This window comes from Ornithorhynchus anatinus, chromosome 1, assembly GCF_004115215.2.
Source record: "Ornithorhynchus anatinus isolate Pmale09 chromosome 1, mOrnAna1.pri.v4, whole genome shotgun sequence".
NCBI classification, from domain to species: domain Eukaryota; kingdom Metazoa; phylum Chordata; class Mammalia; order Monotremata; family Ornithorhynchidae; genus Ornithorhynchus; species Ornithorhynchus anatinus.
Window position 1 is genome coordinate 131993527 of NC_041728.1, and position 115705 is coordinate 132109231.

General features: G+C 51.6%; 2 protein-coding genes and 1 non-coding gene across 5 annotated transcripts; all 3 read right to left on the reverse strand.

Moving 5' to 3' along the window:
* Positions 1-14389: 14389 nt before the first annotated feature.
* CAPN10 (calpain 10) lies at positions 14390-54647 on the reverse strand. 3 transcript variants are annotated; one of them, XM_029070236.2, is made up of 13 exons: positions 54504-54646; positions 48108-48308; positions 38264-38395; positions 33978-34174; positions 31887-32104; positions 29542-29683; positions 28466-28632; positions 25569-25846; positions 23867-24069; positions 22395-22647; positions 20002-20204; positions 18124-18169; positions 14390-15138 (listed from the first exon to the last, which is right to left on the reverse strand). In XM_029070236.2, the coding sequence occupies exons 2-13, from the start codon at positions 48258-48260 to the stop codon at positions 15109-15111; spliced, it is 2022 nt and encodes a 673-aa protein (XP_028926069.1). In that variant the 5' UTR covers positions 48261-48308; positions 54504-54646; the 3' UTR covers positions 14390-15108. The 3 variants fall into 3 exon arrangements, with proteins under 3 accessions (XP_028926069.1, XP_028926073.1, XP_028926075.1); XM_029070240.1 differs by lacking the exon at positions 54504-54646 and adding an exon at positions 52634-52655; XM_029070242.2 differs by lacking the exon at positions 14390-15138 and having other exon boundaries at positions 25569-25694; positions 54504-54647.
* Positions 54648-67171: 12524 nt separating this feature from the next.
* Positions 67172-103956, reverse strand: RNPEPL1 (arginyl aminopeptidase like 1). The gene is made up of 12 exons (XM_029067126.2): positions 103506-103956; positions 103267-103456; positions 81286-81426; positions 78607-78758; positions 78136-78252; positions 76523-76758; positions 74969-75082; positions 74670-74782; positions 73034-73142; positions 71934-72164; positions 71701-71843; positions 67172-69049 (listed from the first exon to the last, which is right to left on the reverse strand). The coding sequence occupies exons 1-12, from the start codon at positions 103883-103885 to the stop codon at positions 68768-68770; spliced, it is 2208 nt and encodes a 735-aa protein (XP_028922959.1). The 5' UTR covers positions 103886-103956; the 3' UTR covers positions 67172-68767.
* On the reverse strand, positions 82638-82721 carry MIR1355 (microRNA mir-1355). The gene has a single exon (NR_034714.1). It is a non-coding gene; the product is annotated as a microRNA mir-1355 (primary transcript).
* Positions 103957-115705: the final 11749 nt, after the last annotated feature.

The window sequence follows — 115705 nt, forward strand, 5'->3', positions numbered from 1 at the left end:
TCTAGTTTAGGTTCTGCCCTTACCCTCTGTGTAACTTTGGGCAAGTCTCTTAACTTCTCTGTGACTCAGTTTCTTCCTTGGTAAAATGGGGGTGAAATATCTGTTCCCCATGCCCCCTGCCACCCCATTGTACTTAGAATGTGAACCTCACATGAGGCAAGGACTATGTACTATCTATTTTGTATAAACCTCTCTGTACTTAGCACAGGGCTTGGCACATAGTAAATGATTTACAAATACCATTATTAGGAAAAAACATAAGAAATGCCCAACTCCCAGCCATTCAGCTAAACTCTTTCTTGATCAATAGCATCAAAGAACTTTGGAAGAAGAGTTAGATGGCCACCCTCCTTGACATCCACTCTCATGTTCAATCGATCAATAAACCAATCGTATGACCTTCATGAGCTTCTTTCTGATAACCCATGATGGGCCTTTAACAGTAATAATAATGATGATGATGATATAATAATAATCACTGCAGTACTTATTAAGCTCTTACATTGTGCCAGGCTCAGTACTAAGCGCTGAGGTAGATACAAATAAATTGGGTTGGACCCAGTCCCCGTCCCACGTGGGGCTCAAAGTCTTAATCCCCATTTTCCAGACGAAGGAGCTGAGGCACAGAGAAGCTGAGTGACTGGCCTAAGGTCACACACCTGTCTTCCATAAATCTATGTAAATCCATCTTCAAACTTCAACATCTCCAACGTTTTCTTTAATAATCCATTTTGGATCTATCTCTGAATTTATCTCAATCCTCCTTAACTTTAAAGCCATCAAATTTGAGCCAACAATGAATCATTCCCTCCAAGCTGGTTTTAGGGACTGGTGGTGAAATTTGATGGCGTATGTGAAGTTTAGCCCTAAAGCCAGTTCCGACATGAGTGCTGGTCCAGAGTTGTCCGACGCTAACAGAGTTGCCAATTTTGGTGGCCCTGGGCAAGCTGAGATTTTGCAGGTCTACGTTTGGTGGTGGGGGAAAGTTTAGGGGGGGTTGGACCTCTGAACCAACAGCTCTCGGACTCAACTGGAGGAGGAAGCAGGTCAAGAAGGAGAGCTGCTGGCGGAGCAAGACGTCCCTCTCGCGTGGCCTACTGGATAGACCACCAGCCTGGGAGTCAGAAGGTCATGGGTTCCAATCCTTGCTCTGCCACATGTCTTCTGGGTGACCTTAGGAAAGTCACTTCTCTTCTCTGGGCCTCAGTTATCTCTGTAAAATAGGGATTAAGAGCGTGAGGCTTATGTAGGACGGCGACTGTGTCCAACCTAATTTGTATCTACCCCAGCGTTTAGAACAGTGCTTGGCACATAGTAAGCACTTGACAAGTACCATCATTATAGTTATTATTATTATTAGAAGGACCTGAGTTCTCTGTGCCTCACTTCTCTGGGCTTCAATTCCCTCATCCATAAAATGGGGATTAAGACTATGGGACAGAGACTCTGTCCAATTTGATAATCTTGGATCCAACCCAGTGCTTAGAACATTCATTCAGTCATTCAGTAGTATTTATTGAGCGTTTACTATGTGCAGAGCACTGTACTAAGTGCTTAGAATGTACAATTCGGCAACAGCTGGAGACAATCCCTGTCCAGTGATGGGCTTACAGTCTAAAGGTGCTTGGCACATAATAAGCACTTAACAAATGCCACAATTATTATCATTAAAGTCTCTCCCCTTAGCCCAGAGTAGAGCTGCAAAATGTTAGTTTTTCCAGGGCCACTGAAAAGTTAGCACTAGCCCTGTGAATATAGAAGCATAATTGACAAAGGTCTATTGCTTTCTTAATGTTGATGGAAAGTCTGAAGCCTATTACTACTCAAGCGAAACAATCCACACAGACTGAGCAGCTTCGATGGGGTGGGCAACCTATGCACGTTCGCCAACATGTAGTAAATCACAGGAGAGGAGGTTGACAACTTTGCTTTCCAAATGCAGTTGCTGCAAATTGAAGGTGCCACTGTCCGTATAACATGGAATATAAATACCTCTATGCTTGCGTCTGAACACATCTATCAGTATTGCCGCATAACATATGTTAAAACAACAGCTGAGTGAGAACCTAGCCTTGCTAAGGGTGTTGGTGGTAAATAATCCTGTCGCTTCCCCAGCATCAGAAACCCCACAGAAAACACCATCATAAAATAACTGGATAATATGGACAGATTACTATGTGCCTGGAACATAGTAAGTGCTTAACAAATACCAATAAAAAATAAAATTAAAAAAATTTGCTTGTCCTTAAATTAACTATTCCCTCTCAGAGTCACACCATTATAATAATAATAATAATAATAATAATAATAATGGCATTTGTTAAGCGCTTACTATGTGCAAAGCACTGTTCTAAGCGCTGGGGAGGATACATGGTGATGAGGTTGCCCCACGTGGGGCTCACTGTCTTCCTCCCCATTTTACAGATGGGGGAACTGAGGCACAGAGAAGTGAAGTGAAGCCCAAAGCCACACAGCTGACAAGCGGCTGAGCGGGGATTTGAACCCATGACCTCTGACTCCCAAGCCCATGTTCTTTCCACTGAGCATTATGGCACAGAGGGTAGAGCACGAGCCTAGGAGTCAGAAGGTCAAGGGTTCTAATCCCGGCTTCTGCCACTCATCTGCTGTGTGGCCTTGGGCAAGTCACTTAACTTCTCTGTGCCTCAGTTACCTCATCTGTAAAATCAGAATGAAGACTGTGAGCCCCACGTGGGACAACCTCATTACCTTGTATCTACCCCGGTGCTTAGAATAGTGCTCGGCACATATACCAACATTATTATCACTCTACCAGTCTCAACTTCGGGAGGGAGAGTCAAGCAGAGACCTGTCCATTCCATTCCTAGCTTGGCCAGTGGCTGGCGAGTGGCAGGCAAATCTGCTACCAGTCAAAACTCAGCCGTGCTGGGCAGCGGCGGTGTGGGAGAGAGTCGAAGGTGGAGACTTGAGTTTACTGTGTGGAAGGAGGCAATGGTCAACCGCTTCTGTATTTTGAACAAGAAAAGTCTATGGATCCACTGCCAGAATGATTGCAGGTGGAGGTGGAGTTTTCTGGGAGAGATGCGTCCATGGCATCGCTATGGGTCGGAGACGACTTGACGATGTAAGACAAGACAAAAACTTAACGATGGCTGACAGTTCATCACAAAGAACCCCATCAGAAGCCTTCAGCATTTCATAAATCGGGAAATGACCATCACGATTTTGCTCCTGTCATGTTTCTAGGATACGGTGAGAAGCAGCATGACCGTAGAAGATAGAAACCGGGCCTGAGAGTCATGAGGTCGTGGGTTCTACTTCTGACTCTGCCACTTGTCTGCTGTGTGACCTTGGGCAAGACACTTCTCTTCTCTGTGCCTCAGTTATCTCATCTGTAAAATGGGGATTCAGACTGTGAGCCCCACGTGGGACAGGGACTGTGTCCAACCCTATTTGCTTGTATCCACTCCAGCGCTTAGTACTGTGCCTGGCACAAAGTAAGTACTTAATAAATACCATAATTATTATTATTGTTAGACGTTTGGCTGTGACGGTAGCATCCAGAGAAGCAGCGTGGCTCAGTGGAAAGAGCCCGGGCTTGGGAGTCAGAGGTCAGGGGTTCGAATCCCGACTCTGCCCCTTGTCAGCTGTGTGACTATGGGCAAGTTACTTCACTTCTCTGGGCCTCAGTTCCCTCATCTGTAAAATGGGGGTGAAGACTGTGAGCCTCACGTGGGACCACCTCACTCCCCTGTATCTACCCCAGCGCTTAGAACAGTGCTCTGCACGTAGTAAGCGCTTAACGAATACCAACATTATTATCCAGTCTCACCGTCAGACTCGAAAGGGCTGGCTTTCAGGCAGGACTTATAATAGTGACAGGAGCCTACATGTGAGATGCCCTGGTGACATCCTCTGTGTTTAATGGTTTAAAGGACATCCTCCTTCAATGGTTCCTCTAGATTGTAAGCTCTTTGTGAGCAGGGCGTTCCTGCGTCTGCTAATTCTGTTGTACTGTACTCTCCCAAGTGCTTAGTACAGTGCTCTGCACATAGTAAGCACTCAATAAACGATTGATTGATTGATTTATAACAGTCCAAGTTGACACCTTTGAACTCTTTCTCTCCTAGAAAACAAAACAGAAGACCATGGCTAAAAATCACTATCCATGTATTCGTGGAATACCGTGGAAGGTTCTTGCTCCTCCCTCTCAGAAGATACGTGATGGATGAAGTTGATAAAGGGAATAGGACAACTTCCCTAAGAGGATGAAAGGGATGAAGCACCTTCCAAATGAGGCTTCAACTTGTAGAGATGAAGACAGAGAAGGAATATGATTTAAGTTTACAGAATCATGAAAAGTGTGGATGGGGCAAAGATGGAATTGTTGTTCACCTCATCTCACCACAGCAGTATGATGGGCCCCCACTTCTTAAAGCTTAAAGTGGCCAACTTAAACAAAAGGAAAGACTTCCATACATAGGTAGTTTGGGAGTCAGAAGGTTGTGCGTTCTAATCCCTGTCTGCCACTTATCTGCTGTGCGGCCTTGGGCAAGTCACTTAACTTCTCTGTACCTGATCTGTAAAATGGAGATTAAGACTGTGAGCCCGATGTGGGACAGGGGCTGTGTCCAACCCAGTTTGCTTGTATCCACCCCAGTGCTTAGTACAGTGCCTGGCACATAGTAAGCGCTTAACAAATACCACAATTACTTATGGAACGCTTATGGCATGTGGCCTTACAATATCAATAGATTCAAGAAGGATTTATATAAATTATTGGATGAGAGGAGCACAGTAGGTTTCTAGAGATAAAGTCAGGGATTGTGTTTATCAATTCTATTCTTTTGTCCTTTCCCAAACACTTAGTTCAGTTCTCCAAACACAGAAAGCAGCATGGCCTAGTGGATAGAGCACAGACCTGGGAGTCAGAAGGCCCTGGGTTCTAAGCCCAGCTCTGCCATTTGTCTGCTGGGTGATCTAGGCAAGTCACTTCTCTTCTGTGGGCTTCAGTTACCTCACCTGTAAAATGGGGATTAAGACTGTGAGACCCATATGGGACAGGGACAGTGTCCAACCCGATTTGCTTGTATCCACTCCAATGCTTAGTACAGTGCCTGGCACTTAGTAAGTGCTTAACAAATACCATTATTATTATTATTATTATTATTAGACTATAGACTGTAGGTGCACTATGGGCAGGGAATGTGTCTTTTTATTGTTATATTGTACGCTCCCAAGCATTTAGCATGGTGCTTTGCATACATTAGCACTCAATAAATATAATGGAATGAATGATTAGCCAGAATCTTCCCCAGCACTTAGTAAAATGCCTGGCATAGTGCTCTTAGCAAATACCATAAAAAAGTAAACACTCAGTAAATATCACTGATTAATTGCTGGATTGGATATAGGAGGGAAAGGTTAGAGATGTTAGCTGGTACCTCCTTAATGATTAAGATGGATATCCATCTATTCTTCTGAACAGTCTCTTGCCATTTTCAGAGACAGACTGGAGTGGCTCACAAACTGGACTGGATCCATCACCGTTCTGCCCCCCACACAGCATTTTTACATCCGTATGTTCACATGACTCTCCATAGCTCTATCAGAGTCGGAACAGGATTGTGATCTCCACATTCAGAGATTTGAGCAAGGATGAGAACGTAAACTGGAACTTGACCTTTCAACAGTGGCATGACAGCCTTGAGGCTCTCAGAGAAGGTTGGAGGAGTTAACTGGTCCTGAACCACCCAGTGAGGAAATACAATGAATGTTTAGCAAACCGCTCAAGTGCTATACCCAGCGACTCCAAATGTCATTACGGTCAGTCAATAAGACGTGTCCATCTTCAATCCGTACAGGGTTGACTTCTGATCCATAAACTGCTTTAACCACAGCAAAATAGCACTCGGCAATTTTCTGGTCTGGAGCAGGAACTGAACAGCTTTAGCAGGTCCCCTCACCCCCTTCCTCCCCCGATTTGTCTTTCATTGCTCAAGTGATGCCGGGCCTCACAACCCGCTTTTCTTGTAGCTGATTGTTAGAAAATGAGGTCACGGCCAAAGCGGTGGGCTTCAAAACTCTTTCAAACAGACCTAGGTGAGAGGTTGTCAAGAGTGTGTATAGTAGTGTGGCCTAGTGGGAAAAGCACAGGCTGAGTCTAGGAGCTGGGTTCTAATTCCTACTCTGCCAACTGCTTGTTCTGTGACCTTGGGCAAGTCACTTATCTTCTGTGCCTCGGTTTCCTCAAATAGAAAATGGAGATTCAAATCCGGTTCTTCCCCCTACTTAGACTGTGAGCCCCATGTGGGACGGCCGACCTGATTAACTTGTATATATCCCAGCGCTTAGAACAGTGCTTGACGATATCAATCAGTCAATCGATAGTATTTATCGAATGCTTACTGTGTGCAGAGCAGTGTAGTAAGTGCTTGGGAGAAACAGAGCTGGTAGGCAGGTTCCCTGCCCACTCCGAGCTTACAGTCCAGAGGGGGAGTCAGACATTAATAGAAATAAGTAAATTACAGATGGATACTTAAGTGCTGAGGGGTTCGGAGGGGGGATGAATAAAGGGAGCAAGTCAGGGTGATGCAGAAGGGAGTGGGAGAAGAAGAAAGAAGGGTTTAGTCAGGGAAGGCTTTTTGGAGGAGAAGTGCCTTCAACAAGGCTTTGAAAGTGGGGAGAGTAATTGTCTGTCAGATTTGAAGAGGGAGGGCTTTCCAGGCCAGAGGCAGGATGTAGGCAAGAGGTCGGCGTCTAGAGAGACGAGATAATTTTTCTACAGAAACCTGGAGGCCACGTTTCCCCACTCCTCAAGAAACTCCAGTGGTTTCCCATCCACCTTCATAACCATCAAAAACTCCTCACCATTAGTTTTAAAGCCCTCCATCACCTTGTCCCCTCCTAACTCACCTCACTACTCTGCTACTACAACCCAGGTCAAACACTTGGCTCCTCTAATGCCAACCTTCTCACTGTACCGCAAGGACCTAATGGGAAGAAACAAGTCTCGAATGCCGGAGTGCTCTTCAAGAACAACTCCTTTGTTTGCAGAAACAAAGTGCTGATGCTGGGTGCTCTTTGGACTATGGGGAATTCTTTTTTAATGACATTTGTTAAGTGCTTACTATGTATCAAGCACTGTTCCAAGTGCTAGAGTGGATTCATTCATTCATTCAATAGCATTTATTGCGCGCTTACTGCGTGCAGCGCACTGTACTAAGTGCTTGGAGTGGATACAAATCAGACACAGTTCCAATCCTACATGGGACTGACAGCCTAAGTATTGAATCACCATTTTACAGTTGAGGCACAGAGAAGCTAAGTGACCTTCCCAAAGTCATGTAACAGGCAAGTGGCAGAGCTGAGTTTAGAACTCAGGTCCTCTCAGGCCTTTGTGTTTTTCCCACTAGAGAGATTATGTATAAAGAAAGGATTCTGTACATGCTTGGATTTATTTTTCTGATTGCTGCTCATTTGAGGGTTAAATCTATTTGGTGAAGCCTGCACAAGGCCAACAAGGTAGCAAATAAACCTTACTGAATCCCATTTGTGATAACTGCCAGCTGAATTCAAGTGTTGTTTTTTTTAAGTGCTTACTATGTGCCGAGCACTGTTCTAAGCGCTGGGGTAGACACAGGGGAATCAGGATGTCCCACGTGGGGCTCACAGTCTTCATCCCCATTTTACAGATGAGGTAACTGAGGCACCAAGAAGTTAAGCGACTTGCCCACAGTCACACAGCGGACAAGTGGCAGAGCCGGGATACAAACCCATGACCTCTGACTCCAAAGCCGGTGCTCTTGCCACTGAGCCACGCTGCGTGTTGGTCAGCCTCTAGTCAGGGAGTCCTTTAATAATAATGTTGGTATTTGTTAAGCGCTTACTATGTGCCGAGCACTGTTCTAAGCACTGGGGTAGACACAGGGGAATCAGGATGTCCCACGTGGGGCTCACAGTCTTAATCCCCATTTTACAGATGAGGTAACTGAGGCACAGAGAAGTCAAGTGACTCGCCCACAGTCACACAGCTGGCAAGCGGCAGAGCCGGGATTCGAACCCATGACCTCCGACTCCAAAGCCCGTGCTCTTTCCACTGAGCCACCATCCGTCAGTCAAGAGTTGGAAAACAGCAACAACAAGAACCTTGATCAGGGTTAAAGGAAGAACATCTCGTCTGTAAGGATTGTAAGGACCATCCATCTGAACCTGAATCTACAGCCGCCTTCCTCTGATTTTACTATTCATCTCCTTGAGTCAGGAAACCTCACCATACTATTGCCCAAGAACTTTTGAATTCAACTTGCTCTTCCCCTCCTCTTTGCTCACCCCTAAGGAAACAAGAAAAGAAGGATCTGAAAAAGAGGTTTGAAAAAATTTTTTTTAAAGTGTTCATTCATTCATTCATGCATACGTGCATTCAATCGAAGTTGTTAAGCACTTACTTAGAGAAGCAGCGTGGCTCACTGGAAAGAGCACGGGCTTTGGAGTCAGAGGTCATGGGTTCGAACCCCAGCTCTGCCACTTGCCAGCTGTGTGACTTTGGGCAAGTCACTTCTCGGTGCCTCAGTTCCCTCATCTGTAAAATGGGGATTAAGACTGTGAGCCCCACGTGGGACAACCTGATTCCCCTGTGTCTACCCCAGCGCTTAGAACAGTGCTCGGCACATAGTAAGCGCTTAAATACCAACATTATTATTATTACTTTGTGCAGAAGACTGTATTAAGGGCTTAGGAAAGTTCGATACAACAATAAACGGTGACATTCCCTGCCCACATCAAGCTTAGAGTCTAGAGTGGGGAAGACAGACATCAATTCAAATAAATAAAATAAATAAAATGACAGATTTGTACATAAGTGCTGGGGGGCTGGAGGGTGGGAGACAGCAAAGGGAGCAAGTCAGGGTGATGTAGAAGGGAGTGGGAGATAAGGAAAAGTGGGGCTTAGTTTGGGGAAGGCCTCTTGGAGGAGATGGGCCTTCGGTAAGGCTTTGAAGGGTGGGGGAGTCATTGTCTGTTGGATTTGAGGGGGGAAGGTTTCCAGGCCAGAGGCAGGACATGGGCCAGAGGTCGGCGGTGAGACAGGTGAGATTGAGGCCCAGCGGGAAGATTAGCACTAGAAGAGTGTTCAAGCAGATACATCCCACGGGACAATCAGACCATGATAATGAGTTACTCAATGTCAGACAGTGGTACAGTGAGCTCACTGTGGGCAGGGGTCATGGCTGCTAGCTCTGTTGAATCACAGCCTCCCAAGTGCTTAGTACAGTGCTCTGCACACAGAAAGTGCTGAATAAATACCATTGATTGATTGATCTTGTTCCCAAGCTGGGCTCCTCAGTCCTTGTTCTCCTGGGGAATAGTGAGGTCCAGCACTCAGTTCTGCATTTACACAGCGTCCTGCTTGATGGACCAATAAGCAAGAGCCTTCTTCTTCTAATTGATTTTTTATGGTTTATGTTAAGAGCTTACTCTGTAGCAGATACTGTACTAAGCACCGAGATAGATTCAGTGCTTAGAACAGTGCTTGGCACATAATAAGCGCTTAACAAACACCATAATTATTATCATTATTATGAAAGCTAATCAGGTTGAACATAGTCAAGTCCCACATGGGGAGTCTTAATCACTATTTTACAGATGAGCGTGGCTCAGGGGAAAGAGCACAGGCTTGGGAGTCAGAGGTCATGGGTTTGAATCCCGGCTCCGCCACTTGGCAGCTGTGTGACTTCTCTGTGCCTCAGTTATCTCATCTGGAAAATGGGGATTAAGACTGTGAGCCTCACATGGGACAACCTGATTACCCTGTATCTCCCCCAGCACTTAGAACAGTGCTCTGCACATAGTAAGCGCTTAACAAATACCAACATCATTATTATTATTATTATTATTATTATTATACAGGCTAATGAGGTTGGACATAGTCCCTGTCCCAAATGGCACTCAGTCTTAATCCCCATTTTATGGTATAAGGTAACTGTGGCACAGAGAAGTGAAGTGAGTTGCCCAAGGTCACAGAGCAGACAGTGGGAGAGCTGGGATTAGAACCCAGGTCCTTCTGACTCCCACGCCTGTACTCGATCTACAAGGCCACACTGCTTCTTGTACGAGCAGTCTTATGGTTTCTGGGTGAAGATGACAAAGCTAGTGCCTGTATTTTCAAATGAAATCACTAGGCTTACCATATATCAAAGCTCAGGGCTTCCGAAAGCGAATCTCAATGGATTAGATTTCCCCATGTTTGGTTCTGGTCATTCTCACGGGTAGCAAATCCAGTGTGACTGTAATGAACCTCCACGGTTACAGACCAATTAGTGTTTCAAATTTCTGGATCGAGGTAACAATGCAAGAGGAAAGGCTTGTAATATGATTCTTCCATTTTCTTCATGGTATAACTGTTTTCTTCATGGTTTTCCTCACTGTATAACTTTTTTTTTTTTGAAAGCAAAGGGATAAAAATTTTTTAGAAGCAATGACCTCTTTCATGAGGGAGCAGATTTTTGTGATCAGGAACGTGTCCACCTCCCCTATTGTATTGAACTCTCTCAAGCACTTAATTCAGCGGCTGTGCACAGTCAGTGCTCAATAAATGTCATTGATTTGAGAAAATAAGCAACCAGAACTACAAATAATAGAAAATGAGGTCATGTATAAATTAGAATTGATTTAAAATGTACATCATTATTATGTAAACTCCTAGGTGGGGAGCATGTCTACCAACTCTGTTATGGTGTACTCTCCCGAGTGCTTAGTAAAGTATTTTGCACACAATAAGCACTCAATACAAACGATTGATTATTTCTGACAATTATAAGCACACACCTTTGCTAAGTACTGTACTATATCCTGGAGAATAGTAGGGGTATTTCATCAGAGCTGGTCTCTGGCCCACAGGGGACTGAGAGTTTAAGGGCTGTAGGGGAGGTCAATCCCACTAGGTAAGAAATAACCAGGCAAGTTTAGTAAAAGCAACCACAGCTCAATAATAGTAAGAAAGCAACAGCAGGTGACTTCTAGGAGGGACTAGTTCTCGGGATCACCCCAACCCAAACAGTCCCAAGTTCCCTAATGTCCTACCAAGAGGAAGGAAAGCTCTGGGCTGACTGATTCTTGCAGGGGCACACTTCTCCCCAGTGATGGCTGGCGGGGAGGTGCCACTGCCTTAGCCCCTACCATTTGAACCCTGGGGCCTGGAAGGTGGATACTTAGGGGCCACATGAATGCTGCCAGCTTCTGCCCATCCTGTGCCCTGTGTGTTCCTGGAGGATGTGTTTGATTAATGTTCAATTAATACCTACCTTCAGATCTAGACCGTCAGGCCGGTGTGGACAGGGATCGTCTCTCTTTATTGCTGAATTCTACTTTCCAAGCGCTTAGTACAGTGCTCACAGTAAGGGCTCAATAAATAGGATTGAATGAAAGAATTCAACTCATATATTCAATCCATCACTAAATCCTGTCGGTTCCACCTTCACAACATCGCTAAAATCTGCCCTTTCCTCTCCATCCAAACTGCTTCCTCACTAATATGGTCACTCATCCTATCCCGCCTGGATTACTGCATCAGATTCCTTTCTGACCTCCCAGCCTCCAGTCTCTCCCCACTCCAGGCTATACTTTATTCTGCTGCCCAGATTGTTTTTCTACAAAAATGCTCAGGACATGTCTCCCCCCTCCTCAAGAAACTCCAGTGGTTGACCATCCATCTCCACATCATGCAAAAGTTCCTCACCATTGGCTTTAAAACAGTAAATCAAGTTGCCCCCTCCTATCTCACCTCGCTACTCTCCTACAACCCAGCCCACACACTTCACACCTCTAATGCTAACCTTCTCACAGGGCCTCGATCTCATCTACCTTACCACTGACCCCTCGTTCATATCCTGCCTCTGACCTGCAACACCTTCCCTCCTCAAATTTGACAGGCAATTACTCTTCCCCCATCCCGTTCAAAGCCTTATTGAAGGCACCGTCTCCTCCAGAAGGCCTTCCCTGACTAAGCCTTCCCTTTCCTCTTCTCCCACTCTCTTCTGCGTCACCCTGACTTGCTTCCTTTGTTCTTCCCCCCTCCCAGTCCCACAGACCCATATCTGTAATTTATTTATATTAACGTCCGTCTCCCCCATTCTAGACTGTAAGCTTGCTGTGGGTGGGGAATGTATCAGCTTACTGTTGTATCGTACTCTCCCAAGTGTTTAATTCACTGCTCCACATATAGTAAGTGCTCAATAAATATGAATGAATGAATGAATGAATGAATAGTAGATGTGATCTGATGCTTTCAGGAGCAAGACCAGGATTCGACTCCCCAGAAGTTGCAGATATTTTCCCCTTTGCTTCATTTAACCAAGTTAATCTCAGTGGGGCGGCAAGACTTTTTGACTTATAGGATAACATCTAAATATAATAAAAATATAAAAATAATAATAATGGTATTTTTTAAGCACTTACTATGTGCCAGGCACTGTACTAAGCACTGGGGTGGATAAAAACAAATCTGAAAGCTCAGGTGTCTAATTTGTGGCAGCAGGGGACTGCATCTGCACTCTCCCCTGATAATGCATTCAAAATAATAATTATGGTATTTGTTAAGTGCTTACTATGTGTCGAGCACTGTTCTAAGCATTCATTCATTCATTCATATTTATTGAGTGCTAACTGCGTGCAGAGCACTGTACTAAGAGCTTGGAAAGTACAATTCAGCAATAAAGAGAGGCAATCCCCGCCCACAACAGGCTCACAGTCTAGAAGGGGGGAGACAGACATCAAAACAAGTAAACAGGCATCAATAGCATCAATATAAATAAATAGAATTTACATATACACACATCAAAACAAGTAAGCAGGCATTAAACAGAATTATAGATATGTACATATATACACATGTGCTGTGGGGTGAGAAGGGTGGTAGTGCAAAGGGAGCAAGTCGGGGCGATGGGGAAGGGAGGGGGAGCCGAGGAAAAGGGGGGTTCAGTCTGGGAAGGCCTCTTGGAGGAGGTGAGCCTTCAGTAGGACTTTGAAGGGGGGAAGTGTGATTGGCAGATTTGAGGAGGGAGGGCATTCCAGGCCAGAGGTAGGGCCAGGGGTTGACGTTGGGACAGGCGAGAACGAGGCCCAGTGAGAAGGTTAGCACCAAAGGAGCGGAATGTGCGGGCTGGGATGGAGAAGGAGAGGAGGTGAAGTAAGAGGGGGGCCAGGTGATGGAGAGCTTTGAAGCCAATAGTGAGGAGTTTTTGCTCGAGACGGAGGTTAATAGGCAACCACTGGAGATTTTTGAGGAGGGGGGTGATGTGCCCAGAGCGTTTCTGTAGAAAGATAATCCCGGCAGCAGAGTGAAGTATGGACTTAAGTGGGGAGAGGCAGGAGGTTGGGAGGTCAGAAAGGAGGCTGATGCAATAATCCAGTTGGGATAGGATGATTGATTGTACTAACGTGATAGCAGTTTGGGGTAGATAGAAGGTAATCAAGTTGTCCCCCGTGGGGCTCACAGTTTTCATCCCCATTTTACAGGTGAGGTTACTGAGGCACAGAGAAGTGACTTGCCCGAGGTCACACTGCAGACAAGTGGCGGATCCAGGATTAGAACCCACATCCTCTGACTTCCAAGCCTGTGTCCTTGGCACGAGGCCATGCAAATATGATTGAATCACTGAATGAATGAATAGTTCTTACCACCAGGGTGGCTACAAGATAATTAGGTCTCTCGTGGGGAGCTGAGGTATTGACTCCCCATCTTGCGGATGAAGGAACCAAGGCAGAGAGAAGTGATTTGCAGCAGATAAATGCAGAAGCTCACAGGTCTAGAGGGATTATTACCTCATTTACCTTCACATTATGCTTACAAGGTATTGGGCCAGATTAATAAATGGATAATAATAATAATTATGGTATCTGTTAAGTGCCCACTTTGTGCCAGGCACTGTACTAAGCTGGTTACAAGCAAATCGGGTTGAACACAGTCCCCGTCCTGTATGGGGCTCACAGTCTTACTCCCCATTTTAAAGATGAGATAAACGAGGCACAGAGAAGGGAAGTGTCTTGCCCAAGGTAGCACAGCAGATAGCGGCAGAATCAGGATTAAAACCCATGACCTTCTGACTCCCAGACCCACGCTCCCTCCACTAGACTAAGCTGCTTCTCCCTCGGCCCATAACTCATCCACCCCGACGGCCTCTGAGGTAGAGGCTGCAGGCTGTACCCTTCCTTATCCTCCCTCAACCTAGGCTCTAACCCTTCGGCCACACACACACAGTTGGGCCAACTGCCCAACTTTGCCCTCCCATTCCCTAAAGAAGTCGGATACCCTGTCGTCGGCAGGGACTGGCTGTCGATTCTGGGCTGGAGAAATGAACTTGGCTGAGGAAAAGCAGACCCGCGACCCCCGCAGAATAAGATCAAGGCATCACCATTCTGATCAGCATTCACGTCTTTATTTTTAAAAATGACATCAAAAAATTACTCCAAATGAGAAATAAACTTAAACTGGAATTTTAAAATGCCCTTTACAATACAATCCTAACTGCTACCGGGGCTTCCCTCTGAAGCCATAAAAAGGTGATTGGGAAGGAATTTTGTCAAAGTCCTGGAAGGTAGTTGCCATTCCCACCGCTCACCAGCACTCATGTGATCCAGAACAATCTACCGCTATTCCAGTCCACTCCCCCAACCCGCCCCCCGAGCCCCAAAATCTAGAGAATGGTTGCCTTTGCCCGCCCCTGGCTAGAGAGCAAGATGCAGGACTGATTTACGGTTCCCCATCCAGGATTCTTCTTGGGCTCCAGAGAGCCCCTCGCCTGACCCGGGGCCACCGGTGGTCTTGGACTGCCTTGCCTGGTCCTGCCCCTTACTTCTCCTGGCCCCGCTGGAACTCCTGAGGATTTGGATTAACAGGCACCTGTTGTCCGTCACGGAACCGGCTTCTTCCGGGAGACTCGGCAGCCGGACGTAGCCCCCGAGCCGAGCTGTGCGGAAGGTACAGCACAGGGGCCCGCTGAGTCTCCTGATGCTTCTCCGATCGGGAGGCCGGCGCGGAAAGCCCCGTGGCCAGGATCCTTTGGGGGATCTCGGGCTCCACGGCAGGAGGAGGGCCGGGTTTTCCAAAACAGTGCCAACTGAGGCCGTCTGTGGTTACCTTTTCATCACCGCCCTGAAGGAGACCTGCGAGGAAGAGGAGGCCACCCCGTCATCCCTCACACGGTGCTTGGTCTGGAGTTGGTCTCGCCAACTCAGTACACAGGATTGCATTTATAGGAAGGGGTCCAGACATCCATGGCCTAGTAGATAGAGCACGGGCCTGGAAATTGGCGGAACCCTAGGTTCTCATCTCAGCTCTGCCATTTGTCTGCTGTGTGACCTTGGGTAAGTCATTTCACTTCCTCTAGGTCTTAGTTACCCCATCTGTACAATGGGGATTAAGACTGTGAAGCTCCATGTGGGACAGGGACTAAGTCAATCCAATTTGCTTCTATCTAATGCTTAGTACACTGCCTGGCACAGAGTAAGTGGTTAATAAATACCATATTATTATTATTATTATCACTACAACCAAACCAAATGGATCAAGCCTTGAGCCCCAGATTGTGGGACCATTTCCACTTTTCCTCTGGGTAGCTTTCAGGTCAGCAACATAAAAGGACCACTAAGGGAGATATGAGACACACTCAAGGGCTTGCATCGAATTCCTTCCAAATCGTCAGTCAGCCATTCGTATTTGTTGAGCATTTACTGTGTGCAGAGCACTGTACTAACCGCTTGGAAGAGTACAATAGAACAATAAACAGACACATTCCCCGCCTACAATGAGCTTACAGTCGAGAGGGGCGGAGATAGAAATAATAAAACTAAAGAATTGACAGATATGTACATAGGTGTTGTGGGGCTGGGAGGGAGGAATGAATGAAAGGAGCAAATCAGGATGACACAGAAGGGAGTGGGAGAAGAGGAAAGGAGCGCTTAGGCAGGGAAGGCTTCTTGGAGGAGTTGAGCCTTCAATAAGGCTTTGAAGACAGTCACTGATTGTCAGATATGAGGAGGAAGGGTGGTCTGGACCAGAGGCAGGATGTGGGCGAGAGGTCGGCGGGAGGTAGACGAGATCAAGGTACAGTGAGAAGGTTGGCATTATAGAAGCCAAGTGTGCGGGCTGGGTTTTGTAGTAGGAGAGTAGTGAGGTGAGGCAGGAGAGGGCAAGGTGATGGACTGCTTTAGGGAAGAAGCGTGGCTCAGTGGAAAGAGCCTGGGCTTGGGAGTCAGGGGTCATGGGTTCGAATCCCTGCTCTGCCACTTGGCAGCTGTGTGACCGTGGGCAAGTCGCTTCACTTCTCTGGGCGTCAGTTACCTCATCTGTAAAATGGGGATGAAGACTGTGAGCCTCACGTGGGACAACCTGATGACCCTGTATTTATCCCAGTGCTTAGAACAGTGTTCGGCACATAGTAGGCGTTTAACAAATACCAACATTATTTTATTATTATTATTATTATTAAACCCAATGGTAAGGAGTTTGTTTGAGGTGGAGGTGGATGGGCAATCACTGGAGGTTCTTGAGGTGAGGGGAAACACGTCCTGATGATTTTTGTAGAGAAATGATCCCGGCAGCAGAATGAAAGTACGGATTGGCGTGGGAAGAGACAGGAGGCTGGGAGGCCAGCAAGGACGCTGATACAATAATCAAAACGGGCTAGGATGAATGACTGGATTAACATGGTAGCAGTTACGATGGGGAGGAAAGGGGGGATTTTAGTGAATCGACATTTAATGGCTTCAGAGAGAGAAAGGCCCTTCAATCCATCAACTAATGCTGTTCACTGAGAGTTTACTGTGTGCAAGGCACTGTGCTCAACCCCGGGCGGCAGACAGCAAAAGCTGCCCAAATCTTCCTCCCGTCACCCCGGAGAAAGGAAGGCCAGCCGGCTGAAGCCGGCCGGATCGGATCCAAGGTGGCGCCAGGCCACAGAGCCGTTCTGCGGCCCCGAGGCCCACCACCACCCCGCTGCCACGGCAGTCACGGCCCCCGTCTCTCTGCCACAGATCTCGGAGGGGGAGCCCCTTCAATCAACCGATCGATCGTCCGATGGTCTTCACTGAGCGCTTACTACGTGCCGAGTACTAAGGGCTTGCGAGAATGGGACGACGTCAGGCACTTGTCGTCCGTCACGGATCTGGCTTTATCACAGAAACCCTGCAGCTGGACGTAGGCCCCGACCAGAGCGGTCTTAGCAGACAAGTTCCTTGCCTGGAACCAGCTTAGTGCCTAGCTACACCGTCCAATACTTTTCCAATATGGCTCCCGGGGTAGCCTAATGGCTCGAGCTTCGGCCGGGTCCTGGGACCGGAACCCACAGGCCGGGTCGGGCCAGGAGGAGGGACGGCCTGCGTGGGCTGAGCTTGGGTGCGGACCTCCCGCTCCGAGGGCTGGAGCGGGGATTAGGGCGTCCTCGGCAGCGGGTGAGGGTGCTGCTGGGCACGATTATACGCGGCCTACTCAGGCATGCTCACCTGAACCACGGTTCCCAACACCCAAAGGGGACATTCAAGCCTGGCAGGGACCAGCTGATCAACAAGTTTGATTCGCTGTTAGGGTTTCGTCAGAGAAACTGTTCTAGAGGAGAAAACCCCTCACTTTTTATGGTATTTGTTAAGCACTTACTATCCGGGCACTGTTCTAAGCACTGGGGTAGATCCAAGCTGATCAGGTTGGACACAGGCCCTCTCCCACTAGGAGATCCCAGTCTTCATCCCCATTTTCCAGATGCAGTAACTGAGGTCCCGAGAATTTAAGTGACTCGCCTGAGGCCACCCAGCAGACCCGGGATTAGAACCCAGGTTCTTCTGACTCCCAGGCCCATGCTTGATCCACTCTGTCACGCTGCTTCTCTATGCCCCGATTCAACCAGTTCCCAGGATCGGAGGAGGAAAGCCAGCCCGCCTTCTTTGGTGAACAAAGAGGGACCTAGAGCCACCCCCGGAGCACAGCCCATGTTCACGGGGCTTGGGCATTTCCCGTCGCTACCGGTCTGTACCCAAGAGAGTCTTTTTGAGATCAAAGGGGCCGCTCAGCCCTACCGAAATGGGTCCCATCCAAGAGGCCGGTGTGCAGGGGGCTGAGGGAGCCTGGTGGGGACAGTGGTCTCGGTGGCTACGTACCTCCTGCACGACTTGCCCCAGCGTCTCCTGACTCTTAATGGGCTTCCTGCAGAGAGGAGAAGGATAAATCGACAGAGCTCATCAGAGGTGCTAGCTAAGTTTCCGGTCAGATAATAATTACAACAATAATAGTAACACAAAATGGGGTATTTGTTAAGCAAATCAATTTGGATACAAGCAAATCAAGTTGGACAAGTGGATTGAGCACAGGCCAGGGGGTCGGAAGGAACTGTGTCCTAATCTCGGCTCCGCCACTTGTCTACTGGGCGACCTTGGGCAAGTCACAAACTCTCTGGGTCTCAGTTCCCTCATCTGTAAAATGGGGATTAAGACTGTGGGCCCCATTTGGGACAGGGACCGTGTCCAACCTGATTTGCTTGTATCTACGCCAGTACTTAGCACAGAGTAAGCGCTTAATACCGTAAAAAAAAAAAGTCATTTGAACTCAATGGCAGCCTCAAGCCCTATACAATCAATCAATGGTATTTATTAAGTGCTTACTATGTGCAGAGCACTGTACCAAGTGCTTGGGAGAGTACAGTACAACAGAATTAGCAGACACCTTCCCCACTCATAATGAGCTTAAGCCCTAATATATTTTACTCTCTTTTTCAGCACTTGTGGGTGTAGATGTAGAATCAGCTGTGCAATCATTTATTTATTGAGTACCCTAAATATTTTTCTGTCCCTACTCCCACATTAGAGTGAAAACTCACTATGGTTAGGGACTATTTCCTTTTCTAAAATTTACAGTATTATTAAGCACTTATTCTGTGCCAGGCACTGTACTAAGTGCTGGGGGAGATACAAGACAATCAGGTTGGACTCAGTTCATGTCCCATATGGGGCTTGTAGTCTTAACCCCCTTCCTCTCTTTTCATTCATTCATTCAATAGTATTTATTGAGCGCTAACTATGTGCAGAGCACCGTACTAAGCGCTTGGAATTGTACTAAGACAATTCGGCAACAGATAGAGACAATCCCTGCCCGATAACGGGCTCACAATCTAAATGACTGTTTTTATGGTATTTCTAAACCACTTATTATATGCCAGGCAATGTATTAAGTGCTGGGATAGATACAAGCTAATCGGGTTGGACACCTGTCCCATGGGGCTCACACTTCTAATCCTATTTTCCAAATGAGGTAACTGAGGCACAGAGAAGTTGCTTTTTTTTTTTTTTATTTGTTAAGTGACTTGCCCAAAGTCACACAACAGAAGAGTGATGGAACAGGGATAAGAACCCAGGTCTTCGTTACTCCCAAGCCTGTGCTCTATCCACAAAGTCATGCTACTTCCTGGAAACATTGTCCAATCTAGGCTTCACCGCCATTGTCCTCTACTGGTTCTCCTCTTATCTCTCTGGTTGTTCATTCTCAGTCTCCTTTGGGGGCTCCTCCTCCCCCACTCCCACACACTAACTGTGGGGGTCCCTCAAGGTTCAGTTCTGGGTCTCCTTCTATTCTCCATCTACCCCCACTCCCCCGGAGAACTCATTCGCTCCCACGGCTTCAGCTACCACCTCTATGCGGACGATACCCAAATCTACATCTCCAGACCTGATCTCTCTCCCTCTGCAATCTCGCATTCCCTCTTGTCTTCAAGATATCTCGGATGTCCTCCCGTCACCTCAAGCTTAATATGCACTGTACTACGTGCCCTGGGGTGTACAGAAGCAGAAACGGATACAGTCCTGGCCCTGGAGGAGCTTACAATCTGGGTTGAAACCAAAAGTTCTGGGGGGGTGGGCCGCTGTGGGAAGGGGTCTTGATCCTTCTAGCACCAGATGCCTCTGGCCACGGGGGAGCAGCTGCAAAGGGGAGTGAAACGCCGCTCAGGCAACTTGCAACCGGCCAGTCGGCCCGCGGGCTCCTACCTGTCGATTTTGGTCGCTATGGTCAGGGTGAAGTCTCCTTCCAGGTCAGGCAGGTAGGTGGAGGGCACGATCCCGTAGTTCCCTGGGGCAAGCCGGCAGAGTTGGCTGACTTCCTGGTCGTAGCAGTGCGGCACGCAGCTCAACAAAGGCTCCCCGCGCAACCAGGGGGACGCCTCCGAGGTCCGGCCGCCGCTCCCCGGCACCTGAGCCGGGGGTGGACAGGGTGAGAGGTGATATCTGGCTTGGCGGCCTCCACGGTTCAAGTGTCCGTCCCCACTGTGCGAAAGCGGGCAAGACATCTCCTGCATCAGGGCTGGACAAGGCTTTCTTCCATTTTTCCCTGCCTCCTCTTCTTTTTAAAGCAAAAGATGTCCCTTCCTCAACATGCCAATTGAACTTACATTTCCCTGCCCACTATAACTCCCAGATCCGAGAACCTGTCGATTAATCAATCAATCCTATTCAATGAGAAGTAGCGTGGCTTGGTGGATAGAGCCCGGGCCTGGGAGTCAGAAGGACCTGGTTTCTAATTCCGGCTCCACCACCTGTCTGCTGGGTGACCTGGGGCAAGTCACTTCACTTCTCTGGGCCTCGGTTACCTCATCTGTAAAATGGAGATTGAGTCTGTGAGCTCCATGTGAGACAGGGACTGCGTCCGATCTGATTAACTTGTATCTATCCCAGGACTTAGAACAGTACTTAGCTTATAGTAAGCGCTTAACAAGTACCTTAATTATTAATTTAACCCTTGTTCATAAGGAGCTACACTATGATTCTTCAGTCCAGATCAGGACATTATTTACGGGAATATTTTCCTCCCAGCAGTGCTCATTTGTGGGAGAGAGACAGAGACAGAGAGAATCCAGTCACACAGGAAGAAAAGCAAGGAGGAGGGAAGAGGGGTCAGAAGGAGAAGAGGAATCATTCATTCTTTCATTCAATAGTATTTATTGAGCGCTTACTATGTGCAGAGCACTGGACTAAGCGCTTGGAATGAACAAGTCGGCAACAGATAGAGACAGTTCCTGCCGTTTGACGGGCTTACGGTCTAATCGGGGGAGACGGACAGACAAGAACAATGGCAATAAACAGAATCAGGAGATCAAGCCACTAGTTCAACCATTAGCAGTCTCCAAAAGACGCCCTCTGATACAGTAGGGCTCCTCCGCAGCAGAACCTAAAGACCCCAGGATTTTTTTTATTCATTCATTCATTCATTCAATGGTATTTATTGAGCGCTTACTGTGTGCAGAGCACTGGACTAAACACTTGAAAAGTACAATTTGGCAACAAATAGAGACAATCCCTACCCAACAACAGGCTCACAGACTAGCAGCGGGGAGAATATATAGTATTAAGTGCTTACTATGCGCCAGGCACTGAACTAGGTGCTGGGGTAGATCCTTGCTAATCAGGCTGGACACAGTTCCTGTCCCACATGGGGCTTACAGTCTCAACCCCCATTTTCCAGATGAGGTAACGGAGGCCCAGAGAAATGAAGTGATTTGCTCAAGGGCCCCCAGCAGATAAGGGATGGGGCAGGGATTAAAACCCATGTCCAGAAGCAGAGACCGAGGGACACTTTCCCAAGGGAGCCCAGGCACCATCCTGGGTGAGAAGCAGCACGGCCTAATGGCTAGCTCCCAGGCCTGGGCTGGGATTATGTGTTCTTTTTAACTCTCCTAAGCTCTTAGTAATAATAATGGTGGTATTTGTTGAGCGCTTACTATATGCAGAGCACTGTTCTCAGCGCTGGGGTAGATACAGGGTAATCAGGTTGTCCCACGTGAGGCTCACAGTTAATCCCCATTTTACAGATGAGATAACTGAGGCACAGAGAAGTGAAGTGACTTGCCCACAGTCACACAGCTGACAAGTGGCAGAGCCGGGAGTCGAACTCATGACCTCTGACTCCGAAGCCCAGGAACTTTTCCACTGAGCCACGCTGCTTCCCCAAGTACAGTGCTCTGCACAGAGAAAGCGTTCAATTGACTGACTGACCAGGCTCCACTAAGCCCAGCGCTTAGTACAGTGCCTGGCACATAGTAAGCGATTAACAAATACCATTATTTTATTTTATTTTTGAACCATTCTCATCCAACCCCCCAGCATCCTCAGTCTTACACATCTCTTCATTCATTCAATCAATTCATTCAGTCGTATTTTTTGAGCGCTCATTGGGCGCAGGGCACTGTACTAAGCGCTTGGAGAGTAGATACAGCCATAAAGAGGGACAGACCTCTCTCTCAATGCAACTTACGGCGGTGGGCCACGGCTGCTCGCTGCTAAGGTCCCACACCACCCAACAAGCGGGCGACGGACCCTCCCCGCCCCGGTCGGAATCAAACGATGAGCCGTCGGGGGCCCGGGGGGTCTCCGCCGCCCGGCCGTACCTGGAAGATGTGGAAGCCGATTGGATGGCAGCGATCCTGGCAGTGCTGGCGAAGTGTCACCTGGACCCTCTGGGCCCCTGGGCCTGGGGCGACGCACAGAGGGAAGCAGGGATTGCTGGGGAAGGAGGGGAAGTTGCGGCTTCCCCCTGCCGTCTGCCCGCTTCTCCAGCTCCCCTCCAGCTGCACCGTCTCCCACTCCCCGGCCGGGACCTCTTCTCTGGCCAAGCCACTGTCGCGGGCTAGTTTGAGCTCGCTGTCGGAGGAGAGAGGGAAAGCAAAAGTGAGACGGCAGCGGGGAAGGGCGGAGCTCAGAGTGGAGGAGCCCTAATTCCCGGCACAACGGCTGCAGGTCCTCCTCCTCTTCCTCCTCTCCCCTCTGCTCCCCTCTACCCCTCCTTCACCTCCCCTCAGCTAAGCCCTCTTTTCCCCCCTTTCCCTCTGCTCCTCCCCCTCTCCCTTCCCCTCCCCTCAGCACTCTACTCATCTGCTCAACTGTACATATTTTCATTACCCTATTTATTTTGTTAATGAGATGTACATCACCTCGATTCTATTTATTTGCTATTGTTTTAATGAGATGCTCATCCCCTCGATTCTATTTATTGCTGTCGTTCTTGTCTGTCCGTCTCCCCCGATTAGACCGTAAGCCCGTCAAAGGGCAGGGACTGTCTCTGTTACCGATTTGTACATTCCAAACACTTAGTACAGTGCTCTGCACATAGTAAGTGCTCAATAAATACTCCTGAATGAATGAATGAAGGAATAATTCTGGTCCTTGTTAAGCACTTACTATGTGCCAAGCACTGTTCTAAGCGCTAGGGTAGAGCCAAGTTGATCAGGTTGGACGCAGTCCCTGTGCCACATGGGGCTCACAGTCTCAATCCGTTTACCAGATGAGGTCAGTGAAGCCCAGAGGGGAAAAAAAAAATGTTGGTATTCGTTAAGCACTTACTATGTGCCGAGCACTGTTCTAAGTGCTAGGGTAGATATGGGGTAATCAGGTTGTCCCATCCCCATTTTACAGATGAGGAAACTGAGACACCAAGAAGTGAAGTGACTTGTCCAAGGTCACACAGCAGACAAGTGGCAGAGATGGAATTAGAACCCATGGCCTTCTGACTCTCAGGTCAGGCCTGTGCTTTATCCACTCCACCACGCTGCTTCTCTAATGGACATGGGGCGGGGGAGGAGAGGGTGGACAGAGCGTTGGAGGGATGGACACGGGGCGTGGGAGGGACAAAGGTTAGAACGAGAGTCCGCGATGGGATTGTGAATTCTGGGGCAGGAGTGGGAAGGGATCAGGATCCCCAGGTCCTGAGGGGTCGGGGAGGGAGGGGCCTGTCCTTCAAGCCCTCTGCCCAACTTCCCTGCCCAGCTGGCCGCCCCCTGCACTGGCCCCTCCTCTTCCTCCTCCTCCTCCTCTGCCAGGAGGTGCCACGAGCCAGACAGCGCTCCGGCTCGGCTGGGAGTACCTGAGGGAGACCCGTCCCGTGGAGAACACGCGGAGCAGGAACTGAGCGGCGGCGTCCTTCCGAAAAGCGCTGGGGACCACCAGGTAATAGCCCGGGGAGAACTCGCAGCGCAGGTGGACCTCCCGGTCGTAGGCGTGGCAGGCGGTGCCGGCCACCGGCGGGGCCGACAGGGTCCGGGCCAGGTTGAACCGCTTTTTCTCGACCTGAAGGGAGAGGGCGAGAAGGGAGCTGCCTCAAGGGAGGGGGACCACAGACAGGTCAATAGCAAGCCAACCGCCCTTTCCAAAATATGGCCCCTTCACCCCGAACCCACCGTCCCTGGGGTGGCTGGACCAAACCCCCCCAAGGAACCCAGTCCCCCCAGGGCTGCGGCCTGGGAAAAGGCTCCCTTCTCCTGCCTCACCAGGAGGGGAAAATGGGGATCCAGGACTAAGGAGCAGTGGCCACAGTCCACCAGAATTTGTATAGGAGGAGGAAAGAGATGATGAGGAGGAGAGGAAGAAAAGAGAAGAAGGAAGAAGAGCCCCTGGCACTCCCTCTGGGGTTAAAACCCCACGTTGAGGAGCAGCATGGCTCAGTGGAAAGAGCACGGGCTTTGGAGTCAGGGCTCATGAGTTCAAATCCCAGCTCTGCCACTTGTCGGCTGTGTGACTGTGGGCAAGTCACTTAACTTCTCTGTGCCTCAGTTCCCTCATCTGTAAAATGGGGATTAAGACTGTGAGCCCCACGTGGGACAACCTGATTCCCCTATGTCTACCCCAGCGCTTAGAACAGTGCTCGGCACATAGTAAGCGCTTAACAAATACCAACATTATTATTATTATTACGTTCTTCTTAAGGCACTAGCCAGCACGGAGTCCAGGAGGAAAAAGGGTCTAGCCAGGCCTAGATCATCAATAGTAATGATAATAATAAAAAATAATGATTGTGGTATTTGTTCAGCGCTTATTATGTACAAGCATTAATAATAGTAATAACAGTGATAGTATTTGTTAAGCGTTTGCTATGTGCCAAGCACTGTTCTAAGCACTGGGGTGAACACAAGGTAATCAGGTTGTCCCACATGGGGCTCACAGTCTTAATCCCCACTTTATAGGTGAGGTAACTGAGGCACAGAGAAGTTAAGTGACTTGCCCAAAGTCACACAGCTGACAAGTGGCGGAGCCGGGATTAGAGCCCACGACTAAGTGCTGGGGTGGATACAGGCAAATCGGGTTGGACATGGTCCCTGTCCCACATGGGGCTCACAGTCTTAATCCCCATTTTACAGATGAGGGAAATGAGGCCCAGAGACTAACAACAACAACACTAATAATAACTGTGGTATTTGTTAAGCGCTTACTAGGTGCCAGGTGCTGTACTAAGCCCAGGGGTAGATGCCAGGTGATGTGGGAATTGAGGCCCAGAGAAGTGAAGTGACTTGCCCAAGGTCACACGGCAGACAAGTGGTGAAACCGGGATATGAACCCAGATCCATTCCGACCTCCAGGCCTGTGCTCTATCCACTTAGCTCCCAGGGCTTCTACTGGCACCGACGCACTCTCCTTTAACTTTCTAAAGGGAATGAGGACCTGTTTCCACCTCAGACCGGAAACTACCATCCCTGGTGGTTCGGCCCCAACTCCGCTTCCGTCCTGGCATCCGACCGTCCTCTCGGCTTTCGATGGGTTTCTCTGGGAGAATTTCCTCCGGCCTCCATTACCTTCCAGACGTGCAGCCCCACGGCCCGGTACTCCTTCCCGGGGAGCCCCTCTCGGTTCCGGCCTTCTCCGACGCCGTCTGGAGCCCGGATCCTGCCGGCCCAATCCGTCCGGTACCGCCGGGGTCTCTGCAGGAGGGCCACGCACACCTCGCTCGGTTCCGAGACCCGCAGCCAGAATTTGGGGTTGCTAGGGAAGCTGCTGTTGTTACGGCATCCGCCCGCGGACTGCCCCGCGACCCAGGCCCCGGACAGTTTCTGAGTGTGGCGGAACGCTCTCTCTAGTTTAAAAACACAAACGACATGTCCGCTTTAGGAACGGACCCCGACCTCTCTCCGTCTCCTGGAAAAAGGTGGGATAAGTGTTAGTGACCCTTTATAAGTGTGTTTGGGAATCCTGGCCTCTCCCGCCCAGAAGTTCACAGGGTTGGGATGGAACCCGACTCGTTCTCGTGTCGTCGGCAGGAGGATAGAGAGGAACAGATGTGCCCATCCCGTGATACAAAGGGTCACGTCAAATCACGGGGACAGCCCGACGTTGTCGAACACATCTGAGGAAAAAATGAGGGGACCGAGACCGGCAGGGTGGTTGCTAGGCAATAACTTCTTCTGAATGCTAAACGCTCTGGCCTGTAACGCCGACACCCTTCATTTTGGCTTCCTCTGCTCCGATCCTCTAGTTCCTTTTTCATCGAGAATGGGTCCAACCGAGCTCACCTTCTCACTGGCCTTCGTTCCCCACTTGCCTTTTTGAAGACACATCTTCTCCCAGAGGCCATTCACCCATTTCCTCTTCTCGCATTCCCTTCTGCGTCATCCTGATCTGCTCCCTTTAATACACTCACTCCCTCGGTGAACTCATCCGCTCTCACGGCTTTAACTACCATCTCTACGCAGATGACACGCAGATCTACATCTCCGCCCCTGTCCTCTCCCCCTCCCTTCAGGCTCGCATCTCCTCCTGCCTCCGGGACGTCTCCACCTGGATGTCGGCCCGCCACCTAAAACTCAACATGGGCAAGACTGAGCTCCTCATCTTCCCCCCCAAACCCGGTCCTCTCCCAGACTTCTCTATCACCGTGGATGGCACGACCATCCTTCCCGTCCCGCAGGCCCGCAATCTCGGTGTCATCCTTGACTCGTCCCTCTCGTTCACCCCACACATCCTATCCGTTACCGAGACCTGCCGGTTTCACCTCTACGATATCGCCAAGATCCGCCCTTTCCTCTCCACCCGAACGGCTACCTTACTGTTACGGGCTCTCGTTATATCCCGGCTAGACTACTGTGTCGGCCTTCTCTCTGACCTCCCTTCCTCCTCTCTCGCCCCGCTCCGGTCTATTCTTCACTCCGCTGCCCGGCTCATCTTCCTGCAGAAACGATCTGGGCCTGTCACTCCCCTTCTTAAACAACTCCAGTGGTTGCCTATCGACCTCCGCTCCAAACAAAAACTCCTCACTCTAGGCTTCAAGGCTCTCCATCACCTTGCCCCTTCCTACCTCTCCTCCCTTCTCTCTTTCTACCGCCCAACCCGCACGCTCCGCTCCTCCGCCGCCCACCTCCTCGCCGTCCCTCGGTCTCGCCTATCCTGCCGTCGACCCCCGGTCACGTCCTCCCGCGGTCCTGGAACGCCCTCCCTCCTCACCTCCGCCAAACTGATTCTCTTTCCCTCTTCAAAACCTTACTTAAAAATCACCTCCTCCAAGAGGCCTTCCCAGACTGAGCTCCTCTTCCCCCTCTACTCCCTCTGCCATCCCCCCTTTACCTCTCCGCAGCTAAAGCTTCATTTTCCCCTTTTCCCTCTGCTCCTCCACCTCTCCCTTCCCATCCCCACAGCACTGTACTCGTCCGCTCAACTGTATATATTTTCGTTACCCTATTTATTTTGTTAATGAATTGTACATCGCCTCGATTCTATTTAGTTGCCATCGGTTTTTACGAGATGTTCTTCCCCTTGACGCTGTTTAGTGCCATTGTTCTTGTCTGTCCGTCTCCCCCGATTAGACCGTAAGCCCGTCAAACGGCAGGGACCGTCTCTGTTGCCGACTTGTTCATCCCAAGCGCTTAGTACAGTGCTCTGCACATAGTAAGCGCTCAATAAATACTATAAATAAATACTATTGAACCTGTCCCTCAGTCCCATAGCGCATATATATATATATTTACATAGCGCATAATTTATTTATTTATATTACTGTCCGTCTCCCCCTCTAGACAATAAGCTTGTTGTGGGCAGGGAACGTGTCTACCACCCCTGTTCTATTAATTATTAATCATGGTATTTCTAGACTGTGATCCCGTTGTGGGCAGGGATTGTCTCTGTTGCTGAATTGTACGGTGCTCTGTACACTGTAAGCGCTCAATAAATACGACTGAATGAATGAATATACAATATGCCAGGCACTGTACTAAGCGCTGGGGTGGATACTGTACTCCCAAGTGCTTAGTACGGCGCTCTCCACACCATAAGCACTCAATAAATACAGCTGATTGACTTACCTGCTTCCAACCCCTTCCCCCTGCCTGGGGTTCCCTCCCCGTTCAAAACCCTCCTGAAATCCCACCTCCTCAAAACCCACTTTCTCCTCTTCTCCAGGTCAGGTCCCCTCAACACCTCCATGCTTTGTCACCGCAGCCTCATTTATGCATGCACACCCACCCGCAGCCCTTCTGTACGCATCCATTTACCTACTTTGCCACTGTTTAAACAGTCACCTATTAACAGGGCCATTTTCCCACTGCCTTCTTCCGCCTCTCCGGAAATTACTCGGTCTGTCTCCCCCCGTTATAGCTCTTTGAGGGCAGAGATCATCACTTCTACCTCCCTAGCGTTTAGCACGTCTCTCTGCTCAAAGTAGGCAGTTCGATAAGTACTATTAATTGATTGAGCGACGGCTTACCTGAATAGAGGCTCTGCAGACAACCCTCTTCAGTGACTGGATAACCAACGGTGACCTCATCAAATTCCCTAACAAACTCCTCCTCTTCCACCCAGAATTCTCCTTCCTGCACCATGGACAGCAGTTCCGAGGCCAACTTCGAATCTAACCGGTTCCATCCTTCGCCCCTAGAAGGAAACCCCAAGACAAAGTCTTAAGCCCCGTGCCTTTTCCGATCACGGGAGAGGGGAGGGGAGGGTCAAAAAGAACCCCAAAGTGAAGCTCCCTCCCTTCCCCAGAGGCCCCAACCCTCTGGCGTCAAAAGATTTCTCTCCTCTTCAAAGGTGGCTCGCTCCCCTGACTTATTTTCTGTCTCCTGCTCTGGACTGTGAGTTTGTTGTGGGTGAGGGAATGTGTCCGTTTGTTGTTATATTGTCCTCTCCCAAGTGCTTAGTACAGTGCTCTGCACACAGTAAGCGCACAATAAATACGACTGAAAGAATGAATGAGTTCTCGGACCCTCCGCGACTTCAGTGAGCTTGGCATCACCAGGAGCTGAGCCCTAGCCCTGGCCACACTGGGCGAAGAAGTCGCAAAGCCACGTTCCGAAGCACATCGGCACCGTAAGTCTCAAGAAGACAAATGACGGATCCCCGCCCTCGCAAAATAAGCCTTGCTGCCCGACCGGGGAGTATTTCATATCCTCTGGTGCTGCTTCCCCAGGGGAATCGGAGAGGTGAGGAATTCAGACATGATAATGATGGTACTTGTTAAGCCTTTACTATGTGCCAAGCACCGTTCTAAGCACTGGGGTCGATACGACTTAATCAGTTTGGACACAGACCCTATCCCACATGGGGCTCACACTTTTAATTCCCATTTTACAGACGAGGGAACCGAGGGCCCAGAGAAGTGAAGTGTCTTGCCCTCGGTCACCCAGCAGACACGTGGCGGAATCAGGATTAGAAGGCAGGCCCTTCTGACTCCCAGGCCCGTGCTCTATCCACTCAGCCACGCCGCTCCTAACGGCCGATGGTCCGGCACCGCCTGCTCTGGTGTGGTGCCCCGCCTCTCCCCACCGGCCCCTGGTCACTCACCCCTCTCTCCAGGCCCCCTGCCAGCACCGCCTCCCCCAGGGGTTCTGAATCCGCAAGAGGAGGAGCCTCCCTCCAGAATCGCTGCACACATCCCGCACGTCCGAGACGATGAAAGCGTGAAACTCGCCCAGGTCACTGGCACCTGCCCACGGGGTGGGGGGGGGAAAAACAGCCCGGTCAGTGCTGAGGAGCCACGGTCTCCCCATCCTTGGCACTGGGGAAGGCGGGGGGGCAGGAAAGACTCTTCTCCAATTTCAGGTCCCCAGTAAGTGTTCTCCGAAAATAAGGCTGCCGACTCGTCTCCCCGTGGGAGCCAACGAGTCCGCTTCACCACAGGGCGTCGAGCGTGATTTCCTTCCTCTTTGCCCAACTGTTCTGAGGTGCGCTTCTGGCTCCCGGGAGAGACGGAAGAGGCTATCTAGCAAAGTCCAGCTGTGCCCCAAGAACTCTTCCCCAGCAGCAAGGCCCAGGCAGCTCTCCCTCCCTTCATACCCCATCTCTGGTACGACACACTTCGGTAGAGCAATACAGGCTCCTGGCCACTATCTCCCCTCTTTCCTCTGCCTCCATAAACGAGCTCCTCTGAAGAGACGGGACGGGGACGGGCAACCACTTCCTCCCGGCGCGCCCGCTCACCTAGTTTTTGAGGGCTGGGCCCACTAAGTCCTCCTGTAGGTCCCGGTGAAGGGCAGGGGTCTAAGGTGCAGAAGTGGGTTGTACTTCGGCTCGCGGGGGCTCCTGACGGGCTCTGGGTGGGCTGTGGGTGCGGGCAGCCAGCTAAAAACTTCCAAGGCCAGAGGCCGCGCCGTTTCCGCTCACCAAGAGGTGGGCTGGATGCAACCCGTGGGCCCAACTGAATCAGCTGATGGGCCTAATTGGGCTTGGGGGCTTTACCTGGTATATCGCCCCCGGCCTCCAAGGGGTACTGCCTCACAATAATAATAATAACGATGGTATCTGTTAAGCACTTACTATGTGCCAGGCACTATACTAAGCACTGGGGTGGATATAAGCAAATCAGGTTGGACACAGTACCTGTCCCATGTGGGGCTCTCAGTCTCCAGAAGCAGCTTGGCTCAGTGGAAAGAGCCCGGGCTTGGGAGTCAGAGGTCATGGGTTCTAATCCCGGCTCCACCGCTTGCCAGCTGTGTGACTTTGGGCAGGTCACAATTTACCTCATCTGTAAAATGGGGATTAAAACTGTGAGCCCCACGTGGGACATCCTCATCAGCTTAAATTCCCCCAACGCTTAGAACAGTGCTTTGCACATAGTAAGCACTTAACAAATACCACCATTATTATATTTTTACAGATGAGGTAAGTGAGACCTCACCTGTAAAAAGGGGATGGAGACTGAGAGCCCCAGAGAAGTGAAGCGACTTGCTTAAGGTCACACGGCAGACAAGTGGCAGAGCTGGGATTGGAACCCATAACCGCCTGACTCCCAGGCCCGTGCTCCATCCGCTATGCCATGCTGCTTCTCACTCCAACTCACCCCGTTTCCTAGGGCCTGAGAAAATGCTCTAAAGGGTGCAGATCTGACCATGCCCCCACCCTGCCAATTTTCACTTTATATTTATGGTATTTGTTAGGCACTTTCTTGGTGCCGGGCATTGTTCTAAACACTAGGGTAGACACAAACTAATCGTGTCCCACATGGGGCCCATTTTCTAGATGAGGTAACTGAGGCACAGAGAAGAAAAATAATAATTGCAGTATGTGCTAAGGGCTTACTATGTGCCAGGCACTGCCCTAAGCTCTGGGGAAGATTCGAGCTAATCGGGTTGGACACGGTCCCTGTTCTACACGGGGCTCACGGTCTCAATCCCTATTTTTACAGATGAGAGAACTGAGGCACGGAGAAGTGACCAGCCCAATGTCACACAGCAGACAAGTGGCTGAGCCAGGAATACAGCTCAGATCCTTCTGACCCCCCCAGGCCTGTGCTCTATCCACTAGGCCACATTGAAATGACTTGTGCTACGTCAGAGCAGACGATAATAATGATAAGGATAATATTGGTACTTAAGTGCTTACTACGTGGCAAGGACTGTACTAAAAGCTGGGGGTCGGTCCAGGATAATTAGGTCCCACAGGGCCTCACAGTCTATGTAGGAGGGAGAACAGGTATTAAAACTCCATTTGGCAGATGAGGGAACTGAGGCCCAGAGAAGCTCAGCGACTCGCCCTAGATCACCCAGCAGAGAAGTGGAGGCGCCGGGACTAGATCCCAGGTCCTTCTGACTCCTAGGCCCGGGCTCTATCCACTAGACCACGCTGATTTCCCTGAAATAGCAACACAACGGGCCGAACTGTCTTCAGGAGTCTCCCCATCTGCACATCACCTTGCCGGGAACTCAGTACCGAGCAGCTTATCACACACTGGTCCTTCAGGTGCAGCAGCCTCTGGAAAACCGTCTTCTCCGAGCTGCTGCGACCGCTCGGCTTCTCCCCGCTCCGTCCCGTCTCCTTCAGGGTCCACCTCTCGGCCAGGCCGCCCGTCAAATCGACCAAGGCGTCGGCCACCTGGCCGGCCCACAGGTGCTCGTAGGATCCGTGCAGCCTAGGGAGATACAGAGAGCGGCATGATCGCCCCGGCTCCGAGGCGTCGCGGCTCCTTCCTCCACGTCCAACCGCCCGTATCGGCTTCCCCACCCTCGCTTAGCCCGCGTCGACCCTCTAACCCCGCTCCGGCTTCCTGTCGCCTTCCCCTTCCAACCACGGCTCCGCCGTGGCTGCACTAGCTGGATCCCGTCCTACCTCGGCTCCCCACTCCGACTGCTCTCTGCCCTCATCTCCACACCTCTGCCTACCGTCACCATCAGTGGCATTTATTTTAAAGCTCACCTCCTCCAAGAGGCCTTCCCAGCCTGAGCTCCCCCCTCTTCCCTCTGCTCCCTCTACCCCCCAACCTTCACCTCTCCGCAGCTAAGCCCTCTTCTCTCCCCTTTCCCTCTGCTCCTCCCCCCGTCCCGTCCCACCCCCTCAGCACTGTACTCGTCCGCTCAACTGTATATCTCTTCATCACCCTATTTATTTCATTAAATGAGATGTACATCACCCTGATTCTATTTATTTGCCATGGTTTTAATGAGATGTTCTTCCCCTTGACTCTATTTATTGCCACTGTTCTTGGCTGTCCGTCTCTCCCGGTTAGACTGTAAGCGCATCAAAGGGCAGGGACTGTCTTCATCTGTTGCCGATTTGTCTATTCCAAGCGCTTAGTACAGTGCTCTGCACAAAGTAAGCCCTCAATAAACACTATTGAATGAATGAATGATTGCTTACTGTGTGCAGGGCACTGTGCAGAGCGCTTTGGAGAGTACAACGCCACAGACTTGCCAGACATGTTCCCAGCCCACAAGGAGCTACCTCCCTTCAAGAAGGAAGCCTTACCTCTTCTCCCACTCCCTTCTGCGTCGCCCTGACTTGCTCCTTTCATTCATCCCCCCTTTCCAGCCCCACAGCACTTATGTATGTATCTGTAATTTACTTATCTATTTATATGTATTTCTCTCTCCCCCTCTAGACTGTCAGCTTGTTGTGGGCACGGAATGTGTCTGCTACATTGTACTCTCCCAAGAGCTTAGTAATAATGATTATAATGGTACTTGTTAAGTGCTTACTATATGCCAAGCACTGTTCTAAGCGCTGGGGTAGATACAAGTCAATCAGGTTGGACACAGTTCCCGTCCCACATGGGGTTCACACTCTTCATCTCCATTTTACAGATGAGGGAACTGCGGCCTGGAGAAGGGCGGTGACTTGCCTGAGGTCACACAGCAGACGAGCGCCAGAGCCAACAGCCTCCCATGCCTGTGCTCTATCCAACAAGCCACACTGCTTAATACAGTGCTCCGTACAGAGTAAGTGCTCAGTAAATACACCTGACTGACAAGGAAGCAGGGATCAGGGTCGAGCACTGGACTCTTCTGTCCCATCTGCTCACGTAAGGATCACCTACAGGAGCCGCCTCTTGGAACACGAGGGACAACTAGACAGAACTTTCCACGATCGAGCCTCGCCTCTCCAGGAGGCTGCTTGGATCACAGGAATTGGCGGGGCCGCGGCGGGAACGGCAGAGGAGGAAGTGAATTCACGAGAAGGTAGAAAACGACCCTCTTGCCTGCCCTGACCTACCCAGCCAACACCTCTCTTCCGTAAAAAAAAATACGGGCTGTCCACCTTCTCCCCCGTGGCCTCTAGATGCCAGACGCCTCGTCTCCGTTTGGTGCACGGGACAATGTCGTCTTCTCAGAGGGAGCCCCAAAATAAATATCTCCTCGCTTTCCCCTTCAAGGCTGGCCCTTCGCACGCTCTGGGCCTGAGGCTTATTCCCCCGGTTTGGGCTCCGTCCCCAAAACAGGAGTCCGGGTGAAGGCCGGCCGGGAAGCAGGCTCCTCTCCCGCCCCGCAGCCCCCTGGGGGGATTCGTACTTGGCGTAGGCCTTTTCCAACAGAGGCAGCCAGAAAACATCTTCCGCCTGACACTGGGAGAAGCACAGCCTCCCCCCAAGGCAAGGCAGGCGGTCGTCCACCGTCACCTCCGTCCACTGTCCGAACCGCCACACGCGGCAGGTGAAGCGGCCCCGGTAGGCTTGGTCCGACCAGCTCGGCTGCCCTGGGACGATGACCTGCCAGGGACAGAGGAGAAAGGGCAAGGTCAAAAACAAAACTCTTTTTTTTTTGGTATCTGGTAAATGTTTACTACGTGCTACTGAGCACTGGGGGAGATACGAGTCGATCGGGTTGGACACAGTCCATGTCCCACATGGGGCTCACAGTCAATCTCCATTTTACAGATGAGGGCACTGAGGCACAGAGAAGTCAAATGCTGCTGCAGACAGGCGGAAGAGCCGGGACTAGAAACCAGGCTCACTGATGCCCAGGCCCATGCTTTTTTCACCAGGCCTTGCCACTTCCCTCTTCTGGAGCTTGATCTGTTCAGAGTCCTGGGTGGGCAGCTGTGGCCGAGTGGCTAGAGCACGGGCCTGGGTGTCAGAAGGACCCGGGTTCTAACCCCAGCTCGGCCGCCTGTCTGCTGTGTGCTCTTGGACAAGTCACTTCACTTCTCCGTGCCTCCGTTGCCTAACCCGTAAAATGAGGATTAAGACTGTGAGCCCCATGTGGGACATGGACGGTGTCCACCCTGATTGGCGTGTATCTCCCCCAGGGCTTAGTCCAGTGCCTGGCACATAGTAAGCACTTAAGAAATACCATAAAAAAACAAAAACACCCAACAGCCTCAGCCAGTGCTTCAGCCTGACCTGCCTCACGTAGTCCCAGATAAACCATACCGGAGGAGAAAAAGAGCAGGAAACTGCCAATGGGCCACAAAGCAAACCCTGCAGAGCTCACCCGTTCACTTAACTTCTCTGTGCTTCAGTTACCTCATCTGTAAAATGGGAATTAAGACTGTGAGCCTCACATGGGACAACCTGATGACCCTGTATCTCCCCCAGCACTTAGAACAGTGCTTTGCACATAGTAAGCGCTTAACAAATACCACAATTATTATTATTATTGTTGACGGGTACCCTGTCCTCTTTCTTGAACCCACTAGCACCCAACAAAGGCATAAGCAATAAAGCTTGGCATGGACTGAATTTTTTATGGCGTCATAAGGATGGGATGGAATGACTTGAGACTTAAAATGTCTCATATCCCCGCCTCCTGCTTAGCTCTAGGCTGTAGAAATGACAGCTCGATCCCAATGGAAAGAGCCTGGGCCTGGGAGTCAAAGGACCTGGGTTCTAATTCCGGCCCTGCCACTTAACTTGCTGGACCTCACTTCACTTCCCAGCGTGGCTCAGTGGAAAGAGCCTGGGCTTGGGAGTCAGAGGCCATGGGTTCGAATCCTGGCTCTGCCACTTGTCAGCTGTGTGACTGTGGGCAAGTCACTTCATTTCTTCGTGCCTCAGTTACCTCATCTGTAAAATGGGGGTGAAGACTGTGAGCCTCACAAGGGATAACCTGATTACCCTGTATACACCCCAACGCTTAGAACAGTGCTCTGCACATAGTAAGTGCTTAACAAACACCACCATTATTATTATTATTCCCAGTGCTTCAATTTCACCATCTGTAAAATGGGGATTTAATACCTGTTCTCCCTCCCACCTAGGACTGTGAGCTCCATGTGGGACAGGGACTGTGTCCAACCTGATTATCTTGCATCTACCCCAGCATTTAGTACAGAGCTTGGCACATAGCAACCACTTAAATACATCATTATTATTAACAATAATAACAATTTTAAAAGCAATAAAATCAGGGTTCAATACAGCTGGGATCCGATCTGAGTTCTGAACAGAGCACGGTGTAGAGGAAAAGTAATTCCCATCTACTGGGATTCCTGAACCCTGGAATCTCATGAGAAGATATGCACGGGGCTGGGACATGAGAAACATCTTGCCAATATATTGATGCTGTTGGGAGACACAAAAGCTCTATAACCCAAAATTTTAGGAAAACTCAACTCCACAGGGGTCCCGCCTTAAAAAGAAAGACTCCTAAGAGTTTATGGGGCCCCGTCAACCGTGGAGAAAAGAAAAACGCTACGCGCAACCCCAGGGTTATGTTCTCAACGTAGTAAAAGATGAAGCCAGGGCGAGGTGAAGACGCCTGAGATGTTTCTGCTCTACTTCCTCTGTAGGGGTGATATGTTTTCCTGATCTATTTCCAACTCGCAAATTGAATCCTTGGGGAGTTGATGATGATGGTATTTGTTAAGCACTTACTGTGTGCCAAGCACTGTTCTAAGCGCTGGGGTAAACACAAGGTCACCAGGTTGTCCCACGTGGAGAATCACAGTCTTAATCCCCATTTTACAGACGAGGTCACTGAGGCATAGTGAACTCATTTGCCCAGAGTCACACAGCTGACAAGTGGCAGAGCCGGGATTAGAATCCATGACCTCTGACTCCCAAGCCCGGGCTCTTTCCACTGAGCCACGGGGAGTTGGCGGGCTCAGCAGATGAGGAAGAGACCCAGAGACCAACTCCTTAAGGCACGTGGATCTAAATGGACACTTTAATATCCAATTTTAAGATGCTTTTGGGGAACTTGATATGTATTTATTTATTTGTTTACATTAATGTCTGTTTCCTCCCTCTAGACTGTGGGCTCACTGTGGGCAGGAATGTGTCTGTATGTTGTTATACTGTACTCTCCCAAGAGCATAGTACAGTGCACACCGTAAGCGCTCAATAAACACGATTGAACTTGACTGGCAAGCACTGGTTGGCAGAACTTCAACAAGGTCAGTTGGAATGGGCAGGAACTTCTGATAAAAACTAAAATAATAGTAATTATAATGATTATGTGTATGGTCAGGCTCCATGGGAAACATTTGGGCTAGCACAGTCAAGGCCGACCCCCGCTCCATCCTGCCTCGTTAATTGCACAGCGCCGGCTTAGCGCCAACCCCGGGTGGGAGGAAGACGGACCTGCCGGAGGAAGGAGGCCCCACGGCAGCAACGAGACCGTACGGTGAACGACCGCCAAGGACGTCCCGCCACGCGAATCTTGGGGCCCCAGAGATATCTGGAAGGGAGCATCGAGCCAGGTGGCCGATGCCTCCCTCCCCTCCGCCCATACAGGGCCCCCTTTGTTCTTGACACACCAGAGGGGATGGTCATTCATTCATTCATTCAATAGTATTTACTGAGCGCTTACTATGTGCAGAGCACTGTCCTAAGCGCTTGGAATGTACAATTCGGCAACAGATAAAGACAATCCCTGCCCACTGACGGGCTCACAGTCTAATCGGGGGAGACAGACGGACAAACACATGACAACTTAATCACAATAAATAGAATCAAGGGGATGTACACCTCATTTACAAAATAAATAGGGTAATAAAAATATATACAAATGGATATAAGGCGGTGCATGCGGGAGCAGGGTGCGGTGTGATCTCTCCAAGTCCGCAGGCCGCCACGGACTGTTCTGTGGGGGTAATCTCCACCACGTTCCACTCTAAATTAACCGTCAACCTGGACTTATCCCCCCCTTTCTTCGGTAATCCGTTACAACCGACATATGGGGGACAGGTAGTCTACGCAGGCTCCGGTCCATCCCGGTACATTACGGTTATTATTCATTAAGCACTTATTATGGGCCGAGCACTGTGCTTACCACTGCAGTAGAAACAATACAATCGATCGTATTTACTGAGCGCTATGTACAGAGCACCGTACTAAGCGCTTGGGAGAGTACCATTCAACAGGAGTAGCAGACATGTTCCCTTGCCCGTAACAAGCTTACAATCTAGAGGGGAAATGGGCATTAATATGAATAAATCATTTATACTACATAATTTAGAGCTACATACCTCAGTGCTGGGGGGTTGGGGGCGGGACGAATAGCAAATGTCCAAAGGTCACAGATTGAGGTGCCTAAGTGTCGTGAGAGGGAGAGAGAGCTGGGGAAAAGAGGTTTAATCAGGGAAGGCCTCTCGGAGGAGATGTGACCTTAGTAATGCTTTGAAGGTGGGGAGAGTGGTGGTCTGGCATATATGGAGGGGGAGGGAGTTCCAGGCTAGGGGGAGGACGTGGGAAAGGGGTCGGTGGCAAGATTGGGGCACAATCAGATTCTATTTTGGCTTCACAATCCTTTCGCTTTTTGAAGGGTTTCCCGTGATAGGCAGTGAGAAAAAGGACGGAGAGGAGTCGAAGGAGCCTGGCCTGACAGAGGCGGTTTTGAGAAGAGTTCCCTTATACCTGATCGAGGAGATGTTTACTCTTCTGGAGGGCAGCACAGGCACAGAGGAACCAGCAATCCCCCAGAATCCCTTGCTTCACCTGGCCTTCACGGGGATTTTCAGGAAATAACCGAGGATTTGAACAAATTTCCTATATTGAAGAAAAAAAAAATTCAGAGTTAGCACTTGCCCGGCTGCCTCAAATCTAAGAAGGCATCTGGCCCATCAATGGGATTCATTCATTCATTCAATAGTATTTACTGAGGTTTACTATGTGCAGCGCACTGTACTAAGCGCTTGGAATGGACAATTTGGCAACAGATAATAATAATAATGTTGGTATTTGTTAAGCGCTTACTATGTGCAGAGCACTGTTCGAAGCGCTGGGGTAGATGCAGGGTAATCAGGTTGTCCCTCGTGAGGCTCACAGTCTTAATCCCCACTTTACAGATGAGGTAACTGAGGCACAGAGAAGTTAAGTGACTTGCCCACAGTCACACAGCTGACAAGTGGCAGATCCGGGTTTCGAACCCATGACCCCTGACTCCCAAGCCCGTGCTCTTTCCACTGAGTCACGCTGCTTCTCTAAGTCAATCCCTGACCAATGATGGGCTCACAGTCTAAACAGGGGATGGCTCAAGAGTCGTAGATTAGAGCAGTGTGGCCTAGTGGATAGAGCAGAGGCCTGGGAGTCAGGACCCGGGTTCTAGTCCTGGCTCTGCTGTTTGACTGCCGTGTGACCTGGGGCAAGTCATTTCACTTCTCAGACCCTCAGTTAACTCATCTGTAAATTGGGGATTAAGACCGTGAACCCCACATGGGACATGGACTGTGTCTGCCTGATGATCTTGTTATCTACCCCAGCTCTTAGTACAGTGCCCGGCACACAGTAAGCCCTTAACAAATACCACAGGAAAAAAAAAAGAGAGAGAGAGGAGATGGTACAGCTAGGGAATTGTCGCTGAGCTGCTTACAGAATGCTTTGATACCCACTGCCACGTCGAATTAGACCACAGAAGCCCCTTCACAAGGTGCTTTTTCTATAGACAAGCTCAAGACATGTTTCCTCATTCCTCAAAAGCTCCAGTGATTGTCCATCCATCTCCGCATCAAACAAAAACTCCTCACCATCGGCTTTAAAGCAGTCGATCACCTTGCTCCCTCCTACCTCACCTCACCTTACTTCACCCAACTCACACACTTCACTCCTCTAATGCTAACCTTCTCACTGGGCCTCCATCTCATCATCTCACCGCCAACACCTGGCCCACGTCCTGCCTCTGGCCTGGAACACCCTCCCTCCTCAATCCAACGGACAATTACTTTCCCCTCCTTCAAGGCCTTAATGAAGGCCCATCTCCTCCAAGAGGCCTTCCCTGACTAAGCCCTCCTTTCCTCTTCTCCCACTTTTTTCTGCGTCACCCTGACTTGCTCCCTTCATTCCTCCCCGTCCCAGCCCCAAGGCACTTACATATCTCTATATATCTGTCATTTATTGATATCAATATCTGTCTCCCCCGCTCTAGACTGAAGGCTTATTGTGATCGGGGAATCTATTTATTGTTGTATTGTACTCTTATTCATTCATTCATTCAATTGTATTTATTGAGCACTTACTGTGTGCAGAGCACTGTACTAAGCACTTGGAAAGTACAATTCGGCAACAGATAGTGATGATCCCTACCTAACAGTGGGCTCACAATCTACAAATGGGAGACGGACAACAAAATAAGTAGGCAGGCATTAATACCATTAAAATAAATAGAATTATAGGTATATACACATCACATCACAAATAGAGTAATAAATACGAACAAATAGACAGAAGTGCTGTGGGGAGGGGAAGGAGGTAGAGCAGAGGGAGGGAGTGGGGGAATGGAGAGGGGTGGAGGGGCAGAGGGAAAGGAAGGGCTCAGTCTGGGAAGGCCTCCTGGAGGAGGTGAGCTCTCAGTAGGGCTTTGAAGAGGGGAAGAGAGTTAGTTTGGCGGAGGTGAGGAGGGAGGGCATTTTCCAGGACAACGGGAGGGCGTGGGCCAGGGGTCGACGGCGGGATAGGCGAGAACGGGGGACCGTGAGGAGGTGAGCGGCGGAGGAGCAGGGTGTACGGGCTGGGCTGTAGAAAGAGAGAAAGGAGGTGAGGTAGGAGGGGGCAAGGGGATGGAGAGCTCTGAAGCCAAGAGTGAGGAATTTTTGTTTCGTGCGGAGGTTGACAGGCAACCACTGGAGGTTTTCAAGGAGGGGAGTGACAGGCCCAGAGCGTTTCTGTAGAAAGATAATCTGGGCGGCCGAGTGAAGAATGGACTGAAGCGGGGAGAGACAGGAGGTTGGGAGATCAGAAGGGAGGCTGATGCAGTAATCCAGTCGGAATACGATGAGAGACGGCACTTAGTCGAGCACTCTGTACATAGTAAGTGCTCAATAAATACAAATGAATGAATGAATGAGTTGTGGAGGTCCTGTCAGTACCCTAGTCCCGCTGGAGCCCACCTCTAAGCATCGACAAGCAGTGTGGCCTAGTCGATAGAGCCCGGGCCTGGGAGTCGGGAGGACCCGGGTTCTAACCCCGGCTCCGTCACTTGTTTGCTGGGTGACCTTGGGGAAGTCACTTCATTTCTCTGGGCCTCGGTTACCTCATCTGTCAAACGGGGATGAAGACTGTGAGCCCGATGTAGGACAGAGTCTGTGGCAACCGACTACCTCCTGACTACCCCAGTGCTTAGTATGGTACCACTATCGCATAGTAAGTGCTTAACGAACACCGTTTCAATAAAAAAAAAGCCTCATCCCAGTGGAACCTCCTGCAGGGATCCAAGGAAATGGGGGAAGAGAGCAGGTCCAGATAACAGCAACAAAGGGGAGGGTCCAGTACTCGGCCCTTCCGGCCCTGTAGGACCTCTCCTGTTGGTGACCAATCAATCATTCCACCGACCGTACTGAGCGCTTGTAGTGTGACGCTGACAGAGCCAAGCTGAAGGGGCCGACCCTCCTTCCACCACCCTCATTTTTCCCTGGACGGTGAACCCAGGTGTCAGCATCATGGGACACCTTTGCAATAGTAATAATAATAACGATTAGGGTATCTGTTAAGCGCTTACTATATGCCAAGCACGGCTGAAAGCACTGGGGGAGATAGGAGGTACTCAGGTCCCTGTCCCACATGGTGCTCACAGTCTTCACCCCTATTTTACAGATGAGGTAACTGAGGCCCAGAGAATTGAAGTGACTTGCCCAAGGTCACAAAGCAGACGTGTGGCAGAGCCGGGATTAGAACCCAGGTCCCCTGACTCCCAGGCCCGGGCTCTTTCTGTCATGCTGCTTCCCATGCAGTGTCCGCAGAGACGGCCCCTTGCTTAGAGAAGCAGCGTGGCTCAGTAGGAACAGCCCGAGCCTGGGAGTCAGAGGTCATGGGTTCAAATCCCGGCGCCACTGCTCGTCGGCTGTGTGACTTCGGGCACGCCACTTCGCTTCCCTGTGCCTCAGTTCCCTCAACTGTAAAATGGGGATGTAGACCGTGAGCCTCCCGTGGGACAACCTGATCACCTCGTATCCTCTCTAGCGCTTAGAACAGTGCTTTGCACAGAGTAGGCACTTAACAAATGCCATCATCATCACAGCTGCCTCATCCCAGGACCCCATGGGGCCTCGAGACAGGCCGCCTCAGGGGTCGTCCGGGGCCGGCGCCAGCCACGGCTTCGGCCCGGCCGCCTCGGCCCCCGGCGGGGGCCGACGGACGCCGGTCACGTCTCTGTCGTGTCCGCTGGCTTCTCCCCACCGGCCGGTGGTCAGGTCGGGCAAGGGACAAGTGACGGCGTTGTTAAGGGCTTTGGTCGCTCTAGGCTGAGCTCACCTCACCGGCCGGTGACCTCGCTTCCCAAGAGCCCTAGGAGGGGAACGCCCACAATTCCTGGCTACCTCAACTGGGAAGCACCCGGGAGTGGGTGTTTGGGAGGGCAGAAATGTGCATTTCCCACCAGCCCTAGTCTCTGACTGCCCATGGTGAGCTTGTTGTGGATATTTGTTAAGCGCTTACTATGCGCAGAGCACTGTTCTAAGCGCTGGGGTAGATACAGGGTCATCAGGTTGTCCCACGTGAGGCTCAGTCTTCATCCCCATTTTCCAGAGGAGGTAACTGAGGCATAGAGAAGTGACTTGCCCACAGTCACACAGCTGACGAGCGGTAGAGCCGGAATTCGAACTCATGACCTCCGACTCCCAAGCCCGTGCTCTTCCCACTGAGCCACGCTGCTTTTCTGGGCAGAGCACGGGTCTGTCTATTGTTATATTGCACTCCCCCAAGCGCTTAGTACAGTATACATATGAAGTACTCAATAAATACGACTGAACGAATGAATGAGTTCTGCCAGGAAGTGGCAAAATCTGCCGTTTTCGAGAATTCATCCCGTCCCTGGCGAAGTAGGACAGACTATCAGTCGATCGGTAGACTATCGGTCAATCAACTGATGGTATTTATGAAGCGCTTACCGTGTGCAGAGGACTGTACTAAGCAGTTGGGAGAGTATGAGTGGGGAGACACGTTCCCTGCCCACAAGAAGCTAAGAGTCTGGAGGGTATGAAAGTCTATTATTAGCCAGAGCAGAGCACTGAACGAAGCGCTTAGGAGGCTACAGCGGAGTTACTAGAAACACTCCCAACCCTCCAAGAATTTACAATCTAGCGAAGGGGAGGCAATTTCAGGCAGGGGAAGAGTTTAAAGATGTGAACGTAAATGCTGCTGGAGAGGACAGGGGAGTATCCAAGTGCTTACTCAGGAGGTGAGAACTCAACTGAACATTCATTCGCTCCCTAGTATTTACTGAGCGCTTACTATGTGCAGAGCACTGTACTAAGCGCTTGAAATGGACAAATCGGTAACAGATAGAGACGGTCCCTGCCCTTCGACGGGCTCACGGTCTAATCGGGGGAGACGGACAGACGAGAACAATGGCGATAAATAGAGTCAAGGTGAACACGGTGACGTGGAAGTACTGAAGTGATCGTGGAGGGGGAAAATAGGGCGGGGAGATGAGTGATTAATCAGGGAAGGCCTCCTGGAGGAGATGTGATTTCGGGAAGGCTCTTTCGCTGTTGACTCCAGAAGCAGAACAAGTTGAGTGTAGACAAGAGCAGCACGGCGTAGTGGACGGAGCAAGGCCTGGGAGTCAGAAGGTCATGGGTTTTAATCCTGGCTCTGCCACTTGTCTGCTGTGTGACCCTGGGCAAGTCACTTCACTTCTCTGGGTCTCAGTTACCTCATCTGGAAAATGGGGATTGAGACTGTGAGCCCCACAGGGACTGTGTCCAACTTGTTTTGCTTGTGTCCACTCCAGTGCTTAGTACACTGCCTGGCATATAGTGAGCACTTAAATACCACCAAGAGGACAGGGCTCTTACTACCTTTTTTCAGGGTGAGGTGGGCGGGCAGGAGGGAGAGGATGGGCAGGGAGAAAGCATTGTGCTCCCCTTCCTCCCAGCCACAGACTCTTTTATCCCACACATAGCCTCCCCTCCCCACTGCCTATTTTAGCTCACCCCTATGAGAACCAGTATGGCCAAGTGGACAAAGCACGAGCCTGGGAATCAGAAAGACCTGGGTTCTAATCCCGGCTCCTCCACTTGTCTGCTGTGGGAGCTTGGGCAGATCACTTCACTTCTTGAGCCTCAACTTACTCTGTAAAATGGGGACAAAGACTGTGAGCCCCATGAGGGTCAGGGACTGTGTCCAACCTGATAGCATGCATCTACCCCAGCGCTTGACATAGAGTAAGTGCTGAAGAAATACCATCTTTTATTTATTTATTTTTCACTAGGGCCTCAGTGTGCAAAAGAGTGCTGATTTCATGGGATTCTAGGTCTGGGAACTGGTCCCCGACCTCAACGTTCATTCATTCATGCAATCTATGTACTGCACACTTACTATGTGCAAAGCACTGTATTAAGTGCTTTGGCTTCAAAGCTCTCCATCCCCTTGCCCCCTCCTACCTCACCTCCCTTCTCTCTTTCTACTGCCCATCCCGCACGCTCCGCTCCTCCGCCGCCCACCTCCTCACCATGTCCCGTTCTCACCTATCCCACCGTCAACTCCTGGGCCACGTCCTCCCGCTGTCCTGGAATGCCCTCCCTCCTCACCTCCGCCAAACTAATTCTCTTCCCCTCTTCAAAGCCCTACTGAGAGCTCACCTCCTCCAAGAGGCCTTCCCACACTGAGCTCTCCACCTTTCCCTCTGCTCCTCCCCCTTCCCCTCCCCTCCACCTTCTGCTCCTCCCCCTTCCCTCAGCACTGTGCATATTTGTATATATTACTTATTACCCTATTTATTTTGTTATGAGGTATATACCTCCACGATTCTATTTATCTTGATGATATTGTCTTGTTTGGTTTTGTTCTGTTTTGCTTTGCTGTCTCTCCCATTTAGACTGTGAGCTCGTTATTGAGCAGGGATTGTCTCTGTCTGTTGCCCAATTGTACATTCCAAGCGCTTAGTTCAGTGCTTTGCACATAATAAGCGCTCAATACCTACTATTGAATGAATGAATACAACACAACAACAAAAAGACATATTCCCTGCCCACAACAGGCTCACAATTGGGGGGGGGGGGGGTGACATTATTCATTCATTCAATAATATTTATTGAGCACTTACTATGTGCAGAGCACTGGGACTGGGAGGGACTGGGAGGAATGATGAATGAAGGGAGCAAGTCAGGGTGACACAGAAGGGAGTGGGAGAAGAGGAGAAGATGGCTTAGTCTGGCAGGGCTTCTTGGAGGAGATGTGCCTTCAATAAGGGTTTGAAGTGGGGGGAGAGTAATTGTCTGTCAGATATGAGGAGGGAGGGCGTTCCAGGCCAGAGGCAGGATGTGGGCGAGAGGTCGGACAGATGAGATTGAGTCACAGCAAGAAGGTTAGCAAGTGACTTCCGCTGGTGTAGCCGCCTCAGCCACCAAGGGCCCTAAAAAGCCGAACCTGCTCCACTGGCCTGGTAAGCTCACAGTGGGCAGGGATCATGTCTAACAACTCCGGTAAGAGTGTACTCTCCCAAACGCTTAGTTCGGGGTCCTGCACCCAGTAAATGCTCCATAAGTATGATTGATTTCCAGCAGACAGCCCGCAACTGCCAAATGCAACCTCGCTCCAAGGTTCAAGGCTCTTCAGAAAACCACTCTGAAAATAAGTGTAGTCGAAAGGGCAACCCCCTCCGTTCTTAACAACAATAGGGGAATGAGTGAAATTATTTGTTTCTATTAATGTTTGTCTTCCCCCTCTAGACTGTGAGCTCATTGTGGGCAAGGGATGTGTCTGCTTATTGTTATATTGTACTCTCCCAAGTGCTTAGTACAGTGCTTTGCATGCAGTAAGTGCTCAAAAAATACAAATGAATGAAAGAATATTTCCTATGGACTTGTTTGGAATGAAGCAAGCTTGAATATATATATATATATATATTATATATGTATACACACACATATATATATACATATAATTCTATTTATTTATATTGATGCCTGTTTACTTGTTTTGATGACTGTCTCCCCCCTTTTACACTGTGAGCCCACTATGGGCAGGGATTATCTCTGTTGCTGAATTGTACTTTCCAAGTACTTAGTACAGTGCTCTGCACGTAGTAAGTGCTCAATAAAATCGACTGAATGAATGAACGAATGGCTACGGGCCCTGGAGGAGACTACCCAGAATAGACATGAAACACTGGGTGACTGATTTTTACCTCCCTGACCGCCTCATTCTTGGATCTGAATAGTCATGCAGAGATCTGGACACCAGGACAGTTTCCCATAGAAAACAGGAATGAGAAGGGGCAAGCCTTGCAGGGGATGAATCGTTCGCAGCCTGGCCCAGCCCAAACAGGACTTCAAAAATACAGAATAGAGAAAGCAGGTCAGCTTGGCTCCCATCTGGACCCCCAAGAGGACCCGGAGGATCGGGGAGGAACGGCTTCAAGCACGTGCAGGGGATTTCCGGGTGACATCGTCCAAGAAGCCTGTGCCCAGCTGGCCACTTGTCTGAGGGGGTGACCTTGGGCAAGTCGCTTCGTTTCTCTGGGACTCAGTTACCTCCCCCGAAAATGGGAGGTGAAGACCGTGAGCCCCACGTGGGGCATGGATTGTGCCCAACCTGATTAGCTCGTATCTACCCCAGCGCTCTGTACGGTGCCTGCCACATAGTAAGCGCTTAACAAATACCACAATAAACAAATTGAGTCCCAGCCAATGTTTCGAAGGGAAGCGGGGTGCAGAGAGGCTGAGGGATTGTCCAAATCTGCCTCCTCAGGCACTAAAGGATGGCAAATAATCAGGGGCAGAAAAGGCAGAAGAGTAATCCCCATTTTACCCCTCTTCACCCTGTTAGGTTCCGGCTGCAATCCAATCCAACAGCATCGGGTCGGCAGCACAGAGGTCCGATGAGTCTCTTCCCCCTCCTGGACCTGAGAAATCTACCAAATAGCAAGTCTACCACAGTCTTCTCCTCTCTCCTTCAGAGCCCACTTCCTATCCTAGAGAAGCAGCACGGCGTAGTGGATAGAGCCCGCTCCTGGGAGTCAGAATGTCATGGGTTCTAATCCCGGCTCCGCCTGCTGGGTGACCTGGGGCAAGTCACTTCACTTCTCTGGGCTTCGGTTACCTCATCTGTAAAATGGGGATGGAGACTGTGAGCCCCACATGGGGCAGGGCCTGTGTCCAACCGGATTTGCTTGTATCCTCCCCAGCGCTTAGTACAGTGCCTGGCACATAATAAGGGCTGAATAAATACCATTATCATCATCATCTAAGTTTTTTCAGCCCAGACTGCCAATGTATGCAGTTTGCGCGTCTTCTAGACTGTGAGCCCTTTGTGGGCAGGAAGTGTCTCTATTTGTTGCTGAATTGTACTTCTCAGGTGCTTAGTACAGTGCTCTGCACACAGGAAGTGCTCAATAAATACGACTGATTGAATAAATAGCAGACCATTCTCTATAAAATCCCAGTGGAGGAAGATACCCCGAAGGCTCACTCAGGCCAACCCCACACTTTCTCTGTCCCGTGCTCCCTTTACACTCAGCTTGTAACTCAGTGCTCACAGACATTCAGTAAAAATAATAATAATGTTGGCATTTGATAAGCGCTTAAGATGCGCAGAGCACTGTTCTAAGCAGTGGAGGATACAAGGTGATCAGGTTGTCCCACGTGGGGCTCACAGTCTTACTCCCCATTTTTCAGATGAGGTAACTGAGGCCCAGAGAAGTGAAGTGTCTTGCCCAAAGTCACACAGCTGACAAGCGGCGGAGCCAGGATTTGAACCCATGATCTCTGACTCCCCAGCCGGTGCTCTTAAAGACTGATGATAGCATAGGCAATGGGGAAAAAAACAGCACCCTTCACCCCGGCTTCGCTCCCGCTGTAGGAAGGGGACGTGTCTGCTAATTCTATTATATTGTTCTCTCCCAAGCGCTTAGTGTGCTGTGCACACAGTAAGCAAATACAATCGATTGATGAATTCATTCTTTCCTGCTCCCCCTTTGTGATCAAACCCCAAATGTCCCCCCGTTCTCCCACCTGACCAGCACCAGCCCCTAAGTCAAGGCAACGGTTTTTAGGATTTCATCGGTCTGTGCAGATTTTAGGAGCTCACCCCAAACGGACTATCCCAGCGCTTACCGTAACTAATACTGGGTATTCTTAGAAACTCTGGCATTTATGAAAGAAACTTGGGCGTTCGGCCCCTATCAAATTGGCAGTCCTGTTGGGTCGGGGAGGGGAGGGCAAGTCCTCTAATCCCGGGGTTGGAAAAGTGGGCAGCTAAAATGACCAGCTGTGAGCCTCCCCACCCCGTGTCACAGGGAAGGGCTGTCACCGTTTCCTAAAATCACCTGAGGCCGCAGCCAGGAGATGTCTCCTCTGAATTGCGCCAGCGGAGTGGAAAAGTTAAAAAAGATGGAGGAATCGCAGGCTGGAAATGTAGCGTCTTTAAAGAACTGTCTCTCGGTGAAGGGCTCTCTCCCGTCGGTTGGCATTTTTAGCATTTCGGTGAGTCCTTATTCCACCCTTGAACCGCCCTGTCTTCATCCAGTCTGCGGGAGAAACAAGATTAGGACCTCGTTAAATACCGTGGACCGACTTTCAACCTCTGGGAACGTTTAGGGATAAGGCAACAAACTTAAAAGTGGAGGGAAGTCCCTCCGCATTCTCCAGGATTTTCCGAACCGCGGCTTAGTGAATAGAGCATGGTCCTGGGAGGCAGAGGGACCTGGGCTCTAATCCCGGCTCTGCGACTTTGGGCGAGTAGCTTCACTCTTTTGAGCCTCGGTTATCTGATCTGTAAAATGGGGATTCAGACTGTGAGCCCCATGTGGGACATGGATTGTGTTCAACCTGATTAACTTGAGTCAGAAGGACCTGGTTCTAGTCCTGGCCCCGCTACTTGTCCGCAGTGTGACTTGGGGCAAGTCACTTAACTTCTCTGTGCCTCAGTTCCCTCATCTGTAAAATGGGGATTAAAACTGTGAGCCCCACATGGGGCAGGGACTGAGTCCAAACCTATTATCTTGTGTCTACCCCAGCACTCAGAACAGTGTTTGGCACTGTTAACAAATACATTATCTACCTTAGAACTTAGTTCAGTGTCTGGCACATAGCATGTGCTTAATACCATTATTATTATTATCATCTACCCCAGAACTTAGTACAATGCCTGGCATATAGTTAGTGCTTAAATACTATTATTATTATTACTGTTATTATCATTCAACCATTTTCAGCCCAGGGAGCCAATGTATACTGACACTGCACCATGACTAACTGAGCTCACTCATGGCGAGCTACGGTGGTTAACAAATATCATTAATAAAATAAAAAAAGGCTCAAAGCTTGGATTCTGGACCCTGTATACCCCCAGTCAGATCCAGCTAAACACACCATCTCATATCACACAACATACATGCTCAAAAGGATGAATCGATGCTCCTTCCCTCAGGAACTTGGGAGTTTTAGCCCAGAACTATTCATTCATTCATTCAATAGTACTTATTGAGCGCTTACTATGTGCAGAGCACTGTACTAAGCGCTTGGAATGAACAAGTCGGCAACAGATAGAGACGGTCCCTGCCATTTGACGGGCTCACGGTCTAATCGGGGGAGACGGACGGACGAGAATAATGGCAATAAATAGAGTCGAGGGGAAGAACATCTCGTAAAAACAATGGCAACTAAATAGAATCGAGGCGATGTACAATTCATTAACAAAATAAGCAAAACCTCCAGTGGTTGCTTATCAACCTCCACACGAAACAAAAACTTCTCACTCTGGGCTTCAAGGCTCTCCATCCCCTTGCCCCTTCCTACCTCACCTCCCTTCTCTCTTTCTCCCGCCCACCCCGCACGCTCCGCTCCTCCGCCGCCCACCTCCTCACCGTCCCTCGGTCTCGCCTTTCCCGCCGTCGACCCCTGGGCCACGTCTTCCCGCGGTCCCGGAACGCCCTCCCTCCTCACCTCCTTCCCCTCTTCAAAACCCTACTTAAAGCTCACCTCCTCCAGGAGGCCTTCCCAGACTGAGCTCCCCCCCATTCTCCCTCTGCTTCTCCTCTCCTCATTCCCCCTGCTCCCGCCCTCTGCGCTTCCCCCTTCCCCTCCCCACAGCACTTTCATTCATTCATTCAATAGTATTTATTGAGCGCTTACTATGTGCAGAGCACTGTACTAAGCGCTTGGGATGAACAAGTCGGCAACGGATAGAGACGGTCCCTGCCGTTTGACGGGCTTACGGTCTAATCGGGGGAGACGGACAGACGAGAACGATGGCGACAAATACAGTCAAGGGGAAGAACATCTCGTAAAAACCGATGGCAACTGAATAGAATCGAGGCGATGTACAATTCATTAACAAAATAAATAGGGTAACGAAAATATATACAGTTGAGCGGACGAGTACGGTGCTGTGGGGATGGGAAGGGGGAGGTGGAGGAGCAGAGGGAGAAGGGGAAAAAGAGGGTTAAGCTGCGGAGAGGTAAAGGGGGGATGGCAGAGGGAGTAGAGGGAGAAGAGGAGCTCAGTCTGGGAACGCCTCTTGGAGGAGGTGAGTTTTAAGTGCATATTTGTATATATTATTACTTTCTTATTAATGATATGTATATATCTATAATTCTATTTATCTATCTTGATGGTACTGATGCCTCTCTACTTGTTTTGTTTTGTCTTGCTGTCTGTCTCCCCCTTTTAGGCTGTGAGCCCATGGTTGGGCAGGGACTGTCTCTATCTGCTGCTGAATTGTCCATTCCAAGCGCTCAGTACAGTGCTCTGCACACCATAAGCGCTCAATAAATACGACTGAAGGAATGGATCCAGCTAATCACACCATCTCGTATCGCGCGACCTACATGCTCAAAAGGATGAATCAATGTTCCTTCCCTCAGGAAAGTGGAGTTTTAGCCCAGAACTACAGCCAGCCGGCCACCTGACTGAAATCCTATTAAAAGACATTCATTCAAAAGTATTTATTGCGCGCTTACCATGTGCAGAGCACTGTACTAAGCGCTGGGAATGGACAATTCGGCAACAGAGAGAGACCATCCCTGCCCAGTGACGGGCTCACAGTCTAAATTAAAACCCTGCTGATTTTATCCCAGTGCCATATACTCCCCGAGGACTCTCCCTACTTACGGGAAGATACGAGAAGGCTTGCTTGGATAAAAAGTGGCGGGGAGAAGAGCCGAAGTAGTAAGAAAGGAAGGGAAGCAGTACGGCCTAGTGGAGAGAGCACAGGCCTGGAAATCCAAGGACCTGGGTTCTAATCCCAGCTCCACCATTTGTTCGCTGTGCGTGGCCTTGGGCAAGTGGTTTGACTTCTCTGTGCCTCAGTTACCTCACCTGTAAAATGGGGCTTAAGACGATGAGCCCCATGTGGGGACGTAATCGGGTAGGGCACAGTTTACCTGGCATCTACCCCATTGCGTTGAACAGTGTGTAGCAATATAGTAAGTGCCTATTTATTAAGCTTAAACACATCGCATCAAAAAAAAAAAAACCCTGAACTTCTCTATGCCTCAGTTATCAGGGAAGCAGCGTGGCTCAGTAGAAAAACCCCGGGCTTGGGAGTCAAAGGTCATGGGTTCTAACTCCGGCTCCTCCACCTGTCAGCTGTGTGACTTTGGGCAGGCACTTAACTGTTCTGTGCCTCAGTTACCTCTTCTGTAAAATGGGGATGAAGACTGGGAGGCCCATGGAGCTCCCCTCCCACCCCCGGGCTTAGAAGAGTGCTTGGCACATAGTAAGCGCGTAACAAATATCATTATTATTATTATTCATTCAATAGTATTTATTGAGCACTTACTATGTGCAGAGCACTGTACTAAACGCTTGGAATGGACAAATCAGTAACGGATAGAGACAGTCCCTGCCCTTTGACGGGCGCACAGTCTAATCGGGGGAGACGGGATTAAGGCTGTAAACCCTAGGTGGGCCAGGGACTGTGTCCAGCCTGATTGTCTTGTATCTACCCTAGCACTCAGTATAGTGCCTGTCATTTAATAAGTACTTAACTTATACCAAGAAAAAAAGGCACAGCATGAGGCAACAAAGAGGCGGCGAACAGGTAGCGTCCGAGGAAGGACAAAGATGATGAAGTAGACTGCAAACTCGTTGTGGGCAGCGAACGCGTCTACCTACTCCGTTGCACTGTTCTCTCCCAAGCGCTTAGTACAGCGCTCCCTGCACATAGCAAGCGCTCAATAAATCAAATTGATTGATTTGATTGACTGATCAGGTCTATTTATAAGGTCCCTTGGAAAGCATGACCGCGAATTGAACCTACCTCCCTTCCTTCTCTTCCCATCTGTTGCACTGTCTTCTCCCGAGCGCTTAGTACAGTGCTCTCTGCACCCAGCAAGCGCTCAAGCAATACCATCGATTGATGATGATGACGGTATTTAAGTGCTTACTATGTGCCAAGCACTGTTCTAAGTGCTGGGGGAGATACAGGGTAATCAGGTGGTCCCATATGGGGCTCACAGTGTGGCTCAGTGGAAAGAGCACGGGCTTAGGAGTCAGAGGTCATGGGTTCTAATCCCGGCTCCGCCACATGTCTGCTCTTTGACCTGGCGCAAGTCGCTTAACTTCTCTGGGCCTCAATTACTTCATCTGTCAAATGGGGATTAAAACTGTGAGCCTCACATGGGACAACCTGATTAAACTGTACCTACCCCAGCACTTGAAGCAGTGCTTGGTACATAGTTAGCGCTTAACAAATACCAACATTATTATTATTGTTATTAATCTCTATTTTCCAGATGAAGTAACTGAGGCACAGAGAATAATAATAATGTTGGTATTTGTTAAGCGCTTACTATGTGCCAAGCACTGTTCTAAGCGCTGGGGTAGATACAAGGAAGTGAGGTTGTCTCACCTGGGGGGGTCCCAGTCTTCATCCCCATTTTCCAGATGAGGTAACTGAGGTACAGAGAAGAAGAAGAAGAATGTTGGTATTTGTTAAGCGCTTACTATGTGCCAAACACTCTTCTAAGCCCCGGGGTAGATGCCAGGTAATGAGCTTGTCCCACGAGGGCTCCCCGTCTTCACCCCCACTTTCCAGATAAGGTGACTGAGGCACAGAGAATAATAATAATAATGATGATGGCATTTTATAAGCACTTACTATGTGCCAAGCACTGTTCTAAGCCTTGGGGTAGATACCAGGTAATAAGGTTGTCCCAGGTGGGGCTCACCGTCTTCATCCCCATTTTCCAGATGAGGTCACTGAGGCACAGAGAAGAATAATGCTGATGGCATTTAAGTGCTATGTGCCAAGCACTGTTCCAAACAGTGGGGGAGATACAGTTCATTCATTCATTCATTCAATAGTATTTATTGAGCGCTTACTATGTGCAGAGCACTGGACTAAGCGCTTGGAATGAACAAGTCGGCAACAGATAGAGACGGTCCCTGCCGTTTGACGGGCTTACGGTCTAATCGGGGGAGACGGACAGACGAGAACGATGGCGATAAATAGAGTCGAGGGGAAGAACATCTCGTAAAAACAATGGCAACTAAATAGAATCGAGGCGATGTACATTTCATTAACAAAATAAATAGGGTAATGAAAATACATACAGTTGAGTGGACGAGTATAGTGCTGAGGGGATGGGAAGGGAGAGGGGGAGGAGCAGAGGGAAATGGGGGGGAAAAGATACAGGGTCATCAGGTTGTCCCACGTGGGGCTGCCAGTCTTCATCCCCATTTTCCAGATGAGGTCACTGAGGCACAGAGAATAACAATGATGAAGGCATTTGTTAAGCGCCTACTATGTGCAGACCACTGTTCCAAGCACTGGGGGAGATCCAAGGTCATCAGGGTGTCCCACGTGGGGCTCCCAGTCTTCATCCCCATTTTCCAGATGAGGTCACTGAGGCCCAGAGAAGTGACTTGCCCAGAGTCACCCGAAGGAGCCGGGATTAGAACCCACAACCTCTGACTCCCAAGCCTGTGCTCTTGCCACCATCTGCTTGATTGATGTAGCGATGGGAAGCAGCGTGGCGCAGCGGCAAGAGCCCGGGCTTGGGAGTCAGAGGTCATGGGTTCGAATCCCTGCTCTGCCACTTGCCAGCTGTGTGACTGTGGGCAAGTCCCTTCACTTCTCTGGGCCTCAGTTCCCTCATCTGTAAAATGGGGATGAAGCCTGGGAGCCCCCCGTGGAATAACCTGATTCCCCTGTGTCTACCCCAGCGCTTAGAACAGTGCTCGGCACATAGTAAGCGCTTAACAAATACCAACATTATTATTATTCTCTGTGCCTCAGTTTCCTCATCTGTAAAATGGGGATTCAGACTGTGAGCCTCACGTGGGACCACCTGATGACCCTGTCTCTCCCCCAGCGCTTAGAACAATGCTCTGCACCCAGTAAGCGCTTAACAAACACCAACATTATTATTATTCTCTGCGCCTCAGTTTCCTCATCTGTAAAATGGGGATGAAGCCTGTGAGCCTCCCGTGGGACCACCTGATGACCCTGTCTCTCCCCCCAGCGCTTAGAACAGTGCTCGGCACAGAGTAAGCGCTTAACAAATACCAACACTATTAATATTATTCTCTGTGCCTCAGTTTCCTCATCTGTAAAATGGGGATTCAGCCTGTGAGCCTCCCGTGGGGCCACCTGATGACCCTGTCCCTCCCCGCAGCGCTTAGAACAGTGCTCGGCACATAGGAAGCGCTTAACAAATACCAACATTATCATCCCTCCATAACGCCCCTAGGCAAGCATGCCCTCCAGCTCAACTTACCTTCCTCCCTTCTATTCCCCGCCGAAATGGCGCCTCAGGTGTGGCTGGAGCTCAGCCTCCGCTCCGCCCGCCCGCCCGTCCATCGGTCCGTCCATCGGTCCATCCCCAGGGCGGGCGGGCGGGCGCTGCACCATCCTCCATCACCAGGCCCCGAGGTCGCCGCCGCCGCCTCGTCACCCTGGCAACCCCCGCATCCTCTGCCCTCCGCGGGCTCAGCCTATCAGAGCCTCCCAAACGGGACACGTGACCCGGCTCGACCAATGGCGTCCCTCCTCCCCCCCCCCCGTCCGCCCTGGGGAGAACGGGCTGGCAAGACGGTTGCTCCCAGAATGCCATGGTCGCTCCCGACATGCTCTGCTGGCCCCCAGTTGTGCCCACTTCATTCATTCATTCATTCACTCATTCATTCATTCGAATGTATTTATTGAGCCCTTACTAATAATCGTGGTATTTGTTAAGCGCTTACTATGTGCAAAGCACCGTTCTAATCGCTGGGGGGTTAGAGAATAATAATAATAATGTTGGTATTTGTTAATAATAATAATAATGATGTTGGTATTTGTTAATAATAATAAAGTTGGTATTTGTTAAGCGCTTACTATGTGCAGAGCACTGTTCTAAGCGCTGGGGGAGATACAGGAGAATCAGGTGGTCCCACGTGGAGCTCACAGTCTTCATCCCCGTTTTCCAGATGAGGGAACTGAGGCCCAGGGAAATGAAGGGACTTGCCCACAGTCACACAGCTGACAAGTGGCAGAGCTGGGATTCGAACTCATGACCTCTGACTCCCAAGCCCAGGCTCTTTCCACTGAGGCACGCTGTGTGTCCATCTATTGTTGTAGTGTATTCTCCCAAGTGCTTAATACAGTGCTCTGCACACAGTAAGTGCTCAATAAATAAGATTGAATGAATAATAATAATAATGTTAGTATTTGTTAAGCGCTTACTATGTGCAGAGCACTGTTCTAAGCGCTGGGGGGATACAAGGTGATCAGGCTGTCCCTCATGGGGCTCACAGTCCTCATCCCCATTTTACAGATGGGGTAACTGAGGCCCAGGGAAGTGAAGTGACTTGCCCCCAGTCACACAGCTGAAAAGTGGCAGAACTGGGATTCGAACTCATGACCTCTGACTCCAAAGCCCGTGCTCTTTCCACTGAGCCATGCTGCTTCTCTATACAGTCTGGAGGAGGAGACTGACAATTATATAAATAAATAAATTATAAATCTGCACATCTGTGCGGGGCTGGGACGGGGAATGAATAAAGGGAGCATTGAAGAGCGGCGCAGAAGGGAGTGGGAGATGAGGGAAAGTGGGGCTCAGTCAGGGAAGGCCTCTTGCAGGAGATGGATGTGTCTCCAATAAGGCTTTGAAGGTGGGGAGAAAACATTTTCTCCAGAAGGGAAAGTATAAGCTCATTGCGGGCAGGGAACGGGTCTACCAACTGTTTTATATTGTACTCTCCCAAGCGCTCCATTTTTTTTATGGTATTTGTTAAGTGCTCACTAGGTGCCGGGCACTGTACTAAGCGCTGGGGTAGATACAAACCGATCAGGTTGGACACAGTCCATGTCCCTCACAGTCTCAATCCTTATTTTCCCGAAGAGGTAACTGAGGTGCGGAGAAGTGAGGTGACTTGCCCAAGGCCCCACAGCAGACAAGGAGGGGAGCTGGGATTAGAACCCAGGTCCTTCTGGCTCCTAGGTCCTTGCCAACAGGAGGGTTGCATATTGGGGTGCGGTCGCCCACTTCCGCCCGACCCCCACGACAACGACGCTGCTGCGGCCGATGCTCCTGCCGCCTCCTCGCTGGGCTTCAGAGACGGCAGGATCAGGGAATGTGACTGTACTAAGTGCTTAGTCCAGTGCTCTGCACACAATAAGTGCTCAATAAATACGATTGAATGAATGAATGACTATATATTTGTCTGTCCGTCTCCCCCGATTAGACTGTAAGCCAGTCAAAGGGCAGGGACTGTCTCTGTTACCGATTTGTCCATTCCAAGCGCTTAGTACAGTGCTCTGCACATAGTAAGCGCTCAATAAATACTATTGAATAAGTGAATGAATGAATATTTTTATGCTGTACTCTCCCAAACGCTTAATACACTGCGCTACACACAGTAAGCTCTCAATAGATATGATTGGATTGAATTGAATTAGGATGTCCTCTCTGGCGGGGCTCAGTGGAAAGAGCATGGGCTTTGGAGTCAGAGGTCATGGGTTCGAATTCCGGCTCAGCCACTTGTCAGCTGTGTGACTTTGGGCAAGTCACTTCACTTCTCGGTGCCTCAGTGACCTCATCTGTAAAATGGGGATGAAGACTGGGAGCCCCACGTGGGACAACCTGATTCCCCTGTGTCTACCCCAGCGCTTAGAACAGTGCTCGGCACATAGGAAGCGCTTAACAAATACCAACATTATTATTATTATTATTATTATTTAGGCAGCCTGCGTGGCCCAGCCTCCGGCTTCTTGAGTTTTGTTTTTGGAGAAAGGCCCTGTTGAGTCCCCGCCGGATCTCGGAGCTCTGAGGGTATCTTCCAGACTTGCCTTCCCCTCCCAGACTCGGACGCCGGGGCAGTGAGGAGGAGCACCATCTCCCGGCTGCTCTCTCTACGAAGGAAGACCCCGCTGGAGGGACCCGGGTCGGGGCCCGGCCCTGCTGCGGCTGTTACTCACTGCATAATTATGGCCTTTGTTAAGGGCTCGTACTCTGTGCCAAGCCCTGGAGTAGATACGAGAGAAGCAGATCGGACGGCGAACGAACAGCTATCGAATCCCCATTTTATAGGTGAAGAAACTGAGGACTGGAGAAATTAAGCGACTTGCCCCGGGACAAACTGCAGGCAGATGGCGGAGCCAGGGTTTGCACCTAGGTTAGAGAAGCAGCGTATCGAACATGGGCCTGGAAGTCAGAAGGACCTCTTTTCCTCTTCTCCCACTCCCTTCTGCGTCACCCTGACTTGCCGTCTTTATCCTTCCCCCCTCCCAGCCCCACAGCACTTATGTACATATGCGGAATTTTATTTATATTAATGTCTTTCTTCCTCTCTAGACTGAAAGCTCATTGTGGGCAGGGAACTTGTCTACCAACTCTGTTATATTTCACGTTCTCAAGAGCTTCACAATATCGCCAAGATCCGCCCTTTCCTCTCCATCCAAACTGCTATCGTGCTGGTACAAGGTCACATAATAACCCAACTGGATTATTATGTCTGCCTCCTCTCTGATCTGGGAGCCCGTCACTGGGCAGGGATTGTCTCTATCTGTGGCCGAATTGTACATTCCAAGCGCTTAGTACAGTGCTCTGCACATAGTATGCGCTCAATAAATACTATTGAATGAATGAATGAATAAATAAATACTATTGAATGAAAGAATGATCTCCCTTCCTCCCTTCTCTCCCCGCTCCAGTCTAGTCTTCATTCTGCTGCCCGGATCATCTTCCTGCAGAAATGCTCTGGGCATGTCACTCCCCTCCTCAAAACCCTCCAGTGGTTGCCTATCGACCTTCACACGAAACAAAAACTCCTCACTCTTGGCTTCAAAGCTCTCCATCACCTTGTCCCCTCCTACCTCACCTCCCTTCTCTCTTTCTACTGCCCAACCCGCAAACTCCGTCTGTCGTTCACCTCCTCACGGTCCCCCGTTCGCGCCTGTCCCGCCGTCGACCCCTGGGCCACGTCCTCCCGCTGTCCGGGAACTCCCTCCCTCCTCACCTCCGCCAAACTAACTCTCTTCCCCTCTTCAAAGCCCTACTGAGAGCTCACCTCCTCCAGGAGGCCTTCCCAGACTGAGCCCCCCCTTTCCCTCTGCCCCCCCACCCTCTGCTCTCCCCCGTTCCCCTCCCTCAGCACTGTGCTCGTTTGTATATATGATTTATTACCCTATTTAGTTTGTTAATAAGGTGTATATCTCCTTAATTCTATTTATCTTGACGAAGTTGTCTTGTTTTTGTCTTGTTCTGTTTTGCTTTGCTGTCTGCCTCCCCCGGTTAGACTGTGAGCCCGTAATTGGAACTCTGCTCTTTTGGGTCAGCCTGGATGGCGCTATGAATGAGATGTTGCAGGACTTCCAGTTTCCTTTGGGAAACCCTTGACTTCTCATAGTAAAGCAACTGAGCCAGCACAGCTCTAATGCCAACTCCCCTCTAAACTGTTAGTGCCTTGTGGGCAGGAAACATGTCCACCAACGCTTTTGTATTTTATTCTCCAAAGCACTCAGTACAGTGCTCTGCACCCAGGGGTAGATACAAGCTAGACAGTTTCAATCATTCATTCTATTGTATTTATTGAGCGCTTACTGTGTGCAGACCATTGTGCTAAGCACTTGGAAAGTACCAAGGAAAGGTTGGACACAGTCCCTGTCCCACATGGGCTCAGAGTCTTAGTCCTCATTTTTCCAGATGAGGGAACTGAGGCCGAGAGAAGTGAAGCGATTTGCCAAAGGTCACACAGCAGACAGATGGCAGAGCCAGAAATAGTATGCTGCTTCTCCATCAGAGAAGCAGCGTGGCTCAGTGGAAAGAGCCCGGGCTTGGGAGTCAGAGGTCGTGGGTTCTAATCCCAGCTCTGCCACTTATCAGCTGTGTGACTTTGGACAAGTCACTTAACTTCTCTGTGTCTCACTTACCTCATCTGGAAAATGGGGATTAAAACTGTGAGCCCCACGTGGGACAACCTGATTACATTGTATCTACCCGGCGCTTAGAACGGTGCTTGGCACATAGTAAGCGCTTAACAAATACCAAATTATTATTGATTGACTGTGTAGGCATTTCTCCCCAATTTTCTTGCCCCTCAGCCTCCAGGACTAACCCACTGACTCGCCTTCCACTCTACCCAAGTTGTTTCCCTCTAGCACTTCTGAATTAGGGAAGCAACGTGGCTCAGTGGAAAGAACACGGGTTTGGGAGTCAGAGGTCATGGGTTCGAATCCCGGCGCTGCCACTTGTCAGCTGTGTGACTGTGGGCAAGTCACTTCACTTCTCTGTGCCTCAGTTACCTCATCTGTGAGCCTCACGTGGGACAACCTGATTACACTGTATCTACCCCAGCGCTTAGAACAGTGCAGAGCGCTGCACTTAGTAAGGACTTCAATACCAACATTATTATTATTATTATTAATAATCAGTCAAACAACAGTATTTATTGAGCATTTACTGTGTTCAGAGCACTGTTTTAAGCACTTGGGGGAGTACAGTACAAAAGAGTTGATAGACACAATCCCTGCCCATAATAAGCTTACAGGGGGAGACAGTCATTAAAGTAAATTATGGAGAAGGAAGGCGACAGAGTAGAAAGCTACATATCTAAGTGCTAGGGGTGGGGCTGGGGTGAGGATCCAGACCCAAGTATGTAGATGATGCAGAAGGGAGGAGAGGTTGGAGGAAGGAGAGGTTAGTCAGGCAAACCTTTGTTCAGTGGTCAGCATTCAGTAAGCGCCTATAAGCTCAGTGTGGGCAGGGGATGCATCTGTTATATTGTTATCTTGTACTCTCCCAAGTGCCTAGTACAGTGCTCTGCACACAGTAAGCGCTCAATAAAAACAATTGATTGACTGGCATACTAAGTAACACTTGACACTGATTGATTCAACTCTAGAGAAGCAGCCTGGGCTAATGGATAGAGCAGAGATCTGAGAGTCAGAAGGGGCTGGGTTCTGGGGTCCCTCCAGTTATTGCCCCATCTCCCTCCTACCATTCCTCTCTAAACTCCCTGAGCAGGTTATCTGCACCTGCTGTCTCAAATTCCTCTCCTCCAATTCTCTCCATGACCCCCTCCGATCTAGCTTCTGTCCCCTTCACTCCATAGAAACCGCCCTCTCAAAGGTCACCAGTGATTTCTTTCTTGCCAAATCCAATGGCCTCTACTCCATTCTAATCCTCCTCGACCTTTCAGCTGCCTTCGCCACTGTGGACCACCCCCTTCTCCGGGAAACTTTATCCAACCTTGGCTTCACTGACTCTGTCCTCTCCTGGCTCTCCTCATCTCTCTGGTCATTCATTCTCAGCCTCCTTTGTGGTTTCCTCCTCTGCCTCCCACCCCCTAACTGTGGGGGCCCCTCAAGGTTCAGTTCTGGGTCCCCTTCTATTCTCCATCTACACCCACTTCCCTGGAGAACTCATTCGCTCCTATGGCTTCAAATACCACCTGTATACAGACGATATCCAAATCTACATCTCCAGCCCTGGTCTCCCTCCCTCTATGCAGCCTCACATCTCCTCCTGCCTTCAAGACATCTCTACTTGGATGTCCTCCTGTCACTTCAAACTTTACATGTCTAAAACAGAGCTCCTTATCTTCCCATCCAAACCCTGTCCTCCCCGACTTTAATGCCTGCAACCTTGGCATTAATCTTGACTCCTTTCTCTCATTCAACCCACCGACGTATTCAACCCATCACTAAAATCCACCCTTTCCTCTCCATCCAACTGCTACCAGGCTAATACAGTCACTCATCCTATCCCACCTGGATGACTGCATCAGCCTCCTTTCTGACCGCCCAGTCTCCTGTCTCTCCCCACTCCAGTCCATACCTCACTCTCCTGCTTAGATCATTCTTTTACAAAAATGTTCAAGACACGTCACCCTGCTCCTCAGAAAAAACTCCAGTGGTTGCCTATCCACCGCCGCATCAAACAAAAACTCTTCACCACTAGCTTTTAAGCACTCCATCATTTTGCCACCGCCGCATCCAACAAAAACTCTTCACCACTAGCTTTTAAGCACTCCATCATTTTGCCCCCTCCTACCTCAATTCCTTTCTCCTTATAAAACCCAGCCCGCACACTTTGCTCCTCCACTGCTAACCTTCTCTTATTGAAGGCACATCACCTCCAAGAGGCCTTCCCAAACTAAGCCCCACTTTTCTTCATCTCCCACTCCCTTCTGCGTCACCCTGACTTGCTCCCTTTATCCTTCCCCCCTTCCACCTGTACAGCACTTATGTACGTATCCGTAATTTTATTTATTTGTATTGATGTCTATCTCCCCCCTCCAGACAGTGAGCGTGTTGTGGGCAGAGAAAATCACAGTTTATTGTTGTATTGTACTCTCCCAAGCACTCAGTACAGTGCTCTGCACACAGTAAGCGCTCAATAAATACGATTGAATGAATGACCCGGAGTGGGGAGAGAGAACTGGAGTGGGGAGAGACAGGAAACGGGCAGGTGGTCAGCAAGGACACTGACACACTAGTCAAGGTGGAATATGGTAAATATTTGACTCAGTGAGGTGGTACTTTGGATAGAGAGGAAAGGGCAGATTTTAATGATGTTGTGAAGGCAGAACTGACAGAACTTGGTGACAGACTGAATATGTGGGTTTAATGAGAGGTTAATGCCAAAATTACAGACTTGTAAGACAGGGAGGTTAGCGGTGCTTTCGACCTTGATGGGAAACTCAGGGAGAGGACAGGGTTTGGGTAGGAAGTTCTGTTTTGGACATGTTAAATTTGAGGTGTCAGTGGAACATCCAAGCAGAGATGTCCTCAAGACAGGAGGAAATGCAAGACTGCAGAGAAGGAGAAAGGTCAGGGCTGGAGATGTAGATTTGGGAATCAACTGCATAGGGATGGAAATTGAAGCCGTGGGAATGATTGAGTTCTCCAAGGGAGTGGGTATAAATGGAGAATTAAAAGGGAATCCAGAACTGAGCCCTGAAGAACTTCCACATCTGGAAGGTGAGAGATAGAGGAGGCATCTCTGAGGCTCTGAGCCTGAGGATTGGCCAGAGAGATAACAGGAGACCCTGGGGAGACAGTGCCAGTGAAGCCAAAGTTGGATAATGTTTCCAGGAGAAAGGGGTGGTCCACAGTGTCAAAGGCAGCGGAGAAGTTGGACCCCTCTTAGGGTGGCACCTGGAGAGTTTCCAGTACTCTACCAGTCTCGGCTATGGGAAGGAGACTCAAGCAGAAGCCTACCCATTCCATTCCTAGCCTGACCAGTGGCTAGCGAGTGGCAGCCAATCTACTACGAGTCAAAACTCACCCTTGCTGAGCAGCAACGGCACGGGAGAGAGTCAAGGACGGAGACTCGAGTTTACTGCGCAGAAGGCGGCAGTGGTAAACCAATTCTGGATTTTTACCAAGAAAACTCTATGGATCCACTCCCGGAACGATGGCAGATGGAGAGCGGGGCGTTCTGGGAGAGATGCGTCCTTGGCGTCGCTATGGGTCGGAAACGGCATAAGACACTCAGCGGCATAAGACAAGAGGCTGTTGGATTAGGCGAGAAGGCCAAAGGGGACCTTAGAGAGGGCAGGTTCTGTGGAGTGAAGGGGACAGAAACCATAATGAGGGGATAAAGGAGGAGGCAGCACGTATAGACACCTCGCTAGGGAGTTTGGAGTATGGTAAAAGGGAAATGGGGCAATCACTGGAGGGAGCTGTGAGGTCAAGGGAGGGTTTTTTAAGGGGGGATAGGACAGATATGTGAGCATGTTTGAAAGCACTAAAGAAGCCACTGGAAAGCAGCTTGGCCTAGTGCATGAGCCTGGGCGTCAGAAGGACCTGGCTTCTAACCCCCACTCTGCCACTTGTCTGCTGTGTGACCTTGGGAAAGTCACTTCACTTCTCTGTGTCTCAGTTACCTCATCTGTAAAATGGGAAATAAAACTGTGAGCCCCAAGTGGGACAGGGGCTATGTCAAACCCGATTTACTTCTATCTACCTCAGAGCTTATTCCAGTGTCTAGGACATAGTAAGCGCTTAACAAATATCATAAAAAAGTGAATGGCTGAAGATGGCAGTCAGGGTGGGAAGAAGGGAGGGGGAAAGTATTTTGACAAGGCGCAAAGGGATAGGGCCAGAGTTGCAGATGGAGGGGGTCTGCTCATTCTATCGTTCTTTCCCGAGAGCGTGGCGCGTCCTTGGCACAGACAGAAGAGGTGCTCAATAAGTATTATTGATCAGTTGATTGATAGAGATGGAAAAAGAGATGCAAGGATGGGATACCACTAGCTTTCTTTCTTTCCCTCTAGTTCCCCACCACTGAGATTAATTCTTGTGAGCTAACTTCTCTGGGATTTTCTAGGGCAAAGTTTTCAAGCAAGCCATAGCACAACCCACAAGGCCATTCTGAACAAAGCTTTTCTTGTGAGGATTTTTCCTGGCCTATGCAGAAAATCCTCAGGGGAGAGCATGTCCCGAAGTGAGTGGGCGATCAGGAAAGAAAACCTCTCTTTAGAGATTTTATGGTCACTGGAGGACCTGATTTTACCATATTCTACAGCAGATGTGACTCGGGGTCTGTAGTGTGGACTTGTTAAATAATAAGTATGGTATTTATTAAGCTTTTATTATGAGCCGGGCACTGTATTTAAAGCGGGGGCGGATATGAGTGAGTTGGGTTGGACAGAGTCTCCGTCCCACGTGGGGCTCCCAGCTTCGATACCCGTTTTACAGATGAGGTACCTGAGGCACAAAGAAGTGACTTGCCCAAGGTCACCCAGCAGACAAGTGGCAGAGCTGGGATTAGAACCCATGACCTTTGGACTCCAACGCCCGTGCTCTATCCATTGTGCCATGCTGCTTCTCTAAAGGCTAGTTGATTGTTAGTGGGTCCTGGAGGGAAAGTTGCTGAAGCTTATGGGGCGATTTTTGGAAGGCCTCTGGGAAGGTGTTTTCCCTCTCTTCCTGTGTTCGTGTTTTAATTCAGGTGGAGGGCTATTCTGTACGCCTAAGATACGTCACTGCCTCTCCAATATCCAAAGTCAATCGATCATTGGTATTTATGGAGTGCTTACTGTGTGCTGAACACTCTACTAATAGGAGAGGATAACATAACAAGAGTTGGTAGAAACTTATCAAGAATCTTTGGATTTTTTTAATAGGTTTACAACTTCCACCTTCCCTCCCTTCTCAGGAGCCTAATTCCCAACACAATGAATCCTTTAAGCCCTGTTCTTTCAGAGAAGTCGTGAGGTGCAGTGGAAAGGGCTGAGGACTAGAAGACAGGAGACCTGGTTCTAATAATAACTACGGCATTTGTTAAGCGCTTACTATGTGACAAGCACTGTTCTAAGTGCTGAGGTAGATACAAGCTTCGCACATAGGAAGCGCTTAATACCATCATCATCATTATTATTATAAGGTAATCATGTTGTCTCACGTGGGGCTCAGCCCTAATCCCCATTTTACAGATGAGATAACCGAGGGGCAGAGAAATGAAGTGGCTTGCCCAAGGTCACCCAGCAGAGGAGCAGTGGCGCCAGGATTAGCGACCAGGTCCTCTGACTCCCAAGCCCGTGGTCTTCCCTCTGGTATTCGTTTAGCACTTACTGTGTGTCAGGCACTGTTCTAAGTGCTGCAGTGGATACCAGCAAATTCATTTTACAGATGAACTGAGTCACAGAGAAGTTACAGATTTGCCCAAGGTCACACAGCTCATAAGTGGTAGAGCTGGAATTAGAACCCTTGACCTTCTGGCTCCCAGGCCCGTGCTCCGGCTACTATGCCACGCCGCTTCCCAACTCCACCACCTGCCTGCTGTCAGGACCCGTTTCTTCATCTGTAAAGCAGGGATTAAAAATTTAAAGCAGCCTTCCCTTTAGACCACGAACCCTGTGCGGGAGAGAGACTCTGTCTGCTGGTATTGTAGCTACCTGCATTTGGCACATAGTAAGTGCCTGAAAAATACCACAATTATTTGGGAGGCCTCAATGTGCTCAAGTGGACGCTGATCTGCTCTTTCCACAGCATACAAATAAAAAGGGGGCAGGAAGAAAGGGGCCCAATTTAATTGAGAAGTCAAGTGGAAGCTGAACTTTATTCGATTCTAACTGGCCGAGGTCTGCCCTCCCTCCATTTTCACTGCAGGAGCAGCACAGTCTAGAGGGAAGAACAGGGTCCCGGAGACAAGAGCCCTTAGCTTCCAATCCTGGCTCTGCCACTTGCCTGCTCTGTGACCTCAGGCAAGTCACTCGACTTCTCAGTTTCTCATCTGTAAAATGATTAAAAACCCATCCTCGCTCACACTCTATGTCCCCCATATGGGACAGGACCTGGGTCTGACCTGATTAACTCATACCTACCCCACGCTTAGTCTAATGCTTGGCAGATAGTAAATTCTTAACAAACAGCACATTTATGACGACTATTAGGATGGCAGGACCTAGGTCCATTCTCCACCTGTGTGCGCTATAATTCAAATAAGCTTGAACTTGGGGCAGAGACAAGCTCCTATTCAAAATGGGGAAGGATCTGAATGGTTCTGGGGGACAGCTGGGTTCACCCACCCTAAAGATACTGCCATTGCTGGGGAGATGGAGGAGCAGAAGGCGGAGGGGAAGAGGAGAAGGAACAGCTGCTACTAGCTGGTCAGTATCCTTCTTTCCCTCTTGCTCCCTCCCACCCCTAACTGGCCGGTCCAGTCTGCTCTCTCCCTTGTCTCTCACGACAGCAGCTCCCTCGGAAAGGGCCGGGGGTTCCAGAGTCTCCCCGCCTCCGCAGGGCGGCAGGAATCTTGGCCGGCTGACCCGCTGACGGAAGTGCTGAGTGTTGGCAGGACAAGCTCCAATCTCTCCATGTTCTCACCCCGTCGGCGGCTTTCACTCGAGGAGCTCGGCCTGGCCCGGATTCCCGGACACTGACCGAGGACCCAGTCCACAATTTTCACAGATTAAACCCCAAACGTCTTCAAATAATTTACCACGTGGCGTGGTCTGCTGGTTTTAAAGGCCCCCGTGGCTGCAGGCTAAAACGTGCATCGGTTTCTTTTGGGGTTTTTCTCCTCGACGGTAAAGTGCAGAACCCACTGCACCGTCAGCTCGCTGTGGGCAGGGATTGTGTCTGTTTACCGTTGCGCCGTACCCTCCCAACCGCTTAGTACAATGCTCTGGACACAGTAAGTACCCAATAAATACGACTGAATGAATGAACCCACCGCAGCAGGAGCAGGAAGAAAGCCAAGGAAACACCTAGTCCCGGCCCCGCTGCTCCCCTTCTGTGTGACCTTCAGCTGTGCCTCAGTTTCCTCAACCTTTAAAGAGATAAGCTAGTTTGCAAACTCCATGCGGGGCGAGGGCGGGGGGAGTAAGGCCGCGGCGGGCTGTGTCCAATATGCTAACCCCAGCGCGCTAAGGCAGCGAGCATTGATTAAATACCTGAATTATTTTGCTCTCTTTAAGGAACCCTCGGAGCCCAAGCGAACGCCCAGCCGGCAATCTGGTGGCTGTTCCGGCTTGTATTTTTGATATCTGTTCAGCGCTTACTATGTGCCATCCCCGGGGTAGATAAAAGCTAATCAATTTGGACACAGTCCAAGTCCCACCTGGGGCTCACAGTCTTAATCCCCATTTGGTATTGGGGATTAAGTTTTAGTTTTAGTGTGCTTCAGGCGACACCACTGCCCTGAAGCTCTTCGGGGAGCCCCAGCCTGCGGCATGAGGATAAGGCCCCATACGGGATGAGGAGCCTCACCTCGACTGGGTCCTTCTTCTTTACAGCAGGCGTAAAGATCCTAGGCTGCCTCCTCCCCCTCCTCATTGCGCATTTCCTGCTCCCCCCATTTAGCAAGCTCTCCTTCGGTTCTCTCTCCGGTCCGCCCGGAGGGGCGGCACGGACACACGCGGCTTGTTGGGCGCAGCACGCGCGTCGGGGAGTCGCTGCCGACGACGGACGAGGTTCCCCCTTCGGCATCTGGAGCGCAAGGGGCAGGAGAGGGCGCCTTGTCACAAAGCGGAGTTTAATCGGACAGATATTGTTGACGTAAGGCCTCAATGTCATCTTCTTAAAAAGTCCCCCCGGCGGTGGGCCGCCCTCCCCTCCCGCCCTCCCCGTCCGAGGAGCCCCGAGGTGGAAGGCTGGCGCTCCCGCCGCGGGTGGCAGTTAGTGGTTGCCGCCGCTCCGAGCCGGGCGAGGTCCGCCGGCAGGGGAGCGGGGGGCTCCGGCTCCGGAGATCCGTTTCATCCGAGCGGGAGATGGGTTGGGGCTGGGAAGCCGCCTCCTTCCCGGTGCGGGTTGACCCTCCCAAGAAAGGGATGGGGCCAAGGTCCACCCAGGATGGGGACAAATGGCACAATTGGCAACAGTACAGTGGGGTTGGGAGTGGGGCCTGAGTTGGCTATTGCTTTATCCCGGTCTGGCCCGGGGCCGAGGCTAACCGCACAAGGTGCAGACGCACAGACACACTCACACACACAAATACACACACACACACACACACACACACACACAGAGGCTAGCGTTTCCAGTTACGGCCCCCGGGCCCTCGGCTGGACTCCCCGTCCCGGGACGGGACCTGGGGCGTGGAAACGCGGGGGGCGGATGGGGCCGGTCAGGCTGCCCGGCGCCGCCTCTCCCCGAGGGACTCTGTGCTTCACCCCTTCTCTTCCCGGGCCCGCCTCATGGCTTGCACGCCGCACGCGGGGTGCCGGAGAGGCGGCCGCTCAGCCGAAGGGAGCGGGCGTCGTCTTGGGGTCCACGGGTCCCCCCGCCTGCTGGTTCCCCCGGGGCTGCCCCTCACTGCCGGCACCCGCACCAGAGGCCTCTGGGGGCCGGCCGGCCTCGACGGACACCTGGCGGAGGATCCCGGGGCGAGGGCGGGGAGAGAGAGCGTAAGGAGGGGGCCGCGGTGGGGCCGTCGGCGGAAAGGGGCGTTTCTCCGGCCTTCCCGGGCAGACTTAAGGCACAGTGTGATGGTCCGCGGGGTCGGGGAGGGGTCGGGCAGTGGTAGCGGGGGAGAGCGTGTGCACCGGCGGTTGCCTCTAGACCCGCAAGCCCACCCTCAGAAGGCGAGAGGCTCCGTCACCGGCAAGCCCCAGCAGGGCAAGTGACCGGCAAGATGGGGTAGACGGGGCCCGGTCTGGCTCCGCCTGCCAGAGAGGACAACCCCAGGGCAAGGGGGAGGAGGGGGATGCTCTTCACGGGCAGAGAGATGCTCACCCACGAGCCCTCGCGGGAAGGCCCGCCCCTCGGGTCCGTGGTTACCCGGTCCTGTCCGCCGGACCTCTCCGTCAGACTCTCAGGGGGCGAGGCCGGACCACCCAACTCCCGACCCCCGCCAACCGCCGGCCTCCGGCTCCCGGCCCGGGGCGTTCCGGGCAGCGACGGGGGCGACTCCCGGCCAGGCGGGGTAAGACCTCCCGCCCGCCCCCGGTCCGGCTCCCAGCCGGAGAAGGCACTGGGCGCGCCCTCCGTCGGACACGGCAAGGCGCATCTGCTGTGTGCTTGGGCTTTCCGAGAAAGCCGGAGAGACGGGGAGAGAGACTCCCGGCCGTGGGGGCCGGGGCGTGGCCCGCGGCCCCTCTCCCGTCGGGACCACTAGGCGGACACGTTGACGTCCCTGAGAGAGATGGCCCCGTTGGTGGCCTCGGGGGGCTTGTCCTCCAGCAGCAGGGCCGGCGCATCCGGAGCGACCGAGAGGCCGGTCGGGTCCGTGGCGGCCGGACTGGGGGCCAGGCCTTGGGACAGGATCTGCTGGATGGTTTTGCGCAGGTTGGGGTGTAGCCGGCCTTGGGTCTGGTAGAAAACTTCCAGAGCGAAGGATTTAAGGGTGCCGGTGCACAGATCCTCGTAGAGCGGGATGGTGTACATGCGGGACATCTGATGATAACAACGATAATCACAGTGATAATATGTATTAGCCGAATCCCAGTTTGGGACGTGGGACGGAATACTGGAAATCTTCCACTCCCTTCTGCGTCACCCTCGCATTTGAATTTCCACCCTTTATTCACCCCTCCCTCAGCCCCACAGCACTTATGTCCTTGTCCCTAATTTATTTATTTATACTAACGCCTGTCTCCCCCTCTAGACGGTAAGCTCACTGTGGGCAGGGGAGTCTACTAACTCTGTGATATTCTACTCTCCGGAGCCCTTAGTACAGCGCTCAGCACACAGCAAGAGCTCAATAAATACCACTGATTATGTAGTATTTATTACGCACTTCCTTTTTTAAAATGGAATTTGTTAAACCTTTACTATGTGCCAGGCTTAGAACAGTGGGGTAGATACAAGCTAGTCGACTTGGACGCAGTCCATGTCCCACGAGGGGGTCACAGTCTTAATCCCCATTTCACAGATGAGGTAACTGAGGCACCGAGGAGTGAAGTGACTTGGCCGTGGGTCAAGGACGGTATTAAGATAATCAGGTCGAAAACAGTCCCTGTCCTACCCAGGTCAGGTCTCAGGCGGAGGGAGAACAGGTACTGGATCCCCATTTAAAAGATGAGGGAACTGAGGCCCGGAGAAGTTAAGTGACTTTCCCAGGGTCTCAGAGCAAGCAATTGGCAGAACTGGGATTAGAACCCAGGTCTTCTGACTCCCAGGCCCATCCGCTTCCCGGCTGTAGGAATCAAGCCGGCCCCACGGACCCACGGTCAGGCCTGTCATCTGACTCCCCCTGAAATCAGCACCGCCGCCGCTGCGGTCCACGCTGCGATGGACACAGAAGCGGCATGGTGTAGCGGGTAGAGTACGGGCCGGCGAGTCAGATGATCGTGGGTTCTGATCCCAGCTCTGCCAACTGTCTGCTGCGTGGCCTTGAGCAAGTCACTTCACTTCTCTCCGCCTCGGTTACCTCACTTGGGAAATGGGGAATGAGACTGTGAGCCCCACGTGGGACAGCGACTGCGTCCTACCCGATTTGCTTCTAATAGTAATAAGAATGTTGGTATTTGTTAAGCGCTTACTATGTGCAGAGCACTGTTCTAAGCGCTGGGGGAGATACAGGGTAATCAGGTTGTCCCACGTGAGGCTCACAGTCTTAATCCCCATTTTACAGATGAGGTCACTGAGGCACAGAGAAGTTAAGTGACTTGCCCACAGCCACACAGCTGACAGGTGGCAGAGCCGGGATTCAAACCCATGACCTCTGGCTCCCAAGCCCGGGCTCTTTCCACTGAGCCATGCTGTTTCTATTCCACCTCAGCACTTAGTACAGTGCCTGGCACATAGTAAGCACTTAAATACCCCAATTGTCATTATTTTTACTATTATAAGAGCATGGGCTTGGGAGTCAGAGGACATGGGTTCTAATCCCAGCTCCGCCACTGGTCTGCTCCGTGACCTTGGGCGAGTCACTTTTCTGGGCCTCAGTTACCTCATCTGTAAAAGTGGGGATGAAGACCGTGAGCCCCACATGGGACAACCTGATTACCCTATATCTACCCCAGCGCTTAGAACAGTGCTCAGCTTAACAAATACCTTCATTATTATAATTATTATTATTAGGTTCCAGGGTCCACTTGCCCCAAGAGCTACGCGGACTCGGGGTTGAGGAGGGACGAGGACGGTGCTCCGTCTGGGCCCTGCTAACCCCTGCCCGCCCCAAATGGCGGGCACGATTGGCTGAGGATAAATAAGCCCCGGCCTGGGATGGGTGTAGCGGGGTGCGTGGCTCACTGGAAAGAGCACGGGCTTTGGAGTTAGAGGTCATGGGTTCGAACCCCGGCTCTGCCCCTTGGCAGCTGTGTGACTGTGGGCAAGTCACTTCACTTCTCTGTGCCTCAGTTCCCTCATCTGTAAAATGAGGATTAAGACTGTGAGCCCCACGTGGGACAACCTGATTCCCCTGTGTCTACCCCAGCACTTAGAACAGTGCTCGGCACATAGTAAGCGCTTAACAAATACCAACATTATTATTAAGAAGGTGACGGTCAAGCTGGAGTGGGGGCGGTCGGGGAGAGATCAGTGAAACGGTCATCGTGTCAGACAAAGTCAGAGGTAGCATTGGAGGTGGTTCTTCCCATTCTATTTCACAATAATAATAATATTACTGGTGTCTGTTAAGCACTTACTATGTCCCAGGCGCTGCACTAAGCGTCGGGGTGGATACAAGCAAATCAGATTGGACACAGTCCTTAATTAAATAACTATGGTACTTGTTAAACACTTACGATGTGCCAAGCACTTTTCTAACCGCTGGGGTAGATAGAGGGTAATCAGGTCGTCCCGTGGGGCTCAGGCTTTTAAGCCCCACTTTACAGATGAGGTAACTGAGGCCCAGAGAAGTGAAGTCTCTTGCCCAAAGTCACACAGCAGACAAGTGACGGAGCCGGGATTAGAACCCACGACCCTCTGACTCCCAAGCCCGGGCTCTTTCCACTAAGCCACGCCGCTTCTCAGTCCCTGTCTCCCTTCAGCCCCGGCTTCGGGTGGCCCAAACCGGCCCAGCCCCGCGCCCTTGACTTTTCCCAACTCTAGCGGGAGTCCAGAGCCGGCATCCGCCCCTCCCCGGGCCCCGGCCTGGGTACCTGGCTCTCCAGGAAGCGGCGGACTTTGTAGAGATCCGGGTAGTAGTCGTTCCGGACGACGATCTGCAGCCAGCGGATCCGGATCTCGGCGTTCATGGAGTCCAGCAGCGACGAGTAGCACTTGGACAGCTTCATCACCACCTCTGGGGAGACCAGGCGGACGGAGTTACAGCTTCCCATCCCAGGACCCCGAGGTCTGGCCGCCGCCGGGACCCCGCCCCCGCCCAACTCACCTTGGGGAAGCGGAGACCCGTCCAGGAGCCTGTCCAGGAAGAGCACGGTCTGGAAAGTTCTCCACTTGGTGATGTCGATGCTGCTGGCCGAAGCGGCCGCGTGGTCCAGGGGTTCGGCCGTCCACAGCCGGAAGAGGGCCTCCACCGGGCTGGTCAGGCTCGAGCCCTGAGACAAGTCGGGCTCAGCCAGGGGAGGGCCCGTGGCATTGAGCCAGCGCTCGAACTCCAACCCTGGAACACGAAGCGGCCGAGGGTTCAGACGGGGCGGGGCGGCGGGAGGAGGGACCGGGGCCCGCCCCGGAGCTCTGGAGGACGAACGGAGGGGGAGCCCCGAGGGACCTTCCCGGGGCTGCGTCCCCTAGGTGGAGAGCGCCGGCTGGGGACGCCGGTGTCCCTAAGGGCTGAGCAGCCCACGGTGGCTGTGCCCCCTGTGACCCCTTCCTGCCGAGCTCGAACCCCGGTCCGAGAACTCAAGCCGATATATCGATCGGACAGGCTGGCCCCGGGAGCTGGGAAACCCAGGCAGCCCTGCGTCCCACCATTTTTTCATCATCATCACAATAATGTGATATTTGTTAAGTGCTATGTGCCAGATACTGTACTAAGCGTCGGGGTGGACGCAAGCAAATCGGGTCGGACACGGTCCCTGTCCCTCGAGGGGCTCACAGTGTCAATCCCTGTTTTACAGATGAGGTAACTGAGGCACAGAAGTGAAGTGACTTGCTCAAGGTCACCCAGCAGACAAGAGGCAAAGCTGGGATTAGCACCCAGGTCCTTCTGTGTCCCAGGCCTGGGCTCTTATCCATCAGGCCACTCTGTTTCACGGTACGTGGTAAGCGCTCACTACGTGTCCGTACTAAGCGCTGGGATAGACAGATATAGATAGATATTAGCTGGGATAAGCTAATGTCCATGTCCCACATGGGGGTCACAGATTTAATCCCCATTTTACAGTTGATGTATCTGAGACCAGAGAATTTAAGGGACACAGAGCAGGCAAGTAGCAGAGCTGGGATTAGAACCCAGGTCCTTCGGACTCCCAGGACTGTGCTCTACCCACTAGACCACGCTGCTTCTCCCTTGGGGCTGCTCTTTCCCACCTGCTTTGCTGTCCACACTCTGCTCTTTCAGTTCTGGGAAGAAGCTCAGGAAGGAATCGAGCAGATCCTGGGCCACGACGCTGGTAAACTTGTACTTCTCCACGTAGGCCTGGGGCGGGGAGAGACGGGGAGGGGCGGTGAGGGATCCGGGCTGAGCTTGACAACAAGCATAACGGGGCGTGGGGCTCACAGGCGGGCGCACCCCAGAACGCAGCTCAGTTTGGGACAGAGGGAAGGCCCAGATGGGGAGACCAGGGCAAGGGCAGGACAACAATAATAATACTAATAATGGCGGTAATCGTTATGTGCCAAGCACCATTTTAAGCACTGTGGGGGGTGGATACAAGCTAATCAGGTTGGACAAAGCCCCTGTCCCTTATGGGCTGCACACTCTTAATCCCCATTTGACAGATGAAGAAACTGAGGTCCAGAGCAGTGAAGTGACTTGTCCAAGGTCACACAGCAGACAAGTGGTGAAGTCGGGATCAGAACCCAGGTCCCAGGCCCAGGCTCAATCCACTAGGCCATAGAGTGGCCAAGCGCCACGGCCCCTCCCAGTGAGCGGTCTCGGGAAGGTCGCGGGTCTCTCAGGCTTGAAACCCTACGTGAGTGCTGCTCCCTGCTTCCAGTGGACAGTGGAGCAGGTGAGTCGGGTTGGGACCCGGGAGCGACACGCAGGACAGAAGGGGCACCCGGAGAAAATGGTGGTATCTGTTAAGCGCTTACTATGTGTTGAGCACTGTTCTAAGCGCTGGGGTAGATACAGAAAAGCTGACAGCACCCGGCTCCCGGCCCTCGGCCTAGTGGGTAGAGCACGGGCCCGGAAGTCAGAAGGACCTGGGTTCCAAACCCAATTTTCCCACTTGTCTGCCGTGTGACCTGGGGCAAGTCACTTCACTGGGCCTCGGTTCCCTCATCTGTAAAATGGGGATTAAGACTGGGAGCCCCAAGTGAGGCATGGAATGTGTCCAACCTGTCTTGTACTTATCCCAGCGTTTGGTAGAAGTAAAATCCCAAGCACATAGTAAGCACTTAAATACCATTAAGCAACAACAGCTGCCCTGGGAGAGGGTTTGCTCTGCCCTGGCTTGGGGCCTGTGTTGACTGAATGGACGGACAACACTGTTCCGGGATGGGAAGCACTGTTATTATGATATTTAAGCGCTTACTACGTGTCAAGCACTGTTCTAAGCACTGGGGCAGAAACAAGTTCATCAGGATGGACGCAGTCCCTGTCCCACACGGGGTTTGCAGTTTAAGTAGAAGGTAGCAGGGTTTAATCCCCATTTTACAGTCGAGGAAACCGAGGCACAGAGAAGTTAAGTGACTGCCAGAGGTCACGCAGCAAGCAATCGATAGAGCCGAGATTAGAATCCAGATCCTCTGACTCTCAGGCCCATTCTCTTTCCGCTAGGCCACGCTGCGTCTGGGAACCAGCCCCACTCCTCAGGTGGTAATCAGGGCCCTGCTGAAACTATCTGGGTCCCCCCGGGCTCACCCCCGACCCGAGACCAGTGACCGGGCCTGGGACGCGCCCCCCGCCCCCCGACCCGACCCCTTCGGGCCGGCGGCCCCGACGGGGGCGAGCGGGGCGAGCCGAGGGAGGTCGGGGGGACAGGCCGACGGCGCCGCTCACTCGGAGGAAGGAGTCGAAGTGCTGGGGGTCTCCGCACAGCTGGGACAGGTAGTAAACGAAGCAGTATCCCTTCTCGTAGGTGAACAGGTTCATCAGGTTACTGGGGTTCACTCCTGCAGGGAGAAGACCAACGGTAGGAAAGGAACCCCCTCTCTGGGGTATCGTTCCGGGCAGCGAGGAAGTGGGCAGAAAAGGGAGAGGGGGATCTTCCCTTGGGTGGCCGAATTCGGGGGTGGGGAAGCGAGACGCGGAGAGAGGGGCCCCTCTAGGTACAGGGCCGAGATGGACCGGGAGAGTACCTGGTTCCAATTTGACCTGCAGCTTGCTGACCGGGTTGTCCTCCCCGAGGAGTTTCATCTGGCGGTGGAGGGCGTCGAGGCGGAACGCCGTCTCCAGGCAGGTGAAGGCAGCACCTGGCCCGGAAGGAGGAAGGGGGCATGATGGGGTTCCAGAAGGGATCGGGGAGGAAGTCGGGGGCAGGGGAGGGTGAAGGTGGGGGGGTGGAAGGGGAAAAGAAAGAAATGGGAGGAATCTGGGGGGGCGGAGAAAGGAAGTGAGGCATCTTGAACTGCTTTTTCCGGACCTGGAAGGAACGCAATGGGGGAGGGGTGGGGAAAGGGGTTCCTCTGTGGTGCAAACCCCTGTTGAGATTCAGGACAGAGCCAGTGTCACGGGGCCAAGTGGCCGACGACAATTTCTGCCTCCCTGAGGGGCAGAAGAGAAGTTGGAAGGACAGCGCTGCTTCATCTGCCCTCAGTGTCCAACTGTGGAGACTAACGGGCAGAAAAAAGGGGTCCTCCCTCAAGGAGCACCGCTCTTCCCGCCACCCCCACCCAATGTCAAGACATCGAGGGAATCCCTCCCCGTCTGCTGGCGCCTTAAGGCTCAGCACGGTGATGCCACCGACCAACCGACGGTACTGGCTGTCCTCCGTGGGCTGAGCCCGCCACTTAGCACCTTTTTTTCTGTGTTAAACACTATGTGCCAGGCTCTGCTTTAATTAAGCACTGGGGGGAGATCCAAGCTACTTGGGTTGGACACAGTCCCCATCCCGCATGGGGCTCACAGTCTTAATCCCTATTTTACAGATGAGAGACTGAGGCCCAGAGAACTTAAGTGACTTGCCCAAGGTCCCAGAGCCGATAAGTGGCGGAACCGGAATCAGAACCCTGGTCCTTCTGACTCTTGGGCCCGTGCTCTCTCCATTAAGGCAAGCAGCTTCTCTCTGCAACCCAGATGGAAGACATAGGGCTTCCCTTTAAGGAGCTTCCAATCTAACAGGAAGCGGAAGCTCGTTGTGGACAAGGAATGTGTATATAATAATGATGATGGTATTTTTTAAGCACTTACTATGTGCCAGGCACTGTACTAAGCGCTGGGGTGGATACAAGCAAATCGAGTAGGGCACAGTCCCTTTACACAATGGGCTCACACTCTTAATCCCCATTTTTTAAAGATGAGGTAACTGAGGCACAGAGAAGTGAAGTGACTTGCCCACAGTCACAGAGCAGAAAAGTGGTGGAGCCAAGATTAGAACCCATGACCTTGTGACTCCCAGGCCCGAGCTCTATCCACTATGCTATCTGCTTCTCAATTATATTATTATATTGTTATACTATACTCTCTCAAGCGCTTAATACAGGGCCCTGCACGGAGTAAGCACTCAATAAATACGACTGATTGACTGACTGACAAGTTACCATGGGGATGGGGAGAACGGGCCATTTCAGGAACGATGCCATCAGGCCGTGGGAAAGCAGGCACCCCAGAGACGGAGCTTAAATCTCCCCGGGCCCCGGGAAGTAGCCGGGGCTCGAACCGTCCCCCGGGAGGACGGCCTGCCCCTGGCGTACCGTAGGTCTCGGTGGTGATTCGCCGCTGGGCGTAGGTGGCCAGTCCCTCGCTCAGCCACATCTCCTCCCAGGTGGCGTTGGTGACCGCGTTGCCGAACCAGCTGTGGGCCACCTCGTGGATGACGTCGATGATGAGGAACTCGTCGCTCTCCAGGATGGAGGAGATGATGAAGGTCAGGCAGGGGTTCTCCATGGCCACGATGGGGAAGGAGGGAGGCAGGAAGACAATGTCGTACCTGGAAAGACAGGAGGGGAGACGGGGAAGGCCCTGAGAGCCTGGGCTGATGAAGAAGGGAATAACTAGGCCCGGAAAAATCAAGCTCCCACCTTGGGAAAATACTTCTTGCTCCTTCCGGACGCTGCCCAGTTTTCCCTCAGGAGACGTTTGGACCCCTCTCCCATCAGAAAATGGAACCCCCACCTCCCCCCCTTCTGCTTCGTCTACGTGCTTCTGAACCCCTTAAGCACCCCTCCCTCAGCCCACAGCACTTATATATTTACCCATCCAGAATTGTTTTTAATGTCTGTCTCCCCCGCTAATCTCTTAGCTCCTCATGGTCAGGGATCGTGTTCTATTGCACTGTACTCTCCCAAGCACCCAGTACGGTGCTCTGCCATAGTTGGCGCCTAGTAAATGCTTGTGGGAAGCAGCTTGGCCTAGTGGAAGGAGCACGGGCCTGAGAGTCAGAGGACTAGGGTTCTAATTCCAGCTCTGCCGCTTGACGCTTTGCCGTCGGGTGACTTTGGGAAAGTCGCTTCACTTCTCTGTTTCTCAGTACACAGTGCCTCTGTGCAAAATGGGAATTCAATGGGCCTGTTCTCCCCTCTACCTGAGACTGGGATCCCATGTGGGAGAGGGACGTTGTCCAACCTGGTTAACTGGTATCTACCCTGGCTGAGTGGCAAGAGCACGGGCTTGGGAGTCAGAGGACGTGGGTTCTAATCCCGGCTCCGCCACTTGTCTGCTGTGTGACCCTGGGCAAGCCACTTCACTTCTCTGCGCCTCAGTTACCTCATCTGGAAAATGGGGGTTAAGCCTGTGAGCCCTACGGGGAATAACCTATGTTGTATCTACCCCAGTGCTTAGAATAGTACTGAGCACATAGTAAGTGCTTACCAAATACCATAATTATTACTCTTTACCCTAGCGCTTAGAACAGTGATCGACACACAGTAAGCGCTTAACAAATACCACAATTATTATTATTTACCCTAGCACTTACAACAGTGCTTGCCACGTAGTAAGCTCTTAACAAATACAATAATAATAATACCACTGATTGATTGAACCAGTGCTCCCCATTTCCATTCTCATCTAGTCCCTCGCACTCTCCACCAGCAGCAGAATTGGATTTCCACCCAACACCTCCCTAGGACACTCCTACCCCTTCTAGATCTGCCCCTTCTTATACTCTATTATTTCTCCTATTCCTAATCTATCTTAATATCTCTCTCCCCGCACAGACTGTAAGCTCCCTGTGGGCAGGTGATGGGCCTACCGACTCTGTTGCATCGTATCCTTCCAAGCGCTTAGTACAGCTCTCCTCACACGGTACGCGCTCGACCAATGCCCCTGTGACCGACCGACGGATCGATGGATTGACGGCGCTCACCTTCCCCACATGTAGGGTCCGTAGAGTCTCTCGGCTGCGCTCAGCCACTGCTCCACCACCCCGGACAGCTTGCTGGTGGCCGTCGACAGCAGGCACGGCTCGGCCCAAACTCGGCTCCTGTCACAAGGCATCAGAGGCTGGGAACCGGAGACCCCCTTCGGGGTGTGAGCCACCTCCCCCGGCTCTCAAACCTCTCCCTGCTTTGGCCTAAACCCCACCGGCCCCCCCGTCTCTGATCTCCACCAGGTTGGCGCCGACGGACCGATGGGCAAGGTTCACGTTTCTCCCGCCGCTTCTGGCCGCAAAGACGCCCCTCGCCCCGCACTCGAGCATGAGGGGTGTGCCTGAGTGGCTGCCCCAGCCCCTCGCTGGAGAACGCAATCTGTCCTCCCCCGCACCGCCCCCGGCCCTGGCTGATCACGTCCAGCCTCCGCCAAGGAGGCAAGGCGGGGCTCGGACCTCGTCCCTCACCTGGGCCCGATGTCGGCAGGTACCAGGTCGCCCGCCACCAGGGCCACCAAGTAGGCCGGAACTGGGTACTCCATGTGAAACTGGTACACGCCCTCCTGCTCCAGGTAGGCACTTTGAGTGGCGCTCATCAGCACCTGGACACCTGCAGGAGCCTGAAATAAAAGACAACAGGTTGACACCTGGGCGGTCCCGCGTGGTATTTTTTAATTTTTATGGTATTTGTTAAGTGCATACTGTGGGTCAAACACTGTTCTAAGCGACGGGGCAGGGAGAAGTTCATCGGGTTGGACAGAGTCCCTGCCCCGCCTGGGCCGCACGGTCTACGTAGGAGGGAGAAGAGGTATTTAATCCCCATTTTACAGAGGAAGAAACTGAGACACAGCAAAGTGACTCGCTTAAGGACGCACAGCAAGAAACGGTCAGAGCCGGGATTAGAATCCAAGTCTTCTGACTCCCAGGTCCGTGCTCTTTCCACTAGGCCACGCTGCTTCTCGTTAAGCTCTGGGCTCGAGGCAAACCGACACCGCTCACCGGCTCTCCGGGAAGCTCGGCTCGGAAAGATACGGGATGGACGGCTGAGGTCCTGTCCTGACGGGTGCTGCCGCTAGCGAGGCCCTTTCCCAGGAGGACAACGGGGCACGGAGTCAAAAAGGCAGCATCGGGGCTGCCTGGCTCATTAGCAGTCAGTCGGTCGATCAGTCACATGTATTGAGCGCTTACTGTGTGCAGAGCACTGGTCTAAGCATTTGGGAGAGTACAATAAACAGATACTTTCCCTGCCCACAGAGTCATCTTGAGCTGGGCCTGATTTGAAGGGGGTTGAGCGGAAGGCAAGAAACTGCCTGTGGACCCCCTGGCCTAAAGGGCTGTTTATTGGCACGGAGGATTTCAAAGTAGGGGTAATCCCTCATATTCCACCAACCGTATCTTTTCTTTTCCTCCCACTGATCTACTTGGCTATTTCATCCTGACATACTTGCTTTTTTAGGGTATTTGTTAAGCGCTTACTATGTGCCAGGTAGTGTACTCAGTGCCGGGGTAGCTACAAACTTGTCAGGTTGGACACAGCAGTCCCTTGTCCTGGGTGGGGCTCACAGTCTTAATCCCCATTTTACAGTTGAGACAACTGAGGCCCAGAGAATTTAAGTGACTTGCCCAAGGTCACGCAGCACACAAGTGGCGGAGCCAGGATCAGAACCCGGGTCCTTCTGACTCCCAGGCCCGCGGTCTATCCATTAGGCCAAGCTGCTTCTCACGGTGGTTCATACTTGATCAACTCCCTGGTGAAGAATAATAATAATGGCTTTGGTATTTGTTAAGCACTCTCTATGAGTCGAGTACTGTTGTTCTAAGTGCTGGGGCAGGCATACGTTAATAGGGTTGGACACAGTCCCTGTCCCACATGGGGCTCACAGTCTAAACAGGAGGAAATGGGCACAGAGAAGTGAAGTGACTTGGCCAAGGTCCCACAGCAGGTTACTGGCAGAGCCGGGAGTAGACCCAGGCCAGGTCCTCTGACTCCCAGGTCCGTGTTCTTTCCACTAGGTTCGGATGCATGGTATATTTTGGTCCTCCCTCCTGCTCTCGCGATCTGTAAATCATTTCCACGTCTGTCTCCCCCATTAATCTATAAACTCCTCCAAGGCAAGAAATGGGTCTCCTGTTTCTCCTATAGCATTCTCCCAAGCACTCAGTCAATCGGTCATATTTATTGAAGGTTGAGTGTGTGCAGAGCGTACAAAGTAACAGAGTCGGTAGACACGTTCCCCGCCCACAACGAGCTTATGTGACAGACTAGAGGGAGAGACAGATTTTAATAAATAAAAAATGAATTAGACACTAGAGGGGGAGACAGACTTTAATGAATATAAATGAATTAGAGATTTTTTTTTCCTGGCTTCTGTTAGGCATGTGCCAGGCACTGTTCTAAGCACTGGGGTACCGGGTAATCAGGTTGGACACAGTCCACGTCCCACATGGGGCTCAAAGTCATAATCCCCCTTTTACAGATGAGGTAACTCAGGCCCAGAGAAGTGACGTGACTTGCCCAAGGTCACCCAGCAGACAAGGGGAAGAGCCGGGATTAGAACCCAGGTCCTTCTGCCTCCCAGACCCGGGGTCTATCCACTAGGCCGTGCTGCTCATAAGTACTTAGGACAGTGCTTTGCGATCAGAAGGTGCTCAAGAGATAGCATTGATTCAACCTGAACTGTACTTTGATGATGATGATGGTATTTGTTAAGTGCTTACTATGTGCCAAACACTGTTCTAAGCGCTGGGGGGGTGATACAAGGTGATCGGGTTGTCCCACATGGGGCTCAAAGTCTTAATCCCCATTTTACAGATGAGGTAACTGAGGCACAGAGAAGTGAAGTGACCTGCCCAAAGTCAAAGAGCTGACAAATGGCGGAGTCAGGATTAGAACCTCTGACTCCCAAGCCCGTGCTCAAGCTCTAAGCTCTGTACTAAGGTACAGTGCTCTCCACATAGTAAGCGCTCAATAAATAGGAGTGAATGAATGAATGAATAGTATTTGACTGATTCCTTGTACATTCATTGATCCTGTCCGCCCTCACACACTCAGGCTAGAACGAAGGTCGGCCGGATCTCCCGGGCAGCCCGGGCTCCCGCGCCGTGGGTTGGCTTTGGAGGCCGACGGCCGAGCGGGCCGGCACTCACCTTGACGGTCGCTGAGTAGGTGCACTTGACCGCGGGGGTGTCGAAGCAGGGGAAGAAGGAGCGGTTACACACCGAGTGGCCCTGGGTGAAGACGAACGGCTTCGAGTTGCCGTAGGTCAGCTCGGGATCCAGCCACCAGATCTGTGGGGATGACAGAAGGGGAGCAGGTGAGAGGCGGAGGGACTGGGGGGAGAGAGGGTGGGGGAAGAAACCAAAAGGAGAACGCCCCGGGCATGCCAAGGAAGGCCAAATCCCGGGACCCTGGCCAACCTTGCCCATTAGCACTTGTCCGGGCACGCTGCCCGGCTACATCCCACCTGCCCGACAAATCTCTCCGGGCCACTTGGTTTCCCGGGACCAGCCTCTAGAGATGACTGGCGGAGGGGACGACGACGACGACCACCCATGACTGATGATCACTAGAGAGGGCCGCGGATAGCGTCTCAGGATGATTACCTCTGTACCTCCCCGCCAAGTCTTTGGTACAGGACTCTGTGCGAAACAGCGTGGCTTAGTGGATAGAGCCCGGGCCTGTGAGTCAGAAAGACTTGGGTTCTAATCCCAGTTACGCCTCCTGTCTGCTGCGTGACCCAGGGCAACTCATTTCACTTCACTGTGCCTCGGTCCCCTCGTCTGTACGATACGGATTAAGATGGCGAGCCCGGGTGGGTCCCGCCTGATTAGCTCGTATAATAATAACAATGATAGTATTTGTTGGGCGCTTACTACGTGCCAAGCACCGTTCTAAGCACTGGGGTAGATATGAGGTCATCAGGTTGTCCCAAGTGGGGCTCCCAATCTTCATCCCCATTTTCCAGATGAGGTAACTGAGGCCCTGAGAAGCGACGTGGCTGCCCCAAGGTCACCCAGCAGACAAGTGGCGGAGCTGGGATTAGATCCCACGTCCTCTGACTCCCAAGCCCGGGCTCTTTCCCCCAACCCAAAGTAAGCACTTCAGGAATATCCATTAAAAAGAACAAAAGGAAGCGCTCAACAAACGGCATAAGAAACAATAGGTTCCCAAAGAGCTGCGTGAGCCCGTAACTGAATGCAGGAAGGGAGGCGAAAACAGGGGCAGAAAATAAATTACCATCTGACCAGGGACATGCCCTAGCCCACGTGAGAAGAAACAGTCCCAGGAGAAGCCCTCTGCCCAAGAAGGCCTACACACAGCCATCCGGAGGAGGAGGAAGATCAGGAAGCGGGGGCTATATCAAAGAACAGACCCTCGCTCTCTCGGGGCCAAGAGGGATCTTAAAACGCGGGAGCGGGAGCAAGTCCTTACTCAGGGCTTTTGCACACTGAAACGCAAGCCCCGGCTTGTTCCACTGTCATGGAGGGAAACCAGCGGTGGTGATGGCACAGGTAGTGCCAGGATCGAGAGGAGAGTTTGCCAACACACACTCCTCTCAAAACTGGAACAGCCAGGGCCTCCCGGCAGCCTCTTTCAAAAGCAAACAGAGTTCAAGATGCCGCTCGTGAACGCGGCGGTCCAAACACAGCAAACGTGTTTGCTAAGGATCCCCGCGCGGAAACTATGCGCTGGCAGATTATCTTGCCAGGCTCACCCGAACAAAACAGAGGCCGCCTCTCCCAGAATTCATTCATTCACTCATATTTATTGAGTCCTTACTATGGGCAGAGCACTGTACTAAGCGCTTGGGAGAGCACAATAGGACAATAAGCAGACACATTCGCTCCCCACAACGAGCTTACCGCCTAGAGGGGGAGAGAGACATTAATAGAAGTAAATAAACTACAGATATATACATAAGTGCTCTGGGGCTGGGAGGGGGGATGAATACAGACAGCACGTCAGGGCGACGCAGAAGGGAGTGGGAGAAGAGGAAAAGGAAGGTTTAGTCAGGGAAGGCCTCTTGGAGGAGACGTGCCTTCAATAAGGACACTGAAAGCAAATATTAGGGGGCAGAAAGCTCCTGGAGACGCCTTTCTTAGCATCCAGGAATGGTTCCAACTTACTAGGACAGATCGAGAGGCACATTAATAATGCTGGTATTTGTTAAGCGCTTACTATGTGCCGAGCACTGTTCTAAGCACTGGGGGAGATATAGGGTCATCAGGTTGTCCCACGTGAGGTTCACAGTTAATCCCCATTTTACAAATGAGGGAACTGAGGCACTGAGAAGTGAAGTGACTTGCTCACAGTCACACAGCTGACAAGTGGCAGAGCAGGGATTCGAACCCATGACCTCTGACTCCCAAGCCCGGACTCTTTCCACTAAGCCACGCTGTAGTTCCTCAAGGGTGGGGACCACACTTTCTATTGCCTTTGTAATTGATCAATCGGTGGTATTGAGACTACGAGCCCCTCATGGGATAGGAACTGTGTCCAACCCAATCTGCTTGTATCTACCCCAGCGCCTAGTACAGCGCCTGGCACATCATAAGAGCTGAACAGATGGCATTATTATTATTATTTATTGACTGCAACGTGCAGAGCACTTGGGAGAGGATGATGCAAGAGAATTAGCAGACACGGTCCCTGGCCCCAGAGAGCTACAATGGCTAGGCTAGGCCTGGCTAGACACGCAGTGGGAGTTCAGTAAACCCCGCTGACCTACTGATAATAATAATAACAATAGTGTTGGTATTTGTTAAGCGAGCACTGTTCTAAGCGCTGGGGTAGACACAGGGGGATCAGGTTGTCCCACGTGGGGCTCCCAGTCTTAATCCCCATTTTCCAGATGAGGGAACTGAGGCACAGAGAAGTGAAGTGACTTGCCCACAGTCACAGAGCTGACAAGTGGCAGAGATGGGATTCATCCCCCCACCATTCATAGGGTAATGGGTACTTTTGGGGACGGTGGTGGAAGAGCCACCGTCCGCCTCCACAAAAGGAGCTTTCCAATACCGCAGACAGGATGGTTCCCCTCAGTGGTTACTCTCCAAAGGAGCCAAGGAGGTTTTTGCGGGAAGTCCCGTTTGACTTCCCTCATCGAACCAGAGAAAGAACTGGACAGTCAAATCAGAGACGAGAGAAAAGTAGTAATAATCATATTTATAATTATAGTATTTTTTAACTGCTTACTATGTGCCAAGCACTGTTCTATGCACTGGGGTAGATACAAGGTAATTAGGTTGCCCCAGGTGGGGCTCACAGTCTTAATCCCCATTTGACAGATGAAGTAATTGAGGCACAGAGAAGTGACGTGACTTGCCCAAGGTCACACAGCAGACAAGTGGCGGAGGAGGGATTAGAACTCATGACCATCCGACTCCCAGGCCCGGGCTCTATCTACTATGCCTTGCTACTTGGACAAGTAGAACCTAAAGGCTCCGATCGGCCCCAAAGCTCCATCTCCACGGGAAGAGGCGTGGCTTGGTGGGTAGAGCCCGGGCCTGGGGGTCAGAAGGACCTGGATTCTCATCCCGGCTCCGCCACCTACCCGCCGAGTGCCCTCTGGCAAGTCGCTTCACTTCTCTGGGCTTCGGTTACCTCATCTCCTACCTCATGGGGATTAAGCCCCATGGGGGACGGGGACACTGTCCAACCTAACTTGTATCTACCGCAGTGCTTAGAACAGTGCCTGGCCCCTAGTAAGCGCTTAACAAGTAGCATAATTATTACTATTATCTCGCTCAGACTCTGACGCGATCCGAAAATGTTCCCGACACCGAAAGTGGTGAATTTAGCGGGCCTCCTTATCTTTGAATCATTCAAGTGTCTCCTATGAAATCATCCCCTGAAGCGGTTGGGCAAACTTTCTCCAGGGATCAAAAACCATTAGAGCATCGGCAGTGAGCTCCGAGGCTCTGCTTTCTAAGGTCGCTAATGACTTCCTTGGAGCCGAAGCCAAAGGGCTTCGCCCTGTCCTCATCCTCCCTGACGTCTCCGCTGCCTCTGACACTTTGGACTGCCACCTCCCTACTTCTCAAATTAATATCAGGCCTCGACTCTCGTACCTCTTTTTTTGTGTTTTTTTTTTAAAATGGGATTTGCCAGGCGTTTACTATGCATCGGGCACCGTACTAAATGCTGGGGTAGATAGATGATAATCAAGTCAGACACCCCTTGGTCCACGTAGGGCTCACGGTCTTAATCCCCATGATTAAAGTGAGGCACAGACAAGTTAAATGACTTTCTTGAGGTCCCACAGCAGATATGTGACAGTGCCAGGATTAGAACCCGGGCCCGTGCTCTTTCCACTAGGCCAAGCTGTTTTTCTTTGGATCATTCGAGTGTCTCCTGAGAAACCATCCCAGGGTTGGGCAAACTTTCTGCAGGGGTCAAAAAACACTAGAGCGTCGGCACTAAGCTCGGAGACTCTGCTTTCTAAAGTCGCTAACGACTTCCTTGGAACCGAAGCCAAAGGGCTTCACCCTGCCCTCGACCTCCCTGACGTCTTTGTTGCGGGACACAGACCACGTCTACCTCCTTCTCAAAATACTATCAGGCCTCAGTTTTTGTTTCTTTGGTGTTTTTAATGAGATTTGTTGAGCACATTAGTATGTGCCAGGCAGGGCCCTATGTGCTTAAGTAGACCCAAGCTCATCGGGTTGGACACGGTCCCTGTCCCGCGTGGGGCTCACAGTCTTTACCCCCAGTTTACAGATAATAATAATAATGGTACTTGTTAAGTTCTTATTATGTGCCAAGCACTGTTCTAAGCACTAGGGTAATAATAATGATGGCATTTGTTAAGCGCTTACTATGTGCAAAGCACTGTTCTAAGCGCTGGGGTAGATACAAAGTAATCAGGGTGTCCCACGTAAGGGTCACAGGCTTCAACCCCATTTTACAGTTGAGGGAACTGAGGCCCAGGGAAGTGAAGTGATTTACCCAAAGTCACACAGCTGACAAGTGGCAGAGTGGGTAGATACAGGGTAATCAGGTTGCCCCACATGGGGCTCACAGATGAGGTAACAGAGGCCCAGAGAAGCTAAGTGACTTGCCCAAAGTCACCCAGCTGACAAGTGGCAGAGCCGGGATTCAAACCCACGACCTCTGACTCCCAAGCCCGTGCTCTTTCCACTGAGCCACACTGCTTCTCTAAAGTGAAGTGACTTGCCCAAAGTCACACAGCTGACAGGTGGTGGAGCCGGGATTAAAACCCATGACCTCTGACTCCTAAACCCGTGCTCTTTCCACTGAGCCACGCTGTTTCTCTAGCCGTGCTATGTGTGGGGGGTGGGGGTGTGTGTAAAAACACACATATACATATATTTAAATATGGCGCAATGGATAGAGCACAGGCCCGCAAGTCACAAGGTCATGGGTTCTAACCCTGGCTCTGCCATTTGTCTGCTGTGTGACCTTGGGCAAATCATTTCACTTCTCTGTGCCTCAGTTCCCTAGATCTGTAAAATGGGGTTTGAGACAGTGAGCCCCACATGGGACAGGGACTGTGTCCAATCCGATTTGGATGTATCCACCCCAGCGCTTAGTACAGTAGCTGGCTGTGTATATATATATATATTATATATATATATATATATATTATATATATATATACACACACACACACACACTGGCTGTATATATATATATACACCCACCCACCATACACTATTCATATGATGTATAGCACCTCCTTGGGAAGGTAGTTTGGGCCACTTCCATTATTATTATATTATACTATCTTATATATTATTATATTATACTAATATACCATGCTGTGGCCATGTTGGAATAATGATGAAAACAATAATAATACTGGCATTTAAGCAGCAATTGCTATGTGCTAAGCGTGTGGATAGTTTCAAGATAATCAGTTGCATCACACTCAAGACCTTAGAAGGGTGTTGGATGGTCCTATCAGCCATCTCCAACACTTAGGCTCTATTCTCTACCCACCCTCAGCATAGGTGCTCATTCAAATGTTGACTCTAGTTTTTATTTTAATATTTGTTCTGTAAATATTTTGTTTTGTTGTCCGTCTCCCCCGTTTAGACTGTGAGCCTGTCGTTGGGTAAGGATTGTCTCTATCTGTTGCCGAACTGTACATTCCAAGCGCTTAGTACAGTGCTCTTCACAGAGTAAGTGCTCAATAAATACGATTGAATGAATGAATGAATGTTTCTACCTGGCTCTCTCATTAGAGTATAAGCTCCTTGTGGGAAGGAAGCCCATTACTTCTTTATTCTGTACTTCCCGAGTGCTTAGAACAGTGCACTGTACCCAGTGGACTCTCAATAAATGCTCTTATCTCTACCGCTCCTCTCCAAAATTGATTTTTATAACACTGAGCTAGTTAGTGGGGGGAAAAAAATACATCACCACACAGAGAGTGGTTGTCTATGTCATCAATTTGGGGATTTGTGTCTGATTTACTCACACCTTTTTCTCTGCAACACCTCTGGCCCCAGCCCCCCTTTTTTTTCTTGTCATTTCCTTGGCCAAACCCTCTTCCAGGCCCTGATCCCATCCCTTCTGAACTTGTCACCTCTTCCCTCTTTTAGCCTCAAAGACCTCTCTCCCACAGTCATTTCCACATCCACTGCTTCCTAAAGTCATCCTCCTCACTCGCCCCTGCAGCCACATCACCCTTTCCCTTCAGAATCAGCAATGGCTTCCCAGCTCTGTCAGGGATGAAGGAAGGTCAAAGTCTTCATCCTTCGCCAAACCTCCCCGGGCCTTCAGGTGTAGATAAGATAGGATTCTCCTGATCTTCCCATCCAAATTCTGTCCTCTCAGACTTTCCCATCACTGTGGACGACACCACCAACTATTCCGTCTCAAAAGTCCGGTACGTTGGCGACATCCTTGACTCCGCTCTCTCATTCAACCCGCATATCCAATCCGTCACCAAATCCTGTCAGTCTCGCCTTCACGACATCACTAAAATCCACCCTTTCCTCTCCATCCGAACCACCACCACATGAATACAATCACTCATCCTGTCCTGCCTAGATTACTACATCAGCCTCCTTTCTGACCTCCCAACCTCCTGCCTCTCCCCACTCCAGTTCATACTTCACTCCGCTGCCCGGATTATCTTTCTTCAGAAACATTCAGGGCATGTCACCCCCCTCCTCAAAAATCTCCAGTGGTTGCCTATCCATCTTCATATCAAACAAAAACTCCTCACCATTGGCTTTAAAGCTCTCCATCACCTCGATCCCTCCTACTTCACCTCCCTTCTCTCCTTCTACAGCCCAGACCGGACACTCCGCTCTTCTGGTGCCGCTAACCTTCTCACTGGGCCTCGTTCTCACCTATCTCGCTGCCGACCACCAGCCCTACCTCTGGCCCGGGACACCCTCCCTCCTCAATTCTGCCAGACAATTACTCTCCCCCCGTTCGAAACCTCACTGAAGACACATCTCTTCCAAGAGGCCTTCCCAGACTAAGCCCCCTTTTCCTCATCTCCCACTCCCCCCCGCATCACCCTGACTGCTCCCTTTGCTTTTCCCCCCTCTCTCCGCCCCAGAGCACTTACGCATATATCTGCAATTTCATTTATTTACACTGACGTCTGTTTACTTGTACTGATGTCTGTCTCCAACCCTCTAGATTGTGAGCTCCTTGTGAGCAGAGACTGTCTCTCTTTATTGCTGTATTGTACTTTCCCAAGCACTTACTACAGTGCTCTGCCCATAGTAAGCACTCAACAAATACGATTGAATGAATTCTCCTTACTGCCTGCTCTCCCTCTTTGCTTTCCTCAAATCGGTCTTCCCATTGCTCACTTTAATCTGTTTCCCCACCACTTAATGTCACCTCTTTCATATGCCTATACCTGGACCTAACATTGCAGATATGCCCAACACCCTCCCTTCTCCAAAATTCACCTGAAAATCCCAGATTTTTTTTTTAAGTGGTATTTATTAACCGCCTACTCTGTGTCAAGCACTGTTCCAAGCACTGGGTAGCTACAAGGCTTAATAATAATAATAATAATAATAATGTTGGTATTTGTTAAGTGCTTACTATGTGTAGAGCACTGTTCTAAGCGCTGGGGTAGATACAGGGTCATCAGATTGTCCCACATCTTACATTTTACAGATGAGGTAACTGAGGCCCAGAGAAGTGAAGTGACTTGCCCACAGGCACACAGCTGACAAGTGGCAGAGCCGGGATTCGAACCCATGACCTCTGACTCCCAAGTCCGGCACCATCAGGTCAGACACGTTCTCTGTGCCATATGGGGCTTACAGTCTAAGTGAGAGGGAGAACAGGTAATAATAATAATATTGGTATTTGTTAATAATAATAATAATGTTGGTATTTGTTAAGCGCTTATAGGTGCCGAGCACTGTTCTAAGCGCTGGGGGAGATACAGGGTAATCAGGTTGTCCCACGTGGGGCTCACACACTTTTAATCCCTATTTTACAGATGAGGGAACTGAGGCACAGAGAAGTGAAGTGACTTGCCCACAGTCACACAGCTGACAAGTGGCAGAGCCGGGAGTCGAACTCATGACCTCTGACTCCGAAGCCCAGGCTCTTTCCACTGAGCCACGCTGCTTCTCCAGTGCTGTTAAGTAAGTGCTGTTAAGCACTTACTATGTGTCAAGCACTGCTCTAAGCACTGGGATAGATACAAGATCATAAGGTTGGACGCGGTTTTAAGTTTACGGTCTTAATCCCCATTTTAGAAGTGAGCTCACTGAGGCCCAGTGAAGTGAAGTGACTTGATCAAGGTCGCACAGCAGACGAGTGGCAGAGCGGGATTAAAATCCAGGTCCTCCTGACTCCCAGGCCCGTGCTCCATCCACTAGGCCACACGGCTTCCCAGGCAGATTTCCCTGACCGGGGCGCTAACAATGTTGGCAGTGTTTTTTCCTTACGTAACCCAACGTTCGACTTACTCGACGGTCCTAAGAGGCTCCGGGTCAGGCTTCTGTTTGGACCTTTCTGCGGGGCGCAGAAAATCCGGTAGCCCCAGCCCTGCCAATCAGCCCCACACGCACGATGCATGTGCGTTCCCCAGCCCCGGGCACCCTCTGAAACATATTCAACCCGCATGCCTCTCCTCCCCCGACCCGCAGTGAAGTCAGTATTGCCCGGGAGCCGTGCCAGAGCTCACTGTCCCGGAGCCTGGCTGGAGCAGATAATAATAATAATAATAATAATACTTGTGGTATTTGCTAAGTGCTTACTCTGTGGCTGGCACTGGTAGTGTTCTTTCCCAAGCCCTTAGTACAATGCACAGTGAGCGGCTCTGTACACAGAAAGCGCTTAATAAATAGGCCTGAATGAATGAATAGTGAGCGCTGGGGTAGATACATGATAATCGCTAATGATAACATATGATAATATATTAGGATATATATTATACATTTAATATATATATAAATATTATATATTTAATATATTATCATGTATAATATATAATACATGATAATAGATACACTCTGAGAAGCAGCGTGGTACAGTGGAAAGAGCGCGGGCTTGGGAGTCAGAGTTCATGGGTTCGAATCCCGGCTCCGCCACTTGCCAGCTGTGTGACTTTGGGCAAGTCACTTAACTTCTCTGTGCCTCAGTTACCTCATCTGTAAAATGGGGATTAAAACTGTGAGCCCCACGTGGGACAACCTGATTACCTTGTATCCCCCAGCGCTTAGAACAGTGCTTTGCACCTAGTAAGCGCTTAACAAATACCACCATTTATTTATTTTTAATCAGGATGGACAACCGGTCGGCGCAATAGCCAAGCGTACCAAACTGCACTAAATATTCTAATTCCCAGGCTTGATGTCTATGGTTGGGTCACCTTTGGTCGTCTTGTACTTTCCCAAGCTCTCGGCAAAATAGGAAGCGCTCAATAAATTCCACTGATTGATCCGCAGTCATTCATTTAACTGTATTTATCGAGCTGTTACTGCGTGCAGAGCACCGTACTAAGCGCTTGGGAGAGTACGCTACAGCAGTAAACCGTCACATGCCCTGCCCACAACGAGCTTACAGTGTAGAGGCGGGGGAGATCAATATATCGATACAAATGGATAAAGTGACAGCTATGGGTATGAAGCGTGTGGGGCGGGGAGGGGGATTTTGGTCTGTTGGGCAGTAGTCTGAGGGTCTCTCATCAACCATGGATTTACCACCGTTACCCGTTACTCTCCCAAGTGCTCTGCACACAGTGAGTGCTCAATAAATATGACTGACTGATTTTAGATCACAGTGAATACAGCCCGGGCCTGGGAGTCAGAAGGACCTGAGTTCTAATCCCGACTCCGCCCACCTGTCTGCTGGGTGACCCTGGGCAAGTCACTTCACTTTTCTGGTCCTCAGCTCCCTCATCTGTAAAATGGGGATTAAGACGGCGAGCCCCGTGTGGGACAGGGACTGTGTCCAACCTCATGACCTTGTATTATTATTATTATAAGAGGGCAGTGTCTGGCTCGCTTTGTTCTCAGTAGTTCCTCACCTAGAGCCAAGCCTATTTTTGTGCTTCATAACTCCTTTCTGATGCCTAAAAGGGGGATTAAGACCGTGAGTCCCGTGTGGGACAGGGACTGTGTCCAACCTGATGACCCTGTATCTATCCCAGCGCTCAGAACAGTGCTTGACCCATAGTAAGCGCTTAACAGATACCGTCGTTATAATTATTATTATTATTATTATTATTATAAGAGGGCAGTGTCTGGCTCACCTTGTTCTCAGTAGTTCCTCACCTAGAGCCAAGCCTATTTTTGTGCTCATCATTCCTTTCTGATGCCTAAAATGGGGGTGAACACTGTGAGCTCCGTGTTGGGACAGGGACTGTGTCCAACCTGATGACTCTGGATCTACCCCAGCGCTCAGTACAGTGCTTCACCCAGAGTAAGCGCTTAACAAATACCATCGTAATTATTATTATTGTTAGAGGGCAGCGTCCAGCTCACCTTGTTCTCGGTAGTTCCTCGCCTAGAGCCAAGCCCATTTTGGTGCTTCATAATTCCTTTCTGATACCTTCTTTTCTTGTTGATCCCATATCCGGCTCCTCACCGAATCTTTGGATTTTGGTTTCCCTCGTAATTCCAAACTCCGGGTCCACTTCCTGATTTCGGGGGACCCTTCCCTACCTCCCAACTGCCTCTGCTGAGGTTCTCCCCGTCTGCCTCCACAGCCCATGCCTGGTGGTTCGTCATGTTTCCCTGAATACGCTTTCCCCGCTTGCCTAATCTCTCCTACCAGTCCTCCGGACAGGGTTACTGCCATGTGAATTTAGAACACGTTGCTGGGGCTTAATTCAATAGGAATCATCGTCATCGTCGGTCTAGAAATGGATTCTGCCTAAAGTAGAGAAGCCGGAGACCAGATGGCAATTTGATAACGGGTTGGCATTAAGGACCCCAACTCTCAGAGCGTCTGAAACGAGGGGCAAAACGGCCCCACGGGACGGCGACCGACGACTTTCAAAAGTCCTTGCTGACGGCGGGGATGGGAGGGGCCGGGGGCGGGGAGAGTGACTGGTGACTGGACCGAGCCCAACACACAACAGACTAAAAGGGAAGCCAACGCACCCCGGGAAGCTTCTCGCCCCAACTGCTCCTGCCCTGACAAGGCCGGCAGCCGCAGCTCCTCGAGGGCACGGAACGTATCGCTTCTTTCCTCCCTATTCCCCAAGGCCTAGTACAGTGCACCGCACCACGTGGGCACTCAACGAACAGTACTACCCTCCTACATCGCCCGTGCACTTGGAAAGGTGGGCGAGCCACTTATCTTCTCTATGCCTCAGTTTCCTCATCTGGAAAATGGAGATTAAGACCGTGACCCCCACGTGGGACAACCTGGTTGCCTTGTAGCTACATGGTAAGCACTAAAACACCAGAATTATTATTATTTGGTCCCTTGATTCACCTCTCCCACAGCACTGATGTCCGTATCCATTCATTCAATCGTCTATATTGAGCGCTTACTGGGTGCAGAGCACTGTACTAAGTGCTTGGACTGTACAATTCGGCAACAGAGAGAGACAATCCCTGCCCAACAATGGGCTCACAGTCTAAACGGGGGAGAATTCCAAGATCCATATCCATAATTCATTTATATTAACGTCTGTCTCCCCCCTAGGCTGTGAGCTCTTTGTGGGAGGGGAACGTGTCTACCGTGGCTCAGTGGAAAGAGCCTGGGCTTCGGAGTCAGAGGTCATGAGTTCGACTCCCGGCTCTGCCACTTGTCAGCTGTCTGACTGTGGGCGAGTCACTTCACTTCTCTGTGACACAGTTACCTCATCTGTAAAATGGGGATGAAGACTGTGAGCCTCACGTGGGACAACCTGATTACCCTGTATCTACCCCAGCGCTTACAACAACATAGTAAGCGGTTAACAAATACCAACGTTATTATTATTATTACTCGTCCATTCTGGTTTTCATTCAATCATTATTTATTATGCGCTTCCTGTGTGCAGAGCAGCGTACTAAGCGCTTAGAAAAGAACAATGCCACAATAAACAGTGATGATCCCTGCCCACAAGGAGTTATAGTGTCGTCTCCCAAGTGGTTGAGAAGCAGTGTGGCCTAGCAGAAAGAGCACGGGCCTGGAATTCCGAGGATGCGCTTTCTAATCCCAGTGCCGCCAACTGCTTGCTCTGGGATCTTGGACAAGTCGCTTCACTGTGCCTCAGTTTCCTCAACTGTAAAATGGGGATTCGATACCTGTTCTCCCTTCTACTTAAGAAGGTGAGCCCCATGGGGGACAGGGACTGTGCCCGATCTAATCAACCTGTACCCACCCCAGTGCCTAGAATGGTATTTGACACAGAGAGAGCACATAACAAGCACCATAAAACAAAAGCACCTAGTACAGTGCTCTGCACACAGTACAGTGCTCTGCACACAGTAAGCGCTCAATAAATACTATCGAATGAATGAATGAATAAGCACTCAACAAACTGCTTGAGTCTCCCAAGTGCTTGAGAAGCAGCAGAGCTTAATGGAAAGAGCCCGGGCTTGGGAGTCAGAGGTCGTGGGTTCGAATCCCGGCTCCACCACTTGTCAGCTGCGTGGCTCTGGGCAAGTCACAACTTCTCGATGCCTCGGTTACTTCATCTGTAAAATGGGGATTAAGTCCACGAGCCCCACGTGGGACAACCTGATAACCCTGTAATTACCCCGGTGCTTAGAACAGTGCTTGGCATATAGTCAGCGCTTAACAAATACCATTATCATTATTAATAAATCCGACTGACTGATTGATTACTACTGCTTCTAATATTTCTGTCACGACTCCCGAGAGTGAGCGGCAGCTTGCCCGTCTGAGTCCCGGCGCGCTGGGCGGACTGCAGGGAAAGTAACGCGTCCGGAGAATTACCGGGCGGTCGGCCAGGAGCGGAGGCGTAGCAGGAAATAAAGGGGTGTTTTCCCAGCGGGCCAAGGGGACAGCGGTCTGAGAGACCCAAATTCACTCCCCGACCCTATCTCGGGTCCTTGGGGGTCAGAACTGCTGGCCTCCCCATGTAGATCACAAGCATCTCAAGGTCGGGGACTGCCTCTCTTCTCGTACTTCTCTGGAATGTGCTTAAGCACCTAGAAGAGGAGTGGGCTGAGCGAGAGGAGGAGGAGAGAAGGAAAAGAGAGAAGCAAAAGAGAGAAGAGAGGAGAGAAGAGAGAGAGAGCCCTGGCCAGGGGCCAGAAACTTGGGAGCCCGGGACCAGTCAGTCAACTGTATTTATTGAGCACTGTACTATAAGCACTGGACTAAACACTTGGAAAAGTACATTATAACAGTTTAACAGACACTGCTCATTCCCTGCCCACAGTGAGCGTGCAGACCAGCCCCAGAGCAATGCATTCAAGCTCTGAGCGTGACCGGATCCTGGGGCCAACTTGGACAAGTCCCGAGCCAGGGCAGGCAAAGGGAGGTGGTGGCGAGAGGGGAAGGACGCTGCTGTCTTGGGGCTGTCGCTCCCTACCTTTCCTGGTGACCCGGGTGGGATGCGAGTCCTGGGGAAGACCCTCCTTTTTCAGACCCTCGGTGGACTGCGACGTAGCCCCCCGCCTAGGAAGTGACTAGCCACCTCCGACTCCTTCCTGGGACTCGGACGTTGCCTGGCCCCAAGGATCACCTGGTCAGAACTGCGGAAAGGGTTTTCTGGCAGGGGTCTCAGACTAGGTAGTGTCTGGGTCCCATCTCTCTCTGCCGGCCTTTAAAAAGTCTCGGGCGAATCACTGAAACGGCCTATCGGATGCCCGGTCCCAGGATGGGCTGAGGTTTAAGGCAAAGGAGGGGGTGTCTTCCTCCCGCTCTGAACGGGTCCGTGCCGGACTGGGAAATTCGTCAAAGCAAGCACCCAAGTACCATGGAGCAGGGCACCGTATAAACAGAAAGACGGGCGGTCGGCCTCGGAGAGCTCAAACCACTCCACCAGAAGACGCCCAGGTTGGCGGGCTCCTCGGCCCGCGGCTGATAACGAAAGGCAGCGGGAGGGCGGGGTGCTCGGAGGGGTCGGCCAGCTCGGGGCCCGGATTCTAAAATGGAAATCTCAGAACGGAAAATCTGAAATCTAAACGTCCGTTTTCCCTCAGATTTTTTGGTCTCATGTCGCAGCCCCGCACTGCGGGGACACGGTGTTTCTACCTACGGTCGGAGTCGCTGGAGTAACGGGAAATCCAGTTTAAGGTACAAAAGAGTTCGGTCCCCTCTGAATTCCCACACGCGGATCTGAGCCGCGAGGGGGACGGCAGCGGCTCCGGCCTCGCCGGACCTTAACGGCGGCGGATACCGATCGATCGGCGTACGGGCGCTAAGATCCGCATCCTTCTTTTCGTTTGCAATGTATAACTCATCCCGGTTAGGCACACCACTGGCGGGAACAGCCCCGAGCAGGAGAGAAAATGGCTCTACCTGGGGCAAGCTGCAGCAAAAGCAGCGTGGCCCAGCGGATAGACCACAGGGCTGGAAGCCAGAGGGACCTGGGTTCTAATCCTGGCTCCACCACTCTCTGCTGACCTTGGGCAAGCCGCTTCACTTCTCTGGGCCTCAGTTACCTCATCTGCAAAACGACCTCGTCTGCAAAACGGGGATTAAGACTGTGAGCTCCATGTGGGACAGGGACTTTATCCAACCTGATTAACTTGCACCTACCCCAGAGTTAGTACAGCGCCTAGCACGTGGTGTGTGCTTCACAAATACCACTAATTTTGTTTAAAAAAGCTGTCATCTTTGTGCATAACGAGCACCGTTATATGTTTACATAGGGCCTCCAAAAATGATGAAAACTAAAAAAAAAATTAAAAAATAGTTCTACTAAAAATTGGGGTACCTGTTAAGCGCTATGTGTCTAGTACTGTACTCGTCTGGAGTAGATAGAATAATAATGATGGCATTTGTTAAGCGCTTTCTATGTGGAAAGCACTGTTCTAATCGCTGGGGAGGATACAAGGTGATCGATCAGGTTGTCCCACGTGGGCTCACAGTCTTGGTCCCCATTTTACAGATGAGATAACCGAGGCACAGAGAGGTTAAGTGACTTGCCCAAAGTCACCCAGCTGACAGGCGGCTGAGCCAGGATTTGAACCCATGACCTCTGAGACCCAAGCCCGGGCTCTTTCCACTGAGCCACGCTGCTTCTCTGATATGGTGGACGCAGATTGGACACAGTCCTTGTCCCCCATGAGGCTTACTGTTTAAGTAGGAGGGAGAACAGGTACCGAATCCCCATTTTACGGCTGAGGAAACTGAGGCCCAGAGAAGTGTAGTGACTTGCCCGAGGTCACACAGCAGACGAGAGGTGGAGCCGGGATTAGAACCCAAGTCCTCGGACTCCCAGGCCCTTGCCCTGCCCACTGGGCCATGCTGTTCCTCTAATTCCAAAAGCGGCCCTGGGGGCCAGATTCAGCTGACAAGAGATTTGGGAAGCAGTGTGGCTTAACGGAAAGAGCCCGGGCTTGGGAGTCGGAGGATGTGGGTTCTAATCCCGGCTCTGCCATTTGTCTGCTATGTGACCTTGGGCAAGCCACTTCACTTCTCTGTGCCTCAGTTCCCTCGTCCGCACAATGGGGATTTGTCCCACGTGGGACAAGCTGATGACCTTGTATCTACCCCAGCGCTTAGAATAGTGCTTGGTACACTTAATAATATCATAATTATTATTATTAAGAGATTCTACCCAGCTCCAGGTCTGGACTGGGGCTGCTGGACCACTAGTCACAGTCAGTCAGTCAATCGTGATCTACTGAGGGCTTACTCTGTGCAGAGCACTGTATTAAGCGCTTGGCAGAGTACAATACAAGATTAAACAGACGCAATCCCTGCCCTCACCGAGCTCAGAGTCTAGAGGGGGAGATACGACCCCAGTGCCGGTTCCCCCGGGGTCCCGGCCGGGCTTTGCCGCAAATAGAGTCTTGCTTCTGGAGCCGTGGCGGGTCGGGGTGTGGGTGAGGAGGACTGCTTAGTACACTCGGGACAAGGGCTTGAAACCAGGAGGGAGCCATGGAGGAGAGACACGGCTACACGTCTGCCTTGTACGCCGGCCCCCTTCCTCCTCTGCCCCTCATCTTACCCTGACAGCCGGGAGAAGACTCGTTGGGAGCCCCTCGCCCGCTTGATAAGGGGTCCCCCCGACAAACTAAAACGCAGTTCTGCCGACGGATTACCTTGCCCCCCACAGATCAGCTCCTGCTATATGTACTTGCTGGAACTCATTCATTTTGACCACCGGGGACGTGACTAGGGACATCAGATGCCTTCAGGACGTCTCCTCCTGGATGTCCGCCCGCCACCTAAAACTCAACACGTCCAAGACTGAGCTCCTTATCTTCCCTCACAAACCCTGTCCTCTCCCTGACTTCCCCGTCACTGTAGAAGGCACCACCACCATCCTCCCCGTCTCACAGGCCCGCAATCCTGCTGTGATCCTTGACTCTGCTCTCTCATTCACCCCACACATCCAATCCATCACCAACACCTGCCGGTCTCACCTTCACGACATCGCCAAGATCCGCCCTTTCCTCTCCATCCAAACAGCTACCGTGCCGGTACTAGCTCTCCTAATATCCCAACTGGATTACTGCCTCAGCCTCCTCTCTGATCTCCCTTCCTCCTGTCTCTCCCCACTCCAGTCTATTCTTCATTCCGCTGCCCAGATCATCTTCCTGCAGAAACGCTCTGGGCCTGTCACTCCCCTCCTCAAAACCCTCCAGGGGTTGCCTATCAACCTTCACAGGAAACAAAAACTCCTCCCTCTTGGCTTCAGAGCTGTCCATCCCCTTGCCCCCTCCTACCTCACCTCCCTTCTCTCCTTCTCCAGCCCAGCCCGTACACTCCGCTCCTCTGTCGCCGCTCACCTCCTCACCATCCCCCGTTCTCGCCTATCCCGCTGTCGGCCCCTGGTCCACGTCCTCCCGCTGTCCTGGAACGTCCTCCCTCCTCACCAAACTCTCTTCCCCTCTTCAAAGCCCTGCCGAGAGCTCACCTCCTCCAGGAGGTCTTCCCAGACTGAGCCCTCCCTTTCCCTCTGCCCCTCCCCATTCCCCCTACTCCCTCCCTCTGCTCTTTCCCCTTCCCCTCCCCACAGCATTAGTGCATATTTGTATATACTATTTCTTACTCTATTTATTTTGTTAATGATGTATATATATCTATGATTCTATTTATCTTAATGACATTGACGCCAGACTACTTGTTTTGTTTTGTTCTGTTTTGTTTTGTTGTCTGTCTCCCCCTTTTAGACTGTGAGCCCGTCGTTGGGCAGGGATAGGTCTCTATCTGTTGCTGAATCGTCCATTCCAAGCGCTTCGTACGGTGCTCTGCACATAGTAAGCGCTCAATAAATACCACTGAATGAATAAATGACTCTCTTCTAATCTGGCCGACTTTGACGGAAACCTGTCTGGTTCTGGGTTCCGGATGAAGACCACGTTGGACCCAGAAGCCGGCCAGGTCAGGCGCCTGGAGTCGATCTCCCGTTTTCACCAGGAGTCACCAGATGATGTCCGGGGGCAGGGGGGTTCCCTGTTAACATCGCACATCAATCAACTCCCATCCATTCATTCAATAGTATTTATTGAGCGCTCACTATGCTCACGCAGAGCAGACAGGGAACGACAAGGAAACCAGTCGGCGTCAAGGACCGCCCCGGGGCCCAACACACACCAAGAATCCCCCGAGCGACACCCGTGTCATTTACAAAAACACTTTTCGTGGTAGGCGCTTCTAAGAATACATAAATACGTTCAATAAAAACGATTGAATGAATGAATGAGAATCACAGAGGAACAGGCCCACTCTCTTGAGCTTATTTTTACATTATTCTGTTCCAGGTTCTTTGAGCTGTCACCTTCTTTCCCATGTACTTTCTTTCCTTCCCGGCCGATGGAAATTTGGGCAGCCAAGTTCTAATGCCTCATTCTCTTTCCTCCCAAGTCCCCAGTCAACTTTTCCACAGTGAACTGAGGCCGGGGGGGGAGGGGGGGGTCAGAATCACTAAACTCTCCCTCTAGACTGTAAGCTCCTTGTGGGCAGGGAATGCGTCTGCTTATTGTTATGCGGTACTCTCCCAAGCGCTTCGTTCAGTGCTCTGCGCACCGTATTCAGAGCTCAATAAATCCTGACGGACAAGCTGGAAGCCCATTGAAGAAACCGGGGGGAGAGAGAAGCAGCGTAGTGGATACAGCAAGGTTCTGGGAGTTTGAAGGACCGGGGTTTCTAATTTCAGCTCTGCCCCTTGTCTCCTGGGTGACCTTGGGCAAGTCAGTTCACTTCTCCGTGCCTCGGTTCCCTCATCTGGAAAATGGGGATTGAGACTGTGAGCCCCACGTGGGACACGGACCGAGTCCAACCCGGTTATCTTGGATCTACCCCGGCGTTCAGTACAGTGCCTGGCACATAGTAAGTGGTTAAAAAGAGTCCATTTAAAAGAAAAAAAAAGAGAGAGTGATTCCCAGAGGGCCCGGCAGTAAAGAGAGAAAGAACATAATCGCTCACCAGCCCGTCAGAACTGGCTCCCGGGTGTCACTGGTCAAGGCCAGACGCGACTAGTCACCGGACTCGATCAAGCGATCAATCGATGGTACTATTTATTGAGCGCCTGCTGTGCGCGGAGCACGCTACTAAGCAACTGGGAGAGTTGAATGTAACCGAGCTGGCAGACACGTTCCCTGCCCGCAGCGAATTTACAGCCTACGCCGGGAAGGATTGTGACAGAAGTCTCCATCCAACAGTGGAGGCCTCCCACACCCTCCAGTTCCCCATCTACAGACGGAATGTACTTATTAAGCAGCACCGAGTGCAGAACACCGCAAGACGCCCGTTTTCAGAACGGCTCTGGCTAGAAGTCCCGTCCTTTGGTCCGGGGCGGGGGGCTCACCCACGCACCCGGTCGGCCGGGACTTTCTCCTTTCGGGCAACAGGGAAGCAGCGTGGCTTAGCGGCCAAAGCACGGGCCCGGGAGTCGGGGGACGTGGGTTCTGATCCCGTGCGTCCGCTCCGTGACCCCGGGCGAGTCACTTCCCTGAGGCTTCTCCGGGTCTCGGTTGTCCATCTGTAAAATGGGGCTTCAATCCTACTCCCTCCTACCTGGACTGGGAGTCGCATGTGGAGCTGGGACTGTGTCCGACCCGACTTGCAGGTACCCCAGCAGCTTGGCCCATGGTAAGCGCTTAAGAAGTACCACCCATATCATCATTTTCATCTAGTATTAATTATTAACCGCACTCCACAGGGATCCCTGTCCGAACCCCGCCAATGAGTCGCGGCCGAGCTTCGCCTCGGTCCGGCCCGTGACCCGGACAGCTGGGGCGGCTAGTTCCTGCGGACCCCCCTCGGTACCGGGTGAGATGGAGAAGCAGCGTGGCCCAGTGGATAGAACCCGGGCCTGGGAGTCAGAAGGTCATGGGTTCCAATCCCGGCTCCGTCAACTCGGCTGCTGACCGCTCACTTCACTTCTCGGGGCCTCCCTTCCCAAAAGGAGGATCGAGACCGTGAGCCCCAGGTGGGACAGAGCGACCCGATTCGCTCGTCGCCCACCCCAGCACTTCGTAGCAAGTGCCGAACAAGCAGCGCGGCTGAGTGGGAAGAGCCCGGGCCTGGGAGACAGGTCACGGGTTCTAATCCCGGCCCCACCGCTTGTCAGCTGTGGGACTTTGGCCAAGTCACTTCACTTCTCTCTCCCTCGGTGACCTCATCTGTAAAATGGGGCTGAAGACTGTGAGCCCCACGCGGGACAAGCTGATGACCTTCTATCCACCCCGGCGCTTAGAACAGTGCCCGGCACCTAGTAAGCGCGTAACAAATACCACCACCACCATCATCATCATCATTATTACTAATAATAATGAATGCTGGGATTACGACTTTGCTTCTCCGATCGGCTTCCAGCTTGTCGGGCAGTGTTTACTGACCGTGTGCGGCGCCCTGTGGGAAGCCCTAGGGAGAGTCCGTCGTTGGGTAGGGACTGTCTCTATCTGTTGCCGAACTGTACTTTCCAATTGCTCAGTACAGTGCTCCGCATGCAGTAAGCGCTCAAAAAATACAGCTGAACGAATTGAATGAGTGAAAGGGAGGCGGAAAAAAGCCAGCAGTGGGATGGAGATGGGGATGGGATGAGCACTAAGTGTGCGTGGTACCCTGTAGGAAGCACTAGGGAGAGCCCATTGTTGGGCAGGGATCGTCTCTGTTGCCAAACTGTACTTTCCCAAGCGTTTAGTATAGTGCTCTGCAGACAGTAAGTGCTCGACAAATACGACTGAATGAACCAAATGAGTGAAAGTGTAGGAGGAAAAAAGATAGCCAGCAGTGGGATGGGAAGGGATGAGTGCTGACTGTGCGCGGCATGGGGATGGGGAGGAGATGGGGATGGGGAGGAGATGGGGATGGGGAGGAGATGGGGACGGGGAGGAGATGGGGATGGGATGAGATGAGTGTTGTCGGGATGGGATGGGGATGGGATGGGGATGGGATGAGCGCTGACTGTGTGTGGTGCTGGGATGGGATGGGATAAGCGCTGACTGTGTGCGGCGATGGGATGGGATAAGCGCTGACTGTGTGCGGCGATGGGATGGGATGGGATGGGATAAGCGCTGTGTGTGGCGATGGGATGGGATAAGATAAGCGCTGACTGTGTGCGGCGATGGGATGGGATGGGATGGGATAAGCGCTGTGTGTGGCGATGGGATGGGATAAGTGCTGACTGTGTGCGGCGATGGGATGGGATGGGATGAGTGCTGACTGTGTGTGCCACTGAGATGGGATGGGATAAGCGCTGTGTGCGGTGATGGGATGGGATGAGTGCTGACTGTGTGTGGCCCTGGGATGGGGATGTGATGGGATGAGTGCTGACTGTGTGCAGGGATGGGATGGGCATGGGTTGAGGATGGGGATGGGATGAGTGCTGACTGTGTGCAGGGATGGGATGGGCATGGGTTGAGGATGGGGATGGGATGGGGATGGGATGAGTGCTGACTGTGCGGTGGTGGGATGGGGATGGGATGGGATGGGGATATGATGGGATGGAATGAGTGCTGACTGCGTGCAGGGTTGGGATGGGCATGGGATGGGGATGGGACGGGGACGGGATGGGATGGGCATGGGTTGAGGATGGGGAGGGGATGCCGACTGCGTGCAGGGTGGGGAGGGGCATGGGCTGGGATGGGGACGGGATGAGCGCTGACTGCGTGCAGGGATGGGATGGGCATGGGTTGAGCATGGGGATGGGATGGATATGGGTTGAGGATGGGGAGGGGATGCCGACTGCGTGCAGGGTGGGGAGGGGCATGGGCTGGGATGGGGATGGGATGAGCGCTGACTGCGTGCGGGGATGGGATGGGCATGGGTTGAGCATGGGGATGGGATGGATATGGGTTGAGGATGGGGAGGGGATGCCGACTGCGTGCAGGGTGGGGAGGGGCATGGGCTGGGATGGGGATGGGATGAGCGCTGACTGCGTGCGGGGATGGGATGGGCATGGGTTGAGCATGGGGATGGGATGGGAAGGGATGGGGAGGGGATGCCGACTGCGTGCGGGGTGGGGAGGGGCATGGGCTGGGCTGGGGATGGGATGAGCGCTGACTGCGTGCGGGGCCGGGGACGACGACGACGACGACGAGGGCGGCGGGGGAGGGAGGGAGGGAAGGGCCGGCCGGACGACTCACGGCGGGGGCGTCTGCGGTGGTGTAGCGGAGCACGATCTGGAAGGGCTGGTCGGGGCGGAGGGCGGCGGGCAGGGTGATGGTGAGCGACGAGCCGTAGTCGGTGAAGGGGTCGAGGCGGAAGGGCAGCGGGCGCGCGCGGCAGCAGGCGGCGGGGGGCGGCCGGGCGGCGGGGGGGGGGCCGGACCCGGGACCCCCCCCCCCGCCCCTCCCCCTCCCCCTCCCCCTCCCCCGCGGGCGCGGCCGGCCCGAAGGCGAAGGCGCATGCGCGGGGCGGGCGGCCCGGCGGCTCCGGCCGGTAGGTGGCGGAGTGGAGGCGCAGGGCGGGGTGCGCGTCCAGCACCAGGGCGCGCGGCGCGGGGGCGCGCGCGGCGGGGGCGCGCGCGCAGAGGTGCAGCACCAGGCAGCCCGCCAGCTCCCGCGCCGCCGGACGCAGCTCCAGCCCCAGCTGCAGGTGCCGCAGGCGGAACCGCCGCCAGCTGCAGGCCGACGCCACGTCCGCCGCCCCGGCCTCCTCCTCCTCCTCCTCTTCCTCCGGCTCGTCCTCCGGCTCCCCCGCGCCGGCGGCGGCGGCGGCGGCCTCGGGTCCCGGCGCCTTGCGGCAGCAGCACGGAGCCGCCATGGGGAGGGAGGGCGCTAGGTGAAATCCATGGGAGGGAGCAGGCGGCGGCGGCGGCGGCGGCGGGGCGGGCACAACAGGAAGTCGCGCAGGGCAGGGAGGGGAAGGGAGGCGCCGGGCCCCCGCGCCATCCCGCCGCCCGCCGCTGGGGGGCGCTGCCCCGCTGCCAGGGCGGGGCCCGGGCTTTGATGGACGGGCGGGCGGGGGCCGCGGGGAGGGGCGGCACCGGCCGCTGGGGGCGCCGCGGAGGCGCCGCCCTCCCGATCGACAGCTCGGCTCCCGCCGACGGGGGCCGAGGGGAGGGGCGGGGACGGCCGCCATCCCGCCGGCGGCCGCTGGGGGGCGCTGCCCCCGATGGGAGGGAGGGGGCGGGGCGGGGGCGGGATCCTGGTGATGATTGACAGGCGGGGCTCCCACCGACGCGGGCGCCCGCCATCCCGCCGGCGGCCGCTAGGGGCGGGGCGCTGATGGACAGGAGGGGGATAAGGCGGGGCCGAGGCCCGGATTCATTCATTCAATAGTCTTTATTAATAATAATAATAATAATGTTGGTATTTGTTCAGCGCTTACTATGTGCAGAGCACTGTTCTAAGCGCTGGGGGAGACACAGGGGAATCAGCTTGTCCCCCGTGGGGCTCCCAGTCTTCATCCCCATTTTCCAGATGAGGCCACTGAGGCCCCCGAGAAGTGAAGTGACTTGCCCACAGTCCCACGGCTGACAAGGGGCAGAGCTGGGATTCGAACTCATGACCTCTGTCTGACTCCAAAGCCCGTGCTTTTTCCACTGAGCCACACTTAATGATAACGTCGGTATTTGTTCAGCGCTTACTATGTGCCAAGCACTGTTCTGAGCGCTGGGGCAGATCCAGGGTCATCAGGTTGTCCCACGTGAGGGTCACAGATAATCCCCATTTTCCAGATGAGGGAACTGAGGCCCAGAGAAGTGAAGTGACATGCCCACAGTCACCCAGCTGACAAGTGGCGGAGCCGGGATTTGAACCCATGACCTCTGACTCCCCAGCCCGTGCTCTTTCCACTGAGCCACACTGAGCGCTTACTACGTGCAGAGCACTGGACTTGGAATGGACACTTCAGCCACAGAGAGAGGCCATCCCTGCCCAATTCATTCATTCAATAGTATTTATTGAGCGCTTACTGTGTGCAGGGCACTGGACTAAGCGCTTGGAATGGACAATTGGGCAACAGATAGAGACAATCCCTGCCCTTTGATGGGTTTACAGTCTAATCCGGGGAGACAGACAAAAACAGTAGCAATAAATTCACTCATTCATTCAATAGTATTTATTGAGCGCTTACTATGTGCAGAGCACTGCTCTAAGCGCTGGGGTAGACACAGGGTCATCAGGTTGGCCCCCGTGGGGCTCCCAGTCTTCATCCCCATTTGACAGATGAGGGAACTGAGGCCCAGAGAAGTGAAGTGACTTGCCCACGGTCACCCAGCTGACAAGTGGCAGCGCCGGGATTCGAACCCATGACCTCTGACTCCCAGGCCCCGGCTCTTGCCACTGAGCCACGCTGCTTCTTGACGGGCAGGGATAAGGGGGGGCCCTGATTGACGGACGAGGCCAGGGAGGGGTCGTCACCCTGATTGACGGGGGCAGCTGGGAGGGGCCCTGATTGACAGGCGGGGCGGGGCTCGGACGGGAGCGCTCACCTCCTCCAGGAGGCCTTCCCAGGCTGAGCCCTCCCTTTCCCTCCGCCATTCCCTCTGCTCTTCCCCTCTCCACCTCACTTGGGTCTACTGTATAGATTATTGATTATTAATGATGGGTATATTCATACTTAGACGATTAGACTGTAAACCCGTCAAAGGGCAGGGACCGTCTCTATCTGTTACCGATTTGTCCATTCCAAGCGCTTAGTACAGTGCTCTGCACATAGTAAGCGCTCAATAAATACTATTCAGTGAACTTATTATTGCTCTATTTTATTAATAATCCCCACAGCACTCGTGTCTATTTGTATAAATTATTGTTTGCTCTATTAATGGTGTGTATGTTTGTATAATTATTCTGTTTTATTAATGATGTGAGCCCATCGTTGGGCAGGGACGGTCTCTGTGACCCAATTGTCCATTCCAAGCGCTTAGTCCAGCGCTCTGCATACAGTAATAATGTGGGTATTTGTTAAGCGCTTACTCTGTGCAGAGCACTGTTCTAAGCGGTGGGGTAGATACAGGGGAATCAAGCTGTCCCACGTGAGGCTCACAGTTAATCCCCCTTTTACAGATGAGGTAACTGAGGCACAGAGAATAATAATAATGTTGGTATTTGTTAAGCGCTTACTATGTGCAGAGCACTGTTCTAAGCACTGGGGTAGATACAGGGTGATCAGGTTGTCCCACGTGAGGCTCACAGTTAATCCCCATTTTACAGATGAGGTGACTGAGGCACAGAGAATAATAATAATGCTGGTATTTGTTAAGCGCTTACTATGGGCAGAGCACTGTTCTAAGCGCTGGAATAGGTATAGGGTCATCAGGTTGTCCCATGTGAGGCTCACAGTTAATCCCCATTTTACAGATGAGGTAACTGAGACACAGAGAATAATAATAATGTTGGTATTTGTTAAGCGCTTACTATGGGCAGAGCACTGTTCTAAGCACTGGGGTAGATACAGGGTGATCAGGTTGTCCCACGTGAGGCTCACCGTCTTCATCCCCATTTTGCAGATGAGGTCACTGAGGCACAGGGAATTTAAGTGACTTGCCCACAGTCACACAGCTGTCAAGTGGCGGAGCCGGGATTTGAACCCATGACCTCTGACTCCCCAGCCCGGGCTCTTTCCACTGAGCCGTTCAATAAGTATGATCGAATAAATGAGTGAGTGAGTGAGGAAGGGTGGGGTGGGAAGGGGCTGGGAAGGAGGGAATTTGTGGGCGGGGCCAGGCGGCGATTGTGGGCGGGGCCTGGCACCACACCAAGCGGTACTCAATAAATGCTACTACTACTACTACTAATAATAATAATAATGTTGGTATTTGTTAAGCGCTTCCTATGTGCCGAGCACTGTTCTAAGCGCTGGGGTGGACACAGGGGAATCAGGTTGTCCCACGTGGGGCTCACAGTCTTCATCCCCATTTTACAGATGAGGGAACTGAGGCACAGAGAAGTTAGTACTTGGATGACCACCAGAGCAGATATTATTATTATTTGTGGTACTTGTTGAGCGCTTACTATGTGCAGAGCACTGTTCTAAGGGCTGGGGGAGATACAGGGTCCTTCATTCAATTCATTCAATAGTATTTATTGAGCGCTTACTATGTGCAGAGCACTGGACTAAGCGCTTGGAATGAACAAGTCGGCAACAGATAGAGACGGTCCCTGCCGTTTGACGGGCTTACGGTCTAATCGGGGTCATGAGGTTGTCCCACTTGGGGCTCCCAGTCTTCATCCCCATTTTCCAGATGAGGTCACTGAGGCCCAGAGAAGTGAAGTGACTTGCCCACAGTCACCACAGCTGACAGGTGGCGGAGCCGGGATTCGAACCCATGCCCTCTGACTCCTAAACTCGGGCTCTTGCCACTGAGCCACGCTGATTCTCATGAGAGGACAGAGGGCAGATGAGAGGACAGAGCTGGAGCTGTAGAGCAGTGTTCTAAGCGCTGGGGTAGATCCAGGGTCATCAGGTTGTCCCACGTGAGGCTCAAAGTTAATCCCCATTTTCCAGATGAGGGAACTGAGGCCCAGAGAAGTGAAGTGACTTGCCCACGGTCACCCAGCTGACAAGTGGCAGAGCCGGGATTCAAACTCATGACCTCTGACTCCCAAGCCCGGGCTCTTTCCACTGAGCCACGCTGCTTCTAGATAGAAATCATTGGCATCGAGGTGGTAGCTGAAGCCTGGTGAGCGGGTGAGCTCTCTCAGAGAAGGAATGGAAATTGAGACTAGAAGATTGGGGGACACCCGTCGTCGGAGGGAGAGAAGGAGGAGAGTATTGTTGACAAGCGCTTAGTACAGTGCTCTGCACATAGTAAGCGCTCAATACTATTGAATTTGTGGGGGGGGGGAAGCTGAGGCTGGAAGGTCTAAGAGGAGGGAATCGTCATTTGGGAAGCAGCGTGGCTTAGTGGAAAGAGCCCGGGCTTGGGAGTCTGAGGATGTGGGTTCTAATTCCCGTTCCACCACCTGACTGCTCTGCAACCTAGGGCAAGTCACTTCTCCGGGCCTCAGTTCCCTCATCTGTCAAATGGGGACAAAGACTGTGAGCCCCAAGTGGGACAACCTGATTACCCTGTATCTACCCCAGTGCTTAGAACAGTGCTCTGCACATAGTAAGCGCTTAACAAATACCATTATTATTATTAATAATCATTTCAAGGGCAGCCAAGAACTTGAGGGGCATTAGGGCCTGGTAAAGCCACTTTCTTTATCCTGAGGGAGGCCTTTGGAGATCGTGATAAGCCCAGCCTCTAAAGAGTAAAAGGGATCAAATCTAAACTTCAGGATCAATCAGTCAACCAGTCAATGAAGGGTATTTCTTCCTTCATTCAATCGAGTTTATTGAGCACTTACCATGTGCAGAGCACTGTATTAAGCGCTTGGAAAGTGCAATTAGGCCACAGAGACAATTCCTGCCCAACAACGGGCTCACAGTCTAGAAGGGGGAGACAGACAGCAAAACAAGTGGACAGGCATCAGTAGCATCAAAATAGATAAATAGAATCCTAGATATATACACATCATTAATAAAATAGACTAATAAATAATATATACAAATAGACACAAGTGCCGTGGGGAGGGGAAAGGGGTAGAGCAGAGGGAGTAGGGGGGAGGGGAGGAGGAGCAGAGGGAAAGGGGAGGCCTCCTGGAGGAGGTGAGCTCTCAGTAGGGCTTTGAAGGGGGGAACTGTGCAAGTTTGGCGGAGGTGAGGAGGGAGGGCATTCCGGGACAGCGGGAGGACGGGGGCCAGGGGTCGATGGCGGGATAGGCGAGAACGGGGGACGGTGAGGAGGTGGGCGGCGGAGGAGCGGAGCGTGCGGGGTGGGCGGGAGAAAGAGAGAAGGGAGGAGAGGTAGGAGGGGGCAAGAGGATGGAGAGCCTTGAAGCCTAGAGTGAGGAGTTTCTGTTTGGAGCGGAGGTCGATAGGCAACCACTGGAGTTGTCTAAGAAGGGGAATGACATGCCCACAGCGTTTCTATAGAAAGATGATCTAGGCAGCAGAGTGAAGTATAGATTGAAGTGGCGAGAGACAGGAGGAGGGGAGATCAGAGAGGAGGCTGATGCAGTCCTCCAGTTAGGATATGATGAGAGCTTATACCGGTAAGATAGCCGTTTGGGTGGAGAGGAAAGGGCGGATCTTGGCGACGTTGTGAAGGTGAGACCGGCAAGGTGTCAGTGACGGATTGGATGTGTGGGGTGAATGAGAGAGCGGAGTCAAGGATGACGCCGAGGTTGCGGGCCTGTGAGACGGGAAGGATGGCCCTGCCGTCCACAGTGACGGGAAAGTCTGGGAGAGGACAGGGTTTGGGAGGGAAGATAAGGTGCTCGATCTTGGACGTGTTGACTTTTAGGTGGTGAGCGGTCATCCAGGTGGAGACGTCCTGAAGGCAGGAGGAGATCCGAGCCTGGAGGGAGGGGGAGAGAACGGGGAGGAGATGTAGATTTGTGTGTCATCTGCGTAGAGATGGTAGTTGAAGCCGTGGGAGCCAATGACTTCACCAAGGGAGTGAGTGTAGATGGAGAAGAGAAGGGGATTTATTGAGCACTTACTACGTGCAGAGCACTGTACTAAGCGCTTGGGAGAGCACGAGACAACAGTTAGCGGTCACGTTCCCTGCCCACAACAATTAGAATGTCAAGGAGAGAATTAGTGAAGAGAAAGCAGAGACAGAGAGGGCCGGTCTGACTTGTTTAAGGAGTCGGGAGAGTGATATGAGCCGGGAGCGGGAAGGAGCTGAGGGACCTGTTGAGGCATCTCGAGGCCTTCCTGCTGTTGGCCAGAGAAGCGGTGTGGCCCAGGGGAGCCAGCACAGGGCTGGGAGTCAGGAGACCTGGGTTCTAATCCCGGGTCCACCACTTGCCCACTGGATGACCTGGGGTAAATCACTTCACTTCCCCGTGCCCCAGTAACCTCATCTGTAAAATGGGGACTAGGGACCCATTCTCCCTCCCAGATTGTGTCTGATCTACTTGTATCACATCAACCGTAGAGCACAGAGTGAGCTTTTTAACCAACGCCAAAATCATCATTATTTCTGACCCAACCGAAGGCCGGGCTGACTCAGAATCAAAGGGAGTTCACCCGTCCCTGAGGGACGCAGTAGCACGGGCAAGGAGGACCTCTCCTGACCCAAGAAACAAAACAAAAACAAAGAAAACCTTACCCCCTTCCGGGATTTCTGTTGGTAGGGGGTGAAAAGGAGTAGAAGTCCCCACCCGGGAAGTATGAAAACTGGGCAACTGAAATTCTTCCTCCATTTCCCTTTTCTTCTTTCTTTAGCCAGGGGGTGGGGAACTGCTCGTTCTCATGATACAATGGGGGAAGGGAAAAACAGGCACCAACTCTACTGGACTCTGAATGTTGGGCCAGAAAATGGGTCTGTGCACTGAAGCCTGGGCTTCGACCCTGCTTAATCAATCGATCCATCAATCAATGGTATTTATTGAGCGCTTACGGTGTGCAGAGCACTGGACTCAGCACTTGAGAGGCTGCAAGACAACAGAGTTGGTAGAGATGTTCCACAGCACTTGTGCATATTCGTATGTGTATTCTATTTATTTTGTTAATGATGTGTAAATATCTATGATTCTATTTATCTTGATATTGAAGCCAGACTACTCGATGATGGCATTTGTTAAGCGCTTAATCTGTGCAAAGCACTGTTCTAAGCGCTGGAGAGGATACAAGGTGATCAGGTTGACCCACATGGGGCTTACAGTCTTCATCCCCATTTTACAGATGAGGTAACTGAGGCTCAGAGAAGTTGTGACTTGCCAAAGTCACACAGCTGACAAGCGGCTGAGCTGGGATTTGAACCCATGACCTCTGACTCCCAAACCCGTGGTCTTTCCACGGAGCCACGTTGTTTAGACTGTGAGCCTTGTTTGGTCTGTGAGCCCGTCGTTGGGAAGGGATTGCCTCTATCTGTTGCCGAATTGTCCATTCCGAGCACTTAGTCCGGTGCTCTGCACAGAGTAAGTGCTCAATAGATACTACTGAATGAGTGAATGAAACATAATAAGCGCTTCACAAAATACTGCAAACACTGTAATCATTTTGCGGCACCGGTAACTTTTTGACTTTGCATAAATAAAAACTTTAATTGGGCTTCTGTGATTTATTTGGTCGGCAACTCACACGCTGAACAAGGCAGTTTAACAACATTGTCTGATCGCCAGGACAATGGAACGTGTAACAGACAAACTCCCATTCTCTCCTAGACCCCCTCCAATCTGGCTTCCGTCCCCTCCGCTCTACCGAGACTGCTCTCTCTAAGGTCACCCGTGACCTCCTTCTTGCCAAATCCAATGGCTCCTACTCCATTCTAATCCTCCTTGACCTCTCTGTTGCCTTTGACACCGTCGACCATCCCCTCCTCCTCCATACCTTATCTCACCTCGGCTTCACGGACTCTGTCCTCTCCCGGTTCTCCTCTTACCTCTCTGGCCGGTCATTCTCGGTCTCCTTCGCCGGAGCCTCTTCCCCCTACCATCCTGTAACTGTTGGAGTTCCTCAAGGGTCAGTTCTTGGCCCTCTTCTGTTCTCCATTTACACTCACTCCCTCGGTGAACTCATCCGCTCTCACGGCTTTGACTACCATCTCTACGCAGATGACACGCAGATCTACATCTCCGCCCCCGTCCTTTCCCCCTCCCTTCGGGCTCACATCTCCTCCCGCCTCCGGGACGTCTCCACCTGGATGTCGGCCCGCCACCTAAAACTCAACATGAGCGAGACTGAGCTCCTCATCTTCCCTCCCAAACCCGGTCCTCTCCCAGACTTCCCTATCACTGTGGATGGCAGAACCATCCTTCCCGTCTCTCGGGCCCGCGATCTCGGTGTCATCCTTGACTCGTCTCTCTCGTTCACCCCACACATCCTATCCGTTACCGAGACCTGCTGGTTTCACCTCTACGATATCGCCAAGATCCGCCCTTTCCTCTCCACCCGAACGGCTACCTTACCGCTACAGGCTCTCGTTATATCCCGGCTAGACTACTGTGTCAGCCTTCTCTCTGACCTCCCTTCCTCCTCTCTCGCCCCGCTACAGTCTATTCTTCACTCTGCTGGCCGGCTCATCTTCCCGCAGAAACGATCTGGGCCTGTCACTCCTCTTCTTAAACAACTCCAGTGGTTGCCTATCGACCTCCGCTCCAAACAGAAACTCCTCACTCTAGGCTTCGAGGCTCTCCGTCACCTCGCCCCTTCCTACCTCTCCTCCCTTCTCTCTTTCTACCGCCCACCCCGCACGCTCCGCTCCTCCGCCGCCCGCCTCCTCGCCGTCCCTCGGTCTCGCCCGTCCCGCCGTCGACCCCCGGGCCACGTCCTCCCGCGGTCCCGGAACGCCCTCCCTCCTCACCTCCGCCACACTGATTCTCTTCCCCTCTTCAAATCCCTACTTAAAAATCACCTCCTCCAAGAGGCGCTCCCAGACTGAGCTCCTCTTCCCCCTCTACTCCCTCTGCCATCCCCCCTTTACCTCTCCGCAGCTAAAGCCTCATTTTCCCCTTTTCCCGCTCCTCCTCCACCTCTCCCTTCCCATCCCCACAGCACCGTACTCGTCCGCTCGACTGTATATATTTTCGTTACCCTATTTATTTTGTTAATGAATTGTACATCGCCTTGATTCTATTTAGTTGCCATCGGTTTTTACGAGATGTTCTTCCCCTCGACTCTATTGCCATTGTTCTCGTCTGTCCATCTCCCCCGATTAGACTGTAAGCCCGTCAAACGGCAGGGACCGTCTCTATCTGTTGCCGACCTGTTCATCCCAAGCGCTTAGTACAGTGCTCTGCACATAGTAAGCGCTCAGTAAATACTATTGAATGAATGAATGAATGAATGAACAACCCACCGGCAAAATCCACAGGACCCCAAGTAATCATTGCCGAGGCTTCTCGTAGCGGAGCCCGGGCTTGGGAGTCAGAGGTCGTGGGTTCGAATGCCGGCTCTGCCACTTGTCAGCTGTGTGACTGTGGGCAAGTCACTTCACTTCTCTGTGCCTCAGTGACCTCATCCGCAAAATGGGGATGAAGACGGTGAGCCTCACGTGGGACAACCTGATTACCTTGTATCTCCTCCAGTGCTTAGAACAGTGTTCTGCACATAGTAAGCAACTTAACAAATACCAACATTATTATTATTACCCACAGGACCGTCTTGTCATACCTTCATCTGCCCTTGCCCTTGGGCCCAGCTTCAGTCTACCCTCTACAGACTCTTTAGACTGTTTAGAGCCGTTTAGACTGTGAGCTCGTCGTTGGGCAGGGATCGTCTCTATCTGTTGCCGAATTGGACATTCCAAGCGCTTAGTCCCCAGTGCTCTGCACACGGTAAGCGCTCAATAAATACGATTGAATGAATGAATCTGCTTTCCATCTCAGCCCCCTTTTTTTTTTAGTATTTGTTAAGCACTTTTACTATGTGGCGGGCACTGTTTGAGAAGCAGCATGGCTTAGTGGAAAGAGCACTGGCCTGGGAGTCAGAGGACATGGGTTCTAATCCCGGCTCCAGCACTTGTCTGCTGCGAGACCTTGGGCAAGCCACTTAACTTCTCTGTGCCTCAGTTACCTCATCTGTACAATGGGGATTAAAACTGTGAGCCCCACGTGGGACAACCTGATTATCTTGTATCTACCCCAGCGCTTAGAACAGTGCTCAGCACATAATAAGCGCTTAAAAATACCATTATTATTATTATTATTATCCAAGAAAATCGGGTTGGACACGGTCTATGTTCCTCATGGGGCTTACAGTCTTACTGGCTGTTTTATCGATGAGGTGACAGAAGCACAGAGAAATGAAGCAACTTGCCCAAGGTCACATAGCAGACAAGTGGCGGAGCCAGGACTAGAACTCGAGTCCTTCTGACTCCCGGGCCTGTGCTCTATCTACTAAACCACGCTGCTTCTAGTTTTCTCTTAGGTTTTCTAATCCTACGGCCCCTTCTCATCCCGCTCAGGCACACCTCACCTAACCCTAAAAGATCCTGTGAGGCTTTAAAACTTTCAAAAAAAAGAGTTGAAAGAGGATAGTGAATCAAAGAGGTGCTAATGGAGGGAATTATGTCATCTTTCCCTCCCCACAATCTCCCTGAAGAGAATCTACAGAGGCCCCAGAGGGCCCGGATAAGCTTTCATTAATTTCAAAGGTATTTGGGGGAAGTGACCCAGTGAATCAAATGGTGACCCAGTGAATCAAATCTTAGGTCAGTACACAAGACAAGGCCAGCGATTTTGCAGGATGAGAGCCCACTGGCTGATTATTTGAAAGGTTTCTTTGGGAATAATGTAGAATTAAGAAGGACGTGAGTTGCGAGGAAAGAGTTAAAAGTCAAGTAGAAACGGTCCTAACAGGATCACCGGGGCACAGGCCTGGGAACAGAAGGACCTGGGTTCTATTCCCTACTCAGCCACGTCTGCTGTGTGACCTTCGGCAAGTCACTCGACTCCTCTGTGCCGCAGTTAGATCATCTTTAAAAAATGGGGATTAAGAGCGTGAGCCCGATATGGGACAGGGACTGTTTCCACCCTGATCAACTTGCCTGTCTACTTGTTTTGTTCCCTTTCGTTGTCTGTCTCCCCGCTTCTACACTGTTGGGTAGGGTCTGTCTCCGTCTGTTGCCAAATTGTACTTTCCGAGCACTTAGTACAGTGCTCTGCACACAGTAAGTGCTCAATAAACACGATTGAATGAACGAACGAACCCCCATTTTACAGATGAGGTAACTGAGGCCCAGAGAAGTGAAATGACTTGCCCAAGGTCACACGGCAGACAAGCGGCAGAGCTGGGATTAGGACCCTTGACCTCGTGACTCCCAGGCCGGGGCTCTAGCCACTAGGGAAGCAGCGTGGCTCGGTGGAAAGAGCCGGGGTCGGGAGTCAGAGGTCATGGGTTCGAATTCCATATCTGCCACATGTCAGCTGTGTGACTGCAGGCAAGTCACTTCACTTCTCTGGGCCTCAGTTACCTCATGTGTAAAGTGGGGATTAAGACTGTGAGCCTCACGTGGGACGACCTGATGACCCTGGATCTCCTCTAGCGCTTAGAACAGTGCTCTGCACATAGTAAGCGCTTAACAAATACCAACATTATTATTATTATTAGGCTATGCTGCTTCTCTAAGCACTCAGGCTCTTAGCCTTCCATTCTAATGGTCCCATTCTTACACTGTGAGTAATAACGTTATTTGTTAAGCAAGTCCTTAATCTCTTTTAAGCACGGGGTAGATAGAAGTTAATCAGGATGGACGTAATCCCTGGTCCCACATGGGGCTCCCGGGCTAAGTGGGAACCATTCTAGAAAGCTCCTGAGCTGGTCGGGGGCTAATCTGACCGATAGAGCCCGAAATAGAAGTCAGCATTACAAAAGTGTTACGCAGCCGCTCATCATTCATTCAATCGTATTTATTGAGCGCTTACTATGTGCACAGCACTGTACTAAGCGCTTGGAATAGACGATTCGGCAACAGATAGGGACAATCCCCGCCCGACGACGGGCTCACAGTCACCAAGAGAACACGCTTTTGTTAGCGTCACCTGCCGAAGGTACCGTGGGCTAACTGTATTTTTGCAGGGAACATGGCGGCTAGAACCACCAACTTGGATACTAAGTTCCTCTGGAGCTGTGGGACGTAGGGCC

Coding starts and splice junctions, on each gene's coding strand:
- CAPN10 (XM_029070236.2), bottom strand. CDS start 48,260: ATGCTAAAAATGCCAACCGACGGGAGAGAGCCCTTCACCGAGAGACAG. Junction 28,633..29,541: donor CAGGGGGCCTGGAGAGAGGG/GTGAGTGACCAG, acceptor GTTTCCTTCTAG/GGGCGAAGGATGGAACCGGT. Junction 24,070..25,568: donor TGGGGCTGCACGTCTGGAAG/GTAATGGAGGCC, acceptor CTCTCCCTTCAG/GTCGAGAAAAAGCGGTTCAA.
- RNPEPL1 (XM_029067126.2), bottom strand. CDS start 103,885: ATGGCGGCTCCGTGCTGCTGCCGCAAGGCGCCGGGACCCGAGGCCGCC. Junction 73,143..74,669: donor ACTTCGACTCCTTCCTCCGA/GTGAGCGGCGCC, acceptor TCCCCGCCCCAG/GCCTACGTGGAGAAGTACAA. Junction 69,050..71,700: donor GCCGCTTCCTGGAGAGCCAG/GTACCCAGGCCG, acceptor TGTTATCATCAG/ATGTCCCGCATGTACACCAT.